This window comes from Nyctereutes procyonoides, unplaced genomic scaffold (genome assembly GCF_905146905.1).
Source record: "Nyctereutes procyonoides isolate TBG_1078 unplaced genomic scaffold, NYPRO_anot_genome, whole genome shotgun sequence".
Classification (NCBI taxonomy): Eukaryota; Metazoa; Chordata; class Mammalia; order Carnivora; family Canidae; genus Nyctereutes; species Nyctereutes procyonoides.
The window spans coordinates 13,592,389-13,736,567 of record NW_026575021.1 but is presented as its reverse complement, the minus strand read 5'-3'; the positions used below and the strand labels follow the sequence as shown (position 1 = coordinate 13,736,567).

The 144,179-nt window shown below is 39.9% G+C and overlaps 4 protein-coding genes across 7 annotated transcripts; 1 reads left to right on the top strand and 3 right to left on the bottom strand.

Moving 5' to 3' along the window:
- Positions 1 to 30,974: 30,974 nt before the first annotated feature.
- On the bottom strand, positions 30,975 to 32,471 carry LOC129519444 (protein phosphatase 1 regulatory subunit 14B-like). Its single transcript, XM_055339958.1, has 2 exons — positions 32,388 to 32,471; positions 30,975 to 31,503 (listed from the first exon to the last, which is right to left on the bottom strand). The coding sequence occupies exons 1-2, from the start codon at positions 32,469 to 32,471 to the stop codon at positions 31,096 to 31,098; spliced, it is 492 nt and encodes a 163-aa protein (XP_055195933.1). The 3' UTR covers positions 30,975 to 31,095.
- Positions 32,472 to 39,972: 7,501 nt separating this feature from the next.
- On the bottom strand, positions 39,973 to 65,907 carry YIPF7 (Yip1 domain family member 7). Of its 2 annotated transcripts, XM_055341442.1 has the most exons (6): positions 65,806 to 65,907; positions 64,229 to 64,345; positions 55,107 to 55,267; positions 48,182 to 48,327; positions 43,417 to 43,598; positions 39,973 to 40,413 (listed from the first exon to the last, which is right to left on the bottom strand). In XM_055341442.1, exons 2-6 carry the CDS (start codon positions 64,342 to 64,344, stop codon positions 40,251 to 40,253), a joined length of 768 nt encoding a protein of 255 aa, XP_055197417.1. In that variant the 5' UTR covers position 64,345; positions 65,806 to 65,907; the 3' UTR covers positions 39,973 to 40,250. The 2 variants fall into 2 exon arrangements, with proteins under 2 accessions (XP_055197417.1, XP_055197418.1); XM_055341443.1 differs by lacking the exon at positions 43,417 to 43,598 and having other exon boundaries at positions 40,250 to 40,413.
- A 15,994-nt stretch (positions 65,908 to 81,901) lies between these two features.
- On the top strand, positions 81,902 to 107,179 carry GUF1 (GTP binding elongation factor GUF1). The gene is made up of 17 exons (XM_055339637.1): positions 81,902 to 82,162; positions 82,907 to 83,018; positions 83,190 to 83,338; positions 83,795 to 83,875; positions 84,765 to 84,842; positions 85,807 to 85,890; positions 90,008 to 90,072; positions 90,559 to 90,762; positions 92,090 to 92,229; positions 93,394 to 93,517; positions 94,283 to 94,415; positions 95,244 to 95,387; positions 96,279 to 96,412; positions 99,361 to 99,462; positions 100,277 to 100,396; positions 102,195 to 102,231; positions 103,006 to 107,179. The coding sequence occupies exons 1-17, from the start codon at positions 81,998 to 82,000 to the stop codon at positions 103,141 to 103,143; spliced, it is 2,010 nt and encodes a 669-aa protein (XP_055195612.1). The 5' UTR covers positions 81,902 to 81,997; the 3' UTR covers positions 103,144 to 107,179.
- On the bottom strand, positions 105,954 to 130,487 carry GNPDA2 (glucosamine-6-phosphate deaminase 2). Of its 3 annotated transcripts, XM_055339650.1 has the most exons (8): positions 130,334 to 130,487; positions 126,806 to 126,967; positions 123,687 to 123,788; positions 122,259 to 122,441; positions 116,752 to 116,936; positions 112,667 to 112,841; positions 108,169 to 108,324; positions 105,954 to 107,264 (listed from the first exon to the last, which is right to left on the bottom strand). In XM_055339650.1, the coding sequence occupies exons 2-7, from the start codon at positions 126,927 to 126,929 to the stop codon at positions 108,209 to 108,211; spliced, it is 885 nt and encodes a 294-aa protein (XP_055195625.1). In that variant the 5' UTR covers positions 126,930 to 126,967; positions 130,334 to 130,487; the 3' UTR covers positions 105,954 to 107,264; positions 108,169 to 108,208. The 3 variants fall into 3 exon arrangements, with proteins under 3 accessions (XP_055195625.1, XP_055195628.1, XP_055195632.1); XM_055339653.1 differs by lacking the exon at positions 108,169 to 108,324 and having other exon boundaries at positions 130,334 to 130,486; XM_055339657.1 differs by lacking the exons at positions 105,954 to 107,264; positions 108,169 to 108,324 and adding an exon at positions 108,346 to 110,267.
- Positions 130,488 to 144,179: the final 13,692 nt, after the last annotated feature.

Sequence of the window (144,179 nt, the reverse complement as noted above, 5' to 3'; positions counted from 1 at the left end):
CAAGGAGTACTGAGGTTATCTAAGATCCGACACCTTCAAAGAAAGAGCTGGGCTTACTCTTGATAACCCTGCCTAAAAGACAAAGTACCTTGAGCGAAAGTGGCCAAGGATGATTGGCAAGTGTTCTATTTAAGGAGGGATCATATCTTATGTCCTGCAAACACCACCGCCTTTGGAAGGACACGACAGCAGCGTCTTTATCAAGATGAAACAGGAGAGACGGAGTAAATACAATTACACTGAAGCATACCAAGTGTGCTCCCTTTCCGGGGTTGTTAAATTGTTCTACGTGGAGGGAAAAAAGTATCATAAATCCAGCAGAAGGACATTGAAAGACGGATGATCTTAGCCCAAAAATTCTCCTTTTTGGCAGCATTAACTCTATCCTTCTACTTACACAGGAGAATCGTGAGATAATGCCTTTCGTGTGCTCCTGTCATAATTATTATCATCCTTCATGTTTGTTTAATAACCTACCCACCAGCAATTCTATTTGATGATTTCAGATTTTACTTAAATATCCCCGGGAAGTAGAGTTTTCCCCCCTCCCTTTCTTATCAGTTATCAAAAGTTTACAGGCCATCAGGAAAATTCTATACCTCTGCTTCACAGGTTCTGCTACTACGGAGTAATTGCAGAGCATGATTCCCTTGCTTCCCAAGAAAAGAAGGGCAGGAAACACTAGAATCAACTGGGTCTATGTCAACGAAGCCAAAATCAGTCAGAAGTTGGTGAGCCTCTGCTTCTGTTCTGTGTCTACTTCTACCACATACAGCTGTTCAGGTTGTTCACTGCATACAGGTGTCTTGACAAACAGGTTGGGGGTGGGGCTGAAACTAAGTGGTGCTCCAGCCCCCAAGGTATATGCCAACAGAGAGCTGCATTCCTTCAGATGGAAATTACCTTTTTCAAATTCTCACGAAGATACCCAAGGAGCTCACCACAGCTTTGTGGAGATGGAAATGGTGACCTCACTGAGATGACAAGAAAGCTCCCTGTGGAAAACTGCTAATGGTGACCCAATATCCTCTTCTTCTTTTTCCTGAGAAGCCCTGCATTTATTCATGATGACAATACGTCCAGTTAAAATCATTCAGCTCTTTAGAACTCTTAGAGAACCCATTTGGGCACATAAGATAGAAGCTGAGACTTTCCAGAAAAGCTTTGCTCTTTCTGATATAACCATCAACCATGTCTGCCTCCTTTTCTTTTTCTTTTTCTTTTTTGCTCCTAAAGTAGCTGATGTGGTAAGGATGCCTCAGTCATTTGGGGGTTAGATCACAATACGAAGAAAAACTCCGTCCACCAAGGAGGGCACAACGGGATGGTAACAAGATCCAGAATACTCATGGCATCACGAGGACCCTTCACAAACTTCTCACCTCCAGATTGCTTGTTGTGTGCAAAGAATAAACATCTTTATGAAGCCACCATACAATGGCTCTTGGCCGGGGCAGCAGGAAGCACTCCTGACTGCCTTGCCTCTACCCTGGCCTCTACCCTGGGGATGGTATGTGAGAAAGTTTCTGCTAGTTTTCGTATCCAGAATATTAATTGCATTTTTTAGTCACCCAGTTAAAAAACTTCATCATTAATTACCAAGGAGAACCTGACTTACTGTTTCTACCTCATCGATAAATAATTTAAGTAGGTTTTAGTTAAACAGTACAGATATATAACTAAAGACAAATTATGACTTTTCCCAAAGTCTTGGTAAGAGTCCAAGAAAAGGGGAATTGCAGTTAATATTTGGTGGAGCCCTGCTGTGTTCTCTGTTGAGCGTGCTTTGGGGCAAAGAATTTTTTAGCAGATCCTGGCACATGGTAAGTAAATATTGAATAATGATTACAGTAGCGGCAATATATCCCATTTTACACAGTTTCCAAAAGAACAATTTAGGCTATAGATAAAAATAGACTGGATAAATTATAGACCCCGATCTTACATCTCCTAAAATGGGACATCTTTTCTATCTTTTCTATCTTTGAAAATTGGAAAGTTTTACTAACAGTTTAGTCACTAAAAGTAGAGTTTACTAAAAGTCTACCTCCTTATTTTCATGAAGTAAGATATTTTGTGACTGTCATTCAAAAGGAGAGTTCTAAAGGGGAGGTATAAGTGCAGTATGTTTGTGCGCCTAAGCCTAGTACTACATGTAAGAAGAGAAGTAATCACTTAGCAAACATGTTCTGTGCCTTCGTCCTCTCAGAGCATAGATTCCAGAGAACCCCAGTTCTCATCCCATATACTCTGAGTCCCTGGAATATTGCCACCCACCAAGTAGTTACAGTTTTTCTATCGTCTTCCAGGAATCATGGTACTGGAGATGAGAAGGTAAGTCAGTCACAGGGTCTCTCTGAAAGTGTGATCTTGTATTGGAAAAAAATCCATTTTTATGCTAACGCAAAGAAAATCTAGTAATTGAAGTGGATAAAATTACTTTGCAATTGAAATAAATGATTAAAAACTGCTAGAAATAAAAAGGAACACGGAAATGTGTATTAACTACTAGGATAATTCAAGACATGTCTTTCAGGCTTTGATAAAACAAGCAAGCAAAATAATCCAAGAAATAATAGGAACCTGAATAACAGATTGTTCAAATAGCTCTACAGAGTAGAGTTTGTATCACATAACAAATATCATTTTAAATCCCTGGTAGAAAATTTCAAACATTGACTCTGTATTAGGACACAAAGAAAATGTCAAGTAATTCCCCAAGTAGAAAACTACATTTTCTGATGACAGTGCAATTAATCTACACATAAAAAAGATATAAACATAAACAACCCAATGCAACCATTTAGAAATGTTAAGAAAAAATGTTTCCTTAAAATAATATTGGAGCCAAGAAGAATTCAAAACCTCACTTTTGAATTATTTAGAAAATGATTATAAAAAGAATATTACACATCAAAACATGGGCTGTGGCTAACATTATACCTATGGAGACATTTATAATTACAGAAAGCTTCATTAATAAAATAAGAAAATAAGAATAAGTTAAAATTTATGAGTTAGCATGAAATTATAGAATTTAGAAATATAATTCTCTCTTCAGTTAAACAAATTGTGGATTATTTTTACCCAGCTTTGATGATTAGAAGTCAATTAAGCAAAGATTTCTACCATGGTCTCACAAATACTTTTCAATGTTCCTGTGGTATATGAGGCTTTCTTTAAGCGGATGAGCAAATGGATATAAAACAAAAAGCTTAAAATAATTGGTTAATCAAAGAAACTTCTCTGTGAGACTACATTTAACTACCAGATATAGTAAGAGAAAAACTCTGTGTATGTGTGTGGTTGCAGGAGGTTTAATTTCCCCTTCATTCAATACAAAGAGATAAATCTTGTTTTCAAAATGTGTTACTAACAAATCCCTCACATTTTGTTATAAATGTAATATATACATACATATGTAATATACAGATAATATATGTATACACACCCCCCCCACACACATTTTTCTTTTCCATTCATCTACTGATGGACACCTGGGCTGCTTCCATAATTTGGCTATCGTGAATAATACACAATAAACACGGGGGTGGATATATCTTTTCAAATTAGTGCTTTGGTATTCTTTGGATAAATATCCAATAGTGGAATTACTGGATCATATGGTAATTCTATTTGTAACTTTTTGACGAACCTCCATCCTGTTTTCCAGAGCGGCTTCACCGGTTTGCGTTCTTACCAACAGTGCAAGAGGGTTCCCCTCTCTCCACATCCTCACTAATACTTGCTGTTTTTATGTTGTTGATTTTAGCCATTCTGACAGGTATGAGGTGACATCTCATTGTGGTTCTGATTTGTCTTTCCCTGATAATGAGTCATGTTGAGCATCTTTACATGTGTCTGTTGGCCATCTTCTTTGGAAAATGCCTATTCATGTCTTCTGCCCATTTTTATTTATTAATTTTTTTCCTTTTTTCTGTTTTTTTTCCTTTTCTTTTCTGCCTATTTTTAAATCAGATTTTGTTTTTTGGTTCAGTTTAAATTTTTTTTGTATGTTTTGGATACTAACCGTTTATCACATATGTCATGTGCAAATATCTTCTCCCTTTCAGTAGGTTGTCTTTTTGTTTTGTTGTTTCCTTTGATGTGCAGAAGCTTTTTATTTAGTGTTGCCCCAATAGTTTATTTTTGCTTATATTTCCCCTGCCTCAGGAAACATATCTAGAAAAATGTTGCTGTGTCCAATGCCAGAGAAATTCCTGCCTGTGCTCTCTTCTAGGATTTTTATGGTTTTGGGTCTCACCCTTTCATTCTCACCTCATGTTGAGTTTATTTTTGTGTATGATATAAGGAAGTGGTCCGGTTTTCCTAACACCGTTTGTTGTTTAGACTGTCTTTTTCCCACTGCATATTCTTGCTTCTTCTGTCAGAGATTAATTGACCATATAACTGTGGGCTTATTTTTGCACTTTCAGTTCTGTCTCTTTGATCTACATGTCTATTCTTATGCCAGGACCATATTGTTTTGATAACTACAGCTCTGTAGGATACCTTGAAATCTGGAATTGCGATACCTCCAGTTTTGTTCTTCTTTTTCAAGAGTGCTTTGGCTATTCAGGGTATTTTGTGGTTCCACACAAGTTTTAGGATTACTTGTTCTGGCTCTGTGAAAAACGCTGGTGGTATTTTGATACATATTGCATTAAATCTGTAGATTGCTTTGGGTAGTATACATAAAGATTTCAACAGTATTTGTTTTTCCAATCCATTAGCATGGAATATCTTTCCATTTGTGTCATCTTAAATTTCTTTCATCAAGTTTTATATTTTTCAGAGTGCAGATCTTTCACCTCCTTGGTTAAATTTATCCCTAGGCATTTTATTATTTTTGGTGCAATTATAAATGGGCTTCTTTTCTTAGTTTCTCTTTCTACAACTTCAGTATTAGTGTATAAAAATGCAAAGGGATTTCTGTATATTGATTTTGTATCCTACAACCTTACTGAATTCATTTATCAGTTCTAACAGTTTTTTTGATGGGAAATTTTGGGTTTTCTATACATAGTATCATGTCATCTGCAAATAGTGAAAGTTTTACTTCTTCCTTACCTAAAAAATTCCTTAAATTTTAAAAATGACTACCATCTAAGAGCACCTGGGTGGCTCAGTGGGTTAAACATCTAACTCTTGATTTTGGCTCAGATCATGATCTTAGGGTCAAGAGATCCCATTCCATGTTGGGCTCCATGCTCAGCAGGGAGTCTCCTTGAGATTCTCTCTCTCCACCTCCTCTCCCACCCCAACTACACTATCTCTCTCTCAAATAAATAAATAAATCTTTTAAAAATTTTTATTTATTCATGAGAGACACAGAGACAGGCAGAGACATAGGCAGAGAGCTATTAAGGCTCCCATGAGGGACTCAGTCCCTGGATCCTGGGATCACACCCTGAGCTGAAGGCAGATGCTCAACTGCTGAGCCACCCAGGCATCCCAATAAATAAATCTTTTTTTAAAAAAATGAATACCATCATTTCTCCTTTGCAAAAGAGTTTAATCTATTTTTAGAGAAAAGTGCTTGTGATGTTTCCAAAATCTTTTTTTTTTTTTAAATTTATGATAGTCACACAGAGAGAGAGAGAGGCAGAGACACAGGCAGAGGGAGAAGCAGGCTCCATGCACCGGGAGCCCGATGTGGGATTCGATCCCGGGTCTCCAGGATCGCGCCCTGGGCCAAAGGCAGGCGCTAAACCGCTGCGCCACCAGGGATCCCGATGTTTCCAAAACCTTAAGTAAAATATGGAATTTATTTATTTCTCATCCGAGAGAGAGAGAGAGAGAGAGAGAGAGAGAGAAATAAACCTAAGCAAGTATAAGAGAAATTCAAATGATAAAAGTGAATTAGTAAGTTAGAAAACTAAAAAAAGGAGAAAAAAATGATGTTGGGGAAGAGGGCAAAAAATAAAACACTAGGTATACTAACTAGAAGAACAAAAGTATAAACTATGAAAGAGTCATGTATGAATAACCATAGATAAAAAGAAACTTGAATTGCTTGTCTGAAAATTATTTTCAATGATTTATGATAAGTGATTTTTTTATTTATTCAATGATAAATTTTGAAATTATGGATGAAGTAGATTATTGCCTCAATTTATACTGAAATTGATCTGAGAATAAGGTTGACAGAATTAGCAAACAAAAATACAGGATGCAAAGTTAAATTTGAATTTCAAACAATTTTTTTATTAAACTATTACCCATTCAATATTCGAGACAATATTTATACCAAAACATTATTCATTGTTCATCTGAAATTCAAATTCAGACATTCTGTATTTTATTTGGCAATCTTACTTAAAAAAGGCAAAAATTAAATATGCCAAAATACATGAGACACTTAGGAAGGTGGGCAAACAGCTACCTTTGAAAATAGTGTTCAAAGAAATCTGTCAAACCTTTCAAAAAATCCTTATTTAGTATTTAAACAGTTTTTGATCTTAGCCACATTTACTCTTAAAAATATCAATTATGGTGATATAACACCAATATCAAAATCTCACAAAGATAATACAAACTAACTATAAATTATTTAAATGTGTAAGTGTGCAAAATTTTAAAATAAACATTCATAAATAAATTACAGCACTATATTAAACAAATGAATCACCGTGAGCAACTTTCCTTCATTCTAGTAACAGAAATATGATTCAAACTAGAAAACCTACAAACATAATAACCACTTCTATCTTCAACATTTCCATCTAGTTCTTTCCTACACTCTTCTAACAAATTTTAGTCTTTCTACATCCATTCTTACTCTTTCTAATTCATTTTCCAAACTGCCAGCAGAGTGATACTGTATCTTGAAAACACATATATTAACATTTCACACCCGTTCCTAAAACAGCCCATATTGTTGGTAGAATGAATCCCAAAACTCTTGACAGGACTTAAAAAGCTCTCCCAAAACTCTATGTGTGTATGTTACTTATTTTGTCTTTCCACATGTAAATATGTAAGATTCATGTATTATAATTTATAACAATAAATAAAAACTTAAGAACCCATCACTTCAAAGAATAGAACATCAACAAAAATATGCTCTTCCCTAGCTCATTCCTCTACCTATTCACCCCAGCCAGGGAAGCACAACCCTGAGTTATGTAATTATGATTCTCCTGCTTTTTTTTTTAATAAATGAATTCTTAAGTAATTGGGTTTGCCTGCTTTTGAGATTTAGTGGTATCTTACTGCATAATTTTCCAAAACTAGCATATTCTCTTAATTTTATTTTACCAATATCAATATTGTTGCATCTGTTTTTAACTGGGTTGACATTTTCTACTGTGATGGATGGAAAGAGATCATGGAAGTTGAACATGTAATCAAGGATGTGGTAACAATGATTGCCTATGGAACATAAAGAATATACTGATGATACAGAGGGCTCAGTAGCATGGAAAGGTGACTTTACCAATGGCTTTATAGGTCCTGGTGGGCATCAAAAGATTGTTGGCCTTAAAAAACTAGTGAAAGTAGCTAGAAAAATAGAAAGTGATATTGAGTCAATATATTTCAAATATTCATAAATATGAAAAGATTAAGAGAGAAAAAAATATGAACTTATAACAAAATGCCAAAAAACCTGAGTTTTTTAAAAGTGGAAGTAATATATTTTCTTGAAAAGATCATAAACTGGTATATTTCAAACCAACAGAATTATGTTTAAGGGTTATATCTAGGAACATGCTTATTAAAATTAGGACTAAAATAGTGTTTTCCTCATCATCAATATTATTTAGCATTGTTCTGGAGGAGCTCTTCAAAGCAATTGAATTTTCGCTCCTGCTCAGAATATTCCTGTACAAATTTCTGGCACCCTTCTCAGTAATACAAGCATCCTCCTCAGATCCAATGAAACTTTCTCTTTGTTTCACCAGACCTTTCTATCACCAGAATTGAATCACCTCGAAAAAATCTCAGTTTCTTACACTGTACCCTCTGAGTCTCCCCACTCTCTTTTTCAAGTATATTCCCTGCAACTATAAAGACACAGACCAAGTTTGAAAACAACAACAATAATACACTGAATTACTGCACTTAAAATTATTATATTATTCTAAATTGTACTTTGTTGCTCCTATTTTCATAATTTCTTTTACCCATCAATGAACCACCTTCGACCCACTGTTGTAACCAATGCCTTCAAACTTAATAAATGTAAATATTAATATGCAAATGCTATGAGAATAGTTTCTCTAGGAATCACATTCAATTTAATGTAAAGCTGAAATAAGTAACACAGTCCTAAGTATATGCACAACACTTGAGAACATTAATTTTTATTACTTGCTGACATAATAAGGTTTTGTTTTTTCCTTGTTGCTGTTAGTGTTTTAAGTACTCCTCGCTTGACTTCCCAACATAGGACCTGAACTCACCACCTAAGATCAAGACCTGAGGTGAGGTCAAGATTCAGACCCCACCAACTGATCCCCTCAGGCAACTAAGAGGACATAAGGTTCCTAAGGTTTGGGAGAACTTAGATCAGTAGTAGGGTGCTGATGTATGCAATGAGTGAAGAAGGCTGCGTGAACTATTAAGGCACAGCCAGGACTCTGTACTTAATAATACGATCATCAGGTGTCCAGGCAGGCTTGTACAAGCCATGGTGTTAGAACTGGCCCTCTGTGTAACACGACTTCTGAGTACCTGACTGGAACAAAGTAAAGGGAAATACTGTCTTTCATTTGTTCTTCTTTGGGACTATAGGTCCCAACATTTTTATGACCACCACTCATGATTGTAGGATGATCTTTGTTGTTCCGGTTCAAGAACCATTTGAATCTTCTAGCCCAGCACCTTCTTGCATGATCCCCATTTCTCATCACCATCCCTGGGCCTTGCCTCTGGTCTCTTCCTCTTTAAACTGTTACAAATAAAAATGTATTCAGTTTCTTCTTTTTAATGTGAAGATCATTTTAAAAAGTGCTATCAGAAATCATCTCCAGACACTGGCAACGTAAAGTTTTCATTTTCATTCAGTTCAAGTCTGAATTTTCTCTCAAAGAGTAGTGGGGGGACACCTGGGTGGCTCAGCAGTTCAGCATGTGCCTTTGGCTCAGGTCATGACCCCGGGATCCCGGGATCGAGTCCCGCATTGGACTCCCTACATGGAGCCTGCTTCTCCCTCTGCCTGGGTCTCTGCCTCTCTCTCTGTGTGTGTCTCTCATGAATAAACACATAAAATATTTTTAAATTATTTTTTTAAAAAAAGGTGAAGGGGAGTGATGCAAGCTGAGTAATTTCATTGTAATACTCCAGTTAAAAAAAAAATCTATCCCACAGTCTTTAATTTTTGAAAAACACAAAATTAAATAATTCTGGAAGAGTAAAGCAACCTTAAAAACTCAGAAGGAACACTGCTATAATAAAATACTCAAGACAGTCTTCTTATTTTGGAAGGAAATACAATTATTTTCTCCCTTTGCATACAACCACAGCTAGTTCGCAGAGGAGGCAAAGGGAAAATTATCATAGCTTAAACAATACAGTCAATAAAGCTAACCTATTTTCACTGAAAGCCTCCCAATCCATTTAAAGTAAGAAAATAAAACATTCAGAGCTTTTGGTTAGAGTTTCAAAGATAAATGAGGAAATGGAGTTATGGCAAGTGGCTTAGGAAGACAGCAAATTAAACCTTAGAGGTGGGAAATTATAAAAACATACAAACTAATTTTCATCTTGCCTATTCATAGATGGGAAGGAAAAGGGAAGAAACAGGTCTACGTACTTCACATGGAATCATTTAGGACAAACCTTCCTCCTTGACGACAGCAAGTGCTGATGCCAGTGTATTACAAAGAAGGTTGATTTCGGTCTTGGTCACTAAGTTCACTATACTTCCAAAGAATCACGGACCAGATGCTAATCAAAGGAAACTTTTATGATATCAAAGTAATTGAATCGCAGTATTTCAAGAAATAGAAACCAAGGCCTCAAGAAAAAAAAAAAAAGGTTGAAATACAAGAAGCAGCCAACATTCTGGTAGAGTCTAGTTTCTAAGTGCCCTAGAGGATTCCCTCTTCCACTGCGTTACTCAGAGAAAAGTATTTTTATCTGTAAAGAGACCCACAGAAAGCCATGGAGTGCTGACACAGCCAAGGTTCTATCCCCCACGTGTGTGTGTCAGATGAGAGCAGAGAAAGGGAGCAAACCGAGCCTCGCAGAAGACAAACTGGGATTGAGGGATTTGTTGCTTTGGGAAAACTCAGAAATATGTAATATTTGTTGGACATCTCTGGCTCACTAGCGTTATCAGACCAGGTTATAGACTTTGAGTCCAGTTCTCTTGCTGTCCCCTCCCTCTCTCACCATGTCTATCGTGATGAACCAGCTCTACTTGCTTTTGAAAGTACATTATATGGTGTCAAGGGCGTATTTCCACATTTCTGAAGGTACGAAGTCGTATCTCAAGCAGGTACATGCTCATAGCTATTGGACACTTGGTTTATTTGTTAAGTTTCTAATATCGTGGGCGAATGTGTCTATTTTGAAAGTCTAACCAACAGTTTTACTTTATTTTATTTTATTATTTTATTTTATTTTTTAATTTATTTTATTTTATTTATTTATTTTAATAATAAATTTATTTTTTATTGGTGTTCAATTTGCCAATATACAGAATAACACCCAGTGCTCATCCCGTCAAGTGCCCCCCCTCAGGGCCCGTCACCCAGTCACCCCCACCTCCCGCCCTCTTCCCCTTCCACCACCCCCAGTTCGTTTCCCAGAGTTAGGAGTCTTTATGTTCTGTCTCCCTTTCTGATATTTCCCACCCATTTCTTCTCCCTTCCCTTATATTCCCTTTCACTATTATTTATATTCCCCAAATGAATGAGACCATATAATGTTTGTCCTTCTCCGATTGACTTACTTCACTCAGCATAATACCCTCCAGTTCCAACAGTTTTACTTTAAAAAAATAGAAAGCAGCTGGGCACATGGGTGCTCAGTTGGTTGAGTGTCTGCCTCTGGCTCAGGTCATGATCCCAGGGCCTGGGATCATTCCCGGGATCCAGCCCTGCATGGGTCTCTCTGTCCTCTCCCTCTGCCGGCTACTCCACCTACCTGTGCTCTCTCCCTGCCAAATAAATAAAAATAAAATCTTTTTTTTTCTGATATTTAAAAAAATTTTTATTGGAGTTCGATTTGCCAACATATTGAAAATAAAATCTTTAAAAAAAACTTAAAAATCTAAAAAGGCTTAAGCAAGACTTAAAAACACATAGATTCTGATTTACAAAGATCACGAAACGTTGCAATACAATGAGCTAGGATATAGGAGACGTGACTTAAAAAAAAATACAACATTACAAGAACGACATAATGCTTCCAGAAAATAAGAAAAGCTCACTAATCAGGATTCTCACACTGTGGGTGATTTTACAGCCAAATCATTACGAACCATGATTATATTGAACCCAGGCTTCCAATATGTAAGATATAGGTGGGGTTTTGTTTTGTTTTTTAAAGAACAAAACTCCTAACATTAGTAATGAATAGAACTTGATCAAGATATTCCTCATCTTTAAAGCTCAGAAGGAGCATGCGGCCAAGCTGCTGCGTTCCGAAGGCACGCCTTCAGCAAGCCTGTCCTCTGATTCGAGAACCCTCCTCTACTGTCACCCTGCTGCAGCTGGAATCACCTGCACTCTCTGCACACATGACACACTCGCAGCTTCACCCACGGTGGGCTCTAGTGTCACCTCCTGAGACAGCGTGGCCTGTCCCCCACCCCTTGACTCCTGCCTCCCGGGCTCTGACTGCAGTGGCCTGTAGCATCCCTGTCCCTGCCACCTGTCCTGGCGGGTGCGCTGTGCCATCCTGGCCTCTGCCTCCCTGGGCGCTGGGCTTGGCACCGGCCAGGCCCCCAAACACCAGCTCTACTCATCAGGTCTGGTCCAGATCTGCTTCTGCTATTTTTATCTCTTATCTTTTTTTTTTCCTTTTTTTTTTTCTTTTTCCTAGCCACCCCAGTAACCCTGTTCTGTTGCCAAACTGGTTCATGTCAGGCTAATTACTCCCTTGTATAAGAGCTTCTATACAAATCTCAGAGAATTCTCGGCCTCCTCTGTGACTGAGCCAAGCCGACTGCAACGCAGGAGCTTTCCGGGCTGTGGGCCTGTAGCCTGACACAGGTGTGTGGCCCACAGCCTGTCGCAGGCCTTCTCCGTCCCCAGAGCCACTTCGTGTAACTGCTATGGCCACTCTGGTATTTGGGAGAAAAAGAATAACTCCTCTGCTAAAGAAAACTCTTTTCCTAACATCAGGAAGAAAAAAAAATCCTGTTGTCACATGGCATTGTGACATCCAAATGTCTGGGGTTCATTCTCACATCCTGCAATTTCCAATACCTACGTGGTGCACAAAACTCATTTGTGATGAATCGTACAGTCTCTATTGAGATATAAAATGTATTCAACATTGGATTATATATATATATATATATATATATATATATATTTTTCTTTTTTTTAAAGATTTTATTTCATGAGAGACAGAGAGAGACGCAGAGACACAGGCAGAGGGAGAAGCAGGCTCCATGCAGGGAGCCCGACGTGGGACTCGATCCCGGGTCTCCAGGATCCCGTGCTGGGCTGAAGGCAGTGCTAAACTGCTGAGCCACCCAGGCTGCCCTGGATTATATTTTAATATGATGGTTTTAAGTGAACTGTAGCCATCAGCCAAGTAGGAGCCAACCCATTTCATGCGTGGGTTCTCTGCAGTCTTTTCAAAACACAAAGGCTTAAAAACCTGTTTATTTTCTTTTACACAGGCAGTAGTAGGACCAATTAAAATAGCAATTACTATTCACTTCAATCACAAATATGCATGTGGATATTCGCAGGGTATTGTCTTCAATGCCCTGAAAGGTACAGTTAAACGTGATGAGCACATTCATGGGGCGCCTGGGTGGCTCATTCCATTAAGTGGCTGCCTTCAGCTCAGGCCGTGATCTTGGGGTCCCGGGATCAAGACCCATGCCTGGCTCTGCCCTCACGGGGGGAGCCTGCTTATTATTCTCCCTCTGCCCCAGCTACCCCCCACCACTCATGCTCTCTCTATCTCTCTCTCTCTCTCTCTCTCTCTCTCTCTTCCCACTTCAAATAAATAAATAAATAAAATCTTATTTAAAAAAAGACAGTAGACTCACATAATATTCTAAAAGGCAAAGAGAAATAGAAAGTATATATACTAGAATGTCCCAAAACAAACAGTGAAAAGATAATCTATAGGCAACTAAAGAAAGAGAAAATTTCGAATTCTAGAGATAAGAATTATATATTTTAAAAGCACACAATGAAGATAGGAAACAATAATCTCCATGAGTTGAGATAAAGCTGTTTGCCAGATGTACGTTCTCGTTTTACATGAACTCAAATCATGAATCCAGTAAAAATAAATATATTTGATTAAATTCTCAAGCAAATCCATATTTAAACACAAAGAATATTTGTCAGTAATAATATGGAGGAAATAAGAGCATCCATCGTAATGGAAAAGCCAGTTTTCATAAGAGCAGATTCACCGTTTTTCTAATTATAAATATAATAGAGGCTTATTGTAGAAAATTTGAAGATTAAAGAAAGCCACTAACTAAAAGACTCATAATTCTATTTCTCAAAGACAATTACATTTTTTGTGTGTTTTTCTTTGCATATGCTTTACGATCTGAAATAATATTAGAAATTGTTAAATTATGTGGGTTTTTACCATTTGATACTATTATTTAAGTATTTTCTGTGTCATGGACTTATCTGCAAAGGACTGAGACCCAATTAAAAGTGGCTTAAGCAAATAAAGGCAAATTTGGGATTGTGTGAATAAAAAGGTTACTGAAAAGGCCAGGAGTAAGCTTGTTTGGGCTTATGTGCTCAAATGAATTAATCGAAAATCCATCTTTATCCACCTCTCAGCACTGCTTTTCCCTGTGCTGGTTTCATTGTCTGTCAGTTCTCCCCACAAGATGACGGAAAAAAAATCCCCAGAAGCTTTTCATTTATTTTTCACTGAGCAACTCCAATGGAAAGTTTTCTGCTTTTTCAGCAATACTCCCACGAAGGGTTTTCACTGGGGTCCTTCACTCCACCCAGGAGGGATGCAGCACTGATTACTCGGTCCTTAATTGCCTGGGAAATTTGGGAGCCGTTGGCATAAAGCTGAATCTACACCCCTGGGTCTGCATGAGATTACTGCCTAGGGAGCGAGCACAGATTCAGAGGAGGAACGTCTACAGAGTGAGCGCTAGGTCACACCTCCAGACTTGTTAGTACAGATGGGCCCCTAACTCTAGATGGTCGACTTACGATCTCTCGACTTTAGGAGGATGTGAAAGTAGTACTCACTCAGTAGAAACTGCACTTGGAATATTGAATCTGGACCTTTTCCAGGGTTAGCAGCAGGACAGGATGAGGAAGGTCTGAGGATGCTGAGCGGGGGACATGGAGCCACAGCTCCCAGTCAGTGGAGATCACCAGGGTGAGCACCCCCAAGATCACTTGATTTTCACTTTCAGCGCAGGAGTCAATAAGTCACGTAAGATATTTAACACTATGTTATAAAAGAGGCTTTGTGTTAGATGATTTACTCAACTGTAGGCTCATGTGAAGTGGTCTGAGCACATTTAAGGCAGCCCGGGCTAAGGCATGCTATTCAGTAGATGAGGTGTATTGCATGCATTTTCAACTTGGTATTTTCAGCTTGCAGCGGATTCATCAGGATGTAGCCCCATGGTGAGGTGAGAAAAATCTGTAGTTAAATATTTGGTGTTATTTATAGTCAAAAGAGAACAATAGCCGTGGGTTCTCTTTTGTATAAACTCCACATTCCCGGCGAATCGTGAGAAGGCCATGAATCAAGACATGTGTTCTAACATATCCAGAGGTCAGGCCCAAGGTACTACATTTCCAAGAGAAATTATTTCAATTAGTTGATAATACATCATTGAGAAATCAATATCTCAAAATCCAATTTAAATACTACCATTAAAATAGTACAAAATATATTAAACAAAGCCAACATTTAATTTTGAGGCAAAAATTCATTGCCCTGTACCTAGTGTCTGTAAGTTGTGTCCTGGTCAAACAGGAGAATAAGACAGCCGGCTCGTCTTCAAAATCAAGTTCAATAATACACGGGAAGCCATGATAAAAGACAAGCTGTCATCCAAGATTAACATGTCTTTTTGCACTTGACATAAAACTGCCACTTCTGAGGACATTCAATGTCTACTGAAAATTTTATCAACAACATCAAACTACGCAAGACCAGAATTTGTAAAAGTAATTTTTACCTTACAAGAGTTTGCAAAGACCTTGGCATGACAGAAAATACAAGATGAATAACTTTACTACTTGTTCAGCTCTTGTTATAATGAATAATTTGCAATATTTTCTTTGGAAATATATTAAGATATTAATTTTAAATAATATACATTAAAATTTTAAAATAGTATCCGTACATCTGAATAAACTTATTAGTTTTAGAACATAGCATAATGTATAATCTGTATTATTCTTGGAAGAAAACTTACATTATACTAAATAATCCATATTTCAGTTTTTGTTAGATTTTTCTGTCAAAATAAAACTAGTTGATGTAAGTTTACAAACAAAATCTTGATCTGCAAGATCATGTGGTCTCAATTTGTAAAACGTCCTGAAAAATTCAAAGCAAACTTGTTAGTATCCCCTAAAATAAAAGATTAGAAGATAACTTTCACGTTTTTGCTATATACTTCTGTTTTGCAGAACTTTTTCAAATAATACCTTTATAATTTTTGAAAAGTAATTTATAGTCTTAATGAAGCACTAAAAAAACTTAACTAATATGCAAAAGGATAAAGTCTTGGAAAGAAATCCAATAAATCTGGGGTAGAAGAACAGGATTGCACATTTTTTAAAAAAGGTTTTATTTATTTATTCATGAGAGACACACAGAGAGAGGCAGAGACACAGGCAGAGGGAGAAGCAGGCTCCACGCAGGGAGCCCGATGTGGGACTCGATTCCAGGACCCCGGGGTCATGCCCTGAGCCCAAGACTCTCAACCACTGAGCCACCCAGGTGCCCAGGATTGCACATTTTAAGTGAGCAAATCTAGGTGATTCTGGTGAGATTGCCTATAGATCATAATTCAAAAAACACTGATAGAGAATAATACATTATGGTCTAGAGGGGGAGACCTTCCTGAACCTCACAGCAAAGCAAAATCTAGGAAGAAGAGATGGACATATGTGACAAAAATTTAAAACTAAACTATATCAGAAAATACCAATCCAAATTAAAAAGCAGATAACAAATTGGGAAATTATTTTTATTTTATATTTATTAAAAAATTTTTGTTAAGTTTTTAAATCCCAGTGTAGGTAACCTACAGTGTTATATTAGTTTTAGATATACAAAATAGAGATGCAACAATCCTATACATGACTCAGTGCTCCTCGTGATAAGTATACTCTTTAATCCCCATCACCTATTTCCCCCACCGTCACCCTCACCCCCAGCTCCCCTCTGGTAACCATCTGTTTGTTCTCCATAGTTAAGAGTCCGTTTCTTGATTTCTCTCTCTCTCTTTTTCCCTTTGCTCATTTGTTTTGTTTCTTAAATTCTGCCTATGAGTGAAATCATATGGCACTTGTCTTAGGAAAACTATTTTTACACCAAGAACCTGGGTTACCTCTGATATACTAAAATGCTTTAAAGATCAATAAAAGAAAAACAAGCATCCTAATAGAAAAGCCATATGAAATTCCATATCTCAAGAAGTGTCTCTGGTAAATACCAAGAAAATCAAGCCATTAACTGTGAGAATTATACATGTTGAGAAGAATAAGGCAAAGCCTTGAAGATTAGATGGGGCCAATCGGTGTTGAGAGTTGGGCTTATAAAGGGTCATAGTGAACCAAAGTGTTGAGGAAGCAGTTAGAGCGCAGAGCAGTGGAAAGAAAACACAAGTCAATACAAAGAACGGAGCATTGCTGCCAAGCTCCTGACAATCCATGAACTTCTGCTGCTGAACTTACTAGTGCTGCCTTGGATCAGGGTCCATTTGTATGATGGCCAGCTGAACTGTGGTCTCCATTCTTGGACTCTTTTTCCATCTCTGTCTCTCTAATTGCACTAAATGTTTCCTTGCCATAAATTTCTCATTATCGAGACAACTTGAGTGAGTCTCTGTTTCCTTCCCATGAATGATCCCAACTACAACATCTGCGGAGTTCTATCCAAAGCATCAATCTCAGTGAATCAACTGATAGATATTTGGCCTTGAAAGTCAGAAGGGCAGCCCTCGTTTTTACCTAGGAATAAGTAGCAGCAAAGTCCAAATATACCATTATATTCATACCACCAGCTAAATAATCCTATTCTATATTTATAGGAAAGATCTATTAAATAAATTGTAAGTCTTTTATGGGAGGGGGTGCTATGTCTGTGTTGTTTTAAGCACCCAAACCCATATGTAGTACTGTGTAGTTGATTAGATATGTATCTAGATTTACTGCGATCTCTCCTTACTCTCCCTTGCCCTATCTTCTCAGTAATCAGAACCAGACAGATGATGAAACTGAAATATAAGATTTGCATATTTACCTTTTTTTTCTTAAATTAACAGTACCATTATTTCAAATCAATAATCTCATTTTTGAAATATTTTTTCTTTAATGACACAATCGAAAAGTAACTTGGTCCTATCATGTCAGTGGCATTCTGCTTGATAAATAACAATTCAAAAATTTTCTAGCATGCACAGATTTTTGTAAACAAGTTTATAATACATATATATGTACAAGTTGCTATTGGTTATTGATGTCACATTATGCAGCTTTCACGTCATGATGCCTTATAACACTTTAATTATGTTAGTCAAGTCTATAGGATGTGACCTTGGAAATGATCAAAGATAGATGGATGCTAGATAGATACATAGACAGATAGATAGACAGATAGATAGGCAGATAGAGATGCACACACGCACATACTTTGTTTACCTGGTACCTAAACAATTGAGCTCATGCCCGTGAATTAAATCAGAAGCCACGTGAATGACTATTTGGTGGAAGTGTTCACCTAACAAAAACAAAGAAACTGAAAATTAGTCATACCCAAGCTAGAACTCTCTCCTCACATGAAAGCAGATGAGTGTTTCGGTGTCTGTCAAATGAACGCTCCTTTTAGAATCCCTATAAGAAAGTTTACAAAGTATGTTTCTCAAGCATTACAAGTTAAATGTTGAGTGTAATTTTGTCTGCATTAAAATCACTTGGTTTTTGAGGTTTACTGTTGAGGTTTAGAGGGTCGAATCGATCCACATTATCTTTTTCTGAAAATAAGCACTGCTTTTTGTCAAGTTCCACTGTTAATTCCCACAAACACAGTCTTTTAGCAGAGACAGTAAAATCCTATTAACGCTAAAGCTAGATTATAGAATGCGATAAGCTGAATTTTGTCTCTGCTCTGGATTTGAGCAGAATCTGTACTTACAGCTTTGAGGAATACTGAAGAGGTTGATACCAGTTGACCAATTTCCTAACACTTGTGTACTAAGGACGTGTCCATCTATATGAAGACAGAGTAGAAAGTACAGAACGGGAATAAACTGTTTTAGAGTTTGTAGTTAGAAGGTCCAACCGTATGCTTGGATTAGGCTTCACGACTATCTCTGCTTCCTCTACAATTAAAACTTTAATGGATATGTGGATTATTGAAAGTACAATTCTTACCAGCATTATCTGGTATTGATAGTCTGCAGAAGACATGAGAATCCTTTGGCAGAGGGCCAGTATTGACACTGACCCCAAATTTGGAAGGAGATGGCTGTGTGCATCATTCTCAATGAAACACTATGTGTGACCAAGCCAAATCCTACATTTATAATACCCCCACTGAAAGGCAGCTCCCAAGTAAAGGGAGCAGCTGCTCATATATAAGTACCATTCATAATTCAAAGACAGAGATACCTTGCCAACAGGGTCATCAGCACGCAGGAAATGCACTCTAAAAGGCATGCTGATCGATGCAGATGCTTCAGCTCTCATTCAGGCTTCAGAAGGTTCCATCAACATTCAGTTTGCACATTCAGGGATATAGGTAGAAATTCTGCATGAAAGAAAAACACCTTTGCAGAGTGTGCTATTCAGAAAACATCGATAGCCTAAAAAAATCAGAGAATACGATTACTTGCATGGCAGTGCGGCCCAGGAATTTTTTCAGAGAAGGGAATATGGCATAGGATATTGTGGTATTTAAAATAGTGTGTATAGATAGTAATACAGGCAAAGTGGAGGTCAACAGCTAAATTTTTAAGAAGTATTTTCTATAAATTTTAGGAATTTTTGTCAAATTGTTGGAACAAGCTCTCTTTAAAATTAAAATAATCACACGTGGTATTACTGTGAACTGTAATGTGGCTTTAGTTCTGCTCAACACATTTATTTAATGCTTTTTTTAAAGCTTCTATTTAAATTCCAGTTAGTTGACATACAGCGTAATATTAGTTTCAGGTGTACACTACAGTGATTCAACATACATCGCCAGGTACACATTGAACAAGAGAAACCAGAGCCTGAGAGCAGTTAAGGTTATTCAGGAGCTATTGCAATAGGGGAAGGGAGAATTCAGTGTAGAACTGAGCTCAATTTGAAATATAAACCCATAGGGATTTATAGCCAAAGATCAGGGTGGTGGTCAGTAGATGGAAAATTAGTAAGAGGGAAATCGAGTAAAGAGGGATTCTGCTAACCAACCTGACAGGATTCTTTCTGAAGGCAGGCTGGGGTGATGAGATGTGACCTGAGGAGTTGAGGGGGTGAGGAATTCGATTAGACATTGAAGATGATCAGATATGGAGGGTGGGTGTCCTGGCTACACTGACTTAGCAGGATTTCTGCAAAAACTTGGCAATGCAAAGAGGAAGAGATAAGGCCAACGGTCAGGCCCTAGATGGGAAGAGGGTTCAGAGGATCTTGTCTAAAAATTTGGTCAAGGGGATCATCTGTAATTGTGTTCCTGATATAATATAATAAACAACAGTAGAAAGAGATAAAGAGAAAAATAAGTGATGAGTGCTACCTAAAGAATCTTATACTCAAGTAGGGGAGATAGGACGCTTCTTGGATATAAACATTAGATTTGAACCCAGACCAAGACCACCATTACAATCATGTTGCCATTAAAGAGCTAAATCGCAAAGGTCCTAAAACACTACTGGATTGAATAGTAGACTTTAACGTGATCTTTCAAGGATTCCTTTCCCATCATCTCAGGTGAGTCTCTAGTGAAGATGGGCCCTTCCTCTGTTCTTTGTCAGCTTTGGAAACAACCAAGCGCCAGCGTTAAGTCTTTTACTGAGGGTCTCCAGCGTCCTGAGGGCACATGATCTTCCTCAGGCACTACTACTGTCACTGCCTAGCTTGGGAGGGGCATGAAGGATCTGGCCATATATTTCCATGGCAGAGCTCAGTCTGACTTTTCATGCAACTTTAAGGAAAGTCTAAAACTGGATGCAAATATTCTCAAGCCCACAAGCTCAGGGTTCATACAGCACGTCCAGGCTTGGCTGAAAGGTGGATTCCACGTGGTAGGGGCCAACGGAATACCATCCTCCGTACATCTGCATGGACTGGCACCTGTTGTAGAGTGTCGGATCCTACCTCCCACACTGATCCTTCCCACTCTCAGATCTGTCTTCCGAGTTCTCATTTCTTCTCCTACCTTTTACTTCTTTCCGGGAAATTTTACAGAGGACCTATTTGCTCTATTCAGAGAAAATACCACCCCTACAATCATCTGTAATGTGTCCCTATTCTCTTTTCACAACTGGATAATCAATTCAAAACACAGTGGTTCAATATCCTCTGTTTTCCCAAAACAGAGTCATTTGCCATATGTAAAACATCAGTGGTTAATCCAGATTGAACAATCACAAACTCAATTTTCTTTATTAAATGTTTATTTTATCCAACTTCCCTATCTTAAAAAACTTCAATCTTACCAAAAAAATTGCTAGAAAATAGTATGATGATCAATGTACACTGCATCCAGATTTGCCTGTTAACATTTTACCACATTTTCTTTATCTCTGTGTATTTTTTTGTTCTTTTTAACATTTGAGAATTGATTGCAAGCAGTAAACAACACTTCATCTCTAAACATTTGGGCATATGTCTGCTAAGAACAAAGGCGTTTCCTGACATAATCGCAATGCACTTACTGCATTTGGGAAATCTGACAGTCTGTATTCAGTGTTGGCAATTGTCTCAATAATGTTCTTCATGGAGTTTAGAAATTGGATTGGTGATCCCGCATTGCATTTTATAGTCTTGCTTCGTTGTCTCCATTAATCTAAAACAGGTCCTCATCCTTTTTGTGTGTATGTGTGTCTGTCTGGACATCAGCATTTGAGAACATTCCAAGTAAGTTGTCTTGTCCTACAATTTTTTTATACTCCCTCCTCCAGAATGAGGTGATGTGCAGATTCACATGGTCCTCCAGTGCTTCTCCGCATCTCAATTTATTATCTCTTTATAAGCACCTGGTTATCTCACACACACACACACACACACACACACACACACGTCTCCATAAGAAAATGCAAGTGCATCCCATATACTCACACAGGGAAAAAAAATAGGAGAAAATTACTCCACTTCCAAATTAAGCCAACACAAAAAAAAACAAACAAATCTGCATGGAGTCATAGCATTGACTCATCCAAAATAACGATTTACACTGCAGAAAGAATTTTCAGTTTAAAAGAGCTATATACAAATGACTTGTTCTTTAGTTTCTCACAAGAATAATAGGTGACTATGCCTCTACATTTGTATAAATAAAATACCCCTACCAATTGTTTACCTTTTCTGAATTCAGGATAATTTATTTCAAAAGATATTTGGTGTCTCCAGCTCTTGAAAGGTGAAAGTATTTGTGGCTTTTATTTTTAATTAGTTATTATTCGAAGTTTCACAAATCTTTGGTCAGATTTCAGCCAAATATACTCCGTTACAAAAATTTAATATGGGGAACAACAAATAATCCAGAGGAAAGAGAGACTGAAAAAAATGGGATGGAAAGATAGTACAGAGTTAGTTGTAAGGGTCCAAGAAACAGAAGATCCCATCAAATGACAAATAAGGGGATTTATTAGCTCATAGGGCAAGAAATCCTGAGGAGGGAAGCTCTGCAGTTATTAATTTAGCAGCAACAATCAAGTTTTTGCCATTTTCCTACTCAACAGTAAGCAGCTAGTCACTGTGTAATACAACTAGGTCTCCTGGCACCAAATATCCCAATGCCATTGAAAGGAGGCAGAAAAAAGTGACTATCTTTTCTTTGTGTTTGCATTTAAAAATTTAGAAACTCTTCTCAGAAGCTCTCAGACACCCCTTCATGTCTCATTGGCCATAAATGGGACATGTCCAAATACAAATCCATCATTGGCAAAAGTTCAGGGACTTGGTAATTGGCTTAGACCCATAAGGGTTTAACCAAACTCCACGGGGGAAGGTGGAAATAAAACCAGAATGAAATTTGGTCTCAGCACTCAGAGAAAAGATTGGCAGTAAGTGTTAGGTGAGCAAGTATCGGTTTTACCTACATCCTCTCTAAGAAGGCAGCGTTCTAGCCCTCAGACATTTCTAAAACTATCACTATTGGCATTTGTCAGTCCACTTCCCAATCGATGCTCTGAAGACATGGGAATTAATATAGGGAGTCAGTGTCTAGATGGATCTACTTGTGGACCAACCAGGCAGACAGACACTTAGACCAACCCTTGTAAAGTTGAAGAGATGGGACATCAAAAAGAAGCAGAATAATCGTAGACGGGTCTTCCCCATACGCCTGGCAAGTCTCAGCTACTGTGCCAGTTTTAAAGCCCAATGGTAAGAGAGAAAAGAGAATACAGTCCTTCGATGGACAACCTCTAGAGTTACACTCCTGGTGTACCGGGTCTTGAGATTGGGTCACCCAAGCTTGTGAAAATAGAGGGTTAGGGTAGAGGCGCCATAGAATGGTGTGCTACTGGGTGTTGGCAGCTCAGTGGTAGCGCAGTGTAGCTTGAATTCACCCGTGGTGATGGCGTTAACACCGCAGAAATTCTCACATGCGACAGGCCAATGATTCCTTCTCGTAGCAGAGAGCTGTTGCTAAGCATGTTATTTTCAGCTCCTTTATTTTTTTTAGCCAGATAACCTTGGCCCTTTAGCCACGTATTCCCTTATTTTCTTTACATGTTGGAACTGAAAGTACCTACCTCATGGACGAAGTATGTTTTGTAAAACATTTAGCCGTCTGCTAGGGATATCATAAATAGTCAACACATGTGCACTATATTATTATTACTATGACTGTGGAAGTGATTTTTGCTGAAGGTCATAGTGCAATGTAAATAAGCAACATGTGCAACGGATGCAGGCCCTGCAAACCCTTCACCTCTGACCTGTGCCTGGTCAGTATGATTAAGCCACCTGGGGGGCTTAGTCAGTTAGGCATCTGCCTTCGGCTCAGGTCATGATTCTGGGGTCCTGGGATCGAGGACCTGGACCTGGACTGGCTTCCTACAGAAGCAGCAGGGAGTCTGAGTCTGCTTGTCCCTCTGACCCTCCCCCTCCAGTGTATGCTAATAAAATAAATAATAAATTTTCAAAGAAGAATATAGATGCAAAGACGTTTGAAAAGACCAGTAACAGTTAATGCATCTAGGTTGGAGTTTCTGTGTTTCTTAAAATTATTCAGATACCGAGTGCCTGGACGGCCTGGTCGCTTAAGCAGGAGCTCTTGATTTCAGGGTTCGTGATCTCAGAGCTCCAGGAGGGGGCTCCGTGCTCAGCAGGGAGTTGGCTTGAGGATTCTTTCTCTCCTTCTCCCTCTCCCTCTGCCCTTCCCCCTTCTCGTGCATCCATGCTCTCTGTTCTCTCTCTAAAATAAATAAATAAATCTTAAAAAGATTATTCGGATACCGTGGAGACTGCTTTTGTAGAAATCGAGGTTTGGTGCCATTGGCAAATTATGAGACATCAAATTGGGGTGAGAAATTGTGTTTAGTTTAATGGGCTGTTTTAAAACCTATGAAAGGGATGTAGAGACCCGGGGTGCCTGACGCCAGCTAGCATCCTGTGTGCCTGTTTCATCCTCCTTAATACTCGTCACCTCTCTGTGTTTGGGTGCCGACGTCTGCAAGATGCAAGGGTTGAACCTACCCAGTGGTAACCAGTGCCTCAGTCACTGCCAGCAGAGACAACTTTGGTCTCTCCTCCAATGTTGAACACATTCTACTCCTCAGAACTGGAACTCAGGTCCACCAGACCCAAAATCCATTTATTATTTCCATAACTAGTCACTGGGTCCTCTTGGCCTCATTTCACCAAGATAGCTCAGAAATATTCACGATGGCTCCAAGGACCCCAGGTACACGGCTCTTCCTTGGGTTGTCCAAGCACATCAGGCTCTTTTCAGGGTGGGTTTCGCGTCTATTGTCCAGTCTTCCTGGAGATGCTCCTCACTGTGCACACGGACACCTCCTCCATCCTTCAGATTTGTGTAAGACGCTCAGGCTGCCAAAACGAAATACCATAGACCGGAAGACTTAACCAACGGAGATGGATTTGCCCACGTTTCTAGAGGCTCTAAGCCCAAGATCAAGGTAACAGCTGAGTTCGTGTCTGGTGAGACCACGCTCCTCAACTTGAAATTGGCTTCTTTCTCACGTGGCCTTTTCTCTGTGTACAGAGAGTTGCTTCTCTGTTGTTTCTTCCTCTTCTTATAAGGGCAGAAGTCCTAGGGCATTGGGGCCCCACATTCATGAACTCATTTAATTTTAACTACCTCCTTAAAGGCCCGATCTCCAAATACAATCACACTAGGGGTTAGGGCTTCACCATCTTAACAGCAAGACTAGGAGCACAATTCGGATCATAATTAGGTTCCCGGTTAAGGCTCAGTTGATCAGCAAGTGCTGTCCTGACCTGACCTCACATCTCTAAATTTAATCTCTTCTGTTTTTCTCTCACTGTACCATATTCTTTTCCTTCAGTGTGCACTGCTTATCTATTTATTTATACTACTTATTTATTTGGAGTCGGTTTTCAGGTCTATGATATAGATAATAGTATAAGGATAAGGACCAAGGCCCCTGTATGTGCAGCAATAAGCATAGGGCCTGGCCCATACTGAACAGTCAACACATCCTGTGGTTTGCTCAGTCATTTATTTATTGTGTAAGCATATTTTAAATCAAGATACAAAAGAAAAATGACTCCTAACACTCAACTCCTCTATGTCCTGGGAGAGTTCCAGGTGTTTTGCAGGCATTATCTCTTATTCTTCACAGCGTCATAAGTTGTCGCTGTTTTGTTTCCTAGCCATAATGATAATCCTTACCTGCATTTATTATCCACAAAAGTGGAATTACTGGCTCAAGACACATAAACATCTTTAAGTGGAATTACTGGCTCAAGACACATAAACATCTTTAGGCTCTTGGCAAATATTAAGCTGAGTTCCAGAAAAATCTATAATAATTTCGCTACTACGATTCAGTGTCCACTTTACCACACCCTCATAAGTATTAACATTCATCGTTATCTTTGCTCATTTTTAAGGGCGAACGAAGTATAGAGCTGCAATTTTAACTTATCCAATTTAATTTATTTGGTTACCAATGAATCTGAAAGCAAGATCCTTGGCTGTGGGATCTACCCCTGTCTTGTCTACATGCCTCCATGTGCCCCTGCTTCTTCACAGGAAGTTGCCTAGAGACCTCCAAGAACTGGTAACCTTCAGCACCGTGTTACAGAAAGACCTTAATTGAGATAAAATTGCTCAAGGGACTCATATTTTAGTTAGCAGCTTGTCTGCAGAGAATTTCTCAATAGCTCCTGACTACCTTCAAGATTAAGCACAAGGTCCTCCACAGTGTATAAGTCCTCATAGTGCTGACCATCTCCTGATGTCCAGGGCCATCTCTCCTCCCCCCTCCTTCACCCCCTCAAGATCGAACAACATGGCTGGCTGCCTAGAGTTTCTCCTTTCCTCCTTTGCTTCTCCTTTTCTCCTTTGCTTCTCCTTTCCATTTCTTGGCTAAGTACCCCCACTCCTCCGGCCATGGGAACTTTCACTGTTTCTCCCCTTCCTGCTTTCCTCAGCCTCACACCCTCTGACAAACTCTCATTTCTGGTCAGCATTCTTCAACAAATTTTATTATATGATTTTTCTGGGCTGAGATACCACCTGCTGTGTAACTACGCAACCACTGACTGCATTGAGTGACCTTCCTCTGTCTCCCCATGGCACCCTGCAATCATGTCTGAATCGTAATCATCTGTCCACTTGTATCTTAGAGTCAAGACAATGGACTCCTTGAGGGCATAAACCATCTTCACTTTATATTCTCAGGAACTAACACAGCGCCAGTGATAATAACACAGTACCGGATATTTAATAAATAGGTTTACATGAATAGGTGAATAAATGACTGAGAAAATGAATTATTAACTTTGAGCAGGAAATGTGACATTTCCTCCTGGTAAGTGGCAGGGAAAGAAGAGACACTAGTTACATGTCTCTGTAAGGGTTCTGTCAAAACAATAGAAACAACCCCAGGTATTTGATGTTGGACGGGATTTAGCACAGAGCGTGAGGACCAGGAGAGCAAAGATGAGGGTGTCTGGTGATCAGGTGTGATGTCATCAATTAGGGCAACAAGCCAAACTGAAAAGTAAGTCAAGCGTTCATTCACTTGTTGCCACAAGTGCCAGCAAGGGACGAAAGGAGACCCCGGCTTCCCCATGTTCTGTTTTTCCCCATGGGATGGCCCTGGCCAGGGCTCAGGAGGGTGTGGTAAGGGTGGCAGGGGGCCTATCACTACTGAGGAGTCCTGAACAGAGGCCTCTACCTCTTTATGGATCCATCAGTGGGTGGTTGGGACTCAGCGGGGGGAGGCTAGCAGTGGAAAGGTCTGGGAAATGCAGAGGCCCCCCACCCCGGCCACCTCATGAAGTGGTTTCCAATGTGCAGATGAACGTGGCTGGCCCAGAGGAGCCTGATTCCTTGACTGTCGTTCCCTCCAGAGGGTTTCAACGCCCTGGTTATGCCACAGGTCTGCTATGATGAGGGCGGCTTCTCCCTCAGAAGCCTGCTCAGCAACACCCTGTGATTGCCTTTGGTGCAGCCTGGACAATCAGACAGGATTTGGGTCTGGAGCTGGGCGCCTAACAGTGAAGCCTCTAGAACTCAAGAATTCAAGTTATATGGGAATTGTGGGAAAATGCCAGTGGTAATCTCCACTGCCTGTGGCATCAAACTGGATGAGTGAGGAGAGAACACCTGAAAGGTGGGAAAACCTCACACAGACCTTCCTCCACTTATGATGGACTTAGGGCCCCACGAAACCCTTCATAAGATGAAAAGAGCATGAGTTGGAAATGCACTTACTACCCCTGGCCCGTCTGACATCACAGCTCCGCCTGGCATACCTGACATGCGCTCAGAACACTTGCAGTAGCCTGCGGTTGTGCAAAATCATGTAACAGTGCTGAATACCTCACCTGACCCATTGGGCATCACAGGGCAGGTAGACACCGGAGTGGTTGGATGTGTGCAGAGCAGTTGTGAACGTTCACCCCCAGCCATGTGGCTGACCGGGAGCTGCAGGCCGTGCCATTGCAGGTCGTCGTGATGCATGCGGATCGCTTGCCCGGGAAGGTCAAGATTCAAAATGTGAAGGACGGTTTCTGCGGAAGGAGGCTCACTTTCACACTCTCTTAAAGTCAAAAAATCATAAGTCAAACCATCCTAAGCCAGGGACCATCTGTATTTGCCTCCTGCCAAGACCCCTGAGTGCCCACCACCACCTAGGATCAATGACGACCCATCTCTGCTTCTTTCCAGCCACACCTTCTGCATAAAAGTCTTCCTGGAATCTTACCTGGACAACTCAAGGTGGAAGTTTGATAAACTCAATCCCAAGGTTTCTGACTCGCGTGATTCAAAGTCATGCACACCAAGGGAGAAATGACCCTGAGTTGTCAGTACACAGCACACAAGACAGAGGGTATGGGAAGGGAGGGGGAAGGAATATCTTTACCACAGAGATTCGATTTCATTTAAAATATCGGAAGCCAAACTGGGAAGGTGTGGAATTGGAGCGTGTGACCACCAGATCACTGAGAGAGACTAAAAAGGATGGGACAGTGGGATGGTCAGGAACGGTCCAGAGAATTACTTAGATGATGTGAAGAGCTCATTCACAGGTACCAAGAAATGTATAGTATGAAAACTCTGAGTCTTACTCAAAATCAAACAAATATATACAAATTCTGGTCGCTTAAATTAACAAAACCCTTCAGATGCTGCTCAGTTTGAATGTAAGACAAAACAGTTGTTACTTCCACTGTTACCAAAATCTACTGTTCTCAATTTTCTCAAAGATGATTTGTCAAAGTACATTGAGAAATGCATAACTGTTTTTTTCTTTAGCTCCTAAGTTCTATTTTTAGGCATTCATTCTAGAGAAAAAAAAGTTTGAGTTGCTGGTCACTAACAACCTAAATATCCACCAGCAGGGGAAAGTTAGCCACAAATTGTAACATGTCTAAAAGGGAGGATTTATGAAATTCATTAAAAGTTAAATACTGGAAATAAGTCCTATGGACTCTGGACTAAGTGCATTTTATAATGTTAAAGGGCATTTTGTGAAAATAATGTGCACCTTTTGTGTTTTACACACACAGAAATGAAATTGGGAGGAACAGCACCAAAATCTTAATGACATTTTTTCCGTAGGATGTTGTAGGTCCTTTCTCCTCTCCACAGTTTGTTTTTTGTCTGTTTTTCTGAGTTGTATAATAAACATGTTTTACTCTTATAAAAATTGAGTTGCTTTGAGAACCCATTTGGTATTTGAGTTTATAAACTTGAAATCAGACTAATCAGTCTTTGTGCAATTCTCCAGTTTGCTAGCCTCTCCCACAAGACCATGGAGAAAATTAGGAAACCAGAAGTTTATGTTAATCCGAGGATGTTTGCAGCTAGGCAAAGCCTGTTGGCAGAAGGTGCAGAGGGCTATGGGAGTTGAGTGTGAGACACCATCGTATCTGGCCTGGATAGAAATAAAACTGAAGTGTCTTGGGATGGGAAAAGAATACTGAAATAAAAAAGGAACAGACTGAAGAACAGATGAGACTAGTGAAATTTTTCTTTCGAGATGGAATAATTCAAGTAAACAGCAAAGTCCAGAAGGCAGCTATAGTAGTACGACGATGGAGGAGAAATAAGGCGAGGGCGGTGATCGAGGCCCTCAGAAGGTGGAGCACAGGACACACCATCTACATGGATATGCAGGTCCCTTGAGAAAAGAGCAGCCCCGTAAGGATCCCAAATCCTCAGTGGATATACAAGGGTCCCCTAGAGGAGGCACCACAAGAAAGAGGGTAAAGGCCTGGCCCGAGAAGCATGCACAAAGTGACAGTGGGGAAAAGATGAGAATTGCCATACTGCCTCCATGTTTGGAGTTCTCAGATTTCTGTTTTCAGCTAAAAAACAAAACAAAAACTCCAAAACCAAAACAAAAACCCAAGACTTTGATTTTTTAACGTTTTTAATTATCATCACTCCTTATAAAAATGTGCTCAGATGTAACCAATTTTCCTGTGGTACCTTTATGATTACTTAGCTTCTGAAGGGGAAGAGGTTATAGTATCAGTTAATTTACTTCCCCGCTATCATTACAGTGATTAATGACTGGCCATACAGAAGAGTGTGCTTTTAATTTTTTTTCTCATTAAAATTGTGCAAGGGATGTTGACAGTACCAATTGTACCTTAACAGGCATTTCAGGTTCAAGAATATTTGAGAACCATTCTGTGGCTGGTTGCTCCAGTGAATAGATTTCAAATTACGTGAAATTGGTTTTATGTTAAGAGTGCAAGAGTTTGTCCTAAAAATACATTAATTTTATCAAATTGTTTAGAGGGTTGGAGTTCCCTTTGGACAGAGCCAGCCAACTTCTTGGGTAAGGACAGAAGGCAAGACCGCCTCCGTTGCCTCCTCTGGGTACCGGGCTAGTGCAAATACTGCTCTAAGCTTAGGGTACCAGCCCTTCCAAAGGTGGTGAACGGCGGGGGGGGGGGGGGGGGCTTCAGTGAAGTCAGGTGAGTACAGAGGTGGCTGTGGTCTCGAAGGACAGCGGTCGGGGAGAGACATGCCTTCAGTTTGAGGTCTCATCAACGTGTTCTCAGGGTGGGAGCCCAAAGGCCACGACATCTTCGTCACCAAGGTTTCCAGCCTTGAGCGCTCCTCTGTGTAGTGTCTTATTCCAACAGAGGGGCCGAAACTTCTCAAACAAGTGGGTTCAGGCTTCAAGAGTCAGGAGGCAGAAGCAGCCGCTCCTCCTAAGGGTTGGGCCCAGAACCTCGACGGTCATTTCCACCATAGGTCACGAGCAGCCGAGTTAGGAAAGGCAGTAGCACATGTGTGCAGAGGGACAGGAGTTGCTGGCAGGGGCCGTATTCCCTGGGAGATGCTATACATGGGGAGGGGGTGTCCTGAGGGGTATGGAAGGTCGTTCTTAGCAGCCTGAAGAAGAGATTAGGAAATTACTTGGATAAATGGACAGTATGAGAGAAACAGGCGCTAACGTTTGTAGAGGATGGTGACAGGAAATAAAAATGAGGGGCCTTGGAGAACGCTGTAGACTGAGCTGTGCTCCCCTCTCCTCGATTCATACACTGAAGTGCTAAGCTCCAGTACTTCAGGATGTAACCGTAGCTGGAGAGGGCCTTTTTTTTTTTTTTTTTTTTTTTTATTTTTTATTTTTGCACCAAAGGCATACCCTAGCTTTATTAAAGGGCCGCACCGCAGAATAGGACAAAAAGTCCTATTAGTTTAATAACAATAAAAAAACCCCAAAATGGAAAACTGAGGGGGCAGGGATGGGGCCCCTGAGCCAGAGGCACGGGGAGCCCTGCTCATGGCACCAGGCCTGGCTGCAGGGCCCCCTGGTATTGCTGTTGCTACGAGGTCGGGGGGCAGCGATAGTCCTGTGGGAGCCACCGTTCACCTGGGCCGAGGACCCTACTTCTTCTGGGGTGTGCTCAGCTTCTGCATGCCCCATATCTTGTCCAGCAGGCCAGAGATGAAGGCCTCAGTGGGTTTGTAACAGTCAACCAGCAGCTCCTTGACCCTGGCGGCCTGGGTATCATCACTTTCCATGTCCAGGAGTTCATTCACATCAATCTCCAATTCTGGGATCTCTTCTTCCTGGCAGTCATAGAGGCGAGCAAGCTGATCCAGGATCCACTCCTCCCGGTTGAGGCGCTTCCATAGCTCCTTGGGGTCATACTTGACTGTGACTTTCTCTTGGCGCCTCACTGGGCCCTCGTCGTCCGCCCCACCTGGGCCCTCACCTGCAGCCCCAGGGGGGCTCTGAAAGTAGACGTGGGGCCCTGGGCCACTGCTGCCTGGCCCTGGGGCAAGGGCTGCCTGGAGAGGGCCTTTCAAGGGATAATTAGGGTAAAATGAGACCCTAGGATGGGCCGTAATCCAGTAGGATGGATGGATGTCCTCATGAGAAGTGGCTATTAGGACAGAGAAACCCGACCAAGGAAAGAATTCATGGGGGCATAGGCAAAGGCGGCCCCAGGAGCCCACCGGGGAGGCCTTAGAAGAAACCAGACTTGCTAACACCTTGATCTTGGCCTTAAGACACCCAGTCTGTGGAACTTTGTGACAGCAACCCTAGCACAGCAGCGCAATCAGTGTCCTCCTGACACTTAGCTCCACTGAAGATGTAGACAAACTCAGGCACTTCTAACACCCACAACAGTAGGAGACACGCGATGACGTGGGGACGCGTAGAGAAGGCACCGTATTCTCTTCCTTTATGTTTTCCATTAGCATACATTCTCATCGCTTTTTCTTTCTTTATTTTTTTTAAATATCTTATTTATTTACTTACTTGAGAGAGAGAGCAGGCCAGTTGCGGGGAGAGCAGAGGGAGGGGGACAAGCAGACTCCCTGCTGAGCGGGGAGCCCGACATGGGGCTCGATCCCAGGACCCTGAGGTCATGACCTGAGCCCAAGGCAGATGCTTAACCAACTGAGCCACCCAGGCACCTACTCATTGCTTTTTCTGATGATAAAATGAGATCTTTCTATATAAAACACTGAAATAGAGTAGGTGCTCACCAGGTGTTCATTCCTTATAGATACTTCCTTCCAGCATATTGTACACACACATATTTTTTTTTCCTTTTTCTACCCATCAAAGGGGGAAAAAAGTAGAAAACCAGAGTGGAAGAATCTGAAACAACTTCAACCAAAACCCCAAATGATTCTGGTGGTCAACTCCTATAGGCTGCACGCACCGAGCTGCGATGGAGGACTGGCATTGGCAGGTCACGCAGGAGAGAATAACTGCTGGGCCCATGGTTCTGTGGATCTTTGCACATGATCCAGGGTGTCTCTGGTGACAATTTAAAAATATTCTGGATTTTAAAAAAAATTCTGGATGAGTTTATTCTGCTCAAGAAGAATCTTCTCAAGATTAAACTATGATTGAGAGCAAACATCAGTAGATAGAATCTTTCATTATTATAAAATAGTAATCTATGAAAATACGTTTAAGTAAATACTAATGGCTATTGAAGGAAGGTATTTTATCAAAGCTTATACATGGTCAAAGGTTTATGAAATAGTTTGTGCCGAAGGGAATTTACCATGGGGAAATCTTCCTGGAGGTGGTATTTCTGATAGGATAAGTAAAGCATTAACGCATATCAGGGAGGAGTTATTTATATTTCTGATTTATCACTTTAATTAAGAATCTTTTTTTTTTTTTAAAGAATCGTTTCTTAATGGCACTCGTGACTCAAGGCAGATGAACAAGGTAGGTATAATTCAGAAGTGTGCAAAGTGTCTCACCAGGCCCTGTGGTGCTCTGCAGAGACATACCTAGGGCCAAGCCCCAACAGAGACAAGAGAAATGCTTTTGTGCACTGTTTCCAGAAGTAACGTGAGAAATATAAAAATACCCTTGCATACTCTATGCATTGTTTTGGGCTCTCTCCAGCGGTCTCTCTGGGAAAATGGACAGCAAACACACAAATCCGGAACAGCACTCTGGGGCCCGTGCACAACCATCACGGCCAGGGCCTCAGAGACCGAGGCCCAGGAGAGCTCACGCTTCTTATTCAATAGGCATAATTCCCATCCTTTCCGCATTTTAAGAAGCAAGACAGACCAGGGTGCCCAGGCTCAGCAGTAGCTCAAGGCCCCAGCCCACGGGGTCACTAGGCCGCGGGAAGGGCCTCGGCCGCCTCTGCTCTTTCCTGCTTTGCTTTCTTCCTTCTTTTTAAAGATTTTATTTATTTATGTATTTATTTATGTATTTATTTATGTGTGTATTTATTTATTTATTTATTTATTTACTTGAGAGAGAGAGAAGAGCACAACCGAGCAGGAGCAGAGGGAGAGGGAGAAGCAGGCTCCCTCCAGTCCCAGTGCAGGGAGCCCAACATCGTGGGCGGAGGGGTGGGATAGAGTCCTGAGCCGATGGCAGTTGCTTCACCGACTGAGCCACCCAGGCCTCCCTCCTGCTGCCCCGGCTTGCATCTGATCTTCTGCTTCCATGAGCAGGTTTAATTGTCCCTGGGCCTTTGTATCAGTTCACCAGGATTCCAGGAGCCAACCAGCAAGCCCTGACTGGCTGACCCTGGTTCACGGGCTCCGGGCCGCCGGGGCTAAAGCTACTGTCTGCTTTAGGGGCACCTGTGGGGCTCTAAGGGGTAAGTATCTGCCATTGGCTCAGGTCATGATCCCGGGGTCCTGGGGGCTCAGTCTATTGGGTTCCTTTGCTCAGAGGGGAGCCTGCTTCTCCCTCTCCCTCTGCCTCCCACCCGCCAACCACCACCCACCACCCTTGTGTTCTCCCTCTCTGTCAAATAAATAAATAAATAAATAAATAAATAAATAAATAAATTTATTTTCTTTCAATTAAAAAAAATTAACTGCCTGCTTTGGTGTCTGCTCTGGTCAATGGAGGGTAATACCTTGACTATAAGAGGTGTCGATGCCTGGTGGACAAATAGACTTCAGTAGAGATCTTTATTTCAAATTCATAGAACTGTGTTAATATTTCTAATAACACTAAAAAAGTTTAGCTAACCTCAACATAGTCCCCTCACCGATTGCATTACTATGTCAAAATAGTTGTTTTCCACTAAACATGGATATCAATTAGAGCCATTATCCTTTACTCATAATTTTATTCATGATATAATGGAAAAGCAAAGAGTCCTTCTTAAAAGCTCGTCCTAGAGGATCTATTAGAGCCAGGGCAAGTTTCCATTTACTGAGTAATTACTGTGTTCCTGGCTGGCACTAGGCTACGTCCTGTCTATGCAGCAGCTTGTTTAGACCTCATAAAGACCATACAAACTCTGCACCATTGACTTCATTTTCTGTGTGAAAAAGCCACAAAGCTGTCTCCATGCAGAACCCAAGCCCAGAATCTAGGATTCTCCTTCTCCTCTTCTTCGTCCCCCATTCCCTTCCTTCCCTACTTTCCTCCCCTTCCTACCTTCTGTCTGTCTGCTTTCCTTCCTTCTTCTTTCTTAGACATCAAAGTCCTTATACATAGTGTTTTCACCACTTTGCAAGGCTAATTAGCAGCGTGAAAGCCCATGAATCCTACCTTCATGAAAAAAAATCTATTGTTTTTTTCTGAAAATATGTATATGGTCACCATCATCATGGATTCTCTGTGATACAGCCTGGTTGGTCTTTAAACTTAAAAAAAAAATCATTCCAAACTTCCACTTAGAAATGAAAACAGATTTGAAAAGCTATGGATCGTTGACTGTGGCACCGAGAAACGGTATAGAACCTACTGTGCTCTAGGAAAAAGCAGAGCAGGAGACCGTCAGTGTGGTTTCGCAGTTGGCATTCTTCACTGGGAACCAGAGCAGAGTAGGGAAACATCTGTCCTCAAATGTTGCAAAGGCCACTGCTCTAGTTAAACTGTTGTGAACTGGGGCACTTGAGTCTAAGTAATTCAGGACTTTTATTTTCAGCACATGTCCCCAATCATTCCTGTAGAAATGAAGGCCATTTCTTGACTCCAAATGTGCCATTTACCCTTAGCACACAATCTGTAACTTTTATCCAACGAGTAAAGACAGAAAAGTGGAAAGGTGTTACATTCTCAGATAAAAGAAGTTGAAAACATTTGAGGAAAGGGAGAGTGAAAAGGGTAGTCAGAGTCCATTAAACCAAAAACATGTATTTCTAGTTATGTACCCTAATTATGCTTCCTTTCACTTTATCATTTCTTCTGGAATATGCTCTACTGAAATAAATACAGTTCACCTTTACGAGAAAAGAAAAATATCTCCATTCCGTACAAATCTATGACATATTCATCATTACTTGGAATGGAGAAGAGGCCCGTATTTTGTGAGATTTTCCTATCTAAATGCTAACTAGATCTGAATATGCATAGCTTACTCCAACCAGAGTTCAGAAATGTTCCCGGGAGTCATGCAGGCAACATTTTAGTCCTTTTAGACATTCTGGGTTCTTCTTCTATACTGTTATTCTCCATCACGTAAAGCTTCTTGGTGTCTAGTGTGGGCCAAAGTCGAGAGGAAATAAATAAGTTGAGAGCACAATAAATGGTAGACATGTTGGGGGCCATGAAGATGTAATGAGGGTTTTTGCTCAGTTATAGGCAGTGTTATGTGGTGGTTATGGATCCCAGAGACACACTTCCCCGATTCAAATCCTGGTTGTTGGTTAAATAGCCTTGAGCAAGTAATTTAGCCTTCTCGTAACTCAGTAGTCTCATCTGTAAAATGGAGGTGATGATACAAACACTTCATAACGTTACTGTGAAGATTGAGTTATTACTGTAGAGCATCTATGTCAACCCATAGTAAGTCCTCAGTAAATATCAAAATTATGAGAATTTAATACATGTATTTTCTCATGCTATCATTCTTCAAGATGATTTTTCTATCATTACCTAGCATTCAACTATAGAGATGAGTAAGAATTGACTTAACTCACTGCCTATTGTAATAAATTTTTAGGTTATTTCTGATTTCTCAGGGCTATATATTTGCTTTTTTTTTTTTTCAGATTAACCTTAAAATCACTTTGCCAACGTCCAAGAAAAATACCCCTGGAGTTTTAATTGGAATTGTATGAAACCTATATATTTGTTTTGGGGATATTCTTTTACAAAGTTCAGTTTCTTGTCCTGGGGTACAGTATATCCATCTGCATGTTCTAGTCTCCCTAACAAGTGAATCTAGTATTTTCTAATTATTTTCATAGAGATTATCTATTTTTACATTGATTCTTATGTATTTCATAATTTTGCCATTAGGAACTATTAAATAGAATTTATTCTTACTTCTTGCTGTTATGAAATATTTAGTACTTTGTTTATCTGGATACTTATGTGGTGGTTATAATTTTTCATAGTAAAAACATCCAACCTTTTCTGTGTATGACCTATTTCTATGCATAGAAAAATGTCAGCTTACATCCTGAATTTAGAGCAATTTTTACCTATAACTTATTTTAATAAAAGCACTTTTGCAAGGTAAAAATTTTAAGTCTATCATGTAAATGTACCACTAAGCAATAGGATGATTATATAAATAAATCACTTAAACAAATAGCATTTGTACTTCAGGTCTCTTAGATAAAGAGTCCATAGGACTATCTCAGTCCAAGTAGAAAAAGCAAGAACTTAAGAAAACTTCATGACTACTAACGGGTCCATTAATGGGTTTTCACTACAGAAGTCCAACATTTACTGAAGTCCTGCCTTCTTTTCTACACATTCCTACCTTAGTATTTTTCTCATACTTTTCTAATTGTCTTGTTTATTTACTGTTTATTGTTTATTGTCTATCCTCCACCCCCTACCCCACCCCCACCATTGCCACTGTAATTTCTCTTATGGCTGTAGCCTTGGTTGTCTTGTTTGCTACAACAATCAACACCAAACCACAGTCTTATTCATTCATTCATTCAATAGGTCTTAATCTGCTATTTTTGTCATGAACTATTGTATTTAGACAAAGTCTCTGGGTTCAACGTATTTAGAGATAGAAAAGAAAGAAACAATAACGTAATTTCAGGTATCCTAAGAACTCTGGGAGTGTAAGGCAATTCAACAGACTGAGCAAAGCGAGGAGAGGTACTGTTTCAGAAAGAATAGCCAGTCAAGGTCTCTCTAAGGAGGTAAAATGTGAACAGAGACCTGACTAATATGAAAGATTTAGATTGAGAATATTGCAGGTAGACTGAACGGTCATAAAGATCTTGAGGTGGCTAAACGTGGTGGTCTAAGCCGTAGCAATAAAACCAGGGAATGGGAGCGAAAATGAAAGATGAGGTCAGGAAGGCAAAACATGGTCAGATCAGGCAAGCTAAGCCTTCTTCTCTCCAGTAGTGCTTTTCAAGCTTTCTTGTGCATACAAATCATCTAGGATCTTGTTAAAACAGACTCTGGTTTAGTTGGTCTGGGGCGAGGGTTGGGATTCTGAATTTCTAATGATCTTCCGGAGGATGCTATTGCTATTGTTCTGAGGAGCACTCTGAATAAGAAGCTTTTGAGCTATGAAAAGGTGGTTGAATTTTATTGTAAATATGAATGAAAGTCATTAAAGGGCCCTGGACTTGGGATAATACAAGTGATTTACATTTTAAAAAGCTCCTGAAGGTTGCGTGTGTAGAAAAACCTACTGGGGAGAAAGCATGGAAGCTGGAAACCAGTAAAAAGATTGTTTTCATCAGATGACAGATGATACTGACTTAATGTAGCATTGGCAGTGAATGAGCTCATAAGACATACTCACATTTGGAGTACATTTTGATTACAGAGTCAACAGGATGTTCTGATGGATTAGATGTCGGAAGTGAAAATAAGAGTGATAAAGACAAACTACTAGTTTTTAGGCCGAGCAGTTGGGTGATTTGTGGTTCCTGTCCAGAGTTTAGGGGAGATTGCTGGATGGGAGATGGAAATTTGGAAGTCATTAGATTTTAAAGCTATGCAATTACATGAGCTCATCTAGCAAGTGAGTATATACAGAAGAGATTTGAGATTGAGAAGGGGAAGAAAACCTAAAGAATTGAGAAAAAGCCATCAGTGAGATAGGAAAAAAAAAAAAAGTGTGGTGCCCCACAAGTCTAGTGAAGTGGTTCAGCAAAGGAGTTGGTGAAGAGGGTAATCAAATTCCTAGGAGTTCAACTAAAATGAATGACTGACCATTGGACTTAGCCAGATGCGGAGGATTTGCTGATATGACAAAGGTGGCCTTGATAAACAGGGTAATGAATCTTGGCTGGGTTGTAAGAAAGAGAGAATGGGTGGTGATAAAGTGGAGGCAGAGACAACAGACATCTGTTTCAAAGATTTGTGTTATAGAAATAAGCCTAACTGGGAAGTGGTAGTGAATCAAAGGATTTTTTATTTTAAGATGGGAGATAATGAACCATATTTATGTTCTGAGTGACAGGTGTGATACTGGGATTTATACTATGAAATATACATTTGGCCTTCACCCTTCCTGGCACAAAACTCCTAAAACCCTTGAAACTTTCTAAAACTGTCTTCTGTTATGTTAATGAGGTGACATCTAGAAAGCCCCAAGGCTGGGGGCTGGGTGCTTAGGGACCAGGGAGCTTCCAGCCCGGGAACATGGGGAGTCCTTGGAAGAATGATGTGCCTAAGGAGGGCACAGGAGCTCAGCACCCTCTCCCCATACCTCACACCTCTTCCCTCTGGCTGTTCCTCAGTTATATCTTTTTATAATAAACTTGCAATCTAGTATGTAAAATGTTTCTCTGAGTTCTCTGAGCTGCCCTAGCAAATGAATTAAACCCAAAGAGGAGGTCATTGGAACCTTCAATCTATAACCGGTTGGTCAGAAGTACAGGTGACAACCTGGACTTGCAATTATCATTTGAAATGGGGATAGAGAGCAGATTTTTGGACTGAGCCCTTAACTTGTGGAATCTGAACTATCTCCAGGTAGATAGTATCAGAACTAAGTCAAACTGGAAGGCATCCAGCTAGTGTTGGAGCATTGCTTGGTGGTGTGGGGAAAAACCCTACACATTGGAACCAGAATTAGAATTTATGCAGATCAAGAGGAAAACGTTAGTTGTATAGGTGGAAGGGCTGGCTGTGAAGAGACAGTGTCAGGAGGGAATGCAGAACATTCTCGTGTGTGTCCATACACACATACACATATACATACAGGTACGTGGAAAGCTGCATATAGTCCGGTAGATTTGTTGGTGGGAAAACGTAGCACTTTTCTTCTGGCTGTTTTAATTAATTTTTCAATAAAATGCAAAGAAAGGTCATCAACCAACAGTGAGAAATGTGGTAGGTGTACTGGGAGATCTGAGCAGTGAAGGAGTGGTGTGATATGATCCTCTTGGAAGGTGGGAAAGCAAATTCAGTAGGGTAATGTCCTAGGATTCAAAAGACAGAATTGTGGAGCCATTTAAGATATAGTAATATAATCAAAGTGAAACAAGTAGAATATCCTCTCATCACATTTGTCTATTTAGAGAGCAAATGGTTAAGGTTGCTGAGGACAAATGAGAGAAAGAAATTATAATAATGAACCGTGGCATCTAAACCAAGATAGAAGGCTTGAAAAGTGGTGAGTCAATGCATTGTTGGGACAAAGGTGCAGCTGTTACAGTAAATGAACTAAAAAACAGGAGATTCTTTGAATTCTTAGGTAAGTAAAACCCCATATGACCCTCCTCTTCAATTCTCCAAAGGTGCTGGATGGTGTGACCTTAACCACGTGAACACAGCTTAAATTGTCACGGACGTTTCTCAAAAGACTCACCATTGCTTTACTTTACACAGTCATCATATGATTTTATTTACCTACAATTTCTTAAAAATAGATCCATTGAGAGAAGCAAGGTCCATCAATACAACAACTGTATTCCCTTTTCTTTTAAAATATTTTAAAATGTTTTAATGCACCAAACCAAAAAGCAAAACATCATTCAAACCAAACAAGTTATTAGAGTATCATCCTTAAGTGCTGTTTTGTCTCTTTGCTTATTATTCTCCCAACAGCCATAAAGCAGAAATCATATTACCAAATTTGAATGCTAACGCATTTTCAGGGTAATGTGAACAGGAAACAAATAGAATCTTGAAACAGCATTTCAAATACTCTTCAGAAAACTGTTAGAAGGGCAAAAAGTCCATAAAATAAAGCACAAGGGTAGGCGACGAGAAGCTGTTGTCCTTTCATGTCCAAGGCCGAAATGAAGATTTTGGAAGCGGAAAGACTACACCAGCCAATGATGACCAGTGCCAACACAGTTCCAAAGGTGCCCCTACGGCAAAGACAAAAGAGATGATTACCTTCTGTCAAGGGAAAAAGTCATTATTGAGTCAGAGCTGCCTCTGAAATGTCCTTGGTACAATATTTTTAAATACTGCCTCCATTTGTAAAATGAGGTGGGGAACCCTACAAACTCAAAGGCCTTGGCCAGCTTGAAAATCTGTGAGCCAAATTCCCCATCAGAGGTAAACATTTTATACTTCAGTAAAAACGTGAACTAGTAGAAATGCAAATTTTTGCAGTTACCCCCCATCTGTCAACACTCAAATCCCAACTCCAGAAAAACTTTTATAGAAACTAGGGTCTTCTTTTATAGTTACAGATTTGTTTCCCCACACGGTCTTTTCAAATGTATGCATGGTATGAGCAGAAAGATAAATGGGCTCGCATTCCAGTAGGGGCCTCATCCCTACTGCTCCCAGGTCCACTTTTCAGGTTTCTGAGATGGCAAAGCCTGACACAGCTCAAGGAGGGAACACAGACATGTGTGTGGCTTCCCATCTCATTGCTGAAGATTCCTTTTGTGAGTGTATTGTGGATTTTTCAGAATACTGGAATGGATTTGTTCAAATTGATATCTTCAAAGACAACTGTGGAGGCACCTGGCTCTCTAAGAAGAAATGGGCAAATACGGTAGTGAAGTCTAGCTACCATGGGGATAAAAAGAGGAGATGCGCGTAGCAAAGAGTGAATTTCTCTCCTTATATGCAAAACAGAATGTTTTATTTGGAAAAATAAGCTGTAAGATTTAGGAAAGATCACAAGATATCTAGTCTGAAGCTTTGGAACAGTGAGGTGACACGTGGAAAATTGCATAGTAAAACGGCCATTATTAGGTCAAGAGCTAATTCCTACTGGCACACTACTCCTTTCACCATCAAGTGACACTGTCTCACTTGATTCTGGTATAATCTGAAGTTGAGAATTATGTTTATTATTCATGGTAATGACAAAAATATTTACTTTTAATAAATGAACCAAAGAAAAACAAGTGGAAAACTATATAGTATAGCTTATAATGCTTTGGATTATAAATAAACCAAAAATATCTAAAATGCATTCTAATAAGGATTATATTCATTGGTTCAATATCTATTAGAAATAATTTGTAGGTTGATCTAATACACAAGGTTTTTTGTTTTGTTTAATACACAGGTTTTTATGAACAAAAATGTAAAATTATATCTAATTTATTTGAATGATATAGTAATATGCCCCCAAAAGGAAATTTCAGTGTAATAGTTTTCAGGATTGGATAATTTACTCTCCTTTAATATAATTTAAGAGATTTCAAAGTCATCCTTTATCATTTGAGAATGAAAATCTAGGGATGCATGGGGGGCTCAGTAGCTGAGCATCTGCCTTCAGCTCAGGTCATGACCCCAGGGTCCAGGACCCAGTTCCACATCGGGCTCCCTGCAGGGAACCTGCTTCTCCCTCTGCCTGAGTCTCTGCCTCTCTCTGTGTGTCTCTCGTGAATAAACAAATAAAATCTTAAAATAAGAAGAATGAAAATCTAATGAAAAAAGGTCCAGACTTCTAATGATTTTCAACATCTCATTTTAGTTTTTTATTTTCTTCCCCTAATAATCTGGAGTCACTTGAGGTGCCCCAAACCTTAACTCTGCTGGAAATAATCTTTTAAAGTTTTTAAATGGTTAGTCATTATAGCATCCTTTGGCAAAAGCATTTAACAAAATAGAATTTGTAGAACTAAACTCTGTGTTAACATGTCAAATGTCTGTACCAAACAACTTAGTAAATAGAAAAGCTTGCTGAAGAACATGATATACAAAAAGTAGTATTTTTCCATGGATAAGACTCAATAAATATAACTGACATTGTATTCCATATTCAAGGCATCCATTTTCTGTTTTATTCCTCTTTTTAAAATGTTGACTACTTGCTGATAAAGTAAGGGTTTGCTCTAAGTTATTCTCAAGAATGTCACCTTTAAAATGAAACCATACTGGGGCACCTGGGTGGCTCAGGTATGCAGCCAACTCTTCACTTTGGCTCCGGTCATGATCTTATGGCAGGCTCTGCACTGGGTATGGAGCCTGCTTGGGATTCTCTCTCCACCTCTCCCTCTGCCCCTCCCACTCAAGCTAAATAACTAACTAAATAAATATGAGACCATGTTAAGACAAGGAAACATTTTCAACTAAGACATCTCAATAAGGTCATGAAAAAAAACTATAGGAGGTATCTAAACAAAATCTTTAAAGGCTCTCCTAAAATGTCTACCTTTGGCATTGGTAAATTCTTTATATAATACGTTGTCCAATTAGCAATTATTAGTGCTAATAACTTAAAATATGGATCATCCAAGAAAAAAAATACAAATTGTGCCTCCTTTAGATGTGGAAGGATGAGCACTGATGGCAAATGTCTACTGGGTTCAGAGACTGTAGGGGATGAAGGACTGTGTCAGTTCTTGCTCTCCCCATACAGTGGGGGATGTGCCCTGGGAAACTGCCCAACAGCAACAGATCTACTGGATCCTCACTAATAGTCACGGCTGAGCATATAGGCTAGAGAGCTCTCTAGCACTGACGTCCTCATCAGGGCTCCTGGGAATTCACTGCAAGGAGCCCAGCTGAGGAGGACAGTTGTTTGCCTCTGGAAGGCAGAGGGCCTGGGAGCTGAAGCAATTTGTCAGCCTTCACCAGGCGCTTACTCTTCCAAAATCAAACAAGTGAATTTTCTGCAGTCGTTATGTCACTCCGGACAATGGTTCATACTGAAGAATGCAACGACTTCCAACGTGCCAGTGTCAGAGACGGCTTGGTTTATCATTGAAATCCTCCAAATGGGAACAGTACCTGAGCCAAAATGGACCTACTTCCCCGAATCTGTGTGTGGCTTTTAACAGCCAACGTTCCCCCAATCCCATGACCCAAAAGATCAGAAAGGCATTAACTGCGACCCTGGTGTGGCAAGCCTGAGGGAAAGGAAGACTGCACAAGGGGCACCTGGTGTCGCAGACACTCACTGCAGTGAGAAGACGAGGCCGCAGCCGGACAGGATGACCATGGGTAGCAGGCAGTAGCCCAGCACGCTCGCCACACAGCCACAGGACAGCCCCGGGGAGCTCATCAAGCTCAGCAAGGTGTGAATCCCCAGGCAGCCCACAGCGCTCAGGCCGTACACGTAACCAAACTGAACCTTTCCTGCCTGCAACAACGGGAAGAAAACAGCTGGACACACAGCTGACATCAAGAGGACACTGGAATGTCAACAAGGCAGAGAGCATTTGAGAACCAATCAGTTCAACACTGTGTCGTGTGTTTCCAGGACGATCATCAGAAGGCTGGGAGTTCTGGGGAAAAAAAAAAACACTGGCTGTCCTATGAATTCAGGTCCTGAAAACAAACCCTCCTTATTGTATTCGGGGTGGCACGTGCATGCCACAGAAAAGATGAAAATTTTCTAGGTCATTTGTTTTGTTTTGTTTTGTTTTGTTTGTTTGTTTTTTGTTTGTTTTTAGCAGAGATCATCTATTAGATGTACAAGACATAAGTAGGAATATGTTTGTTCCCCTATTTGTTAATAATTGAATGAATGAATGAATGAATGAATGAAAATCTCCACTTTAGCTTTGAAGATTTTATAAGGCAGATTAGTAATGTTAGCAAATATCTATAGGATGTACTGTTAGGTCCTATTCTGAGCACTTCACGTGTATTAAATTATTTAATCCACACAACAGCCTGATGCGATAGGTGCCATTATGATACTCATTCTGCCCATGAGCAAATGAAGGTGCAGAGAATATGTAACTTGTCCAAAGTAAAATAATGTTAAGTGGTGGAACTTGGCTTTGAAGCTAGCCAGTCTGGCTCTAAAATTAGATCGTGGATATCTACAGGGTCTCTCACAGGTCTTAAAATAATGGGACTTACTTAGCCTTATCTAACCTGGCATATCCCAAATTTACTCAACCTTATCTAACCTGGCATATCCCAAACAATCCTCTGTTTTCATAACACATATTACCAGTTTAACTGAACATACCTTATGAAAAGCTGGTTTATATAAGCCAAATGGTAATGAATCAAAAAATTTAAAAAAGTACTGCTAAAGGGAAATCAGTAGCGTTCAGGAGACAACACTGACTTTCTGAGGACTCATAAACAGAACCATCCCCCACAAGGCCCTCGGGATGGGAGCTGACATAGTCCCATTAAACCCACCCAGGGAAAGTCACAATCTACTATTGATTCAACTGAGGATACTCTCACGTCTGTTACCTGAGGATGCCAAAGCTCCGGTAAAGAACGCTTTTGGTGTTTCTATTTGCATAAGCTGATTAGGAATTCTAGATAAATATTGAACAGGCTGACTCTGTTTTTCACAGAAATTATGCAAGACAACGAAGGATCTGGTAAACTCAGAGAGTGAGCTTTTTAGCCGTCATGTTTTCTTCTCTGTGGCTGTTATCCATAGTTTTTATGTCTTACGGAATAAAGAGATTTACTTTGCAGTTAATTAATGGAGAATATTATGACCATTTTGATGTTCCAAATTGCCTAGCCATTTTGGGTTCTTCTTCCTCTGTACAGAGGGGGAGGTTGGTCACTATCAAGTCCTTTCACAAAATGTCCCTGGGCTATGCTTGCAGAATTCTCTCTGGCATTAGCCATAAAAGTTCTCACCAACTTCCGTAGTCTCATGCTTAGCTCGTGAAATAATACTAATAATGCTAACGGACATCCTTAAGAAGCCCATCAGTTATTGTTCTATAGGGTGAGTTTCCTCCACTTGGAAAATAGTGACCATTTCAAATCACTTATATATATTAGAGAAACAGTCTACTTGATATTTTAATTGGGAGAATTGTGAGGAAGCAAAAGTTGTAATGGTGAAGGGCAACTTCCCCACAACCAAAGGATACAGAGCTAGACTTTCCCAACCCCAAGTAGTTTTTTGAACAGACTGGGGTATACAGAGGGTAGACAAAATTAATTTGGTAGTAAAACTGTTCCTTTCAATATTAATCGATGACTTCTCTCTTCATCTCCTTCCTTGTTAGTCTATCCAACTTAAGCTGTAATTCCATTTGGAGGGGGCCACCACCATTTTTAATCTGTTTTAAATTCTAAAAAGGGCTTGTAACTGAAATGGAAAGCAAATGTTCCATTTCTTTTTAACCTCAAAACTTTATGGGCCTTCCTTGTACAAACCTCATTACCGTATCTGGGTTTGAAATACTTATTATTCTTCTAACTATGTTTTCACATGGGTCATGCATGATCCTTTTCCAGATTGTATTCTTAGATCTACCAGAAAAGTTAAATGGAGTCACACTTTTAAACCACTTATCCTCCTTGTTTTGGGGGTGAGAATAATTTTGAGAGCAAGAATAAAACTCAGTTTATGCTGTTTGAAGCTGTCCTTTTTGGTCTGCCTCCTTCACTATGAAGAAAGGCCACTAAAAGATATTGGTGTCATGCCTTATGTCAACAGAAATCAGAAAAAATAAGTATGTGACTATGAGTCTTATACATCTGGAGAAAATGAACAAATTGAATATTGTTTTGGATTTGGTTTTGCTTTCTCTAGTACAATGCATATACCAGCCTATAAACTTTTCTTTTACATTTTAATTCCAGATGTCCAGGGCATGGTCAGCTTAACTTCAAATGGACTCTGAGTGAAATCTGACTTCATTAGTATATATTTGGGTGACTTTTTGTTGTTTTTGGTCTTTCTTGCTCAATGTGTATTGGAGTCAGTTCTGAAGTAACCACATCTGATGGTAAAATTAACCTGAAGAATGTCTGCCTAAAATATTTCAGAAAATATGCATTTTCACATCTTTCCCTAAATTTTAGAACTGAAGGAACTTTAAGAATACCACTTAATACCACTTACATAAACCTTTGTCTTCGAAATGAAGAAATAGAAAACAAAAATGTCAAGATCATACCTAGAGGCAAAGTTAGGGGTGCATCCAATTTTCTCACTTCCAGTTGGGTTCTTTGCCTATATTGCTTTATACTTAAAACAAAAAAGAAGATATTTAAATGATTCCAACTAACATTATATACCCTAAAAAGATTTTACTTGCATTAATGTTTTCCTTTAAGGAATGGTAATAGTAATGTTTTGGATAGGAAAACAAACAGCTGTTATATTAGAAGTCACTTGAAAAAGAAATATGGGTTAAAATATTAAATTGTTTCTATTTGATTAATTGACATGATTTTACTTAGTATATAGCTAAGATAATCAAATTACTGTGACAAAGACAGAAGGGATATTAGAGATTAAATTAAAACTCTAGTTGATATAGTGTTTGATTTACAGAGTATTTGCATTTGCTCTAGTTCAAAGGAAAAAATAAGATGTTATCACTAAATACTATTGTATTGGATAAATGTGATGTGATTTTTAACCATATTACCATGCAGAAACTAGATTGCTATCAGTATTTTGATTGGTATAAAGTGAATAAAAAAGTAAAAAGTGAATATTTAGTTGCAAATACATTTTACATCTGCTTTTGAAAACTGTAGCTACACTGGGGAAAACAGACTTATGGAAAGTGAAGAGCTGTTGAGATGGAGAATTGGACTAATAATTATTTTAAGGGATTTTCCTAGAATTTTTAATTTCCTGTATTCTTTCTCCAGTCAAGTTTATCTCTTTGCACCTTAATCAAACTATACTTTTCAGACTGGCCTGACCATCTTTTTCATCCTCTGTTTTCTGCATTTGGTTTAAAACCATAGACCTTTCTTCATTTTCTCTTTTTCTTCCTTTTTTTTAATGAAATATTTTGTAAAGTATGAGCTAGAATTTCTTCAAAACTTAACTAAAGAAAAAAAAAAAGAAAAAAAAAAGGGATCCCTGGGTGGCGCAGCAGTTTAGCCCCTGCCTTTGGCCCAGGGCGCGATCCTGGAGACCAGGGATCGAATCTCACATTGGGCTCCCAGTGCATGGAGCCTGCTTCTCCCTCTGCCTATGTCTCTCTCTCTCTCTCTCTCTCTCTCTCTCTCTGTGACTATCATAAATAAATAAAAATTAAAAAAAAACTTAACTTACACGGAAATGTTTTTCTTTACTTCTTTGGTGACTCAATCTCATTACTCCCAGGTTTAAAAAATGAAAGAGGCCCATACACAAGACAAATGGTAAAGTCAGGGGGAAAATGCCTTCATAAAAAGCAGAAAACTAAAATAATAGAGAAATATATAGGTTGAATACATCAAGCCATTGGTTATCATTGCAAATTAATGTGTTTATAATAACCTAAATAGAAACAAGGAAACTCATCTCGTACCCGTACCTCACAGGGTATTCAAAATATTTTATGGGTGCACCCCAGCAAAGAAAATGATGAGCAAAGAGAAGGGATCTCTCTGGTGTGATGAGAAATGTCACAGAAAACAAGAAATAAAATTTGGGCCTATGTTTCCCAAATTCATGTGTTTTTCAACTATTTCAGATGGACGATCTTTTCTAAATAACAAGAAAGACATAAAGGATCCTGTTTTGTGGAAAACGTGCTTGGTGATTTGATTTTTAAAATCTGTTCACATTTATATTTTATCTGTTGTAATATTTGAGGGCTGCATCTCTTTGTCACTATGGTCAACTATGTCTCACTCACCAAAAAAAAAAAAAAAATAGTTATCAGTTAAACAAGTGACCACTTTATAAAGTAACACAGTTTCTTCTGTATTAACAAAGACCTCTTCAAAAAATGACGTTTGGAAGGATACAGGTTAAAATCAGGTGCTTGCTGCTATTACCAGAAGCAAGGTGGCTCCTAGAGTCACACAAAACAGGATGGGCCCAGTGAGGTCCGTTTCATTCATGATACTGCCGTCTGCTGGCTTCAGTGGGTTTAACACGGTCAAGGTTTTTTGCCATATGTGATTAAAATTAATCCCAAGTTCTGCAAAAAGGAAAAAGAAGGGGAGGGAATAATATAAATATATATAAAAAAATCAACACGAATAATGTTTGCTTACAATTAACATATCTAGTTAATTTACTTAGCACTTGATTGATTGTCACTCCTTCAAAATCTAAAGTTCTATGTAACATATAGCAATTTGAAAAAAAAAATCAAAAACAAATTTTTTTTGTTTGTTTCCAAACAAATACTTTAGAGAAATAATTACATCGAGGAAAAATTTCCCTCCCTTAGGGCATCAAATATAAGCTTAAAATCGAGTTGAAAATTGAGATATAGACACTCTACATTCAAACAGTAAAATGTAAAATGGTAGCTAACAGACCAAAAATCCCATCCTATTGTTTATTTAGATATTTCCTTCTCCCCCACTTTCCCTTAATAACACTTTTGAAATCATATTATACTTATATCAAACATGGTATAATTTGTTCAATCAGCAGTATTATTTAAACCAAACATATTTAGCCCAGATCAGGGATTTTATTTCTACCCTGCCTGATGAGAAAAGCAGTTCTATGCTAACTGCCTGAAACTCTGCAGAGGAGAAAAGAGGATGGCCCTTTCTTGCACCCATGTTTGAAGAAGGTCTGTGCTACTGTGGTGGAGTCTGTGTGGTCAAAGATTAAATTCTTGAGACAATTTAACTTTTCCCTTTTGTGAGTAGAATAAAATATCCAAAATCAGTGGGCTCAGTGTCCATGAGTCCAAACTCATTTAAAAATATCTAATTTGAGGGATCCCTGGGTGGCGCAGCGGTTTGGCGCCTGCCTTTGGCCCAGGGCGTGATCCTGGAGACCTGGGATCGAATCCCACGTCGGGCTCCGGGGCATGGAGCCTGCTTCTCCCTCTGCCTATGTCTCTGCCTTGTCTCTGCCTCTCTGTGTGTGTGTGTGACTATCATAAATAAATAATTTAAAAAAATTAAAAAAAAAATATCTAATTTGAGAGGGCGCCCAGGTGGGCTCAGTCGGTTAAGCATCTGCTTTCGGCTCAGGTCATGATCCCAGAACCTTGGGATGGAGCCAGCACTAGGCTCCCTGCTCAGTGGGGAGTGTGCTTCTCCCTCTCCCTCTGCTCATGCTCTTTCTCTGCTCATGAGTGTGCGTGCTCTCTCTTGCGCGTTCTCTTTCTGTCAAATAAATAAAATCTTAAAATAAATAAAATCTTAAAATCTCCCAATACGTTACTTTTAAGTAATTCTGACTGCCACCTCAAAGATCTTTCTGCTAGATCCTGCCCCCTTACATCTTTTTTATTTAAAACATTAAAAAACCAGCCATCTGACACCCACTGAATACAGAAATAAGTATTAACACATCAGTTTCTTTTCCCACCACTTCTATAAAGATAAATGTTAAGATGTATCTTGAGTAGAGAAAGGAACACTCAAAAGAGAGAACATGGGTTTACTATTTAGGAATCAATAATCAAGCTGGCTACCCTCCCTCTATTATTTTAAATTTGAATAAGAGTAACACAGAGGCCCAGCATAATTAGAGATAAACTACTATAAAGAACATACATTTCAATGAAAAATAATTGAATAGGGTTTTTTTTTCTTTGCTGTTTTCCCTGAATTTTGCTGTGAGCTCTACAAGATTTGTATGAATTCATTTCACAGACCTGTGAAATGACTAGGACTGTTATTTTATTCTTATTTTATGCATCAGATGGCTGAGGTTTTGACATACTATGAATTTGTCCAGGGGCGCCTGGGTGACTCAGTGGTTGAGTGTCTGCCTTCGGCTCAGGGCATGATCCCAGGTCCAGGGATTGAGTCCCGCATCAGGCTCCCTGTGGGGAGCCTGTCTCTCTCTGTGTGTCTCTCATGAATACATAAATAAAATCTTAAAAAAAAAAAAAAGGATTTGTCCAAAGTCACAGAACTAGTAAAGAAAGAAAGAAAGAAAAGTAAAGAAAGAAAGTAAAAGAAAGTCTAGGTTTCAACGCTAGAGGATCTGACTCAAGAACCCAGGCTTTCCCCTCTAAGACAAGCAATCCAGTTACGAACTGGGCAGAGGACATGAATAGACATTTTTTCCAAAGAAGACCTGCAAATGGCCAACAGGTACGTGAGAAGGTGCTCAACATCACTAATCCTCAGGGAAATGCAAATCAAAACCACAGTCAGGGGTGCCTGGGTGGCTCAGTCAGTTGGGTTGAGCGTCTGCCTGGGGCTCAGGTGGTGAACAGAGGGTCCTGGGATCAGCCTGCTTTTCTCTTTCTCTGCCACTTCCCCTGCTTGTGCTGTCAAATAAATAAATAAAATCTAAAACAAAACAAAACCAAACCACAATGAGACACCACCTCACCTCCATTAGAATGCCATTCTCCAAGAGACGAGAAACAAGCATTGGTTAGGATGTGGAGAAAAGGCAACCCTTGTGCACTGTTGTTGGGAACGTAAATTCATGCAGCCACTGTGGAAAACTATATGGAGGTTCCTCAAGAATTGAAAAATAAATAAATAAAAGGGCTGGCAACATGTCCACTTGCAGCTGAGGACGTGGGCTCCTGGAGGTGGTGACTTCGGCTTAGAGCCCTGCGGGTCAGTCCCCGGGGACTATGACCTGAGCCCTGAAGCTGGCCAGTTTAAAAAACGAAAAAAAAAAACACAGTACTACTACATGATCCCACTTCTGTATATAAATACCCAAAGGCAGCAGAGAGATATGTTGTGCTCCCACATTCAACGCAGCATCTTTCACAACAGCCAAGACATGGAAACAGCTTCCATGTGTGTCAGTGCATGAACAGATCAAGAAGACACGGTATTTACACACAATGGGATATTCATGCATGAGACAGAAGGAAATTCTCCCATTTGCAGCAACATGGATTAACCTTGAGAGCATTATGTTAATCGAAATAAAACAGAGAACGACAAACACTGCGTAGTGTCGTATGTGGGACATAAAATCATGGAAGAAAAAAAGAAAAGTCAAATTCATAGAAACAGAGTGGAAGAGTGGTTAGCTGAGGGTGGGAGAAGCAGGAAGAGGTTGACATGAAGGTGCACACACACCGTCTACGCAGAACAAAATAACGCCAACAACAGGAACAAAAACCCTGCTTTCAATCACGTAGCTACAGATGCCAGTGTATATCTAATCTCATAATGGTTGTATTTTTTTTTTTTGATTGAGCCCAATTCTCCCATGTGAAGGATTTCCTCCCCCCCAATCATTCATACAAGGCATTCCACTTCCCCTCCCAGGACTTAGGAATGGTCTTTGGTCGGGTATGGGGTCTGGTATGGGGTCTGCTTCTACAGGAGCCCCCGAAATCTGACATCCTGCATATCCGACACAGAATACCAGATGGATGCTTGGGATTGCCGTGACCTAGAGGGGCCTTCCTCTATCGGGGTCCTAGACATTTCCAAAAGCTTTGGTCAGACATTGGTAAAGGTATTTTTTCACTCGGTTCATATCCAGGCCGACAACCGCTATCCCTAGCTTGAAAAGAAAGAATACGACTGGTTAATAGCGAGGAAATCATGCATATGTCAATTTCCACGCTGCGTCCTTTTTATTATCAGCATATTTATATATTTCTTAATGAATATACACTTTAGAGAAGATGAGCGGTTCATCACACTTAAAATGAAGTTAGAATGTCAATGTGATTTTTAAAAAGCCGGAGATCTTAAAAAATGAGAAATATTGTGGTTTAAATTAATTTTGCCTAAGCCTTATGTCGTTTTCAAACTTTATTTTCAATTAAGACATTTAGGCTAGCAATATGTTTTCAGTATTTACCACGAGAAAGTGGCCTTTCATTCAAAATACCTTTTTTTCCCTCAAAAAAGCATAATAATGATTTCCTGAAGAAATTCAGATGAAAAATGCCTTATGAGACATTATTACGGATTTCAAACATTTATTTGACGGCGTAATTAACTTCTGCACATGTTTCAACATCGAGTCGTGAAACCGTTGAGTGAACGTTAAGACCTACTAACCATCGTCATCCCAAAAAAGATTTTATGTGTTTTCTACCAAAATACACCTTCACAATATTTTGTTTTCTAATTTATTATGATACACAAATAAGATTAAAGTATTTGTTAATTGCAGATATCCTGATATAACACCTTATTGTACGAGATAAAAGAGGAAACTGCTGTGAAATGTGAATGTAAAATTTATTGTTTTGCTGTCATCTAGTGGTAGTAAAGTATATGATATATATGCTATAAAAATGAATTAATATCTTTGTTTTCTATGCAAATTGTGGCACTGGCCTTTTAAATATAAACATCAGGCTGTGCTACAAATATAAGTACTGACTATCAGAGTAATTTTGCTGGTTTGACAGACTTGAATTGACTATTATTCTTCAAGATATATATTTGTTAACATATTGTTTGTACATTATCAAACAGCAAAAGTTATCATGCTTCTATAAAACGACCATACGAGTCTTTTAGACAACAAGGTGTTTAAGGAATAAACAAGCACATTTTCAAATAACATATTTTGGTACGAGGGATGTTAATTATTACAGCTTCATAATGTGATAACCTGTTTGGCGTGTGCTCAATAAAAACTAGCAAATGCCATTTATCATCTTGTCCTAGACACCCTGCCTATGGCTTTTTCATATCTTTGAAACAGATGATGCTTGAGGCTTCCACAAAGCCACCCACTCTGAAGAGCATATTGAATCAGCACCCAAGAGTTTCATAGATTCAAAATGCAAAATTATATTAGGTGCAATCTCTTGTATCCCTAATACACTAGCAATTTGCTGGGGACAATCACAGAAAAAAAAAAAGTCTGAGAATTTTCTCTAAGCTATATAAAATGGGAAATCCAGTATATTTCTTATTTGAATTTAATAAGATATTAGAGGAAGATGCTTTAAAGTTTAGAATATCACAGTAGAGACATTCAGAAAAGCCGAAAAGAATGTTTTCAATAAATGTCATAGGACAAGTTTGTTAATCATTAAAGAAAAAAAATTAAATCCTACCTCACATACTAACGTAAAATAATTTTTTAATGAATCAAAAATTTAAGTGCAAAACAGAAAGATAATTCAAAAATTTAAGAATACATAAGAGAATATAAAGAGTACCTAGAACTGGAGAAGTACATTCTAAACAAAAGAGCAATCAGGAAGGAAATTTACCAAGAAAAATATTGTAGAGTTGAAAACATAAATATTAAAATTTCTATACGTTTTAACGCCCTATTAAAAAATTAGATGGCAAACACCATCTAGAAAAAAAATGCTTGCCATACATATTCCAGGCAATCATTAAATATCTTTACCATAAGATATCTCTAAAAATAAACAAGGAAAGGAAAAATCTTAAGATTCCAAGAAGAAAATCTGAAAAAAAAAAAAAAAAAGAAAAGCAGGAAGAATAGTCAATCAACATGAAAAAAACGTGACTTTCCTAGTAGCCAAGAACTACAGGGTATTGCTTTATGCCCACCCGATTCACCAAGACCTCTCCTATTCTACTATGAGCGAGTGAGAGAGGGAATAGCAGGCTCCCCACTGGGCAGGGAGCCCCCAGTGGGACTCAATCCCGGGACCCTGCAGTCGTGACCTGAGCCCAAGGTGGACGCTGGACTGACTGAGCCTCCCAGGAGCCCCAGCTGGTGTGTGTGTGTGTGTATGTTTTTTTTTCTTTTTAAAATAGAGATGTTGGTGGAATCAAGGAGAATGTTTAATGAGGACAGCTTATAATTTTCAGGTATTGATTATCACTGCAGAGGCAAACTAGAATGAATTGGTTAAACATAACTGATCCCAAAATCTAACTGGCTTCTAAAGAGCCAACAAATCTATTACATAATTTTCTGTGCTTCTCTAAGTGGTTTACATCTTTCACAAAAAAAAGAGAATGTTTTAATGCCAAGCGGTTGGCTGTGTTCGTATGAGGCAAACACTGGTCTTCTGATGTAGAATATTGGGAGTCCTAATTTATCCCTTCTCACTTGACCACCTATAAAGGGGTTAGAACATAATAGTTAACCTATTACTATTTCTCCGTGGCTCTTAAATTTACGTCTACTTGAATTTTAGTTTCCTGGCCCCTCTGCTTCTAGCATCAATGCTGATTTTCTTTAACAGCAAACACAGCAGATGAGGGGGGCTGTATTTAAAAAAAATAAAATCAAAATCAAAATCAATGGTTGGAAGACCCCTGAAATCCCTGAAGGACCTTCAACTGCACGGGTCCAGTGGTTTCCTTGCCACCAGCAGCGCTATTTACTGCAATCCTACATCCCTTCCCATTTACTGCAATCCTATATTCCTTCCCATTTAGCCACATGTAGCTGAGACGAGGGGGCTTCAGGGAAGAGCCAGGGAAGAAAAAAGCAAAAACAAAAACAAAAACTGGCTTGTCTCCATGATAAAGAAATATTGAGAAACGACCCCCTGGGCTCCCAGGCATCGTAGCAGAAGATACGACCTGCTATTGGGAAGTGGCTCCGCTCCCTGGGGTGGGAAGGGTCGTTCCCTTGGTACAGCCACTCTGCTGAAAGATGTGCTCCGGGTGGGGTCTGCACTTGAAGACACTGAAGACACGCTCAGTAACTGCCAGGCCCCCGCTGCCGCCCGTTGTCTCCCCACCCACAGGAGACAAACCCCAACGCTGAAGCCCCTCAGCCTGGTACACCCGGCTCTGCACCGAGGTGTGATGCATGCGGCCCAGACGCACGTGCAGGCCACGTGCTGACTCTTGCTCTCAGCCTCCCAGCTGTGCACACACGAACAGCACTTCCTTAGTGTACCTTCTAGCAAAGGAGGCTCTTCCTCAAAACTGTCCACGTAGGAAGATTGTGAATAATAATCCGGGTTGGACGCTGGCTGGAAAAGTTGGGCCTCGCCACCTGAGGGCAGGAGCATCTCCGGGGGGACGAAGGCGGGCTGACGCTGGTCACTGGCTGGCTGTCTGGAGAAAGGAAAATACCAATTTTTATTCATCTCAGAAAGGGACAGCGTGACAAATCACGGAAGGAAACTACAATCTTCCTTCTATGAGTTCTCTTAGTGTTTATGAGGATGTACCCGTGGAAGAAAGAACTTGCTTAAAATTTACCTTTAATTAAAAAAAAGGAAAAAATGAAGTCACTGGTCGCGAGAAGGTTCTAGAAGAAAGATCCATACCAACTAACATTTATTTGATTACATGCAAGGTGCTGGACACTTTCTCTCATGTTTTGTCACATGATGAATACTCTGGAAGGTAAAAACTGTGGTTTTAATCCCATTTGACAGATAAAGAAATGAAGGTTCATGGAGACTGTAAGGACTTGCCCGGTGTCACACAGTAATACTTCAGGGGTTGGAGTCCTGAGAGAAGCTGTCTGAGCAGTGCTCAGACTATACAATGTTTTTTTTTTTTTTTTTTTAACTGATTTTCAGGGGCATCACCAGACATGACAACCCCTATAAACCTATGGAAGTAACAAGTAAAAATCACAATTTTAATAGTAAGAGTCAATTCACAGGAAACAAACCAGATACATCAACTGCCTTTCTGGCTCTGGCCATTCCCAGACAGTTCCTGCCCAGTGAGTGATCTCTGAGACCTAAGATGATTCTCTGGCTGGCCTCACGTCCTTCTTTGGAAACATGCAATTTAGTGGTGTTGAAACATGATATTTCCATACTTCCTTGACTGTGCTTTTTAATTTTTTTATTCCACCATTTGCGTGATCAAGTTGGAAAACAACACTGAGTACGTAATTTCTTACTAGAGCTAGAGAAAAGGAAGGAAGAAGGAAAGTATATGAGGTTCTTTTGTCATTTTAAATTATTTTTACTTGAAGGAAGGGGGAGACACCTAAGGCCTTGTCCTTATTAACACGTTTAAGTTTTTTTCATCAGAGCCCCTTAGGCTGAGCTAAAAATTCAGCCCAGGATTCTGAACTTTGCAGCTCCCTGTGATCTCTTTGTGTTAAAATATTTACAAAATGGCTTTTCATACTTTCCCTCCAACATTAATCTTAATATGAAGTCTAAGGGTAACACACTCAACTTCCCTTATATGAGTAAGCCTGACAGAGAAAATCATCTTTTCTGCAAAATAAAGCTACCGAGATAGAGATATATGCATTTAATCATTCACTAACTCAACCGTAAGCTCATTAGGCACAGGGACCTGGTGATACTTCTTGGATTCCCCCACAGCAAGTGTTGATTACTGTGATTACTCACTTAGCCATGGGACATAGGCTTTTTTTTTTTTTCTTTTCTTTTTCTTTTCCCAGCAAAAGAGAACCACTATCAAAAGTACCAGTAGAAATGAATTATAACTAAGAACCTGAATGGCCTGTTGGCTGATAAAAGCCCCTCTTGATCTATATATACATTTTTTTTTAAATGTAAGCATTTCTAGAAGCTTAAAGGGGGGAAATAAAGTTGACTCAACGGGCCAGCATCTAACCAAAGCTACTTCACTGACAACTGTCCTGGCCTCGCCATAACTCAGGCCCTGGTGTGGCTAATCAGGCTTGCGGAGAGGGAACTTTCATGATTACTCCCTGCCAAGCAATTTCCACGTATGGGGGGAATTTAGCATAGGTGGCTGCCTTGAGCCAACCCCTGAGAACAGAAAAACACAATGGAAAAACAAATTGTGCACATTGCCAGCTAGATCCCATCCCTTTCCCTTTCTTTCCTCTCTCTGTGCTCCTTCATCCAGCAAAACTTCTACATCAGGAGCTCGGCCTCTGGTTGTCCTTATCATAATGGAGATGTAATACTAAAATTCCCCCACCATGTATTTAAGAAAGTATAATTTCAAAATCTGTCTAACAAAGGAAACCCCCAAAGGTTTTATCTACGAAAATTACCATGGTCCCCTGCTATCAGTGTCTGAATTAAAATTCTCTCTTTGTATCTTATAATTTTGTACATGTTGACACTAACATCTTGCACCACGTCTCAATAAATGAAATCTAAGCAATACCGATATAGTCACATGGTTTGTATGCATTTCCAGGCCACAAACTCTGTAAAATAACCCAGTTCTCAGGTTTTAGGCCTTTTTCTGAAAATTGCGATGAATAACTATAATTTTACTTAACTATGTATCTTTAAAATTTTTTTAATTCCAATATACTTAACATACAGCATTATAATAATTTCAGGTGTACCATATAGTGACTCAACAATTCTATGCATTACTCAGTACTCCCTGTGCTAAGTGCTCTCTTAACCTTGTATCTTGGATACTTTACTAATGGCTTTGTCAAGCACATAGCCCTGACTTATTAACCTATTAAAGGCAATTGCATGAGTTAGATTGGTGTCCCCAGTACTTTAAGGTTATATCATATCAGTATTTTGTATAGCAATGGGAATTTTGCAGTTTTATCAATGAAATATTCCTCTTTTCCTTGATTACAGAGCATCTTAATTAGCTCTAGGAGAAGGCGCTTTTTGATATTTTGACGATTTCTAACTCCGCACATTATTCCATGTGAAACAAGTGTCAACCAAATTAGACCAAAAGAAACACTGGACTCTGGCTGGTAGAGCTGAAACGTTAATTTTGTTAGCAGGCATCTCCTCTCCCTGTAAGCATTACTCAGAACAACTGTGAGAGGACTGCAAAAGATTCCTTTAGGACAAGTGGCAACATTCATGGTCATACGGCTCTTCATCTGCTTCCTGGCTCTGCGGGGGTTATACGTCTGCTTGTAAAAACAGCCCAGTGATAGAATTTATCTTAAACCAAGCACAGTGGTTAGCAAACATGCCTCTGGAGTTAGACTGCCTGTGTTCAAATCCCAGTGTTATAATCTCAGGCTAATCACCTCACATCTGTGCCTCGATTTTCTCATCTGTAGAAGGAGGATCATAATAGAATTCACAGAACAACTTGTGGTTACTAGAGGCAACTTGAGGTTTACAAGTTTGGGGGGGGTGGGCAAAATAGGTGATGGAGATTAAAAAGTACAAGCTTCTAGTTATAAGATAAAAAAATTGCGGGGATGACAAGTACAGCATAGGGAATATAGCCGATCACACCATAATAATAATGCACAGTGACAGATGGTGAGGAGCATAGGTTAATGTCGAGAATTGTCTGATCACTACCCTGAAACTAATATAATTTTATTCGTCAACTATACCTAAAAAGATATGAACCAATAAGAACCAAATAAAAAATGTACTAGTCAGTAGCAAAGTTGAATAAGGGCTTGAGGTTCTTCTACCAATATACCCAAGCCATTAAAAAAGTCTTTTACATAATAATAATAATAGTGGAACTCATAAGATTATTGTAAATTAAATTAGCTTAAGTAAAAAGCACCTAGACTGGTGTTGGGCATTCAAAAAATGATCAATGAGCACTAGCTATGTATTTGTATGCCCTTCTCTTCCTGAGACTTACACTAAAGCATTCTAGACCCCTCCACACACCCTGGAACGGCATCTTCTATATTTGTTAATAGAATTGTCTCTTCCTCAAAGAAAACAACATTAATAGGAGGCCAGGAGTTCATATGCCTTCTGTGCTGTTCATCTTTAGCTTTTTATCATTTTGGTTTCCTTGCAACACCCCAACAGACTCTGACCACATCCCACCAGTCTTGCGTTTTCCTACCAGGAGAATCTCCACTACGCTCATTCAGGACGTCAGTCTCTGAGCAATAAGCAATAGCCATATGCCTGGTCTGTAAAGAAAACCCTCTGTATGTTCACCAATTCTTCAGCATTTCCCTCTTCACCACCCATACTTGGGTTTATAAAGTTCCAGCAAGTCTCTAGATGGATGATGTTAAGGTAAGGCATAGTCTCCAGCTGGGGACATTTTTTTGCCTGGCTCTGAGGCAACAGGACCTCACATTCACCTTCCAAGGCAAATATAGAAGATCATTTTTAAAAGACTTGGTAATAGTTTTTATGATTACGGAAATATGTTTTCTGTGTCCTATCATAGAGTCACTAGCTGCACACTTTATTGAAAGTTTTTTTCTTCCAAAACTGTAGGTTTGGACTTCCATCCTGACGGTCCCCTGATGCTCCTTTCCACCGTCAGTCTGATCCAGGAGGCATGTAGGTGATGAGCTGACTCCCAGGGTCACGTGGACAGCAAGGGTGTAAATCGGGCGGTAAGAAATGTACGTACAGTTCACTGAAAGATACGTACAGATACGTACAGTTCATGGAAAGTTTACCTGCACATCTTAACTAATATTAAAGTGTGGGTATATTTCACGTGGCCAGGTGACAAGAGCGTGGCTCCCGAACCTCAAACTAGGAAGGGTTTCCGAATTTGCAACACCATTACCTCCAACAGCCTGACACAGCAATATGACTGATCTACAACGAAAATACCCTGTGGACTTAAAAAAATTTAGTATGTACTCCCAGAAACATTTTATTTATAGAAGTCTCCAGGTGAGTCAGTAAAATCAGACATTTTAAATATCTTCAGTAAGAAAAAAAAATGTACAGGCTTAGTTGAACGGTGGTGTGTTTTAGGGAACGGTGACAGGGGAGTTGACTTCTACGTTTCCAGATTCTGGGTGACTACATGCCATGTACTATGTGTGAAACACTAGAGGAAGATCAGGTTTGGGGGGATTCAGAAAAGCTGGGGATTTGGTATCGGTCTGTCCAGGTCCTACTAAAACATTCAAAGGGAGTTTTACAGTTGTCCCCTTTTCTGCAAAAATATCTATGTCTTTCTTCAAAACATTTGAATAGATTTCCCATTTAAAAAAAAAAAAAACAGAAAAAGGGCAGCCCAGGTGGCTCAGTGGTTTAGCACCTGCCTTCAGCCCAGGGCCTGATCCAGGAGACCCGGGATCGAGTCCCATGTCGGGCTTCCTGCATGGAGCCTGCGTCTCCCTCTGCCTGTGTCTCTGCCTCTCTCTCTGTGTCTCTCATGAATAAATAAATAAAATCTTAAAAAAAAATAGCAAAGTCAATTTATAAATAAATAAATAACAGAAAAATATAGTTGGAAAATACAGCCTCGACAACTGGCTACAGGTGATTGGAAATAATGCCTGTCTGCATGACTGGATAGTTATTTAAAATGAGGAAACTCCTTTCTTTATTCTAAAACAAGAAAACTTGTTTTTAAATATAAATATTTTTAGGGGTGCCTGGGTGGCTCAATCGCTGAAGTGCCTGTCTGCCTTTGGCTTAGGTCAGCATCCCGGGAGTCCTGGGATCGAGCCCAGCACGAGGCTCTGCTCAGCGGCGAGTCTGCTTCTCTCTCTGACCTTCACGCCTCTAGTGCTCTCTCTCTTGCTCTCTCAAATAAGTAACATATTTATATATATATAAAATATATATATTAAAATATATATATTTTTAAAATATATATATTTTTAAATATTTATATAAAAATAAATATTTTTATTGTCTTAGTAAGCACAGTCAATCAGCTTTCAGATCAGTATGCCACTGAGCAAGCTTTTTAAGCAAGCCCCAATAGGGGGACCTGGGTGGCTCAGTTGCTTGAGCGTCTGACTCTTGACTTCAGCACAGAGTCATGATCTCAGGGTTATGGGACTGAGGCCCAGGTCAGGCTCCATGCTCAGCATGGGGTCTATTTGAGATTTTCTCCCTCTGCCCTTGCCCCTACTCATGCATGTATGTGTGTATGTGTGCATGCCCTCACACTCATAAATAAATAAATAAATAAATAAATAAATAAATAAATAAATAAATTCATTCATTCATTCTTTAAAATAAGCTCCTATCTACAGGGATGGGGGTGGACAGAGACAGAGAGGAGGAGAGGAGGAGACTAATTGATTATAAGTATCCCCTGGATCCCTGTGTCTTTTGCCAGGATGGTCAACATCTTATTTTGATTTGAGGTGTATTTTAATTGCACTCACTATTCACCATGTGAATAAAAGATCGAATCTCTGGTGTTCGATGTACCCGAGTAAGTCACGGACTTGACTCCGTGTTTTATGTACCTCATAAAACTACCACAGCTAATATGCCCTTTTCTAATTCCTGAGACTTGCAGTATGGATTGGAATTTAAATGTTACTGTGTCCAAATCATGACTTGGATTTAAATGCTAAGCAACTGAAGCAGGCTGGGCCACCGCCTTAATACAATATAATCTTTAATTTTCCCCACTTGCTGATGTTAATTTCCATCTCTTCGTCATCTTGATTTCTGGACAATGTTGAAGAAAATTGGGTGGCAGCTTGGCAGGGGGAGAAAGCTGTGGTCTGTGAGTCCCTGTATGAGGAGAGAGCCTTGTTTCTTATTGAACATTTTAGTTTAGTTTACTCTGAAAATGTAGATTATAGATGCTACCCAGGTGTTTATTCCATCTGGAGAAAAGAAACAGAAGGTGACGAGTTTCCTTCACTACAACAGGAGAACTGAGCAGAAAAATCTTATTAGATCACTCTCATTGCCGATTGCATGTTTTGAGCTACCATCCTGTAACACCTTAATGCTCAAACTACTCCTTCTGCTTGATTAACACTTTCCTGGCAGCAAACACTTTATCTTGACCTTCCAAAGTGGTAAATCATAAATGAAATAAAATCAAGGTCTTTTTTGGTAGTTAGAGTCTGCAATGGATTGAGCCAAGTCTCTACAGCCTTACCCTTTTGTCTTATTTTTTAATAAATATTTTAAAAGTATCTTAATTTGCCTAATGATAATACTCAGAGAGAGAGAGAGAGAGAGCGAGCAAGGGAAGAAAGGAGCATATGGGTTTTCATTTTAGGAGATTTTTATAGGAACCTGGCTGGCGCTGGACAACATAGACTAGGTTCATGAAGGGGATTAAACTGCAGATATTTAACTTTTATAGTTTTAAAAAAAGTTGATACCAATACGTTTCCCTACCACCATAGAGGAATGGCTGCTAGGAAACAGCACCTATCTGGCCATGTCTTCAGGAGTGATCAGCTGGTGGAAACCATCTCCCAGTTGTCCTGTGCATAGCTGGAACAGAAGGGTTCCCACTGCCTGTTGTACATTTCTAATTTTTCCTCCTTTATCTGGAATTTTCAGGGTACTTACCTGTGTTTAGAAAACCAAAACTTCAAGAATTAATAAGTTTGAAATATTTGTTATGTGTTTTTTTTTGGCTTAAACTTATTGGAATGAGAAGCAGTAACCACACATCCCAGTTTACCTAGGATGGTCCAATTTTTTATTCCTATTATACCAACATCATTATTACTAGTAGGCATTTTACTATTAAAAATATCTCAGGTTTACAATAAATTATATGCCCACTCTAGTAATGAGTCTAATCAAACAATTTTGAATTAAAATCCAACCCCCATTTCTTATTACTGTGTGTCCCTGAAGAGGTTCCTTAATTTCTCTGGCTCCCTGCCTTCTCATAACTAAAACAGGGAAAAATAATGGCCCTCATCTGAGGATTGTGTGGGGAACCAATGAGTTAACTGGCGTAAAGTTCACAAGTGCACCCAACACACAGTAAGAGGTCAGTAACAGTTCTCTCGGAAGTCGAAAGGTCTGACGCTTCCCACAGTTCACTAATCTGGATCCACAAAAGAACATCCAAAGCAGCAGCAACTGTATGAACAAATATAGTCCGTTTAAGTGACGTTAGACAAAAAAATGTCCATTGCTATGGCAAGGTATAGTTATAGGAAAAAATAGTATTTAAATAATAGTTTAACTTTAAAACACAGTTTCCTACACATTATCACCAACTGCTCTTCATAATTCCATAAGGTAGGTATTATTTATGTCCTTATTTATCAGTGTAAGACACTCAGGGAAGTTCAAAGTCTTTCTTTCTCTTTCTTTCTTTCTTTCTTCTTTCTTTCTTTCTTTCTTTCTCTCTTTCTTCTTTCTTTCTTTCTTTCTTTCTTTCTTTCTTTCTTTCTTTCTTTCTTTCTTTCCTTCTTTCTTTTTTTCTAAGATTTTATTCATTTATTCATGAGAGAGAGATTGAGGCAGAGACCCAGGCAGAGGGAGAAGCAGGCTCCATGCAGGGAGCCCGACATGGGACTCGATCCCGGGTCTCCAGGATTAGGCCCTGGACTGAAGGCAGTGCTAAACCACTGAGCCACCCGGGCTGCCTGAAAGTCTTTCCCAATATCACAAAAGCTAGAGCCAGAACTTGAACCAATTCTTCTTACCCTAAATGCCCTGTTTCCTGTAGTAAAGGGTAAATATTAAATTCTTAGTTGTTTTCACTTTCAACTCAAGTTGAATTGTCAACTCAAAATAACCGACACATTCTGAAATATGCTTATTTCAATTCCATTTAAGAGTTTTCACACTGGGATGCCTGGGGGGTGGGGCGCTCAGTGGTTTAGCGCTGCCTTTGGCCCAGGGCGTGACCCCAGGGTCCCGGGATGGAGTCCCACATTAGGCTCCCTGCATGGACCCTGCTTCTCCCTCTGCCTGTGTCTCTCACAAATAAATAAAATCTTTTTTTAAAAAAAGTTTTCACACTGTATTATAATTGCATATTTAATTATCCATTAACATAAATTCTTAAATTTTATGAGGGAAAAGATGATAGACTTCTTTTTTATCTTTGGGTTTGTAGCTCCCTTCTAATACCCAACACACAGCAGGCACTCAAGAAATGTTTACTAGTTAAATAAAATCTATCTCTTGAGCAGTGTCCCAGAAAATATCATGTAAAATGAAAACACGTTCTGTTCTATCCAGCGCCTGTATTCAGGCTTCCCGTTAAGTGATATTTTGAAAAGAGGAGACGAGCTACCCACCTAGAGATGGGCCTGAGGTGAACTGAATTAATTTCTCTCACCTTTCCTGGTATTTCTCCTTGGGTACTTTACCAAGATATGCTGGGGAGAGCTTTTGCTTTCCCCCAGGGAAGCCTTCCCTATGTAGAAACCCTTGCTAAAATATTATGACTTCTTAAAATAAAAGCACATTTTTTCAAAGTACTTACTTTCTAGATACATAAAGATGTCCATAGGCATTAGAATCTTCAGAACTCAGCTCCTGATTATCAATAGTATAATTAGATTGGTAAAAATCAGAGTCAAATTGTCCCAAGTTGGACATCCTGAAAAATAAGAATGTTTTTTACTAAGAACTTTATGGGTCAATAAAACCTCTTTTGAGATATTTCCAAGGTGATGTGATTATGGGTGGATTCCTATTAGAGAACAAAGTATTCTTTGGATGGATTAAACTAAGTATTAAGAAAGGGTATAGAAATGTATCTAGAAAGTCATCTATAAAATGTATATCTTCAAAATTAACTTTTCTGAAGTCTTCGCTCACGAGGACTGTGACTTTAACTAAATTGGCTTTAACTGATGAGAAAGAACTAACATTTTCCACCAAATTCCTTATTCTCAGCAGTTTAAGAGAAAAATGCTTAAAATTAGTATATATCTAGATGATTTTCCCCTGAACAATATTAGCTCCTCACTTTGAATGTGTGGACACATGTTGAGAAGCCAGAAAGCAAATGGCTGATGATAATCCTATTTGAGTTTCATTTTTCCTAGAGCTTTAAAATATGCTAACAGCCTCCCCTGCCCCCCCCCCCCCCCGCCACACACAAAATCCCCAAATCCTACACACCAATCTCCTAGTTTTACTCTCCAATTCCTAAAATGTATTTGGAACATTTTCCTTTTTCTCATTCCTTGCCTGCTGCTCCTAGGCTTCTGGCTAAGACAGAGGGAGAAAGGCTCAGTTCAGCTAAGGGAGAACTCTTTCTATACAAACTCTACATAAGTTCTACTCACTGGGAGCGAAGAAGAGTGTGATCTTGACTTAGATCTACTTGGCTAGAAATACTAAAAGGAGGAAGAAATATTTGAGAGAAGAAGTTAGGGAAGAAAATAATAGTAAGGTGATAGTGGCTCTTTGGATGAAAATTACAGAATGGAGAATTTTTTTCAAGTGGACAGATACGGTTATTCAACTCAACATTTTAATCTTTATTTTTCTTTGAAAAAAATTTTATTTCAAAGGAATGAATTTAAAAATCATGAGGATCAATCCACATAATATAATAATTTATGGAATACTGCTAATAGTAAGTTTCAAATGAAATTGCATAAACAGCCTTAGCTCTAAGAGCTTCATTAATCAGAAATATTCGAGTAATTGCCAAATATATCAAGTTTTTTTTCAGTTCAGTAGAAATATAGGGAGCTTTTCTAAAATTAGATGCAGTAATTCATATATCTGACTTAATAAATCAAGACTTTTCATTAGTAATGTGTATGAAAGTAGCTATGAATTATGATGAATTATGCAAATTAAAATCTGGACTAGGAGAATGTAAGTTTTTTTTAACAATTTATAGTTTAAAGAATTTTAAAATTTAATAGCATAACTTTCTGTCTATGAAAACATGTTGTTATAAAGCATAGTGAGTAATTTCAAGGGAGAATACAGTAATATGCAACACTTTACGTAACATGACTATCGGTAATGGAGTCCTTACATAATTCAGTTTCATGTTTTGTTTAAATGCCAAGTTTTTTAGAAGGATGAGACACATACCTTTATAGTTTTTATGTCAAAAGATGTTCCAAGCAATGTAGCTTTGTAGCTTTACTTGAGAAATATCTAACAAATCAGTTCGTGAAATGATGACCTGCTGGCTCTCCACATAAGTTTCTAAATTTGTACTCTGACACCCTGAACAGATGCTACAGCCAAAAAAAAAAAAAAAAAAAAGGCCAAGGCCAACAACAACAACAAACCAACCCTGCCAAAAGCTGGAATATCCAATATTGTACAGGACTTGTTAAAGTTTACAAACACAGTAAATGGTATAGAGACATATATGATAAAGTGAAATGGTAGATTGAGTTTCTCTGTGTGCATCTCCCATTAAACTCTGATTTAAGATCACTCATTTGAGGCAAGCAATGGAGAGCAAGAGGCCTTAATCTTCCTTTTGCTTCATAATCTATAAGAATATATTTAACCTAGACAAGATTTCCTAATAACATGCAGCCAAAATCAATATATAGTACATGGCCTTAACATAATGATTTTATCAACAATCTGATAATGGGGTACTGCCAATTTTATTCAAATCTGAACCAACTTTCATAAACAACATTTAGGAAAGGTACCTATAATCTACCTCTGATTTTTTTTTTTCCTTTCTTTCTTCTCCAGCAGAGCCCAAGATGGGTATACTTCTGTGAACTGATCTAGTAGAGCTTATTGGTAGGGCATGTTCTGTTCTGTTTTCAAGCCAATCTTGACCAACTTCCACCCCTAGAAGCTACCTGAGTTGGTTCCCTCTTGTATCTGTGGGTCATTTCTAGGAGTCATCTCCCTAGTTCTGACCCAGGTATCCCGGCTAATACTCCCCAATCCTACCAGGACCTGCCAATATCCACCTCATGGCTGAAAGCCCATTTCCTCTGTGATCTCCTTCATGCAAGTTTCCCTTTATAGGACTGAGATTTCCCATGTATCCAGATCTCAGTAACTGAACTCTGCTGTTCAAGGGTGAATATATTTGGCAGTTAGAAATTTTCAACTAGAGACAAAGGAAAGAATGATAAATTACAGTTTTTCCCACATTATTTTTTTCCCACATTATTTTAAAACATTTGGAATTTGAATTTCTCTGATCAGAGCTGTCAGTCAGATAATAGTGGCTTATGTGTGTACTGAGGATCTACTATTGAGTGCCAGACTGTGTTCTAGATGTCACACTTACAGAAGTGTGGACAAAATTATAAAGAGAGATATTTTATTATCGATTCAACTATATCTACAGCAAATAATAATGACTAGCAAGGCATTGTTCTATGAACTTTAGGTTTAAATCATTTTAAGTTTTGCAATGACCTTATGAAGTACGATTATCTCATTTTAGAGGAAAAGAAATAGAGATTAAATAACTTTCAGAGGTGGAAGCTAGTAGGTGAAAGAGCCAGTGTTTGAAACCTGTAAGCTAAGTCCAGGGCCCACATTATTATTCAAGATAATTTCAGGAATCAACTGAAATCTATCAAGTAGTTGGCATATGCTATTAAGAGGGAGAATACAAAGTGGGGGAGGCATTCAGTGAAGGCCTCGTAAGAAGGTCACTTGGACTGAGACTTGACTGTTGAGAAAGAAGCCACTTGAAAGGCTATGTAAAGAGGATTTAAAGCAAATTCTCTGAGGTGGCCAGGAATTTTGCAGTTTGTGGCTTAGAGATAAATCATGCAGTAGTGGTTCTGAATCAGGGACAAGCTGAAGGAGATGGAGGTTGGTGGCATAGACGGAGACTAGATTAAAGGACATTGGTAAGGGGTCTACATTCTATTATAATTGAACGAGATGTCATTGCAGGATTTTAAGCAATGGGATGACATGCTCAGTTTTTGCAGAAATTGGTTAGCAGGATGAGACACAGGAGGCTTAGACTAGGACAGCAATGGAAGCAGGAGAACTGGTGGAAGAATCTGGGCAGCTGGGGATCCCTGGGTGGCGCAGCGGTTTGGCGCCTGCCTTTGGCCCGGGGCGCGATCCTGGAGACCCTGGATCGAATCCCACGTCGGGCTCCCGGTACATGGAGCCTGCTTCCCCCTCTGCCTGTGTCTCTGCCTCTCTCTCTCTCTGTGTGTGCCTATCATAAAAAAAAAAAAAAGAATCTGGGCAGCTGAGGAAAGGATGCCTTGGAAGGGTCAAGCCTGGGGCAGGTGTATAAGTAAGAGGCTCATTCTGGGCAAATGATGGTAAGTTGTTTTAAGTGGATGAGGAACCATGGAGCTAGGACTGAACAGATAAAAAAGATACGTGGAAAGAAGATAGAGTAGGATTCAACTTCTACTGAATAGGAGGGAAAAGAGAGGGACAACTGTTGAGGATGATCTTTAGAATTCTGACAACTTCCTTGTCCTCATATATTAATGTCATAAGAAAAGGCCAAATTGTTATATAGTAGCCATATTTGGATCATCATACTTTCCATTCTTTCTTTCAAATTTCTTCGTGTGAGAATGTTAAGTTCGTTCCTGTAACAACAAGGACGCAGAGTGCATTCTTTTTTTCTGACCTGAAAAGTTTACTACAGATAATATGTTCATTTTACTCCATTTAAATTTATTTTTTTCCATTTAAATAAAAAAAACGTTTTCCATTTAAATTTTAAACTCATTTTGTGATTTCATGCTTTTCAACTTAGTTTTCCTTTATGAAAAACCGGCTTGACCAAATGAATTGCAGAAATACATGGTCCGAAATGGCATATAAGAATGAAATTAATCTAAACCTCAAGTGAACCATAAGCCATGAAACACTGAAAAGCAAAAGGACTTCATTCTGCTGATAAGTGCATTAATGAACATTAATATATGCATCCAAATACTTTGAGCTAATCTTATACATGTAACATTGTATGTGAATAAAATATGCGTTTACATTTCTTTTCCATGAATGGTCTCTTATATACATAGTGTTTGTATATAGTGGAGATACATAGGTCTCCAATAAAGAAAGTTTAAACCAATATTATAAACAGTCAGTTTCATCAATTATTTTGGATCAACTACACAAATAAATATTTCTGGGTTCTGAATGATCAAAGACTGGATAATATGAGTAAGGATTCTCACCTGATACAAAGAGCACTCACTATGTTCTGTTCACAATCCTTCTTTCTTTTCCTCTTTTCCCTTTCTCCCTACCTCCTGTCCTTCCTCCCATCCTTCTGTTCCCTCTCTAAATTCTTTCCTACGGTGATGTCATCCATTCCTTGGCTCCATACTCTGTCCACGTATAGACAGGTCCTGAAGTCACACACGTAGCCCTCACCTTTCCCCACAGCTCCAGACTATTAGGTATTTCATAGACATTTTGAGCTTATCATAACTGATTTTATCCAAAGTGGTTTTTAAAAATCTCTATGCTATCCAACCTAATGCTCTCTTGTCTGTTCCAAGAAAGGGTGTTGCAAACCACTCACTCACTCCTATAAGAAATCATCTAATTCTTCAATGAAAACTATAGACACTATCTCTAAAATGCATCTTCCGGGACCCCTGGATGACTCAGTGGTCTAGCGCCTGCCTTGGCCCAGGGCGTGATCCTGGAGACCCGGGATCGAGTCCCACACTGGGCTCCCTGCATGGAGCCTGCTTCTCCTTCTGCCTGTGTCTCTGCCTCTCTCTCTCTTATGAATAAATAAATAAAATCTTTTAAAAAATGCATCTTTCACTAACCAAGTCTCTCCATCTCCACTGCTGTCACCCTGGGTTAAGCTACTATGTTCTTCTTAGACTTCTGATTACTCAAGAAAGTAAGATGTCCCTTTCAAAGTAGCAGATTGGCAGATGATAACAAAGGAAGACTATAAAAACTGTACCTTTAATGGCATAGTGACTTACCAAAATCAGGAAAAGAAAAAATCTGTTGTTGCTGACTATAATTAGCAGTGGTCATGAGAAGAATTTCCATCCACATAATTTCTTATTCTCTCTGGTGATCTGTCGGGTGTTGAAGAGATTGTGAGCTGATCAACAGCTTTATCTGAAATAATTTGCCCTTTATCTGACAATTAGGCAAACATACACATGTTAAATTAAAAGATGAATGCTTAAAAAAAAAAAGGATGAATGCTTAGTGGATGATCACTACTTTTAATTTTGCATATTTAAAGCCCAGTATTTCTAATGTTGTGTATTGATCTAGGAATCCCATAACATTATGACATCTCTACTGTAATCCTTTGATATAGAAATGGAGGCTCAGAAAGCTAAGTGACTTGTGCAAAGCCACCCACCTAGTATGGGGCCCAACTTAACTTGGAATATCAATTCCCACATCCAGCCCTGTTTTCTTTCATTACTCAAACTGTTTCTCCCAAAAGACTGTCTGTCGCTGTCAAAAATACTGCTGTTGGGGATGTACCTGTTTGGAAACACTAAATATTTATGCGCAACCTGCAAAAACTATTTTTCTGCTGAGCAGTTGCCAATGATCCTTCAGAAAAAATGTGTCATGACTTTCTATCTCTGCCGACAGAGAAATAGATTGTTACCAGTGTTTATCAAGTAATTATTTTATTGGGGCTGTCTGTATTGCAGTTTAATGTACAATGATTCCATTGTGACTATCAATTACTACTCTTGGTAAGGCAGAAAGAATACAAGACAATCCGTGTTCCATTACTTTAAAAAAATATATATATATTTTGGTCAGTATTCTCTACATGTTCCTTTGTTAATACCATGTAAGATCTGCTCCTGATCATCCGCCTTTAAAGACCATGCTGCTTCCATTTTATAAGCCTGAAACTGCAGCCCTGAATATGACATAGTAACATGAAAATGGGCATAAAATTGTTTCAGTGCATGAATTTTAAAGAGCTCAATGTGTTCTATGGTAAGAAAATGAATTACAGGGTTGTCCCTCATTAATGTTGTCATAATTTATCACTGAGTTCCAATTTAGCTATCTCTTGTTAGCTTGCACTTTTATCTTAGGGGAAAAAAAAGGAATCTAGCAGAATTATTACTGAACACATGAAGTTTTTAGTTTGGTAATGACTTAATTAGCAAAAATATAAATTGTATCTGAAATTATGAAAGTTGATATGAGGAGTAGGTTATCCATTCTTAGTAAACATACTACTATAAAAGTCATTTTAAAATGTAGTAACAAAATCTAATTCTTTTTCTTTCTTTCTTTCTTTCTTTCTTTCTTTCTTTCTTTCTTTCTTTCTTTCTTTCTTTCTTCTTCCTTCCTTCTTCCTTCCTTCCTTCCTTCCTTCCTTCCTTCCTTCCTTCCTTCTTTCTTTTCTTTCTTTCTTTCTTTCTTCTTCCTTCTCTTTCTTCTTTCTTTCTTTCTTCTTCTTTCTTTCTTTCTTCTGTCTGATTTTATTTATTTATTCATGAGAGACATAGAGGGAGAGGCAGAGACACAGGCAGAGAGAGAAGCAGGCTCCATGCAGGGAGCCCGACGTGGGACTCGATCACGGGACCCTGGAGTCACGCCCTGGGCCGAAGGCAGACGTTCCACCACTGAGCCACCAGGCGTCCCTCAGAATCCAATTTATATACATTTAGTACACCAAGAGAATTTTTATAGGAATTCTTTCCTGGGAATTACATAAATTCCTCCACAACTTCTGTAACTACATGGATCCTCAGTTCTCTCACCTGTAAAACACGAATAAAATTTATACCTACCTCTTGGGGACTATTTTATACTTCTCTCATCTACTTAATTTTATTTTTCCACGTTTCATAATATGCCTAAATTATTAATCAATAAGCAATGTAAATAGATAGATAAGCATAAATAGATTCGTGTATAAAACAGAATTATACAGGCGTTGGTAACAGGAATAATTAACACAGTGTGGGGCAAATAGTAAATGCTCGGTAAATGTTATCTGTTATGATTATGCTTCTAAGTAGAAATAAAGTTGGAAAAGAGCAAGTATTTCCATTCCCTCGATCTACAGGCACTTGCCACATAAATATTTCTTATGAATTCTATTTTGCTATGACATAGATCCACATGAAAAAATCCATTGCAGCAAAAGAAGGTGATGGGTATCTGTTATGTAGACATAAAACATAACTTCAACATTGATCTCTTATTTTTTTATAAAGAAATAAAATTTTAGCTTTGCACAGTGGCAGCATCATAGCAATGAGGTTTACCCAAGGCGCGATTGCTAATTGAAAGAAGACAGAAGAAAAAGCAGCCATGCCACCACTGTAAGGATTCTGGTTTTTTTGCACACTCCAATGATGCAGGCTGCAGGGTGGCAGAGGCCTGGGTGGCAGGGAATTGGGAGGGCTCCAGCAGACAGGGAGGAAATGGGATCCCGAGTCAACATGATCCGAATGCTGCCAATAATCACCGAGTGACTTTGGTCACGGACCCTTGTCTGGCTGCAAGTTCGGAGACTCCGGGTCACATGACCCTCCAAGTTCAACACCTTAATTCCAGCCTTGTGATAGGCTGTGATACACAGGGCCCAGTGAAGCCATGGGAAGTTTCTTGACCCAGAGATGATGAACGTATGTTGCTTTGTGACAACAGATCATAAAAGAGCCTTGTCAGTAAAACTGCCTTTGTGTAAGTTCTTTAAAAAAAAAAATTCGGGATCCCTGGGGGGCGCAGCGGTTTAGCGCCTGCCTTTGGCCCAGGGCGCGATCCTGGAGACCCGGGATCGAATCCCACGTCGGGCTCCCGGTGCATGGAGCCTGCTTCTCCCTCTGCCTGTGTCTCTCCCTCCCTCACTCTCTCTCTCTGTGTGACTATCATAAATAAATAAAAATTTTAAAAAATAAAAATAAAAAAATAATAATAATTACATGAACAAAAACTCATCTTCATAAATGTCATGCCAATATTATGCAACTCTCCTGTCCTGAGAAAGTCAGATAATTTATCCAGGAAGCCAAACCAATAGCCATTATAATGTCTCCTGTAGATGTGAGACACGTACATGATTTCTCCCTCAATCATTTATGACAAACAAAGGAAACGGTAGACATTAGATTCATTCAACAACACTTACGCAATACCAGAGGATCTACAGCTCACCCTTTTCCAGAGGGAAGAATGGTCTCAACTTTCCTCACTTAGACAGCCACTGAGTGTTGTCTCAGAGGTTTCCCTAGGCATTATTTCCTGCGAATACGGAGGCTTACGTCGAATAAGGAAAGAGGTCTTCTCCCCCATTGGACATCAGGCAACTTACTTAGTTTTTCTGGATCTCCATTCTCTCATCGATAAAATGAAGTGTGTGGAGGGGTGCCTGGACGGTTCAGTGGGTTAAGCTTCCGCCTTCTGCCCAGGTGCTGATCTCAGGGCCCTAGGATCAAGCCCCGGGTTGAGCTGGGCTCTCTGCTCCGCAGGGAGTGGGCTTCTCTCTCATTCCCTCAAATACATACGTCCATACGATCTTTTTAAAAATGAATTTTTGGGACTATAAAGTATAAAAACACCTCCTATCCCTACTGAAACACTGAGGATAAGCACGTCGAGGAAAAACGCTGCCCTCTTGATGTGGCCACAGCAGAAGCTTCTGATAGACGCTAATTTGTGATGCAAAGCTGCTTGACGGGCAGCCTGAACGTGCCAACAATTTCTGCTCACGCATCTTTACTGCAAACTTAAATCCACTGCAATCCGCAGAGATCTTTCAGTAGAGGCTCTAGGCCTTTCTTTGTTTTTGACAGCTGTTTACTTTTTTCATGTTCTTAGCGCAATTTCAAAAGTATTCATTCCTCATGTCCTTTACCGTGGGTGTGGCGATTTCTTTCCTTCAGAGCAAGAAAGAAGTCCCACAACCACCAACGAGAAATAAGCACAAAATGGAATGACACGCCGTAAGGTAACGCCCTTTCCAATAAATTAATTAATGCTAGTGAGGGGCTTCATGAATCTAAAGCTGATGACAAAAAGCAGAGCAATTGGAAGAGGAAAAAAAAAAGATCAGCAACTGTACAAATAGTGATTCTAAAAATAAAAATAAAAATAATAAAAAATAAAAAGCAGAGAAGATAAAGATAAATAAGTAAATAAGTAAGAAGTAGATGCCAAAGTGATTTTCCAAAGACAAATGGAGTCACCGAAACATGAATTCCCTTAAGGAATAAAGATCTATTTTCCTTGGCATTTTTGATCTTAGAAACCCACTCTTCTGGATTGTTTATGAATCCTTCAATCTCTATAGTGGACATTTCCTGCCACAGGCTTCCACCAGTTGTCAGGACCTAGTTTTTCCTGTGGAGAACACCTGCCGAGGCGAGCGAGCCGTGTGGTTTGGTCTTCTGGTAGAAACACTGCAATCACCAAGAATCTTACTGCTGCTCCTTCCGTGGCTATTGTTGTACACGTTGGGCTCAGATACGCTCTCAGTTTCGACGCTTCCAGGCTTGTGGTGCCTGCTGGCTCAGCCCCGGGAGCACACAGCCCTCTACGTCAGGGTTGTGAGTTCAAGGCGCATGTTGGGCGTGCGGCCTACTTAAAAACAAAATGGGACAACAGAACCACAAAAACAAAAACCCAATGAAACAACAAAACCACAAAAACAAAACCCCACTTCCAATCTTATGCTTTCCCATATTTTAAGACGATAAAGACTACACATTGACATTCATACTGGATTATTTATTTGGAAATTTAGTTTTTTATAACAAAACCGCTTAAAACCTTTAGGTGTGTATTCTTGAATGAAACACAAACGCTCATTGACATTGCATTTGAAGAAGACACCGCTTTCATGGGTTTCCTAGGGAAGATTTGTCCCCTCAAACACACATTTCGAGGGGCACAGTCTGTGCTGGGCATTCCCTTGTGGTTCTGGAAGTTACCTCATCTGACTGTTGAACGCAGCGGCCGGGCGGTTCACGTGTGACATAATCTGGTGCGTGAGTAGCCTGTCGTTTCAGCAGGTCAAAGACTCTAAGGGAGGTCATCAAACAGGCTTCTGTATACCCAAACAACAAACAAACAAACAAAAAATGCCTGGAGGGTATGATGCTGAGTGAAGTAAGTCAATCGGAGAAGGACAAACATTATATGGTCCCATTCATTTGGGGAATTTAAAAATTACTGAAAGGGAATGAAGGGGGAATGAGAAAAAATGGGTGGGAAATATCAGAAAGGGAGACAGAACCTGAGAGACTCCTGACTCTGGGAAATGAACTAGGGGTGGTGGAAGGGGGTGGGGGTGGGGGTGACTGGGTGACGGGCACTGAGAGGGGCACTTGATGGGATGAGCACTGGGTGTTATGGTATATGTTGGCAAATTGAACACCAATAAAAATTTATAAAAAATAAAATAAATAAAATAAAATAAAATAATAAAATAAAATAAAATAAAATAAAATAAAATAAAATAAAATAAAATAAATAAAATAGTGAGAATGTCAAAGGCAACTCATTTCAGCCATTTCTAAGTCCCTGAATCAAGAAGTTTCGTGGAGGGATTTGTGAAGCAGAGGCTTTGCTTTAAAGGTTTTTTTTTTTCTTTTTCTCTTTCTTTTCTTTTTCTTTTTTCTTTTTTTTCTCTTCCTTCCCTTCCTCCCTCCCTCCCTCCTTTCTTCTTCTTTCTTCTTTCTTTCTTTCTTTCTTTCTTTCTTTCTTTCTTTCTTTCTTTCTTTCTCTCTCTCTTTCTTTCTCTTTCTTTCTTTCTTTCTTTCTTTCTTTCTTTCTTTCTTTCTTTCTTTCTTTCTTTCTTCTTTCTTTCATAATAAAGACTAATATCCCATGATGTTAGAAAGTAGTTGACTTGGTCTTCACCTGGAAAGGTTGTCACAAGTCTCGCTGAGGCAAAACAAAGCAAAATGCTGCCTCTTCTGTATTCTTAACCTTTTAAACCAAGGGATGCTATTTGGGATGAATGAAAATCACAGACCAGTTGACCCATTTCAAGCGTGAAATAGTAGGAAATTTTTTTTTTTTACTTTGATTTTGTAAAAGTTGCCTTTTCTACATTCCGTTCCCTTTACAAGGCAGGCCGATTTTACTTTCTAGTCAAGCGTATTTCTTCTCCATCCACACTACCACTGCCCTAATAAGCTATCATCATTTATCTCCTAAACCTAACTTATCCCCTGCCTTCAAGCAGCTGTCAGAGAGACCTACATGAGCCCTGACTTGCCACATTCCCCGCCCTTGCCTGATACCTCCTAATGTTGCAGTGGGGCTGAAATTACCTACAACATAAAGTCCAGGCTCTTCCTTCCAAGTCTGGCTTTTGATTTCCAGCTTCCTCTCCTCCTGAACTTGAAATTCCTGCAAGCTAGAAGCTGCTAGAAGCTCCCCATATGTGTCATGCCTTTGCTCACATAGGACCTGGAATGCCACCCACCACTTCTGATTCTCAGCCTGGTTAAAACTTTACACCCAACTTAGGGGGCATGACTTTACGGACAGTGGAATGGTTTTGAAATCTAGCATAGGAGTGTCTGAATGTCCCTTCGCCACATGCTATGTATGTGAACGCAAACAAACTAACCTGACGAAGCCTCAGTTTCCCCATCTCTAACATAGGGGGTATAATACTAATTACACGGTTGCTTCAAAAATTGAGGTAATATTCATAAAGGGCTTAGATGAGTATGTGGCACATACTAAGTCCTTATAAGTGTGTATAAATTCACTTGCCACATGAAGATTTTTCGTATACCTCCACCCCGAGTGTGGAAGGTGCCTTCTTTCTTTCTCTTCTCCTATAACAACTGGCCTGTATTTCTATCCTATCAAATATGACACTGTAATACTTGATGGCGCTCTTCCCTTGATTGCGAATCCTTTCAGTACCACATCCGTTATCTATTTCATTTTTGCATCCCTTGCTTCATACTGCGCTCTTGGATAATTACTGGAATTTCTAAAAAAAAAAAAAATGTAGACACGCATCATACATGCCAGTCTGTGAACTGTGTCGTTCCATGAAAGGGCATCCTACTTAGTGTGTCGGGTTCTCTTCTCAACTGTTTTATTTTCTACTCTCTGACCTCAAAATCTCCCACGGTTTTTGTCATTGTCTTTTTTATATGTGGTTTCCAAAATTTTAGCCCTGAGCTTTTTTCCCCTGGGCTCCATTTGTAAAACCCCGCTGGATACGGAGTATTGAGGTTTCACATTCTAGTAAACATCAATCAGATTCTCCAATATATCAAAGCTAGAAAATAGGAAGTTCTCCTGGACTCCTTCCTCCCTCTTACATCCAATTAATCCTAATTGTAGCTCCAAAATATCTACCAATTACTCTTTCATCCCTCTTCTCTGCCAGCAACTCATTCAGGCCCTTACTGTGTGTCATCTAGGGGAGAAAAATAGGAGCCTCTCCTCTTTTGGCTCCATTTCTGCCTCGTCACTTCTCCTGTGTTCCTCTTCTACCTCTTTACACACCATCGTTAGAGCAGGCTCCCTAAGACAAAAACCGGATGCGTTATTTCCTTGCGTACAGTACGATAGCTTCCGCACAGGACACTGGTGAGATGTCAACTAGCAAGACCCTGTTCAAGGCTCTTCACAGACTTGACTGAAACTGCTTCCTTCATATAGAACTCCTGCCACTTTTCTCCTTCTTTCTCCACGTACCTTCTGCTTTGTGATACAAAAATATCTGTGCAGCCCTCACCTGAAAATACATGAAACTCTGAAAACAATCCCAGATTTTATTTTTTTAAAAGATTGTATTTATTTATTCATGAGAGACACACAGAGAGAGGCAGAAACACAGGCAGAGGGAGAAGCAGGCTGCATGCAGGGAGCCCGACGCGGGATTTGATCTCGGGCTCCTGGGGTCACACCCTGGGCCGAAGGCAGATGCTCCACTGCTGAGCCACCCAGGTGTCCCTAAGTCCCAAATTGCAGATTTTAAAAACAGACTTAGAAAATTAATTCCAAAAATAAAAATTAAAATCTAAAAAAAAGAAAAAAAATGAATTCTAAAAAAAAAAAGAAAAGAAAATGAATTCTAAGCTGTATTTTCCACTGGAGACACGTGGTGGCAGCACTCTAGCTGCCTAACAGCAGTCCTGGAGACCCTCAGTTAACATCCACGCGTGTGCTGCTTATCAATTTGTTCACGTCCTTGTGAGCACTACTGTAACGTTAAACATTATTGAGAGTATGCTAGTGTTAAAATGCTCCGTGACCAACTTTGAGACAATCTTAGAGGTGCTAAAATCGTTTTATGTATTTTTATTTATCATTCACTTCCTTATGGGCTACATTGTGTCCCCCGCCCCGCTCCAAATTCATATTGGTGCTCCTAACCCCCGGACGCTTCAGAACACGGCTGTATTTGAAGATGAGGTCTCTAAAGAGGTGCCTGGCTTAGAGTGAGGTTTCTGGGGCTGCCCCAAACCTAAAATGACTCACGTGCTTGTAAAAGGGGCCTAGGACACGAGCACAGAGGGAAGATCATATAGAGACACAGGGAGGGGACAATCACCTACTAGCCAAGGAGAGAGGCCTCGGGAGAAACCAGCCCCGCTGACACCTTGGTCTTGGCCCTCTAGACTCCACAGCTGTGGGAAGATAAATGCTGAAGCCACGCAGCCTGTGGCCCTCTGTTAGAGCAGCCCCGGCCACCTGCAAGCCCTTCCGATGTCCTAATATTCATACACACGATACATGCAAATAGGGCTGCTGTGGATTGATGCGGCGTGTAAGGCGGTAACTTCCCTACTACACGGTGATTCATGGGGCCGGGGGTGGGGGTGGGGGACACGATTCTCGATTTCTGGGAGTTTTCAATCACATGAGCTCTTCGGGAATCCCTGCCTCGAGTGAAGTGTACCTGTCCCGGATCTTGCCCATTTGCCTCCACTGACCATTAACGGACAAGTAACCCTAGGTTTGTACCCCTTTGCCCTTGCCCAGCGGACTTGAACGGGAGGGTTACAGGTGGGGACGCTGGAGCCGCACTGCTTGGGTTCCCAGCCACCTGGTCACTAACTGTGGGCAGTTACTTAGAGAGCCGCCTTCTCCTCCGAGGTCTGTGCGGGAACGGCCACAGGAGCCCCTGCGCCAGCAGGTGGCAGGAAGCATCAAGCGTGGCAGGCAGGAGCGTGCAGGGTCGTCCTGGGACACGGTGAGCCGTCACCTCACCTGTGGTTCCTCTGCTTGGTCAGGCCCTGCTTGGCTCCTTGAGCAAAACTTGTCATCCTTCAAGGGCCTTAGGGAGGCACACCTGCACCTTGAAACTCTGGTGGCAAAAAAAAATTAGAAAAAAAAAAAAAAAAAGGAAAGAAACTCTGGTGGCTCAACCTCTCCTTCCTTCCCAGACTGAACACTAAATAAACCTGCGCTGGTGAAGATCATCGCAAAGGGTTCAGCTTTGGTTTTAGATGCAGCCTTTTTCCATTCACCTTTTTGTGTGATTTCAGACAATTTGCTCCGTTTTCTTTGCGTTTCCGGATCCAGGACAGTATCTGACGAAGGAACGCTCGCTGATGCTTTTTCAGCTTACAGGGACGATGCAAATTTTTCTTTTAAAATAAATTACGGGGCAGCCCTGGTGGCTCAGTGGTTTAGCGCCGCCTTCAGCCCAGGGTGTGATCCTGGAGACCCGGGATCGAGTCCCGCGTTGGGCTCCCTGCATGGAGCCTGCTTCTCCCTCTGCCTGTGTCTCTGCTTCTCTCCCTCTCTCTGTATCTCTCATGAATAAATAAATAAAATCCTAAGAATAAAATAAAATAATAAAATAAATTACGTACGTTTTTCTACTGAGTGCACGTCTCATCTGTGGGTTTGGGAATTCAGCGTCGGCCAGGTAAGACCCTGTAGGGCGACAGAAGTGTGGGACTGATGGAAATAACGAGGTGGTTTCAGGGGACAGAAGCATGGCATCAAGGGCACTCAGTCCTGCAGGGAAATTTCTGCTCTCCATTTTATTTCAAAGCTGCTAATGAGGTCAAGGCCAAAAATCTTTGGTGCAATGTTTTTAAATTTTTGTCTGATGCCTGTTAATCTATGTTTTTTGTTTTATTTTTTTGAGAAGAGAGAGAGGGAGAGGGAAAGTGTCCATGGTGTGAGCATGAACGGGGGGGACAGGCAGGAGGGGACTGGAGCCCGACCCTGTTGGCAGGGCCACCTCCCAGCCTGCGCCCAAAGCAGATGCGCAGCTGTCCCAGCCGCTCAGGGGCTCCACTGCTCCACGCTTTTCATCAAGACATCCGTCAATGCTTTCAAATCTTAGCATCGAATCCCATTTTTTTTAAAATTTATTGATTCCACTAACTTTTAACGTATGACAGCTCGTGATGCTTTTTCGACTTACGGTGGTGATGCAAATCTTTCTCTTAAATCACGTTGGTGTTATGCTGTGTGTTGCCAAATAGAACTCCAAAAAAAGATAAAAAAATAAAAATAAAAAATAATAAAATAAAAAATAAATAAAATAAAATAAAAAATAAAATAAAAAATAAAGTAAAATTTAATTTAATTTAATTTAATTAAAAAAAAATAAATGCACCTGCCTTCAGCCCAGGTCATGACCCCGGGGTCCCGGGATCGAGTCCCGCGTCGGGCTCCCTGCATGGAGCCTGCTCCTCCCTCTGTCTGTGTCTCTGCCTCTCTCATGAATAAATAAGAGCTTTTTTTAAAAAAAAATAAATAAATTACGCATAAAAGGTAATTTCCGGTAAAGAACCCCCGAGTGTGTGGCGGCAGTGCGTGTGAACCGGGGAGGACCCTGACCGCTGCGGTCTGCCCGTGCGTCACTGCTGGAGCCCGTGGATGACGTTGTCCCTTCAGGCCGCTGTGACGCGGGCCCCGGGGCAGAGGCGACGGCAGGCATCGGCGGGGCCGGGACGGCAGTGACCGCAGCCCGACGGCGGCCGGGACCCAGCGCGACCCTGGGCTCCGCTCGGCTGCTGCCCCGTCGGTCTGCACCCACCTTTCCACGGTCCAGAGAAGAGCAAGGGGGACGGGGGGTCCGCGGGGGACGTCGTGGGGGACGTCATGGAGTGTTGAGGGGACTGTCACCCACCCGCGGGGGGACGTCATGGGGATGTCGAGGGGGACGTCGTGGGGACGTCATGGGGACGTCGAGGGGGACAGCGTGGGGACGTCACGGGGATGTCGAGAGTGACGACGTGCGGACGTCATGGGGATGTTGAGGGGACTGTCACCCACCGGCGGGGGGACGTCATGGGGGCTGTCCAGGGGACTGTCAGCCATCGGCGGGGGGACGTCGACAGGGACGTCGAGGGGGACAGCGTGGGGACGTCATGGGGACGTCGAGAGAGACGACGTGCGGACGTCATGGGGATGTTGAGGGGACTGTCACCCACCGGCGGGGGGACGTCATGGGGGCTGTCCAGGGGGCTGTCAGCCACCGGCGGGGGGACGTCGACAGGGACGTCGAGGGGGACAGCGTGGGGACGTCACGGGGATGTCGAGAGAGACGACGTGCGGACGTCATGGGGATGTTGAGGGGACTGTCACCCACCGGCGGGGGGACGTCATGAGGGCTGTCCAGGGGGCTGTCAGCCACCGGCGGGGGGACGTCGACAGGGACGTCATGAGGACAGCGTGGGGACGTCATGGGGACGTCACGGGGATGTCGAGAGAGACGACGTGCGGACGTCATGGGGATGTTGAGGGGACTGTCACCCACCGGCGCGGGGACGTCGACGGGGACGACGTGGGACACATGGGGGGACCGCGTGGGGACGTCGGGAGGGGCCGGCACTGACGCGCTACGCCGGCCTCCGCACTTCATTTATTTTTTTTAATTGATTTATTCAGAGCGAGAGAGGCAGAGACCGAGGCAGAGGGAGGTGCAGGCTCCACGCTCCCTGCAGGGAGCCCGACGCGGGGCTCGACCCCGGGGCCTCGCACTCTCCATCCCGGCGGAGGCCAGTGTCCCGGACGCCGAGGCCGAGGGGCCGGGAGCCGGGAGCCGGGCGGGAGCTGGCGGGCAGGCTCGGCCGCCTTCCGCGGGGCGCACCCCAGCTCGGGCCCTCCCGGACGCAGGACCCCGGCCTCGGGCCTCGGAGCCGCGCTGCCCTCTCCGCCCCGGGCGAAGCCGACTCCCCGCGCCGCGGCCGGCCCGAGCGCTCCGCCCCGCCTTCCGAGCGGCCTCGAGGGCGGGCGCGCTGACGTCACCACGCGTGCGACGTGCCGACGCCGGGAGCCGCGCGGCGTCTCCCGTGACGCGCCGGGACCCGCCGGACCTTAACCGGGGCGAACGGGCGCGCGATGGCGGCGAGCCGCGTGGAGACCCGCCCCTGAGGCCCCGGGAGCGCGCAGCATGTGGACGCCCGCGGGGCGCGGCCGGTGGCACGGGCGCGCGCTCAGGCTGTGGGCCGCGGCGGCCGCACGGCGGGGGCCCCCGGAGTCCGGCCCCGTGCCCACCCGGGCGGCTGCTGCCGCGGCCGGGACCCCGCGCAGCCCCGACGGCCTGGCCGACCGCAGGGTGAGCCCCGCGCGCCCCCGCCTCGGAGCGGGGCGGCGTTCGTTGCGCAGGCGCGACGGGGGGGGGGGCGTCTCTCGGCGGGGGGCAGGATCTGCCGGGGGGCGGGGCCTGCGCTCGGGGCGGGCGGGGGCGGGGCTGCGCGCGCGGGGGCGGGGGGCCTGCGCGGGGGCGGGGCCTGGCAGGCTTCGCCGCCTCCTAGAAGCCTGCCGGGATTCCGCTGTCCTGTGGCTTCCATGCTCAGTGTCTGGAGGCGGCCGACGGCGTCCAGGGCGTGGGCAGCGCGGGCTGGGCCGGGGTGTGCTTCGCGCTGTTCCGGGGCATCTCGAGGCCTGGCGCCGGCGAGGGAGGCGAGCAGTTCGTGACGCCGGGCCCAGGAGTAGTCGTGGGCGTGGGTCCTCGTAAAACCCTAAAGAGGATGCCTACAACTAAAAATCTGGAGTTACTTTTTTTTTTTTTTTCTAAGATTTTATTTATTCCTGAAAGAGAGAGAGAGAGAGGCAGAGACCGAGACCCAGGCAGAGGGAGAAGCAGGCTCCCTGCAGGGAGCCTGACGCAGGACTCGATCCCGGGACCCGGGGTCACGCCCTGAGCCCAAGGCTGACGCTGAACCGCCGAGTCCCCCCGGCTGCCCTATAAATAAAATTATTCCAAGAAGACTATAGGAATGTTCTTGGAATTGGTATACTTGTTTCATATCCTGCAAAATGTATGCTCATAAATGTTTTATTTTTCTTCCCTTTCTAGGAAAAAATCGACATGTCTAGATTCTCTGTTGAAAATACCAGAAATTTCAGCATTATTGCGCATGTGGATCATGGCAAAAGTACTTTAGCTGACCGGCTCCTGGAACTAACAGGTATTTTCATTTTATGTTCTATAGTTAATTGATGGCCACGAGTGCTTAATCATCATGTTTACTGTGCCTTTTAAAATTTTGGTTCTGATTTTATATTTTATATGCAGTGTTGTGTCTTTTTTTTTTTTTTAAAGCCCATAGAAATTTCAGTAAGTGTTTTTCTCCTTGTAGGCACAATTGATAAAACAAAAAATAATAAACAGGTTCTTGATAAATTGCAAGTGGAACGAGAAAGAGGAATCACTGTTAAAGCACAGACAGCGTCTCTTTTCTATAATTGTGAAGGAAAGCAGTACCTTCTAAATCTCATCGATACCCCGGTACGTGTAATATTTTGTCTCTGTTGTTGAGTCAGCCTTGGATTGATTCTGCAAACAAATCCCTGTTCAGTTTTTGAACTGAGCGTTAAACATTTTGCTTTTGGTTTTCTCAGTGTTTTTATGTTTGAGTCAGTTGTTTCACAAGTATAGGCTAAAAAAAAAGGTATTAATTTTTTATCAAGGGGAATCAGTAGATTGACCGTAATTCCCCTCCCTAAAAAATTACAGCTCATGGGCAGCCCTGGTGGCTCAGCAGTTTAGCGTCTGCCTTCCTCCCAGGGCAGGATCCTGGAGACCCGGGATCAAGTCCCACGTCGGGCTCCCTGCACGGAGCCTGCTTCTCCCTCTCCCTGTGTCTCTGCCTCTCTGTGTCTCTCATGAATAAATAAATAAAAAAAAAAATCTTAAAAAAAAATACAGCTCACTTGAGACGTATGGATATTTTCTGTTCTTCAGGGCCATGTTGATTTTAGTTACGAGGTATCCAGGTCACTGTCTGCTTGCCAGGGCGTTTTACTTGTGGTGGATGCAAACGAGGTAGGTACTTGCAATTTTATGTGGTGTGACGTGCTATTCGGTTGTTTCAAGAGGTTTTCTTAAAAATATATTTTGGAAATAGATTTTTTATGTTTGAAAATAATAAGATGTATTGTATTAATCCAAATCATATGCTTTGGTCCTGTTGATTTCAATTTTATTGCACTAAAGCAGTCTGAGGTTGACTCGTTCATATTTTAAAGACTTTGATCTTCTAGGAGAATGAAGGGATTGTTGGAGTATATACTACATTCATCCCACCAAAACCTCAATTTTTGGAGCTCTTAATTTGGGGTTTTAATATTAATTTTTAGCAGAACTTGAAAATGAATATTTTGCAGGTTATTTTGGGTGATTTTAAGGTGATTTGGGAAATATTACCGTTAAGGAAATATGTCAGTAACCTTACCAAGTTCTTTTGTGGTGTGAAGATAACCATAAAAACATATTCAGTTCAATGACGATATAAGAGCTGTGATGTACTATTAAAGTAAGTCTTTGATATGTTTCATTTTCTCACAAAGTTTTCATTCAAAACCCAGGGTATTTGTTGTATTAAAGCTTCCTTGCTCCTCAAGGAACTGAGGAACAGTCATTGTCTGCCTTACGTACATTGGATACGGGGCTCCAAGAACCGTATCACATGACTGTGTCCTTCAGTAAGCTTTCATGACCTTGAGGGCTCATGTTTCACGTCTTTTGTCTCCAGTAATATTTCCTGATATGAAAGGAATTTTCAAAAGGAACAATCCGGATTTCTGGGAGTATAGATACCATACTTTTTTTATACCTCTGCTTTTGGTGAAGATGTGTGGAATGGTTTTAAATCCTAGCTTTTGTGATAGATGGTAGAATGGTCATATCGGTACCTTTGTCTTGATTTTTCTAGGGTATTCAAGCCCAAACTGTAGCAAACTTCTTTCTTGCCTTTGAAGCACAGCTGTCGGTAATTCCAGTTATAAACAAGGTAATTCTAATGAGACAATAATACCATTTAGTATTTTACTTTCTAAAAGTGAATTTAGTGTTTGACTATTAAGTATACTATTTTTTATGTGAGGAATCTTCAACTGCATATTAAATATATTGGTAGGATTTATTTCTTTGAATTGCACATAATAGAATTGCAACTCAATCTCCTATATCCTTACATGTAGTTGAGAAGGCCATCTCCCTGGATTGACATGGAATAATTGAGGGCTATTTGTGGAGGAAAGGAACAACATGCAGGGCAGCCAAAGTACGTTTATTACACTAAAACAGATATAGGAAAAGAAAAAGCCCTTAATTGGGGGGAAATAGTATAACACATGGAACATAACAGTGAAGTCCTAAGCTGAGCACTGTTGATAAACCTTAACTTTTATATTTTAAAATTAACAGTCTTAATTTAAAAATCCACTTTGCAGGATGCTAGGTGGCTCAGTTGGTGAAGCATCCAGCTCGATCTCAGCTCAGGTCTTGGACTCGGGGTTGTGAGTTCAAGTTCTGAGTTGGGATCTGCTGGGTGTGGAGCCTACTTAAAAAAAATCTGAATTCCATTCAGTTGAATTTTGTTTACATTATTAGAGTTAAGATTAAAAGATGCAAAGTTGCTTATAGGTAGGACAGTTTGCTGTCATAAGTTATATCTAATTTATAAAATCAGTTTAATATGATCTTGGTTGATAAATTGTTATTGAACTCTTTTACTACCTTGAGTTGCCAGCTGCGTAAAGTTATTGCATGCTCTGTTTTTATTGCCCTCTGTTTTTCAGTGGATGTATTTCTTAAAATTATATTGCCTATGTCTGGATTATCTTAACACTTTTGAAAAGAAAAATAGAGGTATCAGTTATCGTAGGTATGCTCTTAACTATCTCTGAATACTATCAATATGTAGTACTTTTTTTTTACTGTATTAACACATAATGAATTTTTTTTTTTTTAAGATAGATCTGAAGAATGCTGATCCTGAAAGAGTGGAAAAGCAAATTGAAAAAGTGTTTGACATTCCAAGCAATGAATGTATTAAGGTAAAATACCCATTTTATTTTATTTTATTTTATTTTATTTTATTTTATTTTATTTTATTTTATTTTTTTCTTTAAATTTATTTATTTATGATAGTCACAGAGAGAGAGAGAGAGGCAGAAACACAGGCAGAGGGAGAAGCAGGCTCCATGCACCAGGAGCCCGACGTGGGATTCAATCCTGGGTCTCCAGGATTGCGCCCTGGGCCAAAGGCAGGCGCCAAACCGCTGCGCCACCCCGGGATCCCACCCTTTTTTTTTAAAGACATACTTACACTTTTAAAAAATCTCAGGGATTGGGATGTCTGGGTGGCTCAGCAGTTGAGCATCTGCCTTTGGATCAGGGTGTGATCCCGGAATCCTGGGATCGGGTCCCACATTGGGCTCCTGCATGGAGCATGATTCTTCCTCTGCCTGTGTCTACCTCTCTCTCTGTGTCTCTCATGAATAAATAAAAAAATAAAAAATAAAAAATCTCGGGGATTGGCCTCAGTGAAATTTTATAGTATTTGATGGCCCATTGGTATATAAAGTTTTCATAGTTTTACAAAGGTGTTTTTACTAATATTTCATTTGATCTTCATCAGAAATCTTTGTTAGGATAGACAGGAATTATTCTTGTGATCCACTTAAAAGAACTAAGGCTCACAAATTTTATCGCCTAAGATTACAGATCTAGTTAGCAAATGTGTCAGGACAAAGAAACAGGTCTTCTACAGCTGATGACAGTATTGCTTGTTACTATTTTGCCTCCATGGAATTACTCCATTCATTCATTCATTCATTCATTCAGTCAGATTTATTTTACACAGAGTGTGCGCATGAGCAGGGGAGAGGCTGAAAGGAGGGGAAGAGAGAATCCTACTCCCTGCTGAGCGAGGAGCCTCACTCAGGACTCCATCCCAGGACCCTGAAATCATGACCTGAGCTGGATGCCTAACTAAGTCACCTGGGTGCCCCTGGAAATACTGTCTTTAAACAACAGGTTCAAAATAATTTAAAGGAATTTGTATGTATTTGTTTTTGAATTGACAAGGCTTTTTTTTTTTTTTTTCAAAAGAACTTGTTACAGTAATAATCTTAAGAAACAATAAATTTTTATTTATATCACAGTTGGTACTATTTTAAATTTGGATTTTATTTACCTTTCAAATGATGATGTAGGTGTTGAATAGCCTGAGCCTTGTGTAGCTGTGTGCTTGTATAGAAAGTATGTCAGTGCAACAGTATAATGTTCACCTTCCACTTTCCATCTCGTTTGACTTTTGAAGGAGCAAGTTTGAGGTGATGAAGTGTTTTTTGTTTGTTTAACCTTAACACGATGGATGATTATATACAACATGGTAGTAACTGAAAAAGCAGTATTTTTTTTTCTTGGGGATAGATACATACAGAATTCAGTGGTTCTTATAATAAAGAGAAACCTCATAAGGCAGTCCTGGAATTATGGTTTCATAACTTGGGTCATATTAAAGTATAATTAACATTCTGATTTTAATGCATCTTTATAAAATTCATTCAGATACTAATCTGGTATGTGCCAGCTAGGCGCACAGCATCAACAGGATAGATGAAGCCCCTGAACATTGTGTTTATATTCTCCTCAGGGAGGCAGTCATTAAGTAAGTAAAGAAAGAAGTAAGTGTAGTAATTATTAAGAGAGGTGTTAAGAAAATTCATTCAACAAATTGTGTTTTAGGTGGAGTATCGTAGAAAAAAATCCTTTTTTCTCAGATGCAGATTATGTTAGGTAGGGCATCTCTGATGAACTGAGACTGAAGAAATGAAGAGTTGGGGGAAACACATTCCAGGAGGAGGAAAGAGCAGGTGTAAAGGCTTGCATGTTTGGCAAGGTTTGGCACGTTTAAGGAACAGAAAGGAGGCAAGTTAGGTAAGATGGCTTTGTAGAGGTAGGCAGGAATCAAGTCATGCTGAGACTTGCTGTTTGTAAACTATTCTAAGATAAAGGATTTTAAAGCAAGTGAGGAAAATAAATTGATCGTTCAGGTTGCTTTATAGAGAATTCATTAGGAAAGAGTAAGAAGAGCTAGGGGAAGCCAGCTTGCAGTAATAGCTCAGGGGCTGGGGAGGTGGCTAAGTATGTGATGGTGATGTTGCAGAAGTGGGCAAATATTCGTAGATAGGATATATTCGTAGATAGGATAGATTTGCTCGTAGGTTACGTGTCAGGAAGTGACAAAAGAATGAGGTAGCTTTGGATTTAAAGCAAGTAGTTGATAGTAGTAGTTGATACCGATATGAGGAGAAGATACAGGAGAAGACAAAAGCTTTGCTTCGGATGTAATGGGTTTGAAATGTCTATTAGACGTCCAAGTAGAGATACCTTGTAAATCTACAATTCAGGCATTCCTGTAGAGAGTGGGGCCAGAGATAGATATTTAGGAGTTATTAGCCATATATGTGGTGTTGAGGCCTTACAGATGAATATCATTTCCTAAGGACAAGTGTAGAGATAAGGTCCAGAAGCCAAACTATGTTCTTACCAGTTTGAGGGTAGTTATGAGTAAGAACTTGAGAAGGATCACAGTAGGATTTAGAATAGGAAGTGGAAGGATTGAGTATTCAGAGAAGGAATAATTTTCAAATGTAATGGGAGACAGCAAAGAGGTTGTGAATATAAATACAAGTGTATTTATATCTTTTGGGTAAGGGAGTTTGTGATATTTTCTGTTTTCTTAAATGAAATAATAGGTGGAGTCATCAACCAAGAGTGAATTGGCCAAAGGGGAAAGAAAATGTGTGATTGAAAGGAAGGTGTCGTGAAATGCCCTACTGAATGATAATGTGAATTTACTATAGGACGCATCCTGGGAAGTTGGAAGTTTAACTACATGCTGAGATGCGTGGTCATAAATTCACAAGAGCCAGACCAGTTACTTGATTTTTCTCAGTAATGTGGAACCCTCTGATTATATTGTAGGCCTAAAAAGACACATTGTTGGGGTGCCTGGGTAGCTCAGTTAGGAGTTGCCTTCAGCTAAGGTCATGATCTCAGGGTCCTGGGATTGAGCCCCGCTTTGGGCTCCATGCTCCACAGGGAGTCTGCTTCTCCCTCTCCCTCTGTTCTCTTCACGTGTGCTCGCTTGCTCCCCCCTCCCCTTCTCAAATTAATAAAACCTTAAGAAAAAGACAAAAAATAGTTGGAAGCAGTCACAATTGAGTTTTACCAACCTTAAGATAGGGAGAGAATAGATAGTGGTTGAACAGAGTGATTATAAATAGTGGACCTTGGAGTCTCAGCTGGGAAAGGAGGGGGCAGGGAGCTAATGGATAATGAGAAAAGGTAGTCTATTCAATGGTGTAGACACGGGAACTTAAAAGGATCCTTGCAAAGAAGGTACTAGAGCCTAGAGCAGCGGTTCTCCTTAGGGGGTAGTTTTGCCCCCTAGGAACCATTTGGCAACGTCTGGAGACATTTTCGTTGTCATTCTGGGGAATGGGTGCTACCGTCGTCTTGTGGGTTGATGACGTTCTGCAGATTCTGTTAAACATCCTAAAATGCACAGAACAGTCCCTAAAACAATTATCACCCCAAACCGTGCTTAGTGCTGACTTGAGAAACTGATCTAGAGAGAGCTTAAAGGTTAATAGGTAGTTTTTAGGGAATGGGCTTTGAAATCAGGATTTCAGCGGCAATCCAGTTACTAATAATGACAAAGGTGAGTCGTGCCCTTTTTTTTTTTTTTGAGTCTTCAGGCTCGCTTGCTCTCTCGAGAACAAAAGTAGTAATATGCCTTATAACTATATGTGTGCCATCTGTGTATATTTATTCTCTTTATATGCAAAAATCTTGAGGTTTAGGAAAAATATAAAGTCATACATTGCATACAGAGTCGTAACTGTTACTCAGATTTTTTTAAAACTCTTAGACCACTGCTTTCATACCGTAATCAGAATACTTTTGTAATTTAATCCAAGAACCATAGACTCCTCTACGGTAATGGAAGAGTTTTGTCAGTGTTATTATATGGTTTGTGCTTCTTTTTACTGCTTTCTTCAAATTAATGACTGTTAGAATTCTTTTTTCTAATTATAAAGCTCAGTCACCTGAATAGAAAAATACTCTTTAAATGCTTATTTTTTTGTGTATTCTTTTTAGATTTCTGCGAAACTTGGAACAAATGTTGAAAGAGTTCTTCAGGCAGTCATTGAAAGAATACCCCCGTGAGTACTTTGCTGTTTTTCTACTGTTTGTCTTTAGCAGTACAAAGGCCATCGGTCTGATCTGTAATTTTAGATTAGATCATTCTTGTGAGTGAAAATACAGTCTTTTTTTTATTGTTAGTAAAACATAGAAATCAAGTACAGTACAGAAAAAGAAAGCAAACAAGGGTGGTAAGGATCTCTTCCTAATAATCCTTGAGTATAGAGACTTGAATACATTAGCAATTACTGTGTTTTAATACTGAATCAATGTATTTCATCAGTTTTGTAGATCTTAAAAATTATTTAACATTCAAGATGGAATTAAAACTAATATAAAAATAGGCATTATACTTCATAGGAAGATCTTTTTATTTTGGCTGTCAGTTATCAGCCTTTTTCAGGTACTAGAATAAATTAAGCATAACATTTGAATTTAAAAATAAGCATTTTCTTAAGATTTTAATTTATCATGTATATATTTTCTTCTCACTTATTTTTAAATAGTCCCAAAGTGCATCGCAAAAATCCTCTGAAAGCCTTGGTATTTGATTCCACCTTTGACCAGTATAGGGGTGTGATAGCCAATGTAGCATTATTTGATGGAATGGTTTCCAAAGGAGATAAAATTGTATCTGCACATACTAAAAAGACATATGAAGTTAATGAAGTAGGAGTTCTGAATCCTAATGAGCAGCCAACACATAAACTGTAAGTAATCTGCAGTAGTAATTAAAATACCTTTGTGTGTGTTTCGATCTCTGCCTTTCTCAGCTTGCTGTGCTTAGGATGATCCCAGTTGGGTGACTCAGAAAAAACCCAAATGGATTCTTTAATGAGACTAAATATTAAATGCTCTTGCAAAAGGAATCTCGTGTGAAGGACGGTATAAATTTGATATATTTTTATTCCTTTTGACTAGTCATAACAAATTTAATGATCTGGTGCATACTGGGCCCCATATTGATGTATTTGAAGAGACCATGAAAGAGAGAGTTCCCTTCACCCATATCCTTACTATACTGGGCATTAGTTTGGTATTTGATTTTTTTATAAGTAGATCATTCGATGTAAAAATGAAGAAAAATTCAGTAATTTTTCCTTTAGTATGGTAAGACTTTGACTAACTAGAATCCATGGTTAGGAAGGTAGTGTGCGTTGGAAAAACTGAATTCTGAATTTGTTTACGAATATTTGAGTGCCTACTCCAGCATTATACCAGGTACTGAGGAGATTAATCACCTGGCACGTACGTGGGGCAACCTAAGGTCTTTGTTTCCTCATAGGTGAAAACGAAGGTAGTGAATCAGGCGACTGTGTAGGTCACATTTGATAGTTTAATGTCTACAACTAGCACTATTTTGCTCATTACATTTTTTTATTCGAGGCATTAAGTCTATTTTAATTTTACTCAAATATTTCTTATCTGTGTTCCATCATGTAGATAATGTATTGACAGTTATTGTATCTTCACTTAAGATTCTGATATCTTATCCTAAACGTTGTTTGTTACTATGTAGGAAATTTGCTTTAAAACCAACAACAAAAACTAAGCTAAAACTCTGAAATTTTCGGATGTGCTCTTTTCCTAAGGAGCATTAAATTGGTGTCAGATTAATTTAGAGTTTACACTTTTATGCTTGGTTAAAAATCTTTCTTTTTTTTAAGTGCATCAATGACACAATTCATTAATAAAATAGTGTTTTATAATACAAGAAATATCTTATGTTTCTGCACTTAGTTTCACTATGTTTCTATTATATTTTAGAAGCTGTTATTTAAATTGCAAAGGCAGGCAGAGTCCTGATGAAGGCCATAGGCTTGTGTGGCAGAGGTCCTTGATAATAATGGATTGTAAGGCATGGTCATGTTCTTTTACTGACCGTTTAGCGTTAAGAATTGATAGGTAGCACTTACTCTGAATTAGATGAGGTTTTATTTGGAAAATGTTATAATTTCCAGGAAAGGTAGAGCTAATTGTGAGTATGCACTTGAAACATTAAAGCAGTAAATATTTCCATATAATAATTTTATTTAGATATGCAGGACAGGTGGGCTATCTGATTGCTGGGATGAAAGATGTCACTGAAGCACAAATAGGAGATACATTATATTTACATAAACAACCAGTGGAGCCCTTGCCTGGGTTTAAATCCGCGAAACCAATGGTATTTGCAGGTGAGGAGCTCACAAATTCAAGGATGAGGGACAACTTATTCTGTAAATTGAAATAAGAATTACCAGAAATAATCGTTTTCAATAACAGCTAATTCCAGAATACTCTGTTTTCATTTTTTGAGTGCTATTTATGTGTCCGTTAATTTCATATGTATAGTGAAGCTTTATGTGGGAGATCATTTCCTACACTTTTTTTTTTTTCTTTTAGGACTTCTTAGAAAATATGGGCTCTCTGATATGTAAAAGAACATAGTGACATGGATTTCCTTTTTGTTTCCCTGGGGGCGGGGGTAGGCCATTGCATTTGGAATATTTCTCAAGTTAGATGCATTCATGACTAATTCTCGGGAGACATTTACTGCTGCCTTCCTGTTAGTTGGACTTCCTTTAACATTGTATAGTACCGGTGTAAGTGGCAGAGGACCGTGCGTCTGCTCGGGTGCAGGACTTCACAGCCTTTCGCTGCTGTGTGGTGTGACACATACTTGAGGAAGGAAGGCCTGATCGGAGGTCATCAGGTTACTCCGTGCTGGTATCCAGCACCTGTTTTTCTCCCCTTGTATCTGTCCCTGGGAATTAGGAAGTTTGTCTTTGATTAGGCAAAGTCAATCATTTGGATTTTGGAGGATTTGAGAGATGAGGACTTGAGGATCAGATGAAAAAGGATCTGATGAATCACTAACTTTTTGGTTTTTGTCAATGAATTGAGAAAAGCAAAACTTATCTTTGATTTTAATAGATTATCTGCCGTACAAAGTGAAGGGTTCAGTGTAGTTTTCATTTCTAGTTCTGCTTTTCATCTCAGGGAGTTTCATTTGTGGTTGTGGGATGTCTTCAACTTTTGTTTCTTGAAATAATGTATTTTTCTAAGAGGCCTAATTCCGTGGTTCTTTTTTATTTTCCTTATATTTTTGCAAAAGGATAAAAACATCACTTGGAGTGTGAACCCAGTTGTAAATTCATTAAGGCTTTAAAACTTGCAAGATACTTTGAAGCCAGTGTAACTTAATATTCAGGTTTTCTTAGTAAACCAATTATTGTGATCGTTGTAATATAGGGAAGTAATTTAAAAGCTAAATGTTTAATTTTGGTCTTGGAAGCATTATATATTCGGTTTTTAGGCAGATTTTGACATGTGATAATTAGAAATTATTGTGTCCTCAGGAATGTACCCTATAGACCAATCTGAATATAATAATCTGAAGAGTGCTGTAGAAAAACTGACTATAAATGATTCCAGTGTGACAGTTCATCGCGATAGTAGCCTTGCCTTAGGTGCTGGCTGGAGGTAAGATTCTTTTACCCTCCCTGTAGGACCAAATTTTTATTGAAAAGTGAAATTTAAGTGGTTCACGTTCCTGAATATTTGGTTAGTGTAAAGCACACCAAAACAAACGTCTGCCTGTTTCATACTGTATTCATGCTCTATGGAAAAGCTTTACAGCAGTTTTAAGTAGAACTCCAAAAGAAGTTTTTCTTTTTTTTTTTTAATTTTAAATCTTATTTAATGAAGTTTTACTAGCATTTAATTATTATTATTTTAAAGATTTTATTTATTCATGAGACACAGAGAGAGAGAGGCAGGGACACAGGCAGAGGGAGAAGCAGGCTCGCTGCGGGGAGCCCGTCGTGAGACTCAATCTGGGACCCCGGGGTCATGCCCTGGGATGAAGGTGGTGCTAAACCGCTGAGCCACCCTGGCTGCCTAGCATTTAATTATGACGTGAATTGCTTGAATGACTTTTTGTTTTTATTTGGATTTTTAAAAGATTTTATTTAGTTGAGAGAGACAGCGAGAGAGCATGAGCAGCAGTCAGGGGGTAGAAGTAGACTCCTCGCTGAGCAGGGAGCCCCATTTGGTCCCAGGGCGGCACCATCATGACCTGAGCTGAATGAGGCAAACGCTTAACCGACTACGCCACCGAGGTGCCTAGACTTTTTTTTATTTGGAATGACTTAATCCCACCCTTCCCCACAGAGTAACACTATGTTCATCAAATAAACCAGGGCCCATGAAATACACATTTTGGAGTTTGACGTTTTCTCCCCCCAGGTTGGGATTTCTTGGACTTTTGCATATGGAAGTTTTCAACCAGCGACTAGAGCAAGAATATAATGCTTCTGTAATTTTGACAACCCCTACTGTTCCATATAAAGCTGTTCTTTCATCAGCAAAATTGATAAAGGTACTGTTGTCAACCAACATACAAGGGAAAACCAAAAAGTGTGTGTGTGTGTGTGTGTGTGTGTGTGTGCGCGCGCGCAAAATGCAGGAGAAACTTTTGTACACCATTAACTTAGTTATTACATGAACTATTTCTTGATTAGTAGCATTAAAAATGGAATTACTTTATGACTAATAATGGAGAAGCCACTTGAGAACTAATTAATGCAGTATTTTTCTTAACCTGTTAGAAATCTGTATATTGTCAAAACTAACCTGTTACTGAGAATAAAAAAATAGAATTAGTAATTAAAATGCTGTTCTAAACCCAGTACAAAAATGAAGAATATAATTTTGGTCATAAGTAATTTATCTTACGAAAAGTGAAGCAGTCATTGCTACCTGGCTATAGGAAATTTCAAATTTCAAGCTAATGACAGAGACAGTATTGTATTGCATCTGAATTGCAGTGAATTCAGTTTAAACAAATTTTAACTTTAACATCTGTAAATATTTTCTATCAAAGTTAATTTAGGAAACTATGCTAATGCCCTATAAGAGGCAGATTAAAATGTCCTTTTACATATTTTTTTCTGAGTGGTACATGAGATGTGTTTAGTAAATGTCCAGCAGATGTTATTTAATAAAATTGCTATTAAGTGGTTATAGTTGTATGGTTTTTAAAATTTAAGCTTGTTAAGATAATAGTCTAACCTTTAGGAATTCTTTTGTTTTTATTCAACAGATGCAATTATTATAAATTCTAATATTTACTGTAAATTAAAAGCCAATTTTAAAACAGGGTAATTAAGATTTTTTTTAAGCTTTTGATGATTTTTCTTATTTTTAGGAATACAGAGAAAAGGAAATTACTATCATCAATCCTGCACAATTCCCTGATAAATCAAAAGTTACAGAATATTTGGAGCCTGTTGTTTTGGGTACCATCATCACACCAGATGAATATATTGGAAAAGTAATGATGCTTTGCCAGGTACAAGTGTAATATAATTTAATATAAAAGTAAATTTTAGTTCCAACAGTGGTTTCCCACTGAGGTTTTGAAAGTTTTCTCTCTGTAAAGCACATTAAATTTGTAAGAAGTTTCCGTAAAGATCTATGTCTACACGCGTGTATATTTATTATATGAAATAGATACTTTTAAAATCAGTTTTGAGTTTAATAAGAAAAATAGAACCAGAATTTTTGTCATCTGTGTTAATTTACTGAGTTGACAGCCCAAAGAAAAGTTTGATGCTTATTTGTACTGACTAGCTAAAAGAATGATTTTTTTGGAATTGAAGATAGTTGGAAAGATAACTGTAATATTTGAGACTTTTGACTAAAGGGTGGATATTCTCCCTTTTGTCTTAGTTTTGCCATGCTGTAATAAATGACTTAATCCACAAATCATCCTCAAAAAACTATTTGAAATATTCCGATGCCTATAGGAAAGAACTGTTAAGTGAGTATTAGTGGATTTGGATTTTAATTCTGTAAACACAAACTAGAAAACTTTGGCCATTTACTTAATATCTTCGGACCTAAGTATTTGTAAAACAAGAAGTTAGAACTTTGACATTATCTGTAATTGTATTTGGTTTATCATTAAATACTGTATAATTTTAAAAATAAAATTATTAAAGATAAAAGATTTAAAGCTTTGTTATTAAATATGTTACAATTGAAGTATGAAATAGTTCTCTCTGTATTACAAGTATTGTCTGCAAGTTTTTAGTAGACCAGTAAATATTCCTTCATTTTGCCTACTCTTTATTAGGATCTGTAAGGGAATTTTTAAGTTGGTAATTAACAGCTTTCTATATTCATTGTAAATCATTTAAATAGGTTCATCATTAAGTACACTTTTTTTTTTCTTTTTTAGGCTCGAAGAGCAGTTCAGAAGAATATGATGTATATTGATCAAAATAGAGTTATGCTTAAATACCTCTTCCCTTTGAATGAAATTGTGGTGGATTTTTATGATTCCTTGAAATCCCTGTCTTCTGGATATGCTAGGTAAAAATTTAACAAGAAGTTCAGATACCTGGACAATTCTTTTGAAATATTGACCAACATGAGTATACTAATTCTCAGCTCATTTAATAATCTCTGTTCTCTTGAAAATAGTGGAGAAACAACTCCAAGGATAGAAAGGCTTGGAACAACCTTGTAAGTGTTAGAGTGTTCATAATTTGCTTTGGAAGAACAAGCTTCTTCAACTCATCAAACCATTACCCTTCTTTTTTTTTTTTAAGAATTTATTTACTACTTCATGAGAGACACACACAGAGAGGCAGAGACACAGGCAGAGGGAGAACAGACTCCATGCAGGGAGCCTGATGTGGGACTCGATCCCAGGTCTCCAGGATCACGCCCTGGGCTGAAGGCGGTGCTAAACCACTGAGCCACTTGGCTGCCCCTTACCCTTCTTTTAATAAAAAAGTTATAGTGTCTTCTTCATGAAAGAGTATACTCCCCTGTTAAAAATTATATGTGATTTCAGAAAGCTGCTGTGGTCTCAGTGGCACATTTGAAATGTATTTGTGTCTTCTGTATTCCTAGGAGCACCAGAATATATTTGGGAAACAGACGTACATATTTAGTCTGTAAAAAATGTGAGGTGTGCCCCTGGATCTGTGAGCACTTTAATACCTTGTTGATCTTTTCCAGAATAAGTGGTCCACTTTATGAAAACCAGGAGTACATGGGGGGAACTGCCTGATAGAAGTGGAGGAAGGTGTAATACTAAGTAACAACTCAAAACATAGCATTTGGGGAGTATTTTATGTTGGGGTAAATAACTCTAGCTGCCCACAGTGTCCTAAAATCTTACGTTACTGGATAGCATATATGGGAATATAAAGAAAATATGAAATATGCTGGGGAAGTAGATGGGAAAATGACCATTCCCATCTATAAAATACACGTGCATCTGCACACATGTGCAGGCATATTTAACATTAATATTCAAAGAAGAATTCCAGTGTTCAGAGACTGGGCTACAGTGACCTGGAAATTCAGCTTTATAAAATGAGCTTTATAATGAAAGAGTCATCCTAACTGGTTACAAAGGAGTATCCTTTGTGTTTGTATTGAGGAATTAGTTTTTCTACTTTGTCACCCCTTTTTTTTTCTCCCATGTCTTCTTTCTGATAATGTAAGCAAATAAGTGGCAGTGGGATTTAGAGGAAGATGAATTGTTAAAAAGCAGTTGTAGTTGAAAGAACAATGACTAAGCTAAATGTTTACAAACATTTCTAACCAAGTCTGTCAGTCATATTCACATTTAGATACCACTTTATGAATTAAGTGGTCCTAAAATCTTTTAGCTTAGAAACTTAAACATACTTCAGATTAAATGAGAGAGCTTGCTTAAGTTTGAACTCTGTAACAATAAAAGAATGCCAGCTTCCAGGATTAAGGTGATTCTTACGTTCAGGATGGATCTTTCTGTTAAGTAGTCAGTTCCTAACTTAATAAAAATGCATCATAGTCTGTGACCATAGTCAGTCCTCCTGGACTGAGATAAGGAACATTTTCTCTTAGAACAAGTTTCAAGACTCTTGTGCTGCTGGGTCAGAAGTTTGATGGAGCTGTTTGTCTTTAAACCCCCAGGTAGCCTTTCAGACTCCTAAATGTGTTTCCTGCATTCCTCAATGTGTTGTACACTGGAATGAATAACTTTTGAACAGAGCTTAGGTTTCCATATAGCCAGCTTGGAAACACAGACAACGTTTGTATAATGGTTTCTTTTGAAAAAAATGAGTGAAGAAATTCTAAAATTTTGGAGCACACAACATTTTAACATTGTCAACAGGTGAAATCTAGGTCCTATGTGTAGATTTTATCTTTGTGTTCTGCGTAGTACTTAAGATATCTTTCATATAGTAAATCCTAATGTTTGTTGAAGAAAGGATTTTAGCAAAACTTTAGGTAGTCTGGCTTTAAAGAGTATTAGTATCAACTTGTGACCTTCCTCCTATAAAAGCTTAGAAACCAAACATTTCCAGCTCTAGGCATCAGGGTTTTTTTTGTTGTTGTTCTTTTTTTTTTTTTTTTAAGATTTTATTTATTCATGAGAGACAGAGAGGCAGAGACAGAGTCAGAGGGAGACACAGGCTCCAATGTGGGACTCTATCCCAGGACCCTGGGGTCACGACCTGGGCTGAAGGCAGACACTCAACCACGGAGCCACCCAGGTGCTCTGGCATCAGTTTGTTTTAAAATTTAAGACAATTTAGGCCATACATGTTCTAATCCATAATTGAAAAAACATGTAAGCATGAAGTTTTCCTTCTCACTAGACTTCAGTTTTGTAAGTTAAACCTGTTTTGATTAGCATTCTAAGCTTTGACTATATTGTTTAATAGCTGATGCTAATGAAGTGCTATTTGCTTGCGAGGCTGTGTTCTGAACACTTTTTTTTGTATCAGGTACTATTTCAGTGCTTTACATGCATTCACTCATTTCATCCCCAAAAAAGCTCTATGAAGATTCAAACTGAAGAGTAGTAGGTGAAATCCGAAAGTCTTATTTATAGTGACCCTTTAACAGGGCATAGTATTTACTTAACTGGTAATAGAAAGCTAAACAGAAGCCCACACGTAATCTCTGCGAATGAGCTGTGAATATATGCTGTTGTCTACAGCCCCCCAGCTCTTGGGAGGAAACACTGGGAAGAAGGTGACATTTGTCTTCAGTGTCCCATTTTCCTAGACTTGCTTACCATTTTATTTTCCTCTTGCTTTTGCCTTTCATTTCATAAATGTAAAACGTTGAGGGACTTCCTCACTGTAGTCATCTAGATCTGTTCATGTGAAATGTATATTTAATATTTTGATAGAAAGTTATATCTTTGGGTGGGGGGATATGGGGATGGGTAGAAAAAAATCTACTTTGCAAAGAAAAATAATAGTCTCTTGGGAAGTATGTTTATCTATCACTTGGATGTTTTTCCTTGTTAGTTTTGATTATGAAGATGCGGGCTACCAGACTGCAGAGCTTGTAAAAATGGATATTCTACTGAATGGAAATATTGTAGAGGAGCTAGTGACTATTGTACACAAGTAAGTTGAATAGAAACTAATCATGGAATGTGAAAGGAACCAGTTTTGACATGTTTTTATTTAGTCATTGCTTGCTTATTTTTATTTGAGAGCTACAGTTTAAACACTTAAAAGTAATTAAATTTCCTTGTACTAGTTTTTCCTTCCATTCTTTTCCCATGCTTCTCTTTCCAAACTGTTAAATATGAAAGAATAGAATTACAATAGCCAAAAAGAATAGTGTCATGGAAAGAAATGTTTCCCACTCAGGGTAAGGCAAAGTAGAAGAAATGGTTTTAAACTTTGTGTTGGATTTAAAATTGAAAACAAAAAAATTTTTATATTCATAAAAAATTGATAATGAAAAATATAATATCCTACATATACAACACGTAGATTGATAAAAATAAATAATGGAGCACCTATTTAATAATCTTAAGGTATTAAAATTATATTGTAAAGTAATATTAATGACATTAAAATGCCTATTCAATAAAAAATAGACATATGCTATGATTCAAACTGTAAATAAACTTATGCAGGAAAGTAACTGGAAGGACATATATATTTAACACACATTCTAAAATGTTTAACATTGGCTTTCTATGGTGAGGGGAATGGTAGCAAGAATGATTTGTTTTCCTACATTTCCTGTAATAGGTATATTTTTCAATCAGAAAAGTCATGATTCAAAGTAAAGGATATTTATGGCAGTTGAGTTCCCATTTGAACCTCTTTAAGAAATCACCTTTACATCTATTTATGTGTATGTACTAGAAAAGTACTGTAAATATTTGTATTTAGGATATGTAAATAGTTACATTTTCTCTCTCAGAGACAAAGCACACTCTGTTGGCAAAGTCATATGTGAACGTCTTAAGGATTCTCTTCCTAGGCAGCTGTTTGAGATAGCAGTTCAAGCTGCTATTGGAAGTAAAATCATTGCAAGAGAAACGTGAGTTGAAATTTATTTTTGTTTTCTGTTTTAGAATAAATGGTTGGAAATGATAGGAGTAGAACTATATTATGAAGTGATATTAAAAAATTTAACTTCACATTGGTTTAAGCCTTATTCCTACTTGTAGAAACACTAATCTATTTTAATTCCACTTAATTAAGTGATAATTGTTATTTACTTAAATTGCACTGTTATTTTAATATATTAAAATATAAAATATTTTATATTAAAATATAAATTATTTTAATAATTGTTAGTTCTGAGTGGTATTTTTTAGAATTATTGATATAATGGACATGGGTTTGAAGAATTGCTTTATTTCCACTCATTTTATTGAATGACCACTGAATTTCCTAGGTAAGTATAGCTAATAGCAACTGAAACTTTTTAAGAAGCTTTAGAAAAAACTTTTGGAGCTACTCTTCCAAAAGACAAAACTAAATTATTTTTTTTAAAGATTTTATTTGTTTATCAGAGAGGGAGCACAAGCTGGAAGAGCTTCAGGCAGAGGAAAAGAAGGCTCCCCGCTGAGCAGGACCCCAGGGTCATGACCTGAGCCTAAGGTCAACTTTTGATCAGCTGAGCCATCCAGGGGCCCCTAAATTACGATTTTTACTTAAAGCACTTAATATCACTTCTCAGAAGTAGCCAAATTAGAAATCGGAAAGATGACGGGCAGAGGAATGCTAATATGTTGAGCTTTGCATTGTACATTGATTGTGTGACATATAGTAGAAATGGAAGATAGGCTGATTCACGTAGGACCTTGGTCTTTTTTATGAGAGATGTGATATGTATAAATCAGAACACAAGCTGCTCTACCAGTAACAGTTAAGTGCAGGAAATACCTTGTAGCATGTTTCCTTGATTTCTGGGAAGTCGGAAGTGTTCCCTTGCTGGAAACTGCCATTTAGTGTAGTTTAAACCCAAACCTACACGTATCAGTAATGGTGAAATTACAACCACCGTTTTTACATAGTTTTGGGATAAATTTTATGCCTATGTTTGCAGTGACTTTCATTTCTTAGCACGATTTTGCTTTAGTTAATGGTTTTGAGTTGCATGAATATCCAGAGCTTAGGCAGACTGGAACGGATCACCAGGGAACATCCTGGAAGGTGCAGTTGAAAGTAGCAAATGACTCTAACCTCAGCGTGTGGAGGTAGAAGAATCCTTACAGAAAAAAATTAGATTTTTATCTCTTCTTATGGAATACATATAAAAGGAACTTTTTTCAAATTTCTTCCAAATTTCTTAGAAACACCATAGAAATAGATTAGTTTGCATTTGCTTGGGTGGATTTATTAGAATTATTTCATTTGCCCTGAAAAGGGTTTTACAAAAGTAATACATTCTTTATTTCCAAGTCTGTCTTAATGCATATTTGGTAGAGCTGGTAATGCGATGATAACCGTGTTTAAAACTTTTTGGAAGTAGTAGTGGTAGGAACAGTTTTAGGCTGAGCCAGACATGACCTTGTATAATTCTTAAAATTAAGATCATACTATTGAATTTGGCCTAATCAGGACTACCCACAAGCCTTGACCTTTTTTTATTCTTAAATTTATGTTGATATTCATGTTGAATTCATTTTCTCTTTTATGTCAAATACATGAAAATAGATACAAGAGCATTTGAGCTACCTATTTGTTTATATCCGTTTTACTCAGTATGGCACGATCATTTAAATCTTTAGTAAAGTGGAAATTGTTTTTGAAAATAAAATTCTTTTAAAGAGTGTTAAAATTATGTAATTTTTATGTAAATCTCCTTTTTTTTTTTTTTTTTTTTACAGTGTGAAAGCCTATAGGAAAAACGTTTTGGCAAAATGTGTATGTATTCTACTTTGTAATAATATATTTATTTCAAGAGTTTAAAATCAAAGGGGGGCATCAATAAATCGGTTTCCATGTTTTTTTTTAAATAACCATTTCATCTCTAGTTTTCTTTTGAATAGGTAAATCTCAGCTTGGCTGATAACATACTCATTTTGATAAATTCTTGTTTTTCCATCTTATTTATAAAAATGTCCTTATATGAAGTACTACCCAGTGAAGTATAATGGTTACGACCAGGATAACATGTGTCATTGATGTAATTTATAAGGAGACATTTTGAAGACAATGACTGTGTCTTAAGTGTGAAGAGTATGACAGTTTGAAATCCACCTCTCCTACATTGCTTTGTTGAATTTGTGGTCTCATAGTTCTTAACTCACTTATGAGAAATAAATGGTAGATGCTTTTTCTAAATCTTTATTGTAGGGACTGGCACACTTAGGGCTGTGTGAGTTTATTAGTCTATAGCTACATCATCCAGAATCTTAAGACTTGAGTCAGTAAGAAGATTGATAATTCTTTTTGACATGATAACATGTCATGGGGTTTCCTCGTGATCTTCCTCTCCACCCAAAAAATAAAAGTCTTTATCATTCTTTGAGAAGATGTTAAATTATGATCTGCTCTGGAGGAGGTTAGAAAGGTGACTTTGCAGACGTCTGCCTCGTGGGTAATAATTGTAAGGTCATTATAATTGTATTATGCCTCTTACATGATTAATTTTCTGTGGAGTGATTTGGACTTCCAATTTTTAAAAATATTTTTCAGTATGGTGGTGATATTACCCGAAAAATGAAACTTTTGAAGAGACAAGCAGAAGGAAAGAAAAAACTGAGGAAAATTGGCAACATTGAAGTTCCAAAAGATGCTTTTATAAAAGTCCTGAGAACACAATCTGATAAATAATTGTGGGGAAAAAAATGAATTTTCATAAATTAAAACTTGTGAATCTTTTCATTTTACTTAGTAATCTATATGTTGACAACAGAATGAAAAGTATAAAATTTGTTGGTTTCAGTATTTTTAGGTTTAAATAATCAATTAGCTCTTTGAAAAGGAAGAGGTGGCAGGATATGAGCTTGGCTTCTGAAACCATATTGCCTGGTTTTAAATTTCTGTTCCAATCACTCCCCAAGGTAAATTATTACTTTACTCCTTAGTGAAATCAGGATTATACTGTAATTTACCTCCCAAGGCTGCTGTGAAGATTGTATCAGGTAGTATGTTTAAAATACTCAGAAGAGGGCAGCCCCGGGTGGCTCAGTGGTTTAGCGCCACCTTCAGCCCAGGGCCTGATCCTGGAGACCAGGGATCAAGTCCCACGTCGTCGGGATTCCTGTGTGGAGCTTGTTTCTCCCTCTGCCTGTGTCTCTGCCCCCCCCTCCCCCGTCTCTCTCTGTGTCTCTCATGGATAAATAAAATCTTTAAAAAAAATAAATAAAATACTCTGAAGAGTGTATGACACAATAGTAAGTGCTGAGTGAATTTTAACTATTTTGTTTTCACGCATATTTTTTCTTACACTAAGAGGCTCAGCATACTTAAGATTCTATCTAGTTCAAGCCTAAGATAAAGTATTTTCAAAATCATCTTAAGTATCAGTTTGTTGTTAGCTGGATAAAATCAGATTTATAGGGAGTCAGTGATTTTTTTTTTTTAAAGATTTTATTCCGGAGAGACAGAGAGAGGCACTCCCGGGCTGATCACGTGCTGGGCTGAAGGCAGACGCTCAAACACTGAGCCCCCCAGGTGCCTCACGAGTCAGTTATTAAAGTCAAATACCATACTAGCTGGACATGTGCTGTCTAGTTTTTGTTTAATTTTTTATAAATGTCTGAAAGAGTTTATTATATTCACATCTAAATTAAGGATAGGGGCTGTCTTAATTTTGATAATTAAGGTACATTTGGTGCAAAGTGATAGGTGTCTGGTATTAGCAGCAGCTGTTATTAATGGCAGTTTAATAATTATTTCCAGATGTTGTAATTGAGACTGAGCTTTAAGTATTAAGCTACTTGATATCACACAGCCCATAAATGGCTGTCATGTTTCAAAGCATGTATGTACTCTTCACTCCATTCACCCGGTTAGTGAACAAACCAGATGGCAGGTTGTATTACCAGAAGATACGTAATTTAGCCATTGAATTTTGTCCTCTACCTTGAATGAATTAAGTAAATGTCTTTTAGAGATAAGATTATCAATGCATTTTTAAAAAATATTTATTTGTGAGAGACACAGGCAGAGGGAGAAGCAGGCTCTGTACAGGGAGCCGGATGTGGGACTCGATCCCAGGTCCCTGGGACCACAGCCTGAGCCGACGGCAGATGCTCAATCCCTGAGCTGCCCAGGCTTCCCTACAATGCATTTTATACAAAGGTAATTACATTGTGAATATTGTAACTATAAGATAGTGGGATTTACTTAAAATTGTGTACAGAAGGGGCTCCTGAGTGGTGGTTAAGTGGTGAAGTGTCTGCCTTCAGCTCAGGTCATGATCCCAGGACCCCGGGATCGAGCCCCACGTCAGGCTCCCTGAGCCTGCTTCGCCCTCTCCCTGCCGCTCCCCCTGCTTGTGCACGTGCTGTGTCAAATAAGTAAATAAAATCTTTGAAAAAAATTGTGTTAACCCTGATTTCATCCTACCTCTGATCTCAGGTACCTTCCCTATCCCCCCTAGCTGTAATAGATAAAATAGGAGATTTCATAACAATATTTGTATTTTGTATTACAAAATACAATATTGTATTTGTATTTTGTGTGGTATATTTGAAACCAGAAGAGCATTTACAGATCACGTCTAAGACAGGATGTTCTGTGACTGTCAGGAGAGGGTTGTAAGTTGGTACCTGGTACTAAGTATGCACCACGTTTCTGCTGTTAAGCTCTGTGCTCTATTAGCGTGTGTAGAATTGGGACAGATTTAGTTCTCTTTCCTTTATCCTGACTTTGTAGGAAGCAGTTTTACTTGTAGTGATAAATGTAGTTTTCAGATTTTGTAGTAGGAGTTTAAGTTCTCCCCCTGAACCACGCTCCCAGACAGATGATTTTCATGATTTAGAGTTGTGTGCTAAGTATACTCCCCGAGGACCAATACTAAGACTTTTGCCAACACTACAGTAATTTACACGAGGACCTGAGTAGCCACCACTTCTGGGGTGTATACCACGTGACAGCCGCCGACCTGAGCTCCCAGGCGTCAAGGTACCACCACCATCTGTCACCTGGGCGGGCAGCACAGACTTTAGACCTGGCCAGTGCCAGTTACTGACAAAGCTGGGATTCGCTGTTTTTAATCCAAACCGTACCCGTACTTAGCCACCAGGCTTCATTGCCGTGTGGAAATCCAGTAGCCTCTGAGCTAGGGAGCTAGCGTGGCTGGAGATCAGTTTGCCCAGGAGCTTGGGCACTTGGACCTACAACTCAACTAGCCCCCTGACATGAAGGTTAGTGATGGGAAATCTGCTAAACTGTGTTTGAGCTAGCACATTTAAAGCACAGAAATACAGTGAATCATGCACCAAAAGTTATGTTTAGCATTTTCAGGATCACACTGTGACTTCCTAAGATGAACAGGGCATTGCCCAGTAGCCAGTTCTTTATTACCAGCTGTGTGACTGGAAGACGATATGACTTAATAGTCATTTAAAGACCATTTATAACCAGGCAATTAGAACTACATTATTTGGAATTAAAGGAACATTTTATACCAACAGTTTCATTTTTAATTTTTATTTGTTATTTAAATATGTCAAGGAACTTAATTGTAAATACATTTCAATCACATTTCAGTTAAAGTAATGCTTCTGGATGGGCTTGTAAGATGCAAAATATGCTGAAGGGAGAGTATTTTTACTCCCCAAGGAGTGTCTAAGAAACCATAGGTAAAATTATTGTCTTTTTAACTTATATCTCCTAAATGCATGATGGCAACAAAGTAAATGCAAAATCAATACTACTAATGTTGGAATATCTCAGATACATGTATTCGTTTTTACTTCTGGAAATAAAATTTAGGTAACATTTGTTTATTATAAGCTTTATTTGAGTTAAAGATAGAAAACAATATACTCTTATTTGCAATTTAATGATGCAAGTTGTTAATGGCAAAGTTTACAGTAATTCCTTTTATATATACTTCATGTAATCCTTTTAGACATAAGGAATAAAGCTAATCATTTATGAAGTAACAATAATCAGAAAATTGTCTTCAAAAGAATTTAAGTGTGTTGCTAGGTATAAAGTTCATAACTGCCAAAATACTTATATTAAAAGCATGAACCCAAGTCATTAAATAAAAAATAAAAGCACATTTGTAAAAAAGTGCTATAGAAGAAGGTGGTGCACAAAAATCATGCACTTATACAGACTTTCCCAAAGGACGTAAACTGTACTTTTAGGCACTGTCCTCTCTTCAGATTTTCTGTTCCAACAATATCTAGCAGGACTTTTGATGTCCAGATGCTACTGCAGAAAGATGACTAAGGCAACCACGTGCAGAAAAGCTTGTGTGTAATGTACAGAAAATACAAAGATTACATTCCAAAAGTAAAGGTCTGCAATGATTGTTAAGATATCTGAAAGGCTTGGAGTGTCTTAATGTAATTAAAAAATAAAACTCTGAGAAAGCCACCGGATTCATACGAACGATATTTGATGTGTAGATTCTTCGTATGTAAAATGACTTGAAATCTTTTAAACATTTCATTTCTGTGATGTTTTACAGAGTGGCTCTGTGGCTTCTGTACTTTATAATAAACAGCTGTTTGTGAGAGCCAACTATTTCTCCTAAATCTTAGTATAAAATGGACACATTCTAAATATGGAATGTTTAACAGATATTGGACTTCAAAAATGATGATCTTCAAAAAATTCCCATGTTTTAGCATATTGCATAGCTGAAAATTCATCTACTACTTATAAAAGTGTTCTGTTCATTCAAGCAGAGTTTTGCTCCAATCTCCTTCAATTTCCTTCTTTCATACTGTATAGTGGATCCACAAGTTTATTGTGCACATGCATTAAACCTTAAAGAAGAAAAACACAATTCTAGTTTTATTTTTAATTTTGAATTATACCTCATTTACCTTAGAAAATAGAAGAGTTTATAAGATACAATGGTTCCCATCTGATAGAAAATAAATTTTATTGAAAAATGCAAATAGACATGTTTCATAATGTTTAGCTGTAACTACCTAGCAAATAGCAATTTGTAATTATTTATGAAGCTGTAGATCTAGAATGAGTAGAGATCCCTAAAGAGTAGAAGCAGTTCTTGCCTTCAAAGCTTCAACGAAATAATAAATTTGAATACTGACTTGGTTAATATATTTTAATTACATCTCTGAGTTGGTTAAGTTTGATCCTCTGGCACTTCTCTTCCAGCCTCCAGCCCAGGGTCACAGAACTGTTGTTAAACTAAGGCAGCTTTAGTTCTCCAAAGTATTACCCTATCCATTCATCTGGCAATTATTTTTACTACTTCTGACGTGTATTTACAACAGGGGTGGTAATAAACTATACTGAAGGAAGCTAAAAACAACGAACAACAACAAAACAAAAACAAAAACAAAAAAACCAAGGTGTCATTAAAAAAGTTGAACACTCCGTATTTAAACATAACAAAAGAGTTAAGCTTAGTATGCAAATAAGTTAATACTGGATCATTTCTGACTCCCGAAGTGATGACAACTGGAAGCAGAAATCAAGTATAGCCTCAACTCTTAGGATAGAATAGAACTAGAGATGGTTCAAGGAGTCTTTGAATTTCCTGCATTAATATACAAAGTTCTCTATGCAAGTGTGAGCGCATGTGTGCATTTTGTTCGGAGGACCATCTCTTCACCAGGTTTTCATAATGGTCCATGACTCAAAAGAAGAGAAGAGTCACGACATTGGAGCCCTGGTTTTCCTATTTATTTATTTACTTACTTTTATTTTTTTTCCTGGTTTTCCTTTTTGACCTTAACTTCTACGTTCCCTTTTTAGAAGTATAATGCAGCCCAGGGTCGCCCTGCTGGCTAGTTAGAAAAGCATGCCACTTCTGAAGGTTGGTAAATTCAAGCCCCATGTTGAGTGTAGAGATTACTTAAAAAAAAAAAAAAAAAAAAAAAAAAAAAAAAAAACTTAAAAAAATACAACATAACCCCACTTTATCAATATACTTTATTCTCTAGTCTATTAACAGGAACTTTGTTGCTCCTGTGTTCGCTCTTCCTTACATCCGTGATGTTGCCTGTGCTATTTCCTTCCAACCTGAGTGCTACTATCCGTTTTCTAGGGCTTTCCATTCTTTCAACTCAAAAAGTTTTCTTCAGCTACTATTTAATACCCTTTGGGCTCCACAGGGTGACTGTATATAATTCAGCGCGTGGACTCAGGTGGTTTCATAGTCCTTTGGTCCCTTATCCACGTACCTGTCCAACTACCCACAATTTATCAAATGCCTCTAATGTGCCAGGCAAACTTCGAGATGCTGAAATAATGCAGTGAACAAAACTTAAGTCCCTTTGTGAAGCTTTTATTTTAATGAAAGTTTCTCAAATCACTTAATCAGCCAACTTTTTATGATGCTGAGTCAACTACTTTCAGAGATACTTCTTACACTTCTTTAACTGACACCACGTTAGACTATGTACTTGCAGGCACTTCAGCCTGTTTTCTCGGCTAATGACAATAACTGGAAAATACAATTTATATTTACCAAAAATAAACATGTAAGGGTAATTTTTATAGCAAAGAAAAAATACTTGCTAATGGAAATGATTTACCAGATGATCCATCTGAACAGAACCAATACTATTTAAGACAGAATTTAACTGAAAAGCCTGGTCCATTTCAACAACCAGTATGTAGGGCAGTTAAAACGGGGACTGGAGACACCCAGGAGGAGAGGGGACGACACACACAATGGTCATGTTAGATACTCGGTTTAGAAGACCTGCGTCTTCTAGAATTAAGATCGTTCTACCTGAAACAATTCCTCTCTCATTTGCTGACAGCTCTGATCATGGAAATAACACATTAGAGCTTGAAAACACAAAACATCAGAATAAACATTAAAAATTCAACTCTATCAAGTTTACACATTGGCTGTCACTTTTACATGTAAAGCCGTTTCCAAACTAGAAATTATTCTGAAAATTTTATTACTTACATTTTGGATGATACATAAAGAATTTATAATGACTTAAGGTAAAACTGACAATTTTTTACACGAGAATTCGATTGAAGCGGATCGTTGCTACTTAAATCATTAACAGAAAAAAAATAAATTCTGAGTACTCAAATGTGGAGACTTCCTGTCATGTTGCTGGAAGAAGTTAAATGTCATAGATCCTAAATGTCACTTTTGGCTCAATCTGAACTCATTCGGTCTCCGTCTCAAGCTACTGGAGTAGGGCTTACAAAGGAATAAAAAAAAAAATGTTCACCATGATGATAAGGTCCTGAAAATATATTCTCAAGGACATGAAAGAAACACAGGCTTTATATAAAATCAGCAAAATCAAACAAATCCGAGTAAAACATGAAATATTAGGCTGCTTTCCTGTGATTTACTTCTAGCTTCCAAAAGGTATATCCTGAAATGAACTTCCAGTGGCTTCTACTGTTTGAGGTGCAGTTCAGGACCTACAGAATTAGAGCCCTTTTATGAACTTTTTAGGGACGACCGAAGAAAGGGTAGGAACGTGAGTGGACCCTGGGGGACTACAGGGGTCACCGCCTCCGGTGCATCCTGAAGTGGTAAGTCCGTGGGTACGACCCTGCGCCGGTCGCCGTGCGGGTTTAGAGCAGTCAGGACTCTACCCTGCAGCGAAGCACCTGCTGTCAGTGGGGTCTGCTCGCGGCCCAGGACAGCGCCTCCGCTCCGCTTTCCTCCGTCCTGAAGGGAGGCACCCTGACTGGGCGGACACCCCGGACCGCTTCAGAATACATGCAGCTCCACAGTGGACACACAGCGGCCTCCGCAGAGCAGCGCTCCTCTCTTGGAGGGTCTACACTTCAGCAGAGTTCAGAACCGCTTAGATCTGGGCAGATGAATCAAAAAGAACAAAGTACATGTAATCACCTGCCCTCCTCCTGTCTCACGCTGTCCTTAACCTTTGCCTAGGGCCTCCCGGGCAGCAACTATCCCGGCGTGGGAACGACCCACACAAGCTCAACCGCCATTAGCCGGAGTCCCTTCCTCCTCCCGAGCCAGCACCGGCAGGCCAGAGGGCTCCCTCCCCAGCTCCGCCCGCGGAGCCTGTGGCCCTGGGGACTGCGGCCCTACTGGGCCTGTGAAGGCCTCTGGAAATGGGACTAGGAGAACACGCGCCTCCCTGGGCGGTGAGACCTGCGCACCCCAAGTACAAGCCTGGAGAACTGAGCCTGGTCATGCGAGGGCCGGCTGCTACCCTGTCGCTGAAGTGGTCACTTCCCTGAAACGTAGACATTTCACGACAGGAACCAAACGGACATCCTCTGAGGAGCACCAGGGGTTCACCTGAGGATTGCTGGCACCAGACTATGGGAAAGTCAAATGAATGTCTGGCATTAAAACAGGTGGATGGGCCGTCCGGGGGCTCAGCGGTGGAGCGTCTGCCTTGGGCCCAGGGCGTGCCCCGGGGTCCTGGGATCGAGTCCTGCATCGGGCTCCCCGCAGGGCGCCTGCGTCCCCCTCTGCCTGGGTCTCTGCCTCTCTCTCTGGGTCTCTCATGAATAAATAAATACAATATTTAAAACATAAAAAATAAAATAAAATATGTGGATAATGGGGATTCCTCCCATTAGTTTTTTTCAAGGAGTCTAGTATTTGTAATGTATCTGAAAGACTCCTTGGGAATATATGGGTAAAACTCCATAGGAAGGGTCTTATTCACAACTCATCACAGACATTTCTCTTTCACCTGTTAACTTATTTAAAACTTGCCAATATTTCAGTTTAATTTGATACTTTTATGGCTTGGTAAAAAAAAAAAAAAAGAGGTATTTTTGATAAAAATATGACTGGACATAATCGAAGCATTTAACAGTAAGGGAAAGGTTTAAGTGAATTATGATACATCTACTTGACTTATATAGCCATTAAAAATGCCCTTGAATAGTGAAACAGGAAAATGCTCACAACTAATTGCAAATATAAAACTACATACATCAAACTCGTTCACTGTTAATCAAACCTCAACCATTTGTGTATCATCTTCAAGATTTTTGCTACATTCACACATTTACATGAACTATGAGTTAAAGATTTCCTTTAAAATGACTTATAACTTAAATTTATATAATTATTTCATGAATGAGACACTGAAAACTATATAAGACACACAGTATTTTATGGACCATTAAGAAACAATGCTACTAGATAACAGATAATGACAATTTTAAACACATTCCAATTTCAGACAAGATAGATGGGAAAAAAGATGTGTCTTAGAAGCAATAAAATATGGTAACTTCTTTAACCCTGTTAAAACAATAATATTCCTGGAATACAGGTTTGATTGGTTCAGTATATTTTTTTCTAATATATATTAAATTAATAGCTAGTAACTAGAGTAAAAAAAATTAAAAATACAAAATCATTCATGTAAGATCAACAGTATACATACCACCCTGTGAATTACCTATATATATTATATATATAAATATATATAAAAGACCAGTTATGTAATATTTTCATATCTGCTATATAAAATACAAGTACTTTATAAAGCACCTATTTATAAAGCTGTGGAATTCACTCTTAAGCAGGGAATGGGTTCCAAATGGTATTGTCAAATTTTCCTTGAAAAATCTCTTAAATCACCCATTACATCAAGACCATGTGGGTTTTTTTATTTACAACCTGGTATGGTAAGGTTTAAGAATTACTGAACTAGACTGCACGAAGAGCCACAAGGAAAAGCTACGTGCAGAAGGCTGGTCAGCCAAACCCCTGCTTACCTGCAGACTCCAAACTGCTGACACCAAACCCTTATAACTGATATATGGAGATAATGTGAAGTCGTGAAGATTCAATGATATAGTGGGCAACCCAATGTATCTGCTGATGAGATTTTAACCCTACCTTGGTGAAGAAGGTGGGACAGGGGAACCATGAAAAGAAAATCAGAAAGAACATATATACGTTTCCTTTTGGGCTATTTAATCTTGAATATGCAGTATGAAAGTAAAATATTTTATTAAATTTTGGATTTCAAGAAAAATCTTGTTTACTGAAAACGGAAGATTTTCTCTTCATGAAAATAATAGGAAACTATTCTGAAAACTACCATTATCTGAGGTGAGGCTTCTATTCCTTAAAAAGAACTGGCTACTGTGTTGGCAAGATGCCGGTTTCAACAGGCGCAGGGCAGGATGTCACTCCATAGTCTCATGAGGTCTTACCTGTCCTCTACAATGGGACATTCTCACCGTCTGCTTCTGCAATTTCAATGCTCACCTTTAAAGTATTTCACAGTTTTAACTCTTAATTCTAATGTAGCATCTTCGTCACACACAAAGATAGTTCGGGGATGCTGCTGGAAAGCAGAAACGGTCCACATGTGATTTACTCCTTCTTCTATTGCTTTGTAGAGAGCGAATGCCTTGTGTGCACCTGTTATGAGGATCATTACCTGAAAAGTCATGACCATTACATGTTAGTTAATTCTTAAAACATGTTTCAAATGACTAACAAGCTTCAATTTTTTAAGAAAAAATATGTTATTAGCACCAATATTCCTCTGAAGGTAAAATAAAAATTAATAGCTACATATTTCTTCACAGATCAAGGTATTTATTTTTGTTCTTCAAGGTAAACGGCAAGCATATAGTGAAACTCCCTCTGGTTTAAAGTAAAATAGTATCTTGTTATGGAGTATTACTGAATATTCCATAACGCGTGTACTTATTAATACATGAGATACTGATGTGCAGAAGTGACCCAGGAAAATGAAGAAAAAGAAAAGGCTGTTTGGCAAAAGCAGAACTGCAGGTCAACAAAGAATATATAACCAGGAATGATAAACCAAATCGCTCTAATCCAGACAATCGATACAATAGATAGTACCGTGAAAGTAAAAGAAAGAAGCCTAAAGACTATTTTGTTGAACAGATTGTTATCTAAAGTTGAAACAAAAACTAGATTTAAAGAAGCATCAGGGATCTACTTAAATGCAAGAACCGCCCTTTAAAAAGCACACAAGTAAAAAAAAAAAAATAGAAAATAAAAAAATAAAAAAATAAAAAGCACACAAGTCTTTTTTTTTTTTTTTTTTTTTTTTTAGCACACAAGTCTTACAAACTATAGAAAATCCAAGCTCTTGGTCCCAAGTTCCTAATAGCCTATGATTCAAAGAACATGTTGCAAATGTAAATGTATGTGTCAGAAAGAATCTTCACCATTTTTATGATTTAGAGGGGGTTTGCAATAACGTTTGAAAAAACTGATAATAGACTAACAGGCAGTGGTGATGCAGGGTGGGATCCTTAGTTGCCTCTAAGTTATTTGTTAAATGGCTGGGATTTGGTGACTGATTAGATGTAGAGAAGAAACTGATGATGACATGTATCAAGCTCAGAGAATTTTCATGGTGAGTGCCGCTATTCACCAAGGGAGGTAATATTCAGAAGAAAGGCAAATTTGGCGGAAGGAGAAATTTATATTTTGGACACCATGGGGAGCCTTTAGGTATCTAGATCTCTGCTGGAAGGTGGAAATACACAGCGTGCAGCTTCCGGAAGAGCACAAGATACGTGGTATTACCACTGTACTGAGAGTACTTTATCTTTTTGGAATGGTGATAAGATTACTGAAAGAATGCTCCAAAGAGTGACTGCTATGGACTTATTTAAAAAAAAAAAAAAAAGGCATCCCGGAAACACTGCAGAGGTTGAGACCATGTGCGCTTCCAGGTTGAGACCCGAGGGAACAACCATATTCAAAGGGCCGGTGAAGGGATAACAGCTTGGGGGGCAGACGGGGAAGGAACGCTGAGCTCTGCAAGTCGGAGGAGTAATGGCAGAGTTTTATGATGGGGGGGGGAGGGTCCATAGTGCAGATGATGAAGAGGCCCAGGAGGACAGGCCTGCAAAGATGCTGCGTGTCAGAAATGAAGCGGTCACCCCCGACTTTGGGGACTTTCAGGAAGGTAGCAAAATCAAAAGCAGATTTTTAGATTTCATTGGTTTTTTCCTACGTCACCTTAGGAATAAGTACCCAAAGTATTTTAATCATATAAAACAATTCTAAAGAGGTTGCAATAGTGGAAAACAATTTGTTTTCTCTTTCGAAATTGCCTTTAAAATATATGACATCACCTTTAAATATACCCCAGTAAAAACAAACTGCAATCCTTCGGGGGTACATTTAGCTTTTGGCAAAGAGCCAAAGGTCGACAAGAATCGGATTTGCTGGTTCAAATAAATGAGCCAACTGCGGACAGAACTGTGTCCAACGTGACGTCTGAACATAGTCCATTCACACTACGCCCCGCAGTTAGTAAGCACCTGTTATGTGCAGGCAGCGCAGACCGTAAGGTCAAGCCAGCCCACCTACAAGAACGACCAGGAGCTGTGGAAAGTGGTGCAAAGGCAAAGAACAGAGTGGTCCGAGAGAACAGAAGACAGTCACTCTGACCATGGGGAGTGCGGTCAAGGAGGGGAGTTTGGGGGGGTGGGGGTGCAGGCCTGGGAGCACAGAGGCCTCGGGCCCACCCAAGGGGTTCCTTACGGGCTGACGATGCCCAAGCCCAGGGGAACCGTAACACTCCCAGGTGTCACTCCCAAGGCCTCACGGCCGGTCGCTAGCAGGGCCGCCTAATTACGAAGCTGCTTCCTGATGCACGAACCACTCACGTGCATCTTCCCCCTAACAGGAGCATCTCCCCACGTTGTTTCAGGTTTTATTAAGTGTCTTTGTTCCTAATGAAACTAAAGTTGAAGAACAGCTCACGCCACAGTTAAAATCACTGGCAAATGAACATCTGTACACGTTAAGCTCCTCGCAGTTAAAGAACGAAGACCAGGAAGGGTGATACTTGTGTCAAAACAACGCTATAAAAAAATCAAAGCACGAAGGCCCCTGGGAGAACAATGAAGTCCTAGAATAGTCTTGCCATAATGGTTTTCTCTGTAGTCACACCAGGAGCTAATACACTAAGGTGAGTAGCATCGCAAAATCTTTTTGGAAAAAAATGACCAAAAGAAAAAAAAAATCAGATCTGAGTACCGTTCATTCTAACAATTAGCCTGTTCTAGCACAACTTAAATCTTGTTAAATGTAACAAATCTATTTGCAGAACTTTCAGTTTTTCAGGCTCTAAAATCTTTTTTCGACGCAATTACTATGGAATTTCAATCCTTCAAAGGTCTTTCTTCACATACACATGATTTTTAGATGAAAAAAAAACCTACATTTTGAACGACAGTTGTATCTGTGTGTTCCAGCCCAGACGTATTTACACACACATCGTCACCTGTCAGTCTGCTTTCCTCCGAACCTGCCCCATCTTGTTACCAGGAGGGAAGTTTCCGTAGAACTGAACCACAGAATCATGAGCTGGCTGTAATTTGTTCTGTTATTCTCAGGGAAGGAAATCAAAGCCCAATTAAAAATTTAAAAATTAGGCAGGATCTGCTATTCAGAGTCCCTGCCTTCTTAGGTACATCCACTTTGGGACACATCCAGCCGGACTTAGATGGGTTCTTTTTCTGCTAGAAACCGGCTACCCTCTCACAGCCAAGAAGTACTGTACACTGCGCTGGGGCGCTGGGTGGCTCAGCTGGTTGGGAGTCGGCTTTCGGTAAGGGTCATGATCCCAGAGCCCCGGGATCGAGCCCTGTTGTCAGGCCCCCTCCCTGCTCACTGGGTGGTCTGCTTCTCCCTCTCCCTCTGCTCCTCCCCAGCTCGTGCTCGGGCTCTCTCTCTCTCTCTAATAAAACATTTTTTTTTAAATGTACTTTACACTAAATTATCCCGAGCCTCCCGAAAGAGTTTAGCGCTAACCAGCACGGCATCTTTGTTAGAACAGACCTTTCACCAGCCTATTTCACTTATAAACAGACCATCGGATCAGTAGGATTTTAGGAACTCGAATTGTGAGGCAGGAACAGGCAAAGGTAGCAGTGTTCCCAAAGGGGTGATGCAAAATTCCTAGTTTACATATGCCCCAAAAGACTTAATTTGGTTGGATTCTTTTTTTTTCTTTTTAATTAATTTATTTATTTATGATAGTCACAGAGAGAGAGAGAGAGAAAGAGAGGCAGAGACACAGGCAGAGGGAGAAGCAGGCTCCATGCACCGGGAGCCCGACATGGGATTCGATCCCGGGTCTCCAGGATCGCGCCCTGGGCCAAAGGCAGGCACCAAACCGCTGCACCACCCAGGGATCCCCAATTTGGTTGGATTCTAAACATGGCAGTGAGACTGACATAAGTCATTAAAAGCTGGACAACAATTTACATTGTGAATAGGACGTAACCAAAATTATTTGGTGCCACAATTCCTCCAAAACCTATAGACACCGAAGAATATTGAATTCTTACTTCTCTTGCGTCCATCACTGTCCCCACACCAACTGTCAGAGCCATGGTTGGCACCTTCGATAAATCTCCATCAAAATATTTAGCATTTGCCAAAATGGTGTCCATTGCTAGAGTCTTTAATCTTGTCCTTGATACTAAACTGGATCCTGGCTCATTGAAAGCGATATGACCATCTGGACCGATTCCTTTTAAAAGAAGTATACACACACATAGACACATAAAGTAAATAAGATTTCACAGGGTTCAACTTGTTTTTAAGAGCAAACAGTCATAAACACGGCTCACCTTGTTTTATTTGATAAACCGGGTGTCTACTCCTGCATTAAAACATTTGTTCCTGTCTTCGATTCAACGAGCATTCCAAGGTTCTCCATATGCTCAGCACTACGCTAGCATGATCGCAACAGCAGTAAAACTTAGCATATTAGCTTATATTAGCACCGCACTTTACAGTTGATAAAGCCTTTTCACATCTCAACACCACACTTAACAATCTTGTGAGGCAGTCTTATTGGGAATATCCATTTCCCTCGTCACCTCAAGCTTTCGTGAGCTCAAAAGGGAACTCTGACTGACATGCAAGGAGAATACAGGACTATTCGAGGGAACAATTTAGCTTACTAAATTAAATACAGAGACAAAAGACTCAAACCCCAATCTTCGGATGCCTACGCATCAGTATTTATGGCCAACACTCTCACTCACTTGGTCCTAGTCTACAGGGTGCAATTCCTAGTGGACCTCCCTGTAGCTTGGACAGCATAGGGCACTAGTTTTCTTCAGACCCTTTGGCCGTGGCCTACTGCAAGCGATCTACCTGGTGCTGCAGTCTAGTACACACAACTACACCTACAACGTAATTAAAGACAGGAACGGCATGAAACAATACCTACCTCTGCGAGGAGCCTTTCTATTTCATTAGCAAAACTTAGAAAAGGGAAATGCAGAATGTGAAGGACTATATTGATTTTGTGACCTACTCATGGGTGACGACCACAACCTGGAAAAACTGCTTAAGGAGAACCACTACCAGCTCTGATATTCTAGGACTGCCTCTAAGAATATAGGTAAAAAAAATATGACATTCCTTATTTGAATGGAATTGGAAGCAAACCTTTTCATAAAATGAAGAAACTTTCTATGGCGTAAATAGAGCAAGTCTTACATACGTATGCCCTACCAGCTAGTCAGAGCTCTGACCACCTCGATGAAAAAGTAAACCCACAAGTTCTGAGTCAAAATACCTGTTACACTGATATATTTACTTTAATGACAGATACGTGTCTTCTACTGACTCTGAACCAATTTCTCTCAGATCGTAACAAACTAAAATATGACAAAGAATAACCTGGTTTTGATGGAACAAAGATGAAATGAAAATCTTGGGGAGCATATTATAAGCTACCAAAGCACCCCATTCTAGGAACTTTAAATGTGGTGACATAAAAAGCCTGTGCTTACTATGTACGGGTTTTTATATACGCTTGTAAATATAGTCTTTAGATCATAGATGGGCATTTCTTGCTAGATTTAGAAAACTATTGTTTCTCCTCTTAAGTATAAATCTGTACAAATATTTTATATCTCTATGTATGTATAAAGAAGAAAGCCTGGAACCAGGAAAGTACAAGTTCCAGAAAAAATAGGAAGATCCTCCGTTCTACCTGGTGCACCAGAAGTGTACAGTAAGGTTGGAAGTATCAGCAGCGGTTCATGACGGCGCAGGGTCAATGCAGTCCCTCGCCCACCCAGTGAAGAATCATCAGAGGTTGAGCTTCCTGATATAAAACTATCTTAAAAGCGTTCAGAATGTTTCACAAAGTTTTACAAAACTTTCAATGAAATAATCATGAAATCTAAAAACCATGCCAAATCCTCATTCAGTCTTGAAGTCTAGAATACAGTCACCCCCTTAGGAAACATCTCTAAAACCTCAGTCTGGATTGCATGCCTTCCCTGTGTTCCCACAGTTCTGTGGGGCAGAGTGCAGATTTCACTGGAATAAGGACTTTCTCTTAATTACTCTACGCTTACCTCTTAGAGCAATCCATGGCACGCAGGAGGCCCTCAATAACCAGTGGCTCAATAAACGAATAATGACTGCTGTTCTTTGGTATGCTCCATATGGTTTCCCTCTCCTCCTCCTGCCCCGCTCTGCTTCCCTCACAACTAGGGGGCCTTTGTCTGCTCTTTATCTGAGGCGGGATGAGTGTGGTCTAGTGGTAAATGCTTGTCCCAAGCTTTCCTGAGAGAAATCCTGAAACTCGAGCAGGGATGCAGAAAAGAAGGCAGGCACTGCAGCTGTGGTATCTGAGGGCAGCACAGCAGGAAAGTATCTGTGGGTTCCTGCGTTGGAGACTGAGGCTCCTTGGTTCTTGTTCTTCCACAGAGTTGGCTGTTTCAGCTCTTCTAACAATTCTGTGAGTTAGCCCAGCATCATTCCAGTTAATTCACTTTTGGTCCCAAAGTAGATTACAGTTACTTGCAAACCAAAGATTCTAATCATGTAACTACTGGAGAGGGTTAAAGTTTTCCCCGCTGTCTTATCATTATTTTTTTAAAAAAACAGTACCTTAAAATAATGGTAAAGTTAGTAAAATCTTTATAGAGATTATTTGTAAACTGTCATACTTGAATATTTTATTGCTGGGGTTGGGTCAGGGATTGCATGTTACATTTACCCTTCCTCTTAACAATTGTCATCACAGGAAGAATGACAACTTTTGGCAGTACATATTTCCTTTTTCTTTTCTACTGAGAAAAGGGAATTCTTCTATTTTCCAGAGTAAGACAGGACGGATTCATAGTCTTGAGCTTTTCTCATTCTACTCTTTCCAGTTCACAGGGGAGAGGAATAGGAAACCCCATTTTGGCCTCAAGCCCAACCTGAAATCTCTAACCCAACTTTACCTTTAATAAGGCTGATATTTTGATCCCATTTGGCTCAGTTCTTAGTGTTTTTATTAACCAACAAACCCTGGAACAAAAGAAGGGTAAGTGATAAGACCCAAATACCAAGCCTCATCTTGAAAAATCCAATAACAAACCTAGATCAACAAAGGAAAAGAATCAAATGAGATTCCTCCATGAGTGTACATCCAATAACGGGGACCCCAAATAGGAGAAAGTTCAGCGAAAATGCAATAAGCTAGCCCCTCTCCCCTGATACACAGGCTAATCATGTCCTTTGGATTGTGAATATAAAATGACAGACCCTGGAGCATGACAGGACTACAATGAAGATGTTAATGAAGAGGCAAGGACATTGTCTTAATTAATTGATTTATTTTTGGTCAGGGAAGGATGTCTACAGGAACCTTAAGACAAAAATTGGTTAGAAGTCAAAGCAAAGTTCTTTCTAGTGGTAAGTGTCAGTGATACACATAAATAATTATAATTTGTACTTCATGTGTTTCAAAAGGAAAACTAAGACGGCCTATCGTAAGGAAATAAACCAAAAAACTTTAGCTAAAAAGAAATGGAAAGGGACTTAAAGCTATAGGAAAAGAAGAAAGTTCTAGGGGAAATCTATGATAAGGGATAGATTTCTGCTGCTTCTGGGAAGCAGACAAAGGGAGAAAATGGAATTCAAGAGTTCCTAGGCACCCCCCTAACACCCCCCACCCCTCGTAAATTCTATTTTCTGGCATGGAATCCCCAAAGGATTTGTCATAAGGATTCTTATATAAGCCAAATAAATTAACAGGAAAAAAAAGAAAAGACATTCAAATGAAGAAGTAAAAGAGATATTTTTCATTAAGGCATTTTTAATAATGACTACGTCTAATAATCACAATGCCTTTTTGTATAATGGTAATGAGTGAAAATATTTCTCAATATAACTGAAATACAGATACATTAGATACAATTACGTTACAGTAATCAGGTATACACTGTAATAATCTTACTTGATTTTGCTATGGAGTTTAGAAAATCTAGAGAATGTATGGGTAGTGCGTTTCTTAAACGTTCCCAAACATGGATTCAAATACCCTTGATATTGGCAAGTACAAATAGTAATTATCTCAGAACTGAACCATATGGACAATATTGTAATACAAATGTTTTCCAGGAATACTGAAGTAATATTATTAGCAGATTTTATTTAAACACAGGTAACTTTCTATTTTGAGAGGCCAAGTATCTTAGCTTAGATTCTTGCTGAGATAAAAACCGTCCTATCTACAAAATAAATGACACTGTCAGTGCGAGGTAGAGAAAAAAAAATTTCCTCAAAGGTAGAGAAAAAAATTTCCTCAAAGAGATTGAAAATTTCAATCTCACTGGATACCTTTAGAGATAGTTCAGTTAAAAACAAAACAAACAAAAAAACAAAAACAAACAAAAAACCCAGGAAATTCAATGAACTAAGCAACAGTTATTTCAGATTCTACAGTTCAGAAAGGGAAGACTGAAGTAACACTTAATGTAGTACCAATTATACACCAGCCACTGTGCAAGGCATTTTATACATTATATCATGGTTAATGCTCACTATTTTTGGATGGTCAATATTAATCCTTTTTTACAAATAACATAGCTATACTGGATTTCAAAAGAAACTTCCCAAGGTCATACAGATGATAAGTGACCAAAACAGAATGTGAATTCACATCTGACCGTATGTAATACCCAATTTTCCCCAAGGGCAACCAACCACCACAACCATACTGGGCCGCCTCAGCCATCAAGTAGCTTCAAAACAGCTCCCCTGAACATCTAATTCATGTACTTTTAAGCAGTCTTCAGTCTTTTATTAAATCAAATATAAGATATATCTGGAGAACTTAATGTTAACTCAGAGCTTTAGAACGTTTAGTTTAATACTAAAACTTCTGGCAAAAAAGCAAAGTTTGGTTTCAGTTTAGTTGATGCTATACTATCCTTAGGGCAATTAAGTAGCTGTTTCAGAGGCTTCATAATGAAGACAGAAAACCATGTTGTCATTACAAAGAAACAAACTTCCTATTTTCAATGGTACATTATGAACCTGTGCCTACAGATATACATAAATTTTATGTGGAATTTAGCCAATTAAACATTTATTCGTGTGGAGTTTATGAAGACAGTTATACAGCTTAGTTCACATTCTCTACAGGGTGATGATAAGTCAAGTCTTCTATCATTCTTAACTGACATGCTAAAATCCACCTGTTCCTCATGCGAACTTTTAGAGATTTAACCTTGTAATTTGGTAAAGAAAGATGGGTCAGAATTTTAAAGAAATCATAAAATATATGAATTATCATTTAGGAAAAGAAACATCAGTCATTTTGTAAGGTGGGTAAACTGTTAATTCTAAAGAGATTAATATAAAAGTTTAGCAGGTATTAGAACTTACTTCTCAAGACATAATTTAAACAATTTTAACTTGCAATCTTAATTTTTTTGATGAAAATAAAGTAAAATAAGAATCAGTAGCTTAATAAATGGATATTATATAGACAGTTACGGGTGTTCCCTATATTAAACAAACGTAAAGATTAATGACAAAATGTTTTACGTACCTCCAACAAAAAGGTCAATTCCTCCAGCTTCTTTTATTTTCTTTTCAAAAGCATCACATTCTGCTTGTAAATCTGTAGCATTCCCATCAAGGATATGAGCATTATTAGGATCTATATCAATATGCTTAAAAAAGTTATTCCACATATAAGAATGGTAGCTTTCAGGATGATTTCTGGGAAGTCCTAAATAAAAAGTTAATCAATAAAAGTTTAAGTTTTCCAGGAATAAATCCAAAGCTTACTTTCCTGATTAAGCCATAAATGCTATTTACGAATATATAACCTTTATAATTCCATATCCAACTTCAAGGCATTTTTATGTGGAATATATGCTTCATATGACAGATGTTATTTTAATCACTTTACATGTATGCATTAATTCAAATAATTTATACAACATCTACAGAATTACTGTTATCATTCTCATTTTATAGATAAACAACAAAGCACCGAAAAGTTAAGTAACTTTCCCAAGGTCACATTTCTCTTAGAAAGACTGGAACTCAAACACAGAAGTCTAGTTCACATGCATTCAATCATCATACTTCACTTCTAAAACACACAAAAATTTTACCAATGGAACTGATATATGTGTTAAACTCAACATAAATTAATTAGCCACACATCTGAAAAGTCGGTCCAGGTTTCTCCATTTTTCCTATATGCATGCAAAGTATACCGAATCACAAAAATTGTTTAGCTATCATTTAGGCTACCGTTAAAAATGTATTCCTACGTTCCAAGTTTAAAGCAGAGTTAATTCACATCACAGATCTTTCCTGTTAAGTTAGAAACCAATAATGTTAATAGCTTCATAGCCACAAATATAAATGCACTTATATTTGAAAAATCTTTATTTTATTAATTAGTTTTACATACATGGTACTCAATTTATCCCCACCACACTAGTTTTAACTTTGCCTTAAGAAAAAAATAAAAATAAGAATTGAGGGACTGGCTCAAAGTTGCATGATTGGTAACTGGCCGAGCCCAAGAATGAACAGAGCTGTTTTCTAGTCCCGTATTCCTCCCACTATATTGTGCTAGCATCACAAAAATATAGATTTTCTTAAATATAAACTCCCAACTCTCATCAAAAGGCAGTACATTATCTTCTAAAAATAATCCTACTATATTCAAAACATAAATACAATATATTAATTCTTTTTTTTTTAAATGTTTATTTATTTATGATAGTCACACACACACACAGAGAGAGAGGCAGAGACACAGGCAGAGGGAGAAGCAGGCTCCATGCACCGGGAGCCTGATGCAGGATTCGATCCCGGGTCTCCAGGATCGCGCCCTGGGCCAAAGGCAGGCGCCAAACCGCTGCGCCACCCAGGGATCCCCAATATATTAATTCTTAAACTATATTCATTTAAAACATAACATATCCAAATAATATATTCAAATAATATAGCTTACCTACATATTCATCCATGTTAAAGGTCTTCACATATTTAAAAGAAAGGTCTCCATTCTTGTGATATTCTATTAGTTTTTTATAACATCCTAAAGGTGTACTCCCTAAAACAGATAGAGATTCCATTTTCTAACATAACATGAAAAATCTATTTTTTTTAAAAAAGTTTCTATTTACTTTACTCTCAATGATCTTCTCCATTTCTAATTTACTAGGGAAACAATTATTAATTTAAATACATATTCAATAAACACATGTATTACAAATTATACAGACATTTGCAAGATACCTTGAACTCTTAGAATTTGTTGAATGAAACTGGAAATCTGTCAACAGATTATAGTTTGGGAAATTATTCTAGAAGTTATCTAGCATTTGGAATTAATGCTGTATATTCTAAGATTAGAAACTTCTAGAAAGCACATTTGAATTAAAATAAACATGCACACCCCACCTTTGAGAAGAAGCTGATTTAGAGAAGGATTTGTATCATATAAGTGATAACATAGAAAAGTCAAGTTGATGATTTAATGAAATCAAAAGGGAAACCAGAGCTAAATTTAAATATCGCCTCTACTTTCAAAATAGACTCAGAAATTGGCAAGGACTGACTGAGGAACATTAGCCTTTATGATTTTAACTGGAGATTCTGTTTCTTATTTTGTGTTATCTTCAGCATATATCTGCTAAAATGTATAAAGTTAAATGCCTTTCATTTGAGATGAAAGAATAATGCAAGTGGCTATAAATAATAAATGTTGGTTCAGAGAAGTGAAGACTAAGAGATTTTCTTAAAGTTAAAGCAAACATAACATTTTAAATTGCAATTAATAATTTATACAGTCAAATTTAACAATTCCATCTCAAAGAACTATAGCCCACTAACATAAAACCTGTTTAAAACATGGACAAATGTGCTTTTCCTTCTTCCTTTCTAGAAACATAAACAAATCTGTTTGTTTCAATGTCGAAGAATACTATTTATGGGACTCCTTCAACTTAAGAACATATGATTAAAAAAAGTGAGAAGTCAGAATGGTGATGACAAAAAAAAACCCACATTCATTTTCTACTTTTTAATCAAAGTCACTGAAGAAAATAAATAATGAAAGATATAGTACATGGTGTACTGGTTAAAGAAACCTCATTTTAGTATCTTCTTTGTAAAACTCATTTACTGTAATAGCTATTACCAAGTGCTCAGTATGATTCAGATAAAACAAAGATGAAAACTGTTTCTATCCTTAAACCTCACAGGACAGGTATAGGCAAATACAAAACAACTGGAACAAAGGAAAATATTGTAAATAACCTATAAAAAGTCTGGAGAACTGTTGTAAATCAAAGAAGAAAAGATTATAGTCTAGTTTGTTGGAGGACGGATTCATGAAGATGACATTTCAACTGAGTCTTGAAAAAGGGGTAGATTCCAATAGTAAAAGTTAGAGTTGGGTTGTAGTTGAGAACAGAAATAAGATTGGGGCGGGGGGCAGAGATGACACCCGTATGCTTCCCAGGTGCTAGATGCTACACTGGTATCTCTACACATTAGCTCATGTATATGTCACAACCTCGGGAAATTGGCATTATCTTTCTCATTTTGAGAATGAAAGGATTGGGTCAAAAAGATTGAAGATTAAGGAGCCAGGGATCTGAGAGATCCTTTCGGTTCCAAGGATCATATAGTTTTCATTATATATGAACTATAGCAACGTGAGTGTAAGTAAAGCCAGCATGTTCAGGTCTATTGTTTGAACTACAAGCAGTCTAATTTTCCTATTGTGCCTCAGACTAAGGGAATCAGGGAGTAAGTTTGGGAGGAAGGACGCATGCAGGCCCTTACATGTGAAGCTTGTTAAGGTCACATCAATAAACACTGACCAGGTACTCCCCAGAAACCATGCCGGGTGGAGGGACAATACAGCACGCGACATGCAGTTACAGAAGTGTATGTGCAAACCTCAAAACCAAGGAGGGGGAGAGAGCATGGTTAACATGTCAATGGTCAAGGAAGGAGGAAAGTGGAAAACCAGCAAAGGTCTTCCAAGATACCCCATCGGCAGGTGTGTTATTAGCAGCTAAACTATCCAAAAACAAAGCAAAAATTGTAGATCTAAACACACAAAAGCATGTTTAGGACTGCCTGCAGACTGGGGGAAGATTTCCTGCTCCCAAACTAAAATTACTAATTAAGATCGTGATCAAAGCAGCTAGCCTGGATGCAACCCAGGCAAGGTGATACAGAGATGCTATGTCCAACCAAGAATTAACAGAGCTGTTTTCTAGTCCCGTATTCCTCCCACTATATTGTGCTAGCATCACAAAAATATAGATTTTCTTAAATATAAACTCCCAACTCTCATCAAAGGCAGTACATTATCTTCTAAAAATAATCCTACTATATTCAAAACATAAATACAATATATTAATTCTTTTTTTTTAATGTTTATTTATTTATGATAGTCACACACACACAGAGAGAGAGAGAGAGGCAGAGACACAGGCAGAGGGAGAAGCAGGCTCCATGTACCGGGAGCCTGATGCGCCACCCGGGGTTCCCTCTACTTGGTTAATTTTAAAGAAAAACCTTAACAGGGAACTAGGTACATTAAAACATGCAATTCACACTTATGTTTATTCTGTTATGAAGACAGGCCAGTCTTTGATTTTTCACTCACAGTGTTTCTATAAGAAGAAAATGAATACAGAAATAGTAAAGGGCTAGTAAGATCATGAAAACATAGGAGGCGGGGGAGGTGAAATGAAGAGGCAAGAGTACATACATACGTCAGGTACCTCTTATTAATCATCAGGAAGGCTAATCTACTAACTAGTTATATGAATAGTGAAAGTAGCATCCCTAAAAACAAATAAAAGACTGCTAGAAAAAAGGTACAAAAATATTACGACCAGAACTTAAGTTAGGACATTTCCTCGTGCCTTTGGTTAAGTGATCTGCAATTTTAATACAAGGAAACAGTAATGAAACGTACACTCTAGATAGAGGGACATTTCTGGCTCTATACACGGACATGCTCAATCAGTGATGCGGCAAGAAAAAAGGGGAAACTCTCATCCCATGACTTTACGTGTCCAGAATGGAAACAAAATGCTGCATTACCTGTTGGCAACCCCAGCGTGAAATACCTGTCCTGTCCAGGTTTGAACTGAATGATGCGGTTACAGATGTATTTGGCCGCCCACTCACTGGCCAAGTCATAGTTGTCAAGAATCACAAGCCTCATTGTGGGGACGCGCGGCTTCCAGGACAAGAGGTTCAAACCTGGAGAAGATTCCATTGCAGAGCGCGTTAGGTAACGGACAGACACGCAAACCTAAGTGTCTGAACACTCATGACTTCAAGGAGGACGTTACTTCTCAAAGACACGCACACGCACAAATGCAAGCCGTACCCTCTCTCAGAGTGGCAGCCACGGCCTTCCTCGGGTCCGGGCGGCGGGCTAGGTAATGGGAGTGCCTGCAACAGTCTTCGGGAGTAACTATAACGCCCGGTTTTAGGTGAGAAGGACTCACATAACTTGAGGTCACGCGGTTACTAAAGGACAAAGCCACAAGTGACACCAAGGCACCACACTGCACGGTCTTGACAGGGACGGTACGTGAGCAACAATCCAAGTGTTTGGTAGAGGAAGTGATCACTTCCCACCTCTGGGTTAGTCACGGAAATCCAGAACTCTCTCTATAAGCACTATAAAAACCAGACCTCCCCCCTTTGTTAAGGGTTTTTATAAAAACGATACCTGCACTTCTTAAAAGTTTATACAGAAAGGTATAATAGGAAGAAAAAAAATCAAAATTCCCACGCTCAAAAATAAAGACTGATAAACAAATAAATAAAATACTGTTTTTAGGCATACAACATCCCAGAGGCCTATCCAATGTGCACATATAAAAACAATGTATACAAGTCATTTTTAACAATGAGATCATATCAGACGTGCTGTTTTTAATAAAAAGCGTAATATTTATTCTTCCTGAGTTTAACAAAAGAAAAAGTGAACTAAAACTGCTAACCTCTGAAGAAAAAAAAAAAAAAAGAAATCATTCATAAAAAAGCAGTTTTAGTTCCTAAAAAGCGTATTCTAAGGTTAAGACATAATATTGCACTAATATTAAGAAATCAGTCTTTTAAAAAACTATGATTCCATTTCAGACAATGTGGGTTGAGCCACCACCACAAAAGATATAAAGTCTCGTAAACCCAGATTTCTGTAAAATGCACTACTTTTATATCGACAAGATTCGTGACATTTACATTGTGTTCTACCGCCTTAATTCCCATGTTTTAATTCTTAGTTTCATAGTTAAATGGATCTGTCACCCACACCAACCTTTTAAAATGGCTTCAGCAGTCCTGAGTTCTCACACTTTACATGCAAAAATAAGTCAAATTCCTGACATTAATGGGAATTGTAGGTCTTCTTACAACGAACATATGAAACCTCACTGATATCCTTGAGAACATAATGATTTAGAATTCAGGCATAACAATTAGAAATTATTTTATTATTTTTTAACAATGTCTCAACATGGGCACCCCAGGTGGCTCAGTGGTTCAGCACCTGCCTACTGGCCCAGGGCGTGACCCTGGGGATCCTGGGATCGAGTCCCGCATCGGGCTCCCTGCGTGGAGCCTGCTTCTCCCTCTGCCTGTGTCTCTGCCTCTCGTGAATAAATAAATAAAATCTTAAAAAAAACGTGTTTCAACATTGTATTTGATTTATCTGATGGTGGAGGGGGGTGACAGGCAGGGGGAGCAGAGGCAGAGGGAGAAGCAGACCCGCTGCAGAGCAGGGAGCCTGATGTGGGGCCTGATCCTGGACTCCAGGATGAGGACCCGAGCACAAGGCAGATGCTCAAGCGCCCAGCTGAGCCACCCAGGTGCCCAAACCCTAAGAAGTCATGACCATCATGACTTAGGGTCTGGCGCAGTAACGGGAGACAAACGGCATGTCCAGACAATAATCTACATAGCAAGTCACAAATTCACTGCAACACAAATGCACTTTGGCCTCTATTTAAATTCACTTAAATGATCCAATGCCAGCAAGGATTTCAACGCTACAACCTGCAGCAAAACAGATGCAGCTGCTTCTACAGGGCATGTCCCTGAGAGATGTGCTCACTTCTCACGAGAATATTCAGCGCCCTGATCACTGGCACAAAGAAAAACAAACAAACAAACAAACAAACAAACAAACAAGTCCCACCCAACCCTGTCGGGCGGGGAGGCCGAACATCAGAGCTTCCAAGCTTCTCCCGTTCTGGCCACATTAGGTCTCTTTCCCAACTCAACACACCTGGGAGGGCCGCACCTGGGCCAGGCACCCAAGCTCTGCAGTCCCAAGAACGACTAGGACAGGGGCGCTGCTAGGAGGGGCCTGTGCGCAGGGTTCAGGTCAAGGCCCTGGGCGCCTGGCGCAGGTGCGGGCAGGCTCGCGGGGAGCCCCCTGCGGACCCACACCCACACCCAGGAAAGCGGAATGCTGGGCGCCCGTTCACTCGGATCACAAAAGCGTGTCCCGGCCAGTGTGTGCCGGTCTTCGCAGACGCAGGCCGCGGCGGGCGGCCTGGGCAGTTCCCGGGCGTCACCCCCCGCGGGCACCCACCCGTGACCGCGCCCCCGCGCCCCACTCGGTCACCCAGCTCGGCACCCTGCTCCGGCGCGCGTCCACTCCAGCGCCCGCCGCTGCGCCCGGGCCCCACGACTTCAGAGCAGGACGGCAACTTGCACACGACCCGGGCTGCACCCTCGGCCCAGGGGATCCACGCGGGCACCCCGACTTGCACACGACTCAGGGGGATCCACAGGGCACCCCGACTTGCACACGACTCGAGCTGCACGCTCGCCCCAGGGGGATCCACGGGCACCCCGACTTGCACACGACTCGGGCTGCACGCTCGGCCCAGGCGGATCCACAGGGCACCCCGACTTGCACACGACTCGGGGATCCACGCGGGCACCCCAACTTGCACAGACTCGGGCTGCACGCTCGGCCCAGGGGGATCCACAGGGCACCCCAACTTGCACACGACTCAGGGGGATCCACACGGGCACCCCGACTTGCACACGACTCAGGGGGATCCACGGGGCACCCCGACTTGCACACGACTCGGGCTGCACGCTCGGCCCAGGGGGATCCACAGGGCACCCCAACTTGCACACGACTCGGGGATCCACACAGGCACCCCGACTCGCACACGACTCAGAGGGATCCACACGGGCACCCCAACTTGCACACGACTCGGGCTGCACGTTCGGCCCAGGGGGATCCACTCGGGCGCTCCAACCTGCACACGACTCGGGGATCCACGCGGGCACCCCAACTTGCACACGACTCGGGCTGCACGGTCGGCCCAGGGGGATCCACAGGGCACCCCGACTTGCAGAACTGCAGCTCTGAGCTTCCTTTCCTCCCCCTGCCCTCCGACGTGGCGGTGTCTGGGTGCAGCGCGGCGGGCGGGGAGCCCCGGGGAAGGGCACGGCCGGGCTGCAGCGCCCCCCCCGCCCCCTCTCCCGCTGGAAGGCCCGCATCCAGGGCGGCGGTGGCCGATCCCCGACCGCGCCGCAGCGAGCCCCCCCGCGGGCCCGCCCCGCGCCCCCTGCCGGCCCCGTCCCGGGCCTCACCTGCCGACCCCCCGGCACTTCCCGCGTGGGAACCGCGGATGCCCGCAGCGCCCGGCGACCCCGAGCGACCCCGGCCGGCGAGCGGCGCCCAGGCCCGAAGACCCGGATGTGCTCCCGCCCGAGGCGCGCGGGGCAGGCGGCGCAGCCCGCGGCTGGTGCGCATGCGCGGGCCCGGCCCGAGGACCGGCTCCAGCTCCCCGATGCCGCGAGGACCAGCCCTCAGAGGCTACCGGGGGCCGGAGCGGGGCGGGGCGGGGAGGGCCGGGCCCGGGCGGGGCCGGCCCGGGCGGGGCGTGAGACGCGGGGGCGGGGGCGGGGCGGGGCCCGGGGGCGGGGCGGGGCCCGGGGCGGGGCGTGGGACGCGGGGGCGGGGCCAGCGAGGGGCGGGGCGTGGCAAGTGACGCGGCGTGGGGGCGGGGCCGGGGCGGGGCGTGTGACGCAGGGGCGGGGCGGGGCCGCGCATCCGCGAAAGCATCACCTGGGGCAGCTCGTCAGTGTCGGGGTCCCCCCCGGCGCGCGCAGCTCGGGGTCTGACTCCGGGGGGTCCGGGGCGTTAGGTGCCGCGGGGAGCCGAGCGCGTGCCCGCGGGGCTGCAAGGGCTCGGGGGGGCCGTGCTCCCCGCCCCGTGAATCGGCCTCCGTGACCCCGACGGCCGGGGGGGGGGGGGCGGGGGCGCAGGGTGCAGGGCATCCCGGAGATGCGGGGACTGAAGCAGCTGCAGACAAGGAGGGTGTCGGCACCGGATACAAGGCGGACGGCCCTTGGGAGCTTACTGGGGGGGCTTGGGCAGAGGGACGTTAGCAGGAATGCAGCAGGCTAATTTCTACAGTTTTCTCAACCTGAAAGTCTCTATTTCTAATGATAAGAGGTTTTTTTGTTTTTGTTTTTTTGGAAAGAGCGACAGCATGCACACCGGCAGGGGGTGCAGGAGGAGAGGGAAAGAACCCCAGGCGGATCGGTGCTGAGCTGCCGCTGGCAGGGCTGCATCTCAGGACCCAGAGACCGTGACACCCACCCCCCGGCCCCCCATCAGGAGTCGGGGCCTAACCTACCGAGCCACCCAAGCACCCCTTCTCCTAGCACAGATGTCTTTCTTTTCTTTTTTAAGATTTTATTTATCTATGCATGAGAGACAGAGAGAGGCAGAGACCCAGGCAGAGGGAGGAGCAGGCCCCATGCAGGGACCCGACGTGGGGTTCGATCCCGGGTCTCCGGGGTCACGCCCTGGGCCGAAGGCGGCGCTAACCCTGCGGGCCCCCGGGCTGCCCGAGAAGGACGTCCTTCATACGGCACCTCGGTTTCCTGCTTTCTGGGTGACCGAGGAGGGTCTCCGTCTCCTCGCACCGGGTTTTCCTCAATTAGCCTCAACTCAAGATGATTGATAGGCCAGTGCGTGCGTTTCGGGGCAGCTGGCCCCGGGCTCGGGACTTGGTAGGACGCGGACTTGTGCTGAACAACTGTCAGAAGAGGTAGAGGAAGCAGAGTCAGCCACCAGTCGGGCAGCACAGATCCCTGTTCGGGATGGGGGAGGAAGGAAGCAGGGACAGGGAGGTGCTTGTTAGAGCAGCGGGCCCTCGGGCCCAGGGCGTGACCTCGGGTCCCGGGATCGAGTCCCGCATGGGGCTCCCTGCATGGGGCCTGCTTCTCCCTCTGCCTGGGTCTCTGCCTCTCTCTCTCTGTGTCTCCTGAATAAACAGATAAAATCTTAAAAAAAAAAATCACTCAAATAAGGGTCGTCCAGCCTCACTAATGTTCCCATGAAAACCACCATTTAGGAACAATACCATCTGGCCAACCAACATGCGGTGACAAGCAGACTCAAGGTACCATTTCCTTGAATACGACAAGGTTAAGGCAAATGTAAAAATGCTACGTCCTTAATCTTTCTTTGAAGTTCTCATGGGATGTAAATCCTGAATGTTTCTTGGGGTCAGATTCTGGAATTTTTCAGGCAAGAGTGAAATGATCCCTTGTCAATGATAAGACTTCACAGGGCCACGTTTTTCTACTGAACTGATTAGAGGACAAGATTTCTTTGCACTGTAGGGCTTGAGTTCACTTTACAAAAGCAATTTTTAATGCCTTCCCAGCGTTAGGACCTATCACCTAACAAAGGTCTGTTATACATCTACCGTGGTCAAAAAGACCCGACGCTAATAAAAAAAAGAGCTTTGCAGGGGATATTATCGGAGCATAGAAGGATATTTGTGTAAAGTTTTTTTTGCCCAGTGGTTTTACTTCTTTCTGTGTTTCTGACACTAGAAATAGAAGTCCTGCCCCTACTCCAAGTACTGACTATGGTTAATCTGCCTTCATTGCTCTTTATCATATCCTGTCTCCCTCCTCTTTCAAGTTGACATTTTTTCACCTCCTGCAACCCGTATGCCATTCTCTTTGCACCGTGATTACAGCAAGGGGTTACTGTCCTTAAAAGAAAAATACCCAGTACTAAACAGAAAAATTGTTTTTGACAAAGGTAGCGACATGTGAGTTATTCATTTGTCCAATCGAAAAATACTTGCCAAAAAAAAAAAAAAATACTTGCCAAGATCCTATCATGTGCCAGACACCAACATGAGTAAAAAAGACACACGGTCCTTGCTTGCGGTAAACTAAATCTTGTGGGGATATAGAAATCACCCAGAAAATCCTAAAAAGGCCAACTATTCTCAGTTGAAAGACTCTAATTAAGGTTTTCCTTTAACTCTGGAGATGATTCGAGCATAGAAAGGACGTGAGTCTTGTTTCTCCAAATGAAGCCCCGAGGAATGGCAGGGTTAACAGAAAGGTCCCCCGGACCAAGGCTTTGGATGGACAGTTTGGAAGAAAAGTTTTAATAGACTGTCACCCAGAGAAGGTGACCGATTCACAGTGGCATAGCAGCACTGTAATAGAGGTGGCTGTGTGGGTGACAGGAAAACATGCCTGATGACAGCCCCTGTCGACTGCAGGGCACTGAGAGAAGCATTAGACAACAGTCATACCCTGCCATGCTGAGGGGCCCACCTAGCTGAAGGTAGCTGAGAGGCGCCAGGGGTGGTGTTTTAGTCAGCATGGGTCATGCAAGTGGAGACCAATGGGCAAGAAATGTTTCTGCAGTTACCAATGGGGCCCTGCGCCAGAGACTCAAAATATGCATTAAGAGATGCCTATCGGGATCCCTGGGGGGCGCAGCGGTTTGGCGCCTGCCTTTGGCCCAGGGCGCGATCCTGGAGACCCGGGATCAAATCCCATATCGGGCTCCCGGTGCATGGAGCCTGCTTCTCCATCTGCCTGTGTCTCTGCCTCTCTCTCTCTGTGTGACTATCATAAATAAATAAAAATTAAAAAAAAACATTAAAAAAAAAGAGAGATGCCTATCATCTTAGTAGATGGCAGGGAAGGGAAAATGGCACCAGTCGAGGTGCCTCCACTGGTGCCTCCAAACACCAGTAGTCTCTCTACCTTAGATTCCATTCTGAGTCAAAGGTAGGCAAGAGGTGGGGGTGGGTGGAGGGAGATGCTCAGAAAGGGCAGGATTTATATTTGAGATGACTGAGAAAACTCTAAAACAATTTGATGAGCCTGAAAATAATTGACCGCAGGTTCCTGCTCTAATGAGAATGGGGCCTGGGGGAAAGATTTCAGTAAAAGCCAATATTAAAGATGGAAATGATCTAGAGCGATCACAGAAACATAAGAATGACGTATTGGAATTCGTGGCCTGTGAGATTTCTGCTGCTCCAGGATGTTTTAGCAGGTGTATGTGCCATGATCCAATTTGTATGTCAAAACAAAGCTAAACCCCAAGAGATTGGAGGTGGGTCAGGAGTGGACCACGGTAAGCTGGATTTTTTTCAAGAAAGAGAATACAGAGGGGGGCCCTCTACGCCCAGGAAATAGCTTGCACAAAGTATGCAGCCAGGAAAGGAAAAAGTATGCAGATGGAATTCTTTTTTTATATAATAAATTTATTTTTTATTGGTGTTCAATTTACCAACATACAGAATAACACCCAGTGCTCATCCCGTCAAGTGCCCCCCTCAGTGCCCGTCACCCATTCTGAAGGGCTGCCGTGTAGCTAAGAGTACAATATATTTCAAAAACTAGCAGAGATTGAACCTGGAGAGAGAGAGCCAGAGGTGAAACAGAGTCCCCTTTAGATGATGCGTTGAACTTAAGACTTTTATTGTCAGCAATGGGGAGCCACTTAAAAACTTGCTGAACGTGCCAAGAGATTAAGCAGGTTGTGTTTTAGGAAGGAGGTAGATGGGTGAGGATTGGATTATAGAAGCAGAGACCCAGATGCAGAAAGACTTTAGGCTCATTCTGTATGTTTCCTGCCCCAGCCCTAATATCAGACCTTTCACCAATGGTTGATCACTTTTATTATTTTTTTTAAAAGCAAGAATGGACCTTAGGTTTTATCAGAGACTCCCTGCATCTATTATTGTTTGGTTTTTCCATTTAGTCTGTTAGCAAGTCACAGCGATTGATTTTTAAATGTCAAATACACTTTGCATTGCTGAGACACCCCTGAACGGGGCATAGATTTGGATTGGCCGTTGTCTCTCAACAAGAAGTGACTAACACTCGACTGTGAAGTTTTTGACAAATGCTCCTTTTCCCCAGGGCTGGCTGTAGCACTAGATGAAAGTTCTGAGTTTGACAAAATAAGAGACAAGTCTTTTGGTGACTTCTTTGTTTTTTTTTTTGTTTTTGTTTTTGTTTTGTTTTGTTTTGTTTTTTGGTGGCTTCTTTGAAGATATGTCCAGAATTTTCATAATAACATCTTTTCCATAGACCTGCCACAAGCATTTTCTTTTTCTTTCTTTTCTTTTTTTTTGGAAAATTTTATTTATTTATTCATGGGAGACACACAGAGAGAGAGAGAGAGGCAGAGACACAGGCAGAGGGAGAAGCAGGTTCCCTGATGTGGGACTCGATCCCAGGACCCTGGGATCACGACCTGAGCCAAAGGCAGATGCTCAACCACCGGACCACCCAGGCCTGCCACAAGCATTTTCACTGCATATTTAATTGGCCATAAGGTAATTTTTCTATAAAAGTCAAAACAACAACAAGAAAACTGGTTGACAGTTTGGTTTCATCAACTGGTTGAAGTTAGGTTTCATTTCTCCATTGGCACATTTTTATATTACAGAAATCTTAGCCCTTGTAGTGTTTTTTTTTTTTTTTTTTTTCTTTTTTTTTTTTTTTTTTTTTGGTGGCACAGGGTGTTGAACTCACATTTTCCCTAGACCTTTGGAACATCCATCAGTGGATATGTGACAATGTGCCAAAAACAAACAAGAACATTGAGGCTTTCACAGTGAAATACAAAACTCAGTTACAAATAAGCATCTCAGCATTTGGAAACGGAGACCTCTCAATGAAGACAGAAATTTGAACCAAAAAAGACAAGTTTGATGCTGAATGAGGAGATAATAAGCAAATAAATAAATAAATAAATAAATAAATAAATAAATAAATAATACTATGAATGGAAGACTTGGAAGACTAGTGCTTAGTTACAATCCACAAAAATAAAATCTGTTATTTGCACAGCATTGACCTGAATCTTACACACGTTTCAAATATATTCAAATGTTTTGTATTTCACAGGAGTCTTTTTAATTTTGTCATTCTTTTTTTTGTGTGTGTGTGTTATTCTTCTTTTAATGTTTCATTATGTCTTTTTATTTTTTATGATATTATCTTTTTTGGAAAGCTGCCTTGTGGCCAATTAGTTACGTGGTGAAAATGCTTACAGCGAAAAGTGTGAATTGACCACTTTATCATTATGAAAGGATCTTCTTTATCCTCAGTAATCTTCTTTGCTCTGATATCTCTTTGATATTATTATCATCGTTCTAACTTTTGATTAGTTTTCAAGTGGTATATATTTTCCACTCTTTTACTTTGAACCTATCCATGTCTTTGTTTCTTTCAAAAAAAAAAAAAAAACCTAGATTGATGGAAGTAGGATTGATATATAAGAACTGCCCATATTTAATGCATACAGTTTGATAAGTTTGGGCATGTTTGGGCATAAGTTTTTCTTTTTTAATTTTATTTATTCATGAGAGACACACACAGAGAAAGAGAGGCAGAGACACAGGCAGAGGGAGAAGCAGGCTCCATGCAGGGAGCCCGGCGCGGGACTCAATCCAGGGTCTCCAGGATCACACCCTGGGCTGAAGGCAGGCACTAAACCACTGAGCCACCAGGGCTGCCCTGTATCACATTTTTAATCCATGCATCTGTTGATGGATATTTAGGTTGTTTCCATATTCAGAGTATTCTAAAGAGTGCTGCGATGAACATGGGACTGCAGATATCTTTTTGAGATTCTGATTTCAGTTGTTTGGGATATATATCCAAGAAATGAGATTGCTGAATTATATGGTAGTTTTATATATTTTAATTTTTTTGAAGAATCCCCATACTGTGTTCCATAGTGGCTGCACTACTTTATATTCACACCAACTGTGTTCAAAGGTTTCAGTTTCAACAGAATGAAAAGGCAACCTACACATGGGGGAAAATATTTGCAAACCGTATAGCTGCTAAGAGGCTAATACCGAAAATGTGTAAGGAACTCCTACTACTCCTGCTTGTTTAAATTCTGTTTTTCTGCATGTGCTTTCGGTATATTCAAGACATCATTGCCAAACCAATGTCAAGAAACTCTTCCCATATATTTTCTTCTAGGAGTTTTATAATTTCCAGTTTTACATTTAAGTCTCGAATCTCTTTGGAGTTGAGTGTTGTGTCCAATTTCATTATTTTGCAGTGGATATCCAGCTTTCTCAGCATCATTTGTTGAAGAGACTGTCCTTTCCCCATTGTGCATTTTTGGTTCCCTTGTCAAAGATCAGTTGACTGTGTGATGTATGCATGTTTGTTTTTTTTTTCTCGACTCTCTATTCTGTTCCATTTGCCCATATATCTATCTTTATGCCAGCTCCATACTGTTTTAATTACTACAGTTTTATATTTTGAAATTGGGAGGTGTGATGCCTCCAGGTTCGTTCTTTCTCTGATTACTCTGGCTATTTGGAGTCTTTGTGGTTAAATATGAATTTTAGAATTGTCTTTTCTATTTCTGTAAAAAATGCCATTGAGATTTTGATGGGGAATAGTATTGAACCTGTAGATTTGCTTATGGGTTGTATGGACATGTTAACAAGGTTAAGTCTTCCAATCCATTAACATGAGATGTCTTTCCATTTAGTTTTCTTTAATTTTTTTTAAATTTTTTTATTGGGGTTCAATTTGCCAACATATAGAATAACACCCAGTGCTCATCCCATCAAGTGCCCCCCTCAGTGCCTGTCACCCAGTCACCCCAACCCCCGCCCACTTCCCCTTCCACTGTCCCTTGTTAATTTCCCAGCGTTAGGAGTTTCTCATGTTTTGTCACCCTCACTGATGTTTTCACTCATTTTCTCTCCTTTTCCTTTATTCCCTTTCACTAATTTTTATATTCCCCAAATGAATGAGACCATATAATGTCTGTCCTTCTCCGATTGGACAGCATATTTCACTCAGCATAATACCCTCCAGGTCTTTAATTTCTTTCATCAATGTTTTATAGTTTAAAATGTATTCTCTCACCTGCTTGGTTAAGTTTATTCCTAAGTATTTTATTCTTTTTGATAATATTGTGAATGTGATTGTTTTCTAAATTTCCCTGTTTGGATAGTTCTTTGTTACTGTAAAGAAATGAAACTAAATTTTATATATTGGTATTATATCCTGCAACTTTACTGAATCCGTCTACTAGTTCTAACAGTTAGTGGGATCTTTAGGGTTTTCTGCATTTAAAATGAGGTAATCTGCAAACAGATAATTTGCTTTTCCTTTAAAATTTGGATGCCTTTCATTTGTTTTTCTTGTCTTGCCTAATTGCTCTTGCTAGGACTTCCAGTATTATGTTTAGAAGTAGATATATTTCTTTTGTTTCTTATCTTAGAAAAAAAACTTTTAGCCTTTCACATTGAATATGATGTTAGCTTTGGGCTTGTCATATATGGCCTTTATTATGTTCCGGTAAATTCTTTCTATACCCAGTTTGTTGAGAGTTTTTATCACGAAAGGGTATAGAATTTTGTCAAATACCTTATCCTGTATCTATTAAGATGGTCACATGATTTTTCCCCTCTATCTTGTTAATGTGGTATATTACATTGGTTGATTGAGTCATGTCGTGCCATCCTTTTTTTTTTTTTTTCAAGATTTTCTTTATTTATTCATGAGAGACACAGACAGAGGGAGAAGCAGGCTCCGCAGGGGGAGCCAGACTCGATCCCTGGGCAGGGATCACACCCTGAGCAGAAGGCAGATGCTCACTGAGTCACCCAGGTGTCCCAAGTTGCACCATCCTTGAATCTCAGGAATAAATCCCATTTGGTCATGGTACAGGATCCTTTCATTATGTTATTGAATTCATTTTGCTAGTATTTTGTTGAAAGTTTTTGCATCTGTGTTCATCAGGGATATTGGCCTATAGTTTTCTATTGTCTATTTTGTTTATTTCTGCTCTAATCTTTATTATTTCCTTCCTTTGCTAACTTTGTGCTTGATTTTTTCTTCTTTTCCTAGTTCCTTGATCTGTAAAGTTAGGCTGTTTGAGACCTTTCTTCTTTTCTAATTTTTTTTAATTTTATTATTTATTTATTTATGAGAGACACCGAGAGAGAGGCAGAGACACAGGCAGATGGAGAAGCAGGCTCCCTGCGGGGAGCCCGATGTGGGGATCCCGATGTGGGACTCGATCCTAGGTCTCCAGGATCACGCCCTGGGCCGAAGGCGGATGCTCAACTGCTGAGCCACCCAGGAATCCCATCTTCTTTTCTAATGTAGGCATTTATGGCTATAAACTTCCTTCCTAGTAATATTTTTGTTGCATCCCATTTAAGTTGTTGTGTTGTGTTTTCATTTTCATTTTTTCTCAAGGTATTTTCTGATTTCTCCTTTTGCTTCTTTTTTGACTTGTTATTCAAGAGAGTGTTGTTTAATGCCCACATATTTGTGTGTTTTTCCTCTGTTACGATTTCTACTTTTTATTCCATTATGGTTAGAAGAGATACTTAATATGTTTTTCACCTTCTTAAATCTGTTAAGACATGTATAATGACCTAACAAAATACAGAATATTTCCCAGTTTGGATATTATAGTTTTCATCCCTAAACTTTTGGTTTGATTTCTTTTTTTTTTTAATTGTCCATGTTTCTCCTTAACATCTTCAATCTTTCCTTTAGCTTCTTGAACATATGCAATATAAGTATAATAACTGCTTTAATTTCCTTGTCTGCGTTTATCACTTTGTGTTGTATCTGGTTATCTTTCAGGTGATTAATCTTTTCTCATTATGGTTCAACTTATCCAGCTTATTTACATTCCTAGTAATTTTTATTTGACTTTCACATCATGAATTTTACTTTCTTGTGTGCTGGATGTTACTGTTTTCTGAAAATATCCTTGAGATTTGTTCTGAGACATGGCTAAGCCACTTAGAAATGGCTTGCTTCCTTTGGGCTTTCTAAGGTGGGAATAGAGTAGGGATTTTTCTAGAGCTAATTTCCCCTACCAGTAAAGCAAGAACCTTACTGTTAATATTATAACGTTACCTCATGAATTACGATGTTTCTATTCTAGTTGTGGGAACAGGAATTATGTCTGTCCCTATGTGCTCCTCAGGTGTGGTTCCCTCTAATTCTTTCAGGTGGTTCTCAGTCGCAGGTAGTTTCCTACTATGTTTTTACTGACCAGTACTTAGCTGAGTCCTCCACGGGAACACCCTTTAGATCTTTCAAGTTGTTTGTAATCTTGCGGTTCTGTGGTACCAGGGCTTCTTGGACTCCCAACTTTTTTCCTCAACACAGAGAAACCGTGAGTCTAAACCTTAGTTCTGTTCCCTTGCTACATTGTCGAACTTTCTCTAGGCATCAAGCTGGGATAATCACAGGGCTTGCTTTTCATTCCCCATTATGCAGGGGTCATTGTCCTTCACTGCCTAATGTACAGTGTCTTGAGAGTTGTTTCATATATTTTGTTCAATTTTTTATTTGTTTAAGTCAGAAAGGTGAATGAGATCTCCCTGACTCCATCTCAGCTAGATTTGAAGAATGGTTGGATCCTCAAAATAACATTTAATGAAATTTTACTACCCCAATTCTGTCCAGTGCTGAGAAGTGAGTTGATGTGGTTAGTGGAAAAGTAATATATTTTCTCCTGTCCATGTTACAACCTAAGAGACTTCTTCATTAAGAAGTCCTTATCAGGGGCACCTGGGTGGCTCAGTCGGTTGAATGGCTGCCGTAGGCTCTCAGGTCATGGTCTCAGGGTCACGGGATCTAGCCTTTCATCAGGCTTCCTGCTCAGTGGACAGTCTGCTCCTCTCTCTGCACACCCTGCCCAACTCATTCTCTCTCTCAAATAAATAAAATCTTAAAAAAAAAAAGAAGTCCTTACCAGGGATTATTATAGCTATGTCAAACATAAAGTCAATAGAAAAATGTGTTATGTTCATGGAATCGAGTTCAAATTTCTCAGCCAATAAAAATAAAAATATTTTATTTGGAAGTTTTGTACAAATCAAAACTTAACAGCTTTCTTAATACTTTACATATCGTTTTTCTTTTCTGAATTATGTAATATGAAGAAGTTAATACAACTTTCCACTAGCCTGATATAGATGCCCTCAAAACTCCTCGGATTTACTTAGGTGTGCTGTATGTATATGATGATCTTTTTTTTAAATTTTGTTCTATTATTTTTTTGAGATTTTACTTATTTATTCATGAGAGACAGGGAGAGAGAGAGAGAGAGAGAGAGAGAGAGACAGAGGCAGAGGGATAAGCAGGCTCCATGCAGGGAGCACAATGTGGAACTCGATCCCTGATCCCAGGATCATGTCCTGAGCTGAAGGCAAATGCTCAACCACTGAGCCACCCAGGCGTCCCTGATCTTTTTTGTTATATGTCACATTACATCAAGACATTTGTAAGCCCTTACATGAAAAGTGAGTTTAAATCTTGAGTGACTTTTTTCTGTAACAACTGAGCATGATTGAGCTCATGAGTGTCGGTGGGAGGGACCCAGAAATTTTGTGTATGCCTCCATGTGTGTTTTAATTTTAGAGTTTATAATAAAAGCAAAAGTAAGATCTGATTTGATTCACAAAGGAGATAATCTGATAGTCATTATTAATGGACATCTTGTGGCATACTGATTGCAGAAATGGCTTCAATTCTTTCTCTTTCCTTAGGCCTACACCCCTTCTATCATGATCAAGCTTGGTGGTAGGGGTGGGGGTGACTGGGTGACGGGCACTGAGGTGGGCACTTGACGGGATGAGCACTGCGTGTTATTCTATATGTTAGCAAATTGGACACCAATAAAAAATAAATTTATATTTAAAAAAAGCTTGGTGATGGCTTACTTCACATCATTATTAGAGCAGTTGTTAACTAATACACGTCTGCTGTAATGCATTAGAGAAAGACTGTGATCACGTATGGATCCCTCCACACTCAAACATGAGCTCATACAGATATTGCAGCTATCTGCTGAGGTGGGTTTCATGATTCCTCAGATGTTGTCTTACCTTTTTTGCATCACACAGGAGTAAACGTTGGTCAGTTTAGGTTCTTGGTTCATGACCTAGGCCTCCACAGACAAAACAGACATTGTAGGAGCATTAAAATTTGACAAGCTTTCATTTATAATTTTAGCCAGATATTTAAATATACACTCTATGATGGGGCAAAAGGATTCCTAGGGGAAAGTGGAAAATGCTCATATCATTCATCTCTTGGAGAAAATATGATATACAGTCTGAGAAGGCAATGGGGGCATTTGGATTTTTAATGTAAGTGGGGTTTTGAATCAGTCATTTAGTTGTAATGAGAGACTGAGGAACTTGATTTGAAGCTACATTTCCATAGCGGGCTTAGTGTTTTAAACTAGTAATGAGGTTTATTTGGGATTTGATATACTTAGAGGAGGAGTTAAAGTCACTACACATAGGACTAACCTTAGCTGGATACTCCCCCCAAATACTAGAGGAGAATGAGAGACTCTTATAGTAAAAATAAGAGGGATTGGGCAATTGATTAAATGAGAAATACTCCGTGGGTCTTCATACTTAGGAATGACTGCACAATCCCTGGTAAGAAATACATGACGATCTATAATGGGTGAAACAATAGTCTTTGTGTAATTAAAGGCTAGAATGGGTAAGTATTGATTTAGATATTTCATTAAAGTCAAATTCTCCCAAATATGCCTACCATGGTTTATATCTTGTATTTGTATTCATTATAGAAAAGTTCACTCTGAGCTACATAGTAAGTCATCAATATCGGCCATCACAACTGATTTGCCATTCCTTTAAATCGAAAAAAGAACTTTTGGTTTTGAAAGCCACAAAAACCAGGTAGTAAAATTTGAGGCATTTTTATCAGCACTGAGATTTTCCAGAAGATTTTTTTTGATAAGAATCATAAAAATGCAGATGATAAGAACATATAATGAGATTTAGGAAATTTCAATTTTAATAACGTAGGCTAAAGCATTGTCTCTTGTTGCTATTTGAATAAAGAAAGTTTTCCTGGGAGTGTAAACTATGAAATTATAGCCTGGGAGGCTTCTCAGTGACAACTAACACTGAGATTAAATAAGAGCTTTAAAATTAAACATCACAATGCACTTTACTGAAGGTTATATCTTTGTAAATAATATCTGTAATACTACATCAGCATATTATGAAATTTTTACCAGGAGGAGTTAGGGAGAAAAGTTTAGGGGCAAACAATCAATAGTTTAGGTTTATAAGACTAAGGGAATTATTGACACTGTTTCTTTTGTAACCGGTAAAACTATTTGTACCGTATAATGAAATGTTTAATCTTTGCATGCAGATTTTCTTTTTTTTTTAATTTTTTTAATTTTTTTTATTTATTTATGATAGTCACACACACAGAGAGAGAGAGCAGAGACACAGGCAGAGGGAGAAGCAGGCTCCATGCACCAGGAGCCTGATGTGGGATTCGATCCCGGGTCTCCAAGATCGGGCCCTGGGCCAAAGGCAGGCGCCAAACCGCTGCGCCACCCAGGGATCCCCGCATGCAGATTTTCAAAAAGAATTTAAACTTCTGTGATAATTAAAGTAAGTCCTAAATCATTTCCGTGAAGATGGACCTTGTAGGTCTTACCCGCAGGTGTATCCCCAGCACCCAGCACAGAACCTGGAACAGTGTAGGTGCTAGTTTTCACTGTATTTCAAAACGGGAGCTGCTGTGCTACACTTACACACAAGAGGGCATGATTGAACCTGAAGTAGAACAGGCTGTGCTCTTAGTATGTCTTTTCTTATGAACTGTGGGATTTTTTTGTTCTTTTTTTTCCAATTGTTCTTTATAGACGGTAGTTCATTCTGGCCGGCCTTCTACAGAACAGCCATAACAGACAATAGAGACTATTAAAAAAGGCATTAAACTGAAATGTACTATAATATACAACTTACTATCTACTTTCATTTATGACATTTAAAAGATTTACCAGAGAATGGGAAAAGAAAAAGAGAAAATAGAGTGATATAAAATTTTAGGATCTTTTTTCGCTAACAGCCACTTTTCCACATGAACTGGGACTCTCCTGTCTTAGATCACTGCCACAGGAATTGTGCTTCTATTTCTCTCCATCTGTGTGAGCAGGAAACCGAAGAAAATTAGTGTAAGAAAATTAACCTTGATAAAGAAAATTTATTCTTTAGAATATACAATAGCGATAAAAAGACCTCAAAGGCTAGAAATGAGAAGTGGCTCCCAATACTTTACATGTGGGGAGAAGGGAGGA

What these genes read in the sequence shown, in the direction of transcription:
- LOC129519444 (XM_055339958.1), bottom strand. Translation starts at nt 32,471, where the DNA reads ATGTGCAAAGATCCACAGAACCATGGGCCCAGCAGTTATTCTCTCCTG. An exon ending in CAGTCCTCCATCGCAGCTCG is followed by an intron (nt 31,504 to 32,387) that starts GTGCGTGCAGCC and finishes GGCCCTCTCCAG; the next exon opens with GCAGCCCTTGCCCCAGGGCC.
- YIPF7 (XM_055341442.1), bottom strand. Translation starts at nt 64,344, where the DNA reads ATGTCCAACTTGGGACAATTTGACTCTGATTTTTACCAATCTAATTAT. An exon ending in CATCTTTATGTATCTAGAAA is followed by an intron (nt 55,268 to 64,228) that starts GTAAGTACTTTG and finishes TCCTTTCTCCAG; the next exon opens with ACAGCCAGCCAGTGACCAGC. An exon ending in AGAGCCTCCTTTGCTAGAAG is followed by an intron (nt 48,328 to 55,106) that starts GTACACTAAGGA and finishes TCCTTTTTGCAG; the next exon opens with AACTTGGGATTAATTTTAAT.
- GUF1 (XM_055339637.1), top strand. Translation starts at nt 81,998, where the DNA reads ATGTGGACGCCCGCGGGGCGCGGCCGGTGGCACGGGCGCGCGCTCAGG. An exon ending in CCGGCTCCTGGAACTAACAG is followed by an intron (nt 83,019 to 83,189) that starts GTATTTTCATTT and finishes TTCTCCTTGTAG; the next exon opens with GCACAATTGATAAAACAAAA. An exon ending in AAGTAATGATGCTTTGCCAG is followed by an intron (nt 95,388 to 96,278) that starts GTACAAGTGTAA and finishes TTTCTTTTTTAG; the next exon opens with GCTCGAAGAGCAGTTCAGAA.
- GNPDA2 (XM_055339650.1), bottom strand. Translation starts at nt 126,929, where the DNA reads ATGAGGCTTGTGATTCTTGACAACTATGACTTGGCCAGTGAGTGGGCG. An exon ending in AATTGACCTTTTTGTTGGAG is followed by an intron (nt 116,937 to 122,258) that starts GTACGTAAAACA and finishes TTCTTTTAAAAG; the next exon opens with GAATCGGTCCAGATGGTCAT. An exon ending in AACTGTGAAATACTTTAAAG is followed by an intron (nt 108,325 to 112,666) that starts GTGAGCATTGAA and finishes TTTTTTTTTAAG; the next exon opens with TAATCTCTACACTCAACATG.